This window comes from Macrotis lagotis, chromosome 1 (assembly GCF_037893015.1).
Source record: "Macrotis lagotis isolate mMagLag1 chromosome 1, bilby.v1.9.chrom.fasta, whole genome shotgun sequence".
NCBI classification, from domain to species: Eukaryota; Metazoa; Chordata; class Mammalia; order Peramelemorphia; family Peramelidae; genus Macrotis; species Macrotis lagotis.
In genome coordinates, this window is record NC_133658.1 from 474357382 (window position 1) to 474501560 (window position 144179).

At 34.4% G+C, this 144179-nt stretch overlaps 1 protein-coding gene and 1 pseudogene across 1 annotated transcript; one reads left to right on the plus strand and one right to left on the minus strand.

Moving 5' to 3' along the window:
* Positions 1–9177: 9177 nt before the first annotated feature.
* Positions 9178–77654, minus strand: LOC141504772 (uncharacterized). The gene is made up of 10 exons (XM_074210042.1): positions 77572–77654; positions 73010–73524; positions 49090–49134; positions 44293–44334; positions 41814–41870; positions 32454–32498; positions 28638–28673; positions 27228–27341; positions 16239–16295; positions 9178–13052 (listed from the first exon to the last, which is right to left on the minus strand). Exons 1-10 carry the CDS (start codon positions 77652–77654, stop codon positions 13027–13029), a joined length of 1020 nt encoding a protein of 339 aa, XP_074066143.1. The 3' UTR covers positions 9178–13026.
* Positions 77655–91886: 14232 nt separating this feature from the next.
* LOC141504778 (kelch-like protein 5) lies at positions 91887–111971 on the plus strand (annotated as a pseudogene).
* The last annotated feature ends 32208 nt before the right edge of the window (positions 111972–144179 follow it).

Sequence of the window (144179 nt, forward strand, 5' to 3'; positions counted from 1 at the left end):
TTTAAAAATAAGTACAAGTTTTGCATGATAGATTTGTAGTTTCAATGCAAAGAAAAATAATGGAGAAAATGTTAATAATGCAGATTAAAAATGCCGTATGTGTACTTTTTTCCTGGAGAGGCGATAGTTAAACATTTACCAATATAGTAAAGGAAACTTTTAAAATTTTCTAGGTCCTTTAAATATATTTTCTAATTTTATCCTCAAAATAATTATTAAGGCAGGTGCTATTATTTCCCCCATTTTACACACAAGAAAACTGAGTCTGACAGAATTTAAGTGATCTGCTCAGAGTATAACTGTTTAGCAGTGTTCTAAATTGAGATTCGAGCTCAGGTCTTCCAGATTAAGGACTTTGAATAAACCAGTGCTTTTCAAATCAGGGACTGTGGCTGTAGAGGTCCCTAAAGGGAATGTGTGGTACGATTTTAAGGGTTATGTGTTACCAGTAAGAGGGTGGAAAGATGGGTTGAATCCTACACCCTCCTTGCAATAGTAAATAAAACTTTTCTCCATCACAACCACACATATTCTTCTTAGGAGATAGGAAGACAACTTAAACTTTTTGTAAGATAAGTAAATTGCATGAAAAACTTTTTGTTTCCCCAGAGTACAGGAGGCAGCTGGCACCATTATTCATTTATAAATGTTAGTTAAAACTTTGAACAAACTATTAGTACTAGGCACTGTTTTGTAAAAGAACTTATTCTATTAGTACCAATTTCTTTGTGAATTCAATTAACAGCCTTTCTAGTGGCTTTATTAAAAATTAAGTACATTTGGATTTTTTACTTCAAAAACTTAATAGGACAAAGTTGCTTGTATAATGTGGAAAAATAAGATGAAAAGTTTGGATTAATTAAAAAACATGACTTTGGACAGTATTTATGATGATCCTAGTTAAATCACTTAAGTTCTCTCAACCTCAAGGTTTGGTGGAATAATAATAAGTACTTACTTCACAAGGTTTCTGTAAATATCAAATGAAATCATATTGTCTAAGAACTTCATAAATCTTAAAACTGTTTAAATGCTGACTTTTATGGCTAGTCTTTTAGTTGACCAATACTTGAAAAATAAATTCACCTTGATACTTCAAATAAATTAGCATAGGTTGTCATTTCCTAATCTTTCAAGTTTTTCCTGAATTCAGTGCTTTTTATTCAATTCAAAAAGTAAACGTTTTGTATCTAATCTTTGTAAAATGCTGTACTGCATGCTGAGAACATAAAGACCAAAAAATAAAACAAACAAAAGACTAGTCTGTTTTCAAGGAACAGATATTCTACTGACTTCTTCTTTGCCTGTAAAATAAATTTAACAAAATTTTCTTTCTGAAATGTTGTGGAGATGAATTAGAAGAATTAAGGGTCAAATTTTCATTCTTTTCTTCTTACCTTCATGCTGTGTGAGCTGTTGGAAATGGGGGAGAGACGAGCAAGAAACAGGGGAAGAACAAGGGACATTTCATTTTAGTCATATTGTGAAAATCCTCCTGAGATAATGTATGCTAACATCTTCTATAAAGAATAATATTGCAATCTTGCAGTCTAATAAGAATATATTTTTGATGCTAATGATGATGATGACAACCATGTTGATGGCAATGATGATGATGATGATGAACAATTAGATAATAGTGAATAGCATAATAGGCCTAGAATCAAAAGGCTTGAGTTAAAACTTAGCTCTTCTATTTACTATGATATTCTTGGCAAATCACTTAACCTTTACCTGTCCTTATCTGTAAATGAGAATAATAAGAGCACTTTCAGTTCTGTGTTGTTAGCATATGTAGTGTTATATAAATATTAGTTATTATTATAAAATAGTTTTAAGATTTTCAAAGTTCCATGGCTACTTCTAAATATTTAGTAGAGGATCAAACATTTATTTTATTTTTTCTTCTTAAAGATTTTATTTATTTTGAGTTTTACAATTTTCCCCTAATCTTACTTCCCTCCCCCTCCCCCCCCACAGAAGGAAATTTGCCAGTCTTTACATTGTTTCCATGGTATACATTGATCCAAATTGAATGTGATGAGAGAGAAATCATATCCTTAAAGAAGAAACATAAAGTATAAGAGATAGCAAGATCAGTCAACAAGATAGATATTAGTTCTTTTTCTAAATTAAAGATAACAGTCCTTGGTCTTTGTTCAAACTCCACAGCTCTTTCTCTGGATACAGATGGTATTCTCCATTGCAGACAGCTCTAAATTGTCCCTGATTGTTGCCCTGATGGAATGAGTGAGTCCATCAAGGTTGAACATCACCCCCATGTTGCTGTTAGGGTGTACAGTGTTTTTCTGGTTCTGCTCATCTCACTCAGCATCAGTTCCTGCAAATCCTTCCAAGCTTCCCTGGCTTCCCATCCCTCCTAATAGAAAAATAGTATTCCATGACATACATATACCACAGTTTGCTAAGCCATTGCCCAATTGAAGGATATTTACTTGATTTCTAATTCTTTGCCACCACAAACAGGGCTGTTGTGAATATTTTTGTACTTGTGATGTTTTTACCCTTTTTCATCAACTCTTCAGGGTATAGACCCAGTAGTGGTATTGCTGGATCAAAGGGTATGCACATTTTTGTTGCCTTTTGGAAGTGGCTTCAAATTGCTCTTCAGAAAGGTTGGATGAATTCACAGCTCCACCAACAATGTATTAGTATCCCAGATTTCCCACAACCCTTTCAACAATGATCATTATCCTTTCTGGTCATATTGACCAGTCTGAGAGGTGTGAGGTGGTACCTCAGAGAAGCTTTAATTTACATTTCTCTAATAAATAAAAACATTTATTTTTTAAACGAGGAATATGTGTCAAGGAAGATCTTTCATTAATGGAATTGAAGAAAATGAAATCTGAAAATCAAGAGTATTTCATACAAAAATGAATAGAACTTGAGAAAAGTATCTGATATGGATCATGGAATTAAATAATTATCATTGCAATATTTTAGGATGTAACATTTCTGATGATGAAGGTATTTTTGGTAATAAATCCAATTAAGCCAAGGATAATACAGGGTTGGGTCCCTATTCTTTTATTTTACCAGAATGTGGTCTATATATTTTCTCTTGCTGAACAAAGATGGAGTCAAATAATATTCACTTCAAAAGTTAAAACCATTTCTTCCTGAAATGCTATTCTGCCTAAAGGATTAAAGAAATTTCATTAAATATAGTTTCATTTAATAAAATTGCAGCTTTCTAAAAATAAATAAGAAAAAAATAAGTAACTGTAGAAAAATTTTAGGGTATCCTAAGAGATGAATCTTGTAATTATGATACTTCATTAACAAAGGGCAAATCACTAAACTCTCTGTAAAAACTATCTGATATGTAATTTAAAATAATTAACTTCCTTGCCACCCTGATGGCCTCATTTTGTACAAGATGGAAAGTGGCAGAAATTATTTTCAAACTTGACATCTATAAAAACCTCTGTCTTTTGGTTCATTTTTTGACATCTTTAGACAAGAAATTATCTCAAAGAAACCATCATGAAAAGAAAGTGGATTCCTTGAGGAGAAATGCTTTTTTTTAAACTGTGAAGATTCTACACAAATTTCCCATCTCTTTTCTTTTTTCTCTGGAGAGCAATCATGGTCTAAATGGGAGCTTAGCCATTCTAGGCTCCTTTTCTGATTCCATTAGGTAAGTTGCTTTTTAAAACTACAACTCATGATTTTCCCAGTTCTAAAATAACCACTGTAACATTAAAAGTTACAAACTTCAAAGGCATAAGGAAACAAAAGTTAATATCCATAAAATTTTTGAACTTCTCAGATTATAGGGTTAACAAATATATAAAATAAAAATAAATCCAGGTAATGTTAGTAGTTCATTAAAGACTCAGTGTCAGTGGCTTTTTGCCAAATAAACTTATTAGGAAAAATGGTTCTTTGCCATGATCTTGGTGCTTGATTGCCTGACTGCTGGCTCACTTTTTTAACCTGCTCTTTGCCAAAAGGTTTATTGTTTAAGAATCTTCCCTGGTATCTGTTCCAGTCATATAACTGCTTCTGGTAGATAAACATTTACTTACAGTAGTTGTATCATTTCACTTATAACAAGAAAAGGCCCTGAGGAAAATTAAGATGTTTTAAGACAAAGGATGTGAGTTAAGAATTTTTAAACTTTCTTTTTTTATTATCAATTAACATGAAAATTTTAGTCTATAACTAACAAAAAGACAGTAGATAAAAATGTATTTTATAAGTACATACTAAATTTAAGAGTGGTGACAATTGTCCTGTTTGATTTCTTTTCTAAATATTTTTATGAATATTTTTACATGTTTCATTGATATTTTTCAGAATGTCTCTATCACTTCTCATTATTAATTCTATTATAAGCACCACCATCTCCCAATAGAAATCCTCCCTTGAAATACATGAGAAAAATCAAATAAAACTTCAACACCTTGGTCATATTTGAAAATGGATGTATCTCCCTGCATCTCCAGTCTCTCATCTTTCTGCCAAGAAGTAAGAAATCTATTTCATCATGTCTTCTAAAGTCATGAGTTGGTCACCATATTGACTGAATTCTGTGGTCTTTCAAAATTATTTTCTTTACAGAATTGTGCTTATGATGTAAATTGTTCTTGTGATTTTGTTTATCCAGTTTATATCATTTTATATCTTTCTAGATTTCCCTAAATTCATCAAATTCACCATCCCTTGGAATTCCCACTGTTGGGTTTTCCAGAGACTTCATAATGTTGAAGCCTTTTGTATGCCTCAGGGAGAGGCAGTCCTGTTAAGTCTGGACAGAGTTTACAATCTGCTTTATTCACAGAATTTCTCTGAAATCTTTCCTTTATGGCCATTCCACTATTAGGATGAGTAAATGTTGCAATCATTGCATTCATGTACCACAATTTGTTTAGACATTCCCCAAATGATGAGGCAGAAATGTTCTTCATGAAACTTTTTGATTACATACAGTCGCAGAATATTGCCCTGTATATTTAATTTTTATTTTATTTTGAAAATAACATCAACAAACATGTTCATTTAATACATAATGAAGAGAAAAAATATATATGAAACTAAACTTTTATATAGTTTGCTTTTAAAAATAAATTTATATTGAATGTAACAGAACTATTCAGCTTGTCTATTCCTTTCTTACCCACCTTCTCTCTTCTGAATTTTAAAAATATTGATCTTCTTTTCTCTTTTAATATTTAATATTTTTATGAAAAACTTTGGTAAAGGCATAGAGAGCAAATTTATCACAATTCTGGAAGAGCACACCTAATAAGTTGGGTGACAAAATAAGGATCTAAAGGGAATCTATGGAAATGATAAAATTTTATATGAATGAATGAAATTTTGTACATAGTTTAAAAATAAGAAGCTACTATGAACTGATTCAACTTTTCTGGAGAGCCATTTAGAATTATGCCAAAGGGCAATAAAAATCTGCATACCCTTGTTCCAGCAATACCACTACTGGGTCTATATCTGAAAGGATAATGAAAAAGACTAAAAATCTCATATGTACAAAAATATTCATAGCTGTGTTTGTAGTGGCAAAAAATTGGAAATCTATGGGATGTCCATCAATTGGGGAATGACTAAACAAATTGTGGTATATGTATGTGATGGAACTCTCTTGTTCTTATAAAAATCAGGAGGGATAGGATTTCAGAGAAGCTTGGAAAGACTTGCATGAACTGATGCTGAGTGAGCTGAGTAGAACCAGAAGAACATTATACACCTTAACAACAATGTGCAATGATGATCAACCTCAATGTATTTGTTCACTCCATCAGTGCAATAACCGGGGACAATTTTAGGGGATCTGTAATGGAGAATACCATCAGTATCCAGAAAAACATCTATGGAATTTGAATGAAGACCAAATATTATTATCAATTTTTTAAAAAGTTGTCTTAGGTATAACATAATTTTGCTTTCCCTGATATCTTCTTTCTTCCATAAGGATGTATTTTTTCCTCTCAACACATTCAATATTGATCTAAGCATATCATGAAAACAATGTAAAGACTATCAGATTGCCTTCTGTTGTGGGGAGGGAGAAGAAAAGGAGGGGGGGATTGCAAAATTCAGAACCTTGCAAAAAATAAGTGGTAGAAACTATATTGTATTCAATTGGAAAACAAAATATTTATATAATTTTTTTTAAAATAAAGAGAAAAATTAACAACTACAAGATGGGGAGACCTATATTACCAGTATGTCATTTGAAAAAATAATAACTAGGGAATCTGAGTTGACTTCCAGCTCTTATTCATACCGACAAGACAACAATTGTGAAATAGTTATAAAACAAGGTAATACAATTAATTAGAAGTAGGTTTTAAGAACAAGAGACTTAATCATAGCATGACCAAAAATAGACCAAATCTGAAGTTCCTTTATAGGTATTACCTCATAAGAGGTACATTAGTAAACTGGAGGTCATTATAGGAAAGCAAACAGAATAATAAAAGACATGAAAACCACGTAACAATATATTGTTGAAGAAACTTTGCATAATTAGTCTGGAAATAAAATGACATTGAACTGAGGATGATATTATGATAGCTCAAGTATTTGAAAGGCAGTTACATGTAAAAAGGGTTAGATTTATTTTGGGTAGTTTACATGAGAATTGAGTGTTCATTAAGACAACTCCATTCAATATCAATTTTAGCTCTAAATTCTATAAACACATAGTAAGGACTTACTAGATAATATCTATTGTTGTGGTATTCATTATTACAGAGGAAGAAGGGAGAAAAATCAAGGAACTGAAAAGCAGAAATTTGCATGTCTTGGACATAAAATTACAACCCCTGAAACTATCCGTTAAGCATTCTGCAACTTGCATCTCTTCTATGAAAAGAGAGTCATAGTATTTATGCATAAGTAATAGAATGTAGGAAGTATATGTATATATGCCCTTCTTCATAGTTATTCTCAGTGAGAAACTATAAAATATCCATCTTTTTCTAGCTCAGGTTCAATCACTCTTCACAGAGTATTAGAATTTTCTATTAAGCATTCTTTTCCCCTGAAGAAGTCCTAAGGAAATTAAAGAAGTTTTCTTCATCTTCCTCCCTCACTGAAAGTTCATCTTTTCAATTGTGTATCATTTATTACCTTAATATAAATGACTCACTTCTACATTTGCTGCTCTCATCTTTAACATTCTTTCGAATTCCACTTTTCTGTCTTTAGAATATTACTATTGGTACCTTAGAACTTAACATGTCCTAGTTCAAAACTTCACCTCCCTCAAAAATAAATCCTCTTAACATTTTTTTCTTCCATAACAATTAATGGCTATAGATAATAATGTGTTTGGTTTTTATGACCCTATTAGAGACCTATTTTGTGGCCCTCCATGAGATCAGAGAAGGTTTTTTCTCCCTGATTAGCATAGTGATCTGCATTTGTTTAATGTTAAATTGTTTAATTTCTGTAATGTTAAATTGTTCTAGCATCCTTCTATTGATAGTTTTTAACCTTTAAAAAGTTCATTTGTTTTATTTCCTCTCAATCCTTAAGTCTTTTCATAATTTCTCCACAATTTTAGAAATATAACCCTTCTTTTATTCCTTTAGGTTTGGGCCTTCATCTCTGCCTTCAAGTATTTTACTTTGTCTTTACATAAGTAGAACATATAAAATAATTTCACTGTGTTGTACAAATTATTTGGAACAAGCAATGATTTTAATATGGCTTATTTTGTGGCAACATTGTTTTTGTGTGTGTTGCTGCTGACACCAGGTTGACTCAGAAGCTAAACCCAATTGAATTGACTTCTCCACCTTTTGTTATTTTTGTCATTTGCGTCCTGGATTTTGGGTCATACGTTCACTTAGTTGTTCTTGTGTTGATGCTGGTATGGATGTCAAGATTTTCAAAAATCATGAAAAGGAATCAGTCACACTGAAGTGCCGAGAAGTATAATCAAAATTTAAAAACACCAATAACTGAAATTATTGTGGCAAAATAGCCTAATTAATTCTCAGAAAACAAAGACCTTGAGACTTGACAGGTGGAGAGAGTACAACTCATGCCTCAGTAGGGAAGGTTAAGCTTAATGTTGCAGCAAGAAGACCAGTTAAAAACAGAAAAAAAATAAAATCGCTGCTTATTTTGTATCCTAATCTATTCTAAAACCATTGGTTGAAGAAAGGCTAGAGTGAAAGATCTGGATAACTTCATCATAATGCAACGCATCTACTTTCTCCCCCAAATATTTGTAGATTTTTACTTCTTTGAGCAAGTCCAGAATATTTATTTCCAAGGAGAGAATAATACTAAATTCTGAAAAATATGTTAATATATTAAGAGGAAAAATTGTTCCAGAATTGTAGTAATCACTAAATGGAGGTGGAATACCACAACAGGCCTACACTATGCCACAAGTCAAGAAAAATTAAGAAATTATCCAAGAAATTAAAACAAAAATGTTTCTGTGGTCTTGAAATTTGTCCAGTTTAATCCCACTGATAACTTATGTCCTACAATCAAGAATAGAATTATTAATAAAGGAATGTTCTTCAAAAGTATGATTTACTCTCCAGTGTGACAAGGAGGTAAAAAACATCTATGAAGCATCAACTACATAACCAGGACTATGCTAAATGCTTTTATCTCCATTGTTCCTTAAAATAATCCTGTGAGATATATATTTTTATCCTGAAATACAGTTGATGGAATCTTGAAGGATAAAGGTGAAATGACTTGCTTAGAGTCACCTGGCATCTGAAGAAGGATTAGAATTTAAGTCTTCCTAACTCCAGATCCAGAACTCTTTTTACTTTTTACTACACCATCTTTACAGGTACTAACAAAAGTGGATTCATGATAAAGAATTTAAGAAAGTTTCAAAACTTTGTGACCTCAAGTGTTAAATCATGTAAGGCAAACAATTTCAGAAAAAGTAATATACATCAAAATATTAGAAGAAATTTTTGAACGTAAAATATTTTTATGTTTATCAGCCAGCAAGTCTATTTTGCTTTATATTCCTGTTAATTTACACAATAGTATAAAACTATTCTATGTTGTGAAATTTACTTATATGTTTTTAGTTAAAAGTTTAAAAGGAATATTGCAACATTAAAAACCAGATTTCCAAAATCACTTTATTTGCAAATAACTTTCATTGTAATTTAGGAATTTTTTTTCATAATTAAGGAAAAAATTAATAACCCAGTCAATCACCATATTGATACTTCAAAAACTTAATTCTAAAGACTACCTTATGAAATGAGCAATGCAGCTTTCTTCAAAGTTTCTGTGAAAAGAATAGTTTGGGGGCAGCTAAGAATAAAGCACTGGCCTTGGAGTCAGGAGTACCTGGGTTCAAATCCTACCTCAGACACTTAATAATTACCTAGCTGTGTGGCCTTGGGCAAGCCACTTAACCCCATTGCCTTGAAAAATCTAAAAAAAAGTATAGCTTAATGTGTAATATTTTCCAAAGGCAAATGCAAACTATTGATGCTTGTAAAAATTCCGTGGAGACATTTATTTCTTCCCAAAGTTTGAACTTATTAGCAATGATTCTATAGTTCAGTCCTTTGTACTTTTCTATAATGAAAAAGGGTATTTATAGCTATTGTACAAATGCTATGCAATTATTATGAAACCAAAGACACCCAGAAATTTACCAAATAGAATTTTATGAATATTTTTATTTAAAAAATCAAGACAATTCATATGTTCTAGATAGAAATATTAGATTCACAAACACGAAAAGATACAATTTAAAGTCTTGCAGAAATTTGGTTTGTTTGATATCATCATAGCAAGACAACATTTCTATTAAATATAGCCAGGGCAAATTGATGCAGAGCATGTTACTTCATGTTAGGAGAGTGAATTTTAATGTGGTTGATGACTGATAAAACTAAATAAAAACTGGTCACCTTTATTTTTCCTATTTCCCACTTCAAAAATTATGAAGTTGTATAGAATGTGGAAGGAACAATTCAAATTCAGAAAACACACCCTACAATAATTCTCAGCACGAATGAACTTCCTTCATCCATCATCTAGCTAAAGGATAGGGAACATTCTTCAGGGGCAGATGTAATAAGGCCTGTGAAGGTCTTGCACTGCCATAGCAACTGCAGGCAGAACTCAAAATTCAATAAATCTAGGAGTATTTTAAGAGTTTTGACCAAATATAACAGTCAAATGATGTTATAAATATCCAAATGCCCCTAGCAGAAAAATGGTTCCTCACCCCTGATCTTCAACATCCTCTTACTCATGATTTATTCAGAATTATGTAACTAGTAAATATCAAGGTCAAGGAACTCACTTAGACTTTCTGAATCTTCATCCAATGCTCTTTCTACTAAATTATATTACTACCAGTTTCTGTTTAGCATAATAGATAGCACATTGGGCTTGGAGTCTGAAGATGCATGCTCCTGATTTCAGACACTAATTAGTTATGTGACCCTGGGAAAATCACTAAACCCTGTTTGCCTCAGTTTCTTCATCTGTAAAATGAACTAGAAAAGGAAATGGCAAACCACTCCAGTATCTTTGCCAAGAAAACCCAAAATGGAGTCACAGAGAGTCAAACACAACTGAAATGACAACAAAAACAACAATATCACTACTTATAGTTCTGATGATAATATACTTATGTTCATATGAGGGGAATTTTATTGGTGATATATGACATGAGATAGCATAAATAACACTAACCACCTGTCATTACATTAAATACACACTGGAATTATACTTCATCTTTATGACATTGTAAGAACTTCCCATTATGTGGACCCTATCATGAATATTGTGAAAATAGCAATAATACACTGAAAAAGTCCTAATTTTTTCCCAAATGTAGAAAAGTTTATTGACTTTGGTAATTTAAAAAAAAATAGACCATTTAAATATTTTGAACTTTTCATCAATCATCCTAAAAACACATCTAAAGCTTTGTTCTGTGTTAAGAACTCTAGATGACTACATCTTAATATTCACCGGTTTATCCTTAGCAAGGGGGATAAAACGAAAAGTTCAATTTACCCCATACTGTTAGAAAGCTTTAAATGAGATCATTGTATAATATAAAGCATATCCATAAATAACTTCATCCAATGTTCAACCATTCACTTTGAATGATTAACTCATTTTGTAAAACTGCATGAATTCATCAAACATTGTAACAATTGTATTAAGACACACCTTATGAGAATTATACACTTAGATATCACTGTATACTTATGATCTGTTCCAATTGCACGTAGAAAATAAAAGAAAAGGAAGAGAGAAAGATGAAACGAAAAGAGAGAAGGGGGGAAAAATGATCTTAAGTGTATAAACCCAGGACGCTGCTAAGCATATAAAAAATATATAAAAACCATACATATAGGATTTTTTTTTGTTTTTTAGGTTTTTGCAAGGCAAATGGGGTTAAGTGGCTTGCCCAAGGCCACACAGCTAGGTAATTATTAAGTGTTTGAGACCAAATTTGAACCTAGGTACTATGCCACCTAACCACCCCATACATATAGGATATTTTAACAGGGGAGACAAGATGCAGCTAAAATAGGTAGGTAGATTATGGGAGGAAGTGGGTAAAGAATCAGGAAAGTGTTTCTACAGAGTGGGAAATTTGAGCTTAGTACTAAAGGAAATCAAAAAACTAAGCATGAGTAGGCAAAGAGGAGGGATATGAAGTGTTGTGTAAGGAATAATAAAGTTGGACAAAATATGCATATTACAAAGTGATTGGAAAGAAGTAAAATATAAAAATTAACAAGACATGAAGGGAACAGTTTCTCAAGAGATTTATATGATAAATAGGATTTTATATTTTATCATGAAGGTAATAGGGAATCACTTGAATTTATTAAGTTGTGTATGTGTGTGAGTGTATATGTGTGTGGGAGATAGAGAGAGATGGCCACTTGTGCTTCTTAGGAAAATCACTTTGACAGTTGAGCACATGATGGATTAAAATGAGGATCACAAGAAGGAGAGGACAGTTGGAAGACTATTCAAATAGTCTAGATGAGAGAAAATGAAAGTCTGAATTAGAATTGTGGCTAAATATGGGAAGAGAATATAAATGTGAAATAAAAATATTTGCAAATAGTTTGGGTACATAAGAAAAGTGAGAGAAAGGAATACAGAATATAGAATTGGAGAATATAGAATGTAGTTTTTAAAACTGCAAACCTAGGTGAATGGTCCATTCATCAGTAATAAGGGAAATTTGGAAAGGGAAAGATTTGGAATGAAAGATAATGAATTCTGTTTTGGATATATTTAGTTTGAAATGCTTAATGGAACATTAAGTTCAAAATATCCAAAATGCAATTGGTGATATGGGATTTGGACTAGAAGTCGATATATAGATCTGGAAATCATCAATATAGAGATAATTGAACTAATGGGAGCTAATGATATCACCAAGTTCCTTATTTCTTTCAAAAAAAAGTGAAATTCAGTATATTCTATAATTTTCCAAATACATCTTCAAAGTTACTAAACTACAGGAAATTCAAACAAAATATTTTCCTATTAATGTGTTACATATAACAAAAGATTTAAGAAAATTAATTATGAAGGAATGTCTGTGGTATGTATCTCACAAATTTTTCACTGAGTTCCGTATTTGCTGATATGTTTAATTCCTATATAATAAAGTAATCATGAAGGTATGGGTTGGATAGAAGGTAACCATTTTCTGATTTTCTTATTACTACCTGGAGAAGTAAGAACCAATAAAAATCTAATATATTTACATATAAGAAAGGCCACTAATTGGATAAAAAGTTCAATTTCACTTTAAAGAATTTTTCCTTACTCTTAAAATGGAGATGTTTTAAATGATAGTTAATTAATCACAGGTTGTTCAGGACAAACATTTTCCAAGATGCGATGCCATATTCACAAACAGCCCAATGAAATTAATTTTCATGCAACTTTGCAACCTCTGCCCTCTAAGGTGCATTGTTTCAGGAAGACAAGCAGTTTAATCCAGTTGCATTCATCTTAGCTTTCTCACTCAGAATAAGACTATTTCTCTATAAGCGTCCGTTGCACTAGAAAAAAGAAAGGACAAATATTTTTATTGCCATTTCTCAAAAGACACAATATATAAAGATATATTAATTTTTATATATTTTATTAAGAAAATAAAGGCCTTGAGAGATGAACTAAATAGACAAAAATAGAAAGTGAAAACCAATAGGGCAAACAGTTTGATTAATGTCAATAGAAGATGAAGTCACTGATCTAATATAGAATGGAATGGAAGAATGGCGAACCAATCAAGAAGCAGGGAGATTAGAGATTATTTTTTCAGTTCTTAAAAGTTTGAATTACTTTTTGTAAATTAATTGCATCTTAACTCGATCTGATGCTATAATACTATATTCAATCTCAATTAAGTTTACAAATAAAAATCAAAATGATGAATGAATTACCCTTATAGTAGAATAGCATATTAGAACCAGTTAATACCTTGGAGATCATTTAAAAATAGGTTGATGAAAACTTGGGTATTCTAAGAAACTTGCTCAAGGTTGAAGAATTAGAATTTAAACCTAGGTAAAAACCATATATAGAAACTATTTCATTGGTCGGTCACTTTTTTTTAGTTGTGCTCAACTCTTTGTGACTCCATTTGTATGTTTTTTTGACAAAGATATTAGTGTTTTGCCATTTCCTTCTCCAGCTGATTTTACAGATGAGGAAACAGAGACAAACAAGGTTCAATGACTTGCACAGAGTCATACAACTAGTGTCTGAGGATAAATATGAAATCAGGAAGAATTTTCCCGATTCCAGGCCTGGCAGTCTAGGAACAACAGATCATCTACAAAAAAGATAATGGAACCTACTTGAGGAGAAAAAATATTCAGGATGTTAAAAAAATATGAAATAGTATAAAAGGTCATTGAAGTAAAATTGAAAAGTGACTCATAAGGCAGTAAACAAAGTAAATTGGAGGCAATCTCAAAGAGAAGGCATTAATATTAGAAGGAGTCCAGGAAAGACATCTTGAATAATTTGAGCTGATTCTTGAGGGAAACACACTTCCTGATATTTACTTAAAACTCTGTGTATTAAACCTATTTTTTTTTGGCAAATGGATCAATAATAAATGACTCTGAAAAATAGATATGCCAAGGGCATAATCATTTTTTTTAAATTTTAGGATCTTTTGGCAGAGAAAAATAGCAGTAAATACTTGTGTTCTCTCATTATATTCTTTTTTTAGGTTTTTTTTTTGCAAGGCAATGGGGTTAAGTGGCTAGCCCAAGGTCACACAGCTAGGTAATTATTAAGTGTCTGAGGCCGGATTTGAACTCAGGTACTCCTGACTCCAGGTCTGGTGCTGTATCCACTACCCCATCTAGCCACCCCCTCTCATTATATTTTTTTAAGAAAGGGGATATTTTAAACATGAAAAGAAGTCTTCATGCATAATTATACTAAGATAGTTAAGGTAAACAGTGATAGTTAGTGTTTCATTTTGTCAAAAATCCACTGTTCTTTTAAAATAATCAATTTTTATCTCTGCTCCTGGAGTCAGGAAGATCTAAGTTCAAGTCCTGCCTCAGATACTCCCCAGCTGTGTAACCTTGGATAAGTCACCTAACCTCTGTTTGCCTCAGTCTCCTTAACTGTAAAATGGGGATAATAATAACACAGATCTTTCAGAATTGTTGGAAGGATCAAATTAAAAAGGAAGTGTAATGGAATTAACAAAATGCCTGGCATGTAGTTGGTGCTATATGAATGCTACCTATTATTATCATTAATGCTACTACTACTGCTACTCCTCTTCCTCCTATGTCTACTACAACTGCTACTCTTACTGCTAGTATTACAATTCCTACTACTGCTACTATAGTTATTACTACTACTATGATGACTGCTACCTTTTATCATATTTAGAGCTCTGTACTAAAGGTTACAAAAAATCTGTCATCTAATGCCCAGGAACCAGTTCTTCTATCTGAATCAATTTATGCCTCAGAAGTTCCTATATTTCATTCACCCCAAAATCTCATCTAGCTGCTAAGAAGTATCTTTGAAAAACTTGATCATTTTTTTATTAAAGAAATACAAATTCAAGGAACTTTGAGATACTATTTTATATCTATCAGATTGGTTAAAATGTTTGAAGCAGAATGCAACAAATGTTGGAGGGGATATGGAAAAATTGGGACAGTAATTTACTGTTGAAAATGTGAACTGATTCAGCTATCTTGGAGAGCAAACTGGAATTATGCCCAAAGAGATATTAAACTGCCTATACCCAGGATGTCTAGGTGGTGCAGTGGATAAAACACCGGCCCTGGAGTCAGGAGTACCTGGGTTCAAATCCGGCCTCAGACACTTAATAATTACCTAGCTGTGTGGCCTTGGGCAAGCCACTTAACCCCATTTGCCTTGCAAAAACCTAAAAACAACAACAACAACAACAACAATAAACTTCCTATACCCTTTGATCCAGCAATATCATTATTAGATCTATTTACAAAGATGATTAGAAAAAAATAAAAATAACCTATATGTTCTAAAGTATTTAAAGCAACTCTCTTTGTGGTAGCAAAGAACTGAAAATTGCAGGGATGCCCATCATTTGGAAAATGGCTGAACAAATTGTGGTATATGATTGTGATGGAATACTATTATGCTATAAGAAATGTTGAGCTCAATAATCTTAGAAATACATAGATCTTCATAAAAATAGCAAATAGAATGCATTTTAGAGGAGAAGTCAATTTGGTAAATTATCTTTTTCAGAATTTTTTTAAATTAAAATACACATAAGATCTGAATTCAATAAATGTTCATTGACATAAGTTGACAGTCTACAGTAGTAGAAAGAGAAACTACTTGAACATCAAAGGAACTACTTTAAATCTCAGGTCTGTTACTACTTGTCTGACCTTGAATGAGTTACTTAACTCAGTCTTACTTTCCTCATCTGTAAAAAAGAGAGAATGCTGCTATATGGCTTTTAGGATACCTCTACTTTTCTAAATTCCTATGGTTCCAGCTTACAAAATAATGGGCTTGTTTCAGAGATGAAACTCAAAAGATTGAAAAATGATAGTACCTAATTTCAAAGAGTTTACAATCTAGTACTGGCATGAGATATATTAGAATTATTTTAAATAATATAAAAACATAGGAATGATCAAAAGCAGAGTAGAAGGGTATATAGAAATTATAATACTCAAGAAATCCTCCAAATTTGTCTTTTCTCTTACCAGGTGGTTCTGTGTTGGCTCCATGATGACTCTCCATATTGACATTCTCTGGATCTTCTGAAAGCATAAGCACATGGAGCAGACAATTAAAACCAGTTGCAAAACCCTGTCTTTTTCAACCTGAATTATCTGTTGTTTTAGTGTTAAATAGGAAAAGTTTGCTTTTCTTATTTGTGAATTTATCTTCAAAGTCATTTTTGGTTAATTGAAGTTTAATCTCCTTTCCCACAGATAAAATTGCCCTGAATTCATTTCAACAATTGAAACTACTTAACAGGAAGAACAGACTGGACAAATAGTCTAAACTATAAGCTTTTTTAAAAAAAGAAATGCAGTCATTGATTTCAAGTTTATATAAGGGAGGTTAATAAAAGAGGCAAGATTATTTTGCCATTTGAAGATCTCAGGATTTATACTTTAAATAGTAAGAGTGAAAAACATAGAAAGTAAGCATCTACTATATACAAAATATGTTGTCTGCAGGATAAACCAATTTGACTGAAAAGTTTAGAATTTTTTTAATGGTTCAAATAGAAACTTCAATCTAGTACCAGACTAAATTATTTCAAATTCTTAAGCAGTATCATCTGAATTAATAAAATTATGTTGTCGTAGCAGCATGATATAGTGGATAGAACTAGGTGTTGTAGCCAATATTGACCTGGAAAAACTTAGACCAATTAGGTAACTAGTAAATAAAGTTTAGCATTTAATCAAGGTAGAGGATTTGCAATTTGGGACAACACAATATCTTCTTTACATAGGGATACCCCAGGAAAAAGGGGAGAAGGAATTCTTATAAGGAATAATCATGAGGAAAATCAGGAGAGAATACAATCTTGATATTTACAAGTTTATCTAAAAGAAGGCAGTACTGAGTGCAGAAATGTTCTTGAATTGCCTTTACCAGATGTTCTAGCAGCAAGGATGGTGGGAAACTACTGAAGTATGTGTTGGTTTTCTTGGGGGCACTAGGAAACTACTGGTCAGAACAAAGTTTGACACTAGGAAGAAGATATGGGTAAGCTTCTTGATCATAGACAGATCACTTTACCTCTTAAAATTCCCAAACAACTCTCTAAGACTATCAGTTTCAGAGAAAATAGCAACCGACAATTGTGGAGTGTTCTCATTTAGGAATTCTTTATATCAATTAAATCACAGGATCAGTGAAGGTTTCTGATCTTATTCTACTTTACATGTATAAAATTTCTTTTTTTTACAGCAGGAAGAGCTAGAAAGAGAAATCCCATTCAAAGTAACCTCAGACAATATAAAATACCTGGGAGTCTATTTGCCAAGGCAGACTCAGAAACTTTTTGAAAACAATTAAAATTTATTTTTTTGTAAAAGTTTTTATTGCTTGAATTTTGATGCATTTTCATTCATATAAACACCTAAAATAGCTATCTAATCACATATTCAAGTTGCATTCACCAACCTATTTTCCAGGCTTTAATGATAATTAAATGATAATTGGGTGAAAATTCAGGAAGGGAACATTCTTAGTATCCATGGGAATAAGGGCTGGGAAATAAATTCTGGAATTGCTTTCTAATTGCTTCAAGCCTATCTTCAACTTCAAACAGAACTGTGTGGTGGGAAAACATCTTTTCCCCCAGGGCTTTTATTAAATCAATATCACAAAGTAGTTAAGATAGATGCAGAAAACATCTTCAAATCTACTTGTTTTACATTAAATGTACAATTTTCAAAAATTTTGACACCATAGAAAAATATATGTATATGTACACATACATACATAGCATCAATAACTTAGAGATTCTTTCAGAGAAAAGCTCAATTGATTATAGAGCAATATAACTAAACGTTTAATGGTTAAATTACTTTGGTAATCTCTCTATGCCAAGATTAAATATTCACTGTCCATTAATATAATTCACCCAAAATACAGTTAAAATTCATGGAAGGATTATAGATTTGAAATTAGAAGACATTAGTAGATCACATAATCCAACACCTACAATTGACAGAAAATTAAACTAAGGTCCAAAGTCCTACAAATTATAAGTGTATATGGGTATGTATGGTTGCGTGTATGTGTGTGTGTATGTGTGTGTGCTTATACATAGAGACACATATAGATACAGACCCACACACAGAAACTCACACAGATCCCAAACTTACTCCTTAGAAATTACCAAGGGGATTATATATTAAGCTTCAGCTTTTATAGAGCCAGACTCCTGAAATTGAAGATAATAAAATAACAATGTTCACTTATGTAATGGCTTAATGTTTGTATTTTATTGTATGTTTATTGTATTAAATTTTCTCCTCCAATTCACATATGAAGAGATTCAGGAGTTAAATTGGTTTTTTTTGATTATTAAGCTAGTAATCATTGATATTTGAATTGAGGTCTCCTAACTCTTAATCTGACACATCTATACTTTTCAGAAATATATGCCAAGTGTCCCTAAAATGAATTTTAAAAAATTGGTAGTACTCAATATATTTAAATGTGTGAAAATCTGCAAAAGAAATGGCAAATGTCAAGGTAAAGGAGAAAAATGGAGATGTTCCTTCTAATTTGATGTATTTATAGGCATAATGTCCTACAAATAAAATATAAAATTTGGAGAGAGTAGGTAAGTAGGTAAACAATTTCAGAAAAGCTTTAGTCTATCAACCTTGACAATCCAAATAGTTAATAAAATGGTATGTTCAAAAAACTGTCAATTCTCATCCCTCACTTTCAGCCTTAAAATTTAAGGGAAACAAAGAGAATCTGTCTATCTATCTATCATCTATCTGATATATACATATATATATATATATAAATTCTAAATATCAGAGGAAGAGAACAGAGCTACAAATGACAGATAGTAAAGAGTTTTTAATTATCTTAAGTTCCTTTCTGACATAAAACCCCTAAAACTTTAATACTATAATTCTCCCAATTGCTGCAAAGCATGGAACCCTACAAAGATGATGTTATAACATTAACACAGTATTTTATGTTTTTAAAGAGTTTTACAAATATTATCTCATTTGATCTTATGAAAATCCTAGAATGTAGGAACTATTATCATCTCCATTTTACAGATAAAGAAACTGAAGCAGATTTTCCCAGAGTCACATGGTTTCTCATTCTACCCAGTGTGCCACCTATCAAATCTTAGAAGAAGCAAAATTCAAGATAATGCAAATGACAAAGGAGAAATGAATGCTGAGCATATTATACATGATAATTCTCACAATGTAGAAAAATAATATAATCAATAAATGTTATCAAACAAGAAAGGGGCAGACGTATACAGCAAATAAATAGATAAAGAAATCCCATTCTGAAGATTTTAGTGGTACCAAAAAACCTAGGGAGGTCTCTAGACTCATCGGTACATCTTTTTGAGAGAATTTATGGGAAGAAATGTGTGATCATGACATAAAATGAAATAATTTGAATGAGTTGAAACATATATATTATGTTTTGAAGTTTGGAAATTTGGAAACATGAATGATGCATCAAAAGGTACTACCTTGTTGGTTCCCATTTAATGGTTAGCAAACTTCTTGGGGAATTTACCTGTGGTCCAAGGGGTTTATGCTAAAGATTCTTTACTGTAGCTTTAAGCAGTATGTTGTAAATTATATTATGAGTAAGAATTTAAGTTATGCTGTGGTTTTCTAACACATTTTTGTTAGGAAAGGGAGGGATGAAAGGAGTTTATGGAAAAATACTCATTGGGAACCATTATACTACAGGCATCCAGAATAACCTGATCTCCAACATTGTTACAGAAAAATAATACTCAAAATATGGAAGACAATGCAAAATCTTTATTTCATTGATATTTGTTAAATGAAAATACAAGTCACTTTTTAGTAGCTCTATATGGAAGAAAAGTTTAACAAATTTGTAAGTTGTAATAACATTATTTAAAAGTAAATTTCAATTGATTATAAGCTAATAGAATTACATACATATTAAGTGGTTAAAATACTTAGAAAATCCTGTTTCATAGGATTAAACATTCATGGACCATCGATGCACCTCTAGACTAAAATACAAAGATAATTCATGGGACCATGTATATAGAGGTGGAAGACAGATTTTAGGGGTCATTTAATTGAACCGCTTCATTTTAAAAAGGATCAACCTAAGGTTCAAAGGGGGGGAAATTATTAAGTTTTGTGTACATAAAGACACTGAATAATTTCAATGCTAACTGTTATAAAGTTCCAATAGAAAAATTACATACAAAGATTCAGAGCTCAAATAGATTTGTTAAAAAATAAAATAAACTAGTAGGAAGTTATTTCTTTTGTTGGCCATGGTAGTTAGCAGTTTTCAAAAAAAGGCATAAAATTATAGGGCACATAAATAGGAAATGATTTCCAACCCTATTGAAATACAATTCAAATGCAGGTGGCTTTCACCTAAGACTAGACTAACTGGTCTATAAAAGCTGCATCATAGAGAATCCATTTATATTTAAGGGAAAATTATTAACCTCAGTTTTCACCTACAAATCATTAGGGGAACATAAATTGCGCACTTGTAATTTCTACTATCCATTCTTACTCCCCCAAAAAAGTATCTACTGTAAATAGAATTTAGTTAAAAACATTAATATTCATGAATGTAACTTTTAGGAACAAAGTGAGCATATAGTATTTTGAATACTTTTAATTTTAAAGTGTCCAGAACATAGAGAGAATAATGTTCTTAAAAGAGGTTTGAAATTGAGAGCATATTAGAAATGAATGAGAACTACTCCTGGAACTCTAGGAGATTTTAAAAATAGCACCTGACATTTACATAGTGCCTTAAAGTTTACAAAACATTTTACATAACCATTTTTTTAAATCTAAGTTGCTAAGAACTGTGTAAAGTTTAAAAAGGCCCAATAAAACTAATATGTGATATCATCTTACTGTATCATTTGATTCACAACCTGTACTGGCACAGCAAATGAGTCAAGGCACTTTCTATCTCTATCTGCTTCAGCTTTCCACTGCAATAACCAAAAATATTAAAAAATAAATAGATTGTTACAATTTGTTCAATTTTTTTTTACTTTTTATAATATAATTTTAATATGAAGACTAATAATATGCTAAAAACAATTTGCATAACCCTAATTTTTTACTTGCCTTTGAAAAAGACAAATGTTGACCAGTCCATCACATTTTGAAAATCAGTAACAGGGATATTAAGAAATTCAAATTCCTTCTAATGATTTGATTTTATCCAAAATAAGAAGTCTACCAGGCATATCACAAAAATATTTCTCTAGTGCAAAAATGAAAAAAGGTATAGAAAAATTCTACTCAGATAACTATTGCTCACAAAATAATACTGGAAAGGGTAAAAACCTGCATTAAAAGAACACTCTTCCTATTTAACCTTAGTCTTCATCATAACAACATAAATCCCTTAGTTCACATCACTATCAAATAGTATTCAACATCAAGGGTACCTTTATCTTGCCAGGGAAGATAATTACACTTGACTTTCAAAAGTATGAAATGAGAGAGATTACTTTCATGATCTTTGGCAAAATCATTTTGAAAAGTAATTAATTCTATTGCATCATTTTGTTTGCTAATTTGGAAGAATTTAAGGAATGGAGGAGAAATCATGAATGATGGTTAAAGAAAACTATTAAGAAATGTACTCAGATATCCCTAAGGAAAGTCAGCAAGTAAAGATCTGGAACCGTCTAATAGATAAAGTATAATCTGACTTAAATCCTTTGTAAAACATCATAATTATGAGTTGCGAAATTTGTTACTAAACAAATTAAACCTTCAGAGAACTGCTGAGTTCACAAACTAATAAAAATTCATTTCAAAACGGACAAGCCATCTCCAAGAAAGCATTTTAAAAATAAATGATGGGGCAGCTAGGTGGCGTAGTGGATAAAGCACTGGCCTTGGAGTCAGGAGTACCTGGGTTCAAATCCGGTCTCAGACACTTAATAATTACCTAGCTGTGTGGCCTTGGGCAAGCCACTTAACCCCATTTGCCTTGCAAAAACCCTAAAAAAATAAATGATAACTGAAATAGAAAGAACTGAAAAGAAAATTCTTCACAACTGGATGAAAGGATCAATCCTTTTTTTTTTTAATATCTAAGGCATTAAAAAGAGAGGATAGCTCAATCTCCTGGTGCTGTTACCAAATTTATTGGCAGAAGTGAGTTTGGTGGAAGTGAAGAGAACTTCTCTGTGTTTTCTAGGAGTCAGACTCTTGTCCCCATAAAAGTACAGAGTATACTGACTTAAAAAAATAATAATCAGGATGATTTATAACCTAAAAGATAATGGAAAGAAGACTTCTGTCCTTATTTCACAAAAGTCAGAGGTAAGATCAAACTTTCAGGTTTTTCTTGATCTTTTGGATTTGCCATAACCTATCAGCTGGAAATAAGAAAACAATACATAGATTTTTAGAAGAATTTTGACTTTCTTCAACATTATGCAAGAAATGAAGGCAAGGTTCTTTCAATTCTTATTCTGATTTTGTGGGATGAAAGGTTTTATTTTCATGGCTAAATAGTGCAGAGGGAAGAGGCCTCTGAGTCTTATTAAGAAAATAATTATATATGGTTGATCCTGTAGTCATCACTTGACAGTTGTTGTTTCCTCATTCCTAGATCTTCGGCTCATCTGAAATGGAAGGTTAAAAAAAAAAAGAAAAAATTCAAAACTTCTGATAGTTTCCTTAGATTTTCACTTTTTCACAATTCATTAGAGATAGAGCCTATAGTTTAAAAAGTTATAATTTGGGGTTCTTAAAAAAGAAAAAAATATGTATATATTGTTGCCTAGACATAAACTAGAAAATATAAAGCAAGAATGAGCTTTTTAGTAAAAATCAATGTGACACATGCACACATCAAAAAAAAAAAGCCAGTAGCTTTATAGCTAACAGATCATTGAAATTAGAGTGAGGAATCTTTTGTGAAAACTAGACAGATGACAGTAAGATCACCAGTGAAAACAAAAATAAGTCATTCCAGACTGTGCAAAAGAAATACAAATGCCAAGTGACAATGACTTGAACACTTTGCAAAAGGCAAGGCTTGTCAGTATAGAATCAGCCACAAAAATAGAGGATCAGTCTCAGTTACTAAAAGCAAACATTGCTGATTTTAGCTGCAAAGATGTCATTACAAATGCAGTAAATAAAGACTAAAAGCCAGTATGAAAAATATTAATAGTTGAAACATTCAAAACATATATTGATATTTCAAATTCATTTTAAGACAAAGCAATTAATATTTAAAAGTAACCATGGCTTAAGTTTTCCACATTTATATGTGCCAACTTTAATATTGTATTAGTAATTACACATCTCCCATTTGAACTTTTTGTGACCTATACTTCTTTATTATAAATATAATAAATTGATACAATGTTCATATTCTGTGAGTAATCTTGATAACGCTAACAAATCACAATTTAAATTTCTATGAACTAGGAATGGCAGAGATGGGCAGATTATATAAGAAAATTCTTCTAAAACCACAGAGCCATAAATATAGAAATAGTTGAAAGGCATCACAGAGGTCATCCAAATCAAAAGCCTTCATTGTTCAGACAAAGAAAGTGAAATTCAAAAGAATTGATGATGATGTTTGTCCTTTGTTCACGAAGAAGACCATAACATCAGGGAGATGATGCTATAACAACGCATGTCCCTGAATTAGAACTAAGTGATGGGGATGCTTTGCAAAAACAAGTTTCATTTTCTTCTCTGGAGCCATCTGGGTCCAGTGGCCAGATTTGAATCAGCACAACTGCAGAGGGCCCTGGATGCAAGGCAGTCAGGGTTAACCGACTTGCCTAAGGTTATACAGCTACTAAGTAAGCTCAAGAAAGTTAAGACACTTGCCAAAGGTCACATAGTTGTAAATGTAAACATTCTATCTCTAAAAACCAGAACATAAATCCTTCTCACAGCATAAAATAAAAACCAAATCTTCAATTAGCTAGCAGTTCTAGATATCTTAAAATTAACACATCTCATTAATGGGGACAGTGAAAAAGGCTAATACTGATTAATTCCAATTTAAATGAGATATCCAGTATAAGCAAAGTGCTTGTGCTTTGCAAGCCTTAAAGCACTATACAAATATTAGCTATTGTTATTGAAATCTTATCACTTATTTTTCCTTAGTATTTAAGATATAATTAGGTTGATGTATAATAAATATATTTTGTATTACAAATATTGAAACTGAACTAGATTTCAAGAGGAATGAAACCCAGACAATTTGATCTTCACAAAAATCCTAAAAGTTTGAAGATATCTTGATTTTACAAATAAGGAAACTAAGGTTGAAAGTCTGTCCTGCCGAGTCACATAATTGATTGAGGATTTGAGGCTGAACTTGAACTCAGGTCTTCTTGACTGCAAGTCCTTGTTTTCTAATTACTATACGATCTAGCTGGTCCATTTTTCTTTACAGATAACTCATGGGTACTTTCTTTTTAAGGCTTTAGTTAATATAACTAAAAGCATGAGTCTTTTTTTCTGTTTCTAGTCAAGTAGCTCTTCATCGGAAAGTCCCCTTTATTTGCCTTCTCCCAAGCACCAGTTCAGAAGTTGCATAACCCGATTAGAATCTTAAGACACTTTCATCAATTTCATTGTTTGAGAGAATTTCGTGAAATGTCCCTGAAGTCTTTCAGAAGTTATGAGATATATATTTTTTCCAATTTCAGAAATAAATTTTAACTTCTCTATAATTTTTCCAAACTAAATGTAAAAATACACACACACACACACACACACACACACACACACACACACACACACATATATATGTATATATATATATACAGTATTGTATATTTTTACAATTCTCTAGAAGTCTTTAAAAAAAATAAGGTTGTATGTGTATGCTGTGTACAGACAGGAAATGTACTTTAACAGCTTCTAAGTTATTGATAAAACTTAATGCTTTTTTATGAGTCATCAAATTTTCTTCTGTGAGCAGAGTCATCACCTTCTATTCAGTGACATAATTCACCAAAGGCAGAGCCAGTGTTGAGGGGGTGGAGGTGGGTGGAGGAGGGATACTTCTAGAATGTGGATACATTTACTTCAATTACTTAGTTCAAGTTTTCAGGCTTTATAATGACGAGAAGCTTTGTAATTCTGACCCCCCCCCCCAACCCTATTTCCCTCAGGACTATGACACTTATGACACTTAACCTCCAAACCAAGGAGAAAGGCATAAAAAATTCCAGTAGAGAGCTATGCCCCAAAAGTTCAGTAGTATGGATTTTTGAGATTTTTCATGTTTCACAGGGAGCAGAACAGAAGTTTTCATCCATGAGGTCAAGGAGGCCAATTCATCTTAAAACATGATACACATAATATTTTGTAACAATGATTAATAATAATATTACAACTTTACTATTTATGTTCTAATCTTTCAGCATCTGTGACTTCAACTACAACCATTTGAGAAAGTAAAATTGTAAAAATTTCTTTCTACTGAGAAGGTAAACATATCTCTGAACTTTGCCTAAAGGTCATCTCACTTGAAGATAATAGGTTAGCTAAAGAAAGGGAAGTGGGGAAAGCAAGGATGGGAATATTCAACTATTTTTATTGAATTACAGAATTAAGCCTATTTATAATGATGCTTCTGGTTGCTTGGTGGCACAGTAAATAGACTGACAGACCTAAAGACAAAAAGACTTATCTTCTTGAGTTCAAATTTATCTTCTGAAACTAAGTAGGTGTGTGACCCTGGGCAAGTAATTTAATCCTGTTTGTCTCAGTTTCCTCATTTATAAAATTGGAGAAGGAAATGGCAAACTACTCCAGTCTTTGCCAAGAAAACCCCAAAAAGTGACAAGAAAACCAGACACAACTGAACAGCAACAAAAATGAATATGTTTACAAACTAACAATTGTCACATTGGACATCTTAGTTCTTTTCATTTTATCTCAATAGCCTACTTGCAGTGGAAAATTCCTAGGACTAGTTTCAGTCTAAACTCAACCACTATGAATTACTTTTTTAACTCTGAGCAAGTCACTTGACCCCTGAGATTTGATTTGTTCATCTGTAAAATATGGGGGCTGAGAGGATCTTTCAACTCTAATATATTAGGCAAAGTGGTTGCTATTTGTCCAAAAGAAGATTAAGATTGTCACCTGAAGGACACTAAGGTTTGAGCTAAAGAAAAAAACTCTAGTCAGACTGCCTTGGCCTTGAAAAACACTTCAGATGAGTCATATATTAATTGACTTTACAGGAAATAAAAAGACACTCTAATCCAAAAAAAAAGTTAAAATTGAGTCTTTTGAAGGACAGAAATAAATTTCATCTTTTTTTCTGAAAGAAGAAAATATACCACCAGAGTATATCAAGGGCAATAACCCCTAACAGGGAATAGTGTTATTTCCTGAATTTGTCTGTGAGTACCTACATTTAAACACCAATGCCTCAAATTAGTGGTGGATATTGGTAATGAACAAAAAAATGAGCACTCTAGTAGACACAACCTAAAATGAATGTTCTTTCATTGTCTTTGGAAAAACAATATAAAAATTCTAGAAAATATTTGGAGAAAGCACAGCATAATTTAGCAAGTATGATTTCTTTTACAGGTTCTTCATAGAATCATTTGGTGGCATTCAGTGAGTGCTTATAAATGTTGGTTGATATTAAGAATAGCTGACATTTATATAAGCATTTTAAGGTTTTATGTTATCTCATTCAATTTTCACAGCAACTCTATGAGCTAGGTACTATTATTATTTCCATTTTATGGGGATGAAGATTAAGATGAATTGGATTAAGTGATTTGCCCACAGGTCACACAGCTAATGAGCAGCTGAGGTAAGATTCATATTCTGATTCCTGACTCCAGTTCCAATACTCTATGCACTATGTCATGTAACTGCCTTTGGTTGATATTTTTATAGGGAGAAAAACAGCCAAGGACAAGTTTCTTACTTGCAATCAAAACAAGAGTATCTAATGATAAACCTTACCATTTCCTTTAAAGCACAATTTCTTTTTCTGGTATGCAATAAAACTGGTTACAGCTCCTACCACTGCTACAAGCACACCGCTTATAATTCCAGGTATTGCTCCAGGGGAATCAGCTACAAAAAAGAAGGGGAAAAAAAATCAATTTATGGAATCCTAGTATGCGTTCAAGTTGAGCAAAGAGGCAATGGAGCAAAGAATGATTGACCAACATCGGCTGTTTCGTATTTTCAATGAACACTTGTGCACAAGAAATGCCTAAAAGAATGTCATCAAGAAAATATATGATGAGAAAAGGAGAAGAGTTAGCCATGGGATAACAAGTGGTTAAGTTGCAGTCCTGGTACTATGAAAAGTAAAAAGACCCAGAGGAAAGTATCCAGCATGTGAAATTCTCTGTGAAGTATCTATGGGAAAAATCTTAACAAGAAACATTTAGGATGAAGAGGCACAGATGGATTATGATTTGTACCAATAAGGGGAAGACTGACATTGCCTAAATTTGTTTAAGTATTGAAATTCATTTTGCATCAAGGATCATTGACTCAACAGGAGAAAATTTGTCATGAGTCATGTACAAAGAAAAAGCCACTGCTTTAGAGACACATAAAAAAATTTTTTGTTTTAATTAAGAACATTGTTTTATACAAAAAGTTATGTTTAAAAAAAATTCATTAAAACTCATGGATAGTTAAAAAATGAAAAGAGGTCAGGAAGAAAATTTAAAATCAACAGAAAGACCAGGAAGAGAAAGAAAAACACAATGTAAGTAGAGACATAGAAAAAGACAAAAGATAAAAGGAAGCAGACAGGAGAAAAAGTCAGAAAGAAAGGGAAAAATACTGGGAAAATATAAAAGAGAAACAACAGGTGCAGAGGTAATAGGAGGCATTCATACAAATTAATATTTCTTTTGTCATGTCATTCTATTTATCAAAACTGCCCACATATTGAGTTTTCCTTTCCTGTGACATCTTAATTAGTTTTCCAGGAATTTTTAATAGTCTTTGTCCATTTTCTGTTTCACAATTTCAACTTTTTTTTAAAAAGATCTTCACTTTTAAATGGAATTCCTGAGATATTACTTATCTAAATAAATTAGATTTATAACCAAAATTTATAACCAAAAGGCAAATTTGGACTTTTTTTTCAGGAGAAACTTATTAACAATTGGAGGTATCCAAATGTAAAGTGGGATGTCTTGAAAGATGTTGGGTCTCTCCTTCTTACAATATCTTAAGTCAAAGACTGGTTGAGCCTTCAGGACACATCACAGTGTAATAAATTGTTTTATAGAAGAGAGAAAATAACAAATATTATCAATGAGCCTATAAAGTTTGCATCACTTTGCTCTCTTTGTCACAACTTAAGAGGATAAAAACTCAAATATACTTGAAATTATGCATACATACCAGCTGCATTCTCATCATTACTTCTATCATCAGAACCTATAAAACATTAAAATCTACATTAAAATGCATATTTAAGTATTTCTAGCAGAAAAAGCTGTGTAAGATGTCAGTCATCTACTAGAAAGTCCAAAATTAGCATACCTTCTCTCCTCAAAAAAGAGTGACTTGAACTATATATCCAAAAGATGAGTAATAGCTTCCATTTATATATCCTTTTAACAAAGTATTTTCCTTAAAATAGCACTGGGAAATAGGTGGTACAAATATTATGCCCATTTTTTTCCAGTGAAAAAAGACTCAGTAATTAAGTGACAAATACAATCACACAGTTATCTCTAATAGAATTATGAAATTTTGCTTATACAAATTATGAGCCATTAGTAAAATTTTTAAAATATTTAATCACCCTAATTTATGCATTTCCATTTCTTTTGAGTATTATACAACTTATTTAATTTATATACTATTTTCCTCTTAGGAGAAATGAAAGTGAAATTGTCTTTCACTTCCATTTCTGCTGTTCAACAATTTTCAAAAAGCTATGCCATAACTGTATTGGTATATGAATCAAAGATGCTGAACTGGGTAAACTGGGTGAACTGGGTTACTACTAATAGAAACAAGCTTCTTTAAGTCACAGATCAACCCTGTAGGCCCCACGTCTCTGTCAATATACATGACTTCCCAATTCTGTTCTCTGCCTATACCTATTCCCTATAGACATGAAAAAGAAGGTGGTGCCTGTTAATAGTAAGTTGATAAATCAGAAGAAGAATGTTAAAGTGAAAAGAAAACCTGGTAAAATCCAAAACTTGGCTTCTGATCTGTCATCTGTCAATAACTAGCTAAGTAACCTTGAGCAAATCATAGTCTCTCAGGACTTGCTTCCACATCAGTAAGTGAAGAAACTGAATTATATAAATTCAAAGGTTTGGTCCATTTTCAAAATTCTGTTGTAAATATTTGATATAAAGATATTTAGAGAGTTAAAAAGAAAGACTTTTATAAAATTCAGAATGTTTAACTTGTATTTATCTGAAGAGCTTTCTTGATTAACATCAAAACACTGATTTTTAGCACTATTCCAGGAATTGCTTTAAATCTAATTACTAAAACAAATCAAAGACTTTACATAAAGAGTCATTTAAAATATTCATATCAAGTATTATATGAAATTAAAATTAAAAAGTCAATATAGCAGAGAATTTGGAACGACTATATATCCTTCAGGTAACATAGGACTAACAGGAAAACAGAACAAGAATCAAGATATCACATAATCATCATTAAATTACTCTTCATTAAATAAACTTAAGAACCTATCATACTCTGTTGTTTTATACTCAATAAATGAATTAGATTTCTCCTTAATTATGTACTTTATCCTCAAATCCATCATAGTTTCCTCATCTGTAAAATGAGCTGGAAAAGGAAATGACAAAGCCCTCCATTAACTTTGCCAAGAAAACCCCAAACTGAACAAAAACAAACATCATAGAAAGAGAATATTAGAAGATTAAAAAAATCACATGTCTACTCAATGTAACCTTTAGATTACTGTAATCTAATTACAGATTACTGTAATCTAAGGACTTTTAAGAAAAAGAGTCAGTTCTAGCATACACCTAAAGCATTCTCAAGATTATCCATCTATCCTTTCTTGATGAGCTCTAAAGTTAGCTAATTGTCTCACCTCAGGGTCTTGAGATCTGAAAATCAAGGTTAGACTTTTTTTGTGTGCTTCCTTAGACTGAGTGAAAACCAACACATGAAGCAGTGGCAAAGAGCAGAGAGTAAATGGCCTTTTACTTTAATATTGCTTCTTATTATATGCTTTTCCCAAGGTTAAAAGTTATTCATCTTAATATCTGATATCAGTATAAATTTATATATATATATGTATATATATATATATATAAAATAAAAGTGACAGAAACACAACCTCATACATATCCAGCTACAGAATGTAATTACAGATAAATCAGAAAGTTAAGAAAATTATGGAATCTCAAGGTCAAAAAGGATTTCAGAGAAAATATAGTCACACATATATAGCAAATTCAAAATTCTAAGAAATTTTTAAAAAATTAGTATAACTACTAAGAAACAGCTCTTATTTTTTTGTAACTTTTGTTCAGTTCACTAATATTCAAAACAAGAACTTTATCAAAGAAACTTGCTATAAAATTGCTTTCCCGGGTTTCTTTTTTTCCTTCTAATTTTAACTGATCTGATTTTGTTTGTGCAAAAACTTTTTTTTTTAGGTTTTTGCAAGCCAAACGGAGTTAAGTGGCTTGCCCAAGGCCACACAGCTAGGTAATTATTAAATGTCTGAGACCGGATTTGAACCCAGGTACTCCTGACTCCAGGGCCGGTGCTTTATCCATTATGACACCTAGCTGCCCCCCCCACTTTTTTTTTTAGGTGTGCAAAAACTTTTACATTTAATGTAATCAAATTATCCATTTTGCCTCTCATGATTCCCTCTATCTCTTATTTGGTCATCAAATCCTTTTCCAAAATTTTGACAGGCAATTTTCCCCATGCTCCTCTAATTTGCTTAAAATATAACCCTTTATGTTTAAATTATATGAACATTTGGGGCTTATCTTGGTTTATGGTATGAGATTTTAGTTTGTATCAAATATCTTCCAGTATTCCCAGCAGTTTTTGTTGAATACTGTATTCTTGGACAATAGCTATGATCTTTGTGTTTATTAAACATTGTTACTAAAGTCATTTCCTACCACATATTATGAATCTAATCTATTCTATTGTTCTAATCCATCGGTTGATCAATTACTCTATTTCTTACCCAATACCAGATAATTTTGATGATTACTGTTTTTCAGTAAAGTTTGAGATTTGTTACTGCTAGGCTACTTTCATTCACTTTTTTTAAAAAAAATTATTCCCTTGATATTCTTGACCTTGTGTTCTTTCATATGAATTTTTTTCTAGTTCTACAAAATAATTTTTTGTAGATTGACTGGTTTGTTCCTGAATAAGTAAATTAATTTAGGCAGTATTATAATTTTAATTAAAATGGCTCAGTCTATCCATGAATAATTAATATCTCTATAATTATTTAGATCTGACTTTGTATGAAAAGGTTTTGCATAAAAAATTATTTGTAATTGTTTATATAATTTCTGTGTGTGTCTTGGTAGATTACTATTTTATATTGTCTACAATTATTTTAAATGGAATTTCTCTTTCAATCTTTTCTGGCTGGGTTGGTAATCTATAGAAATGCTGATGATTTATGTAGATTTATTTTATATCCTGCAACTTGGCTAAATTTGTTAATTGTTCTGATTAATTTGTAGCTGATTCTCTAGATTTCTCTAATTATGCCATCATATCATCTGCTAAAAGAGATATAATTTTTCTTGTTGCCTATTCTTATTTCTTCTATTTTTTCTTTCTGTTATTTGTGCCTGTCAAGAACCTATCCATTTTAAATATACAGCCTTATTCATGGGATTTACACCCTGTTAATAATCACTAACTGGTGGTAATCATAGATATGAATGGTAAAGGAAAATATTAGTAAGCATATACAGGATTAGTCTTTCATTCTCAAATATATTTGCTAGCAAATGTCCCAGCTCCAGATGAAGAACAGTGTACAAATTAGCATATTTTCCTCCAAAATTAGACTATATAACCCTGCAGAAGATCAAGACCTATCTTCATCTTTATTTGTTGTTTCCCACAATACTTTGCAAAAGAAAAGAGGTAGTTAATAAATGTTGATTGACAAAAATTTTAATAGTGGCAAGAAAATATTGGTAAAAATAATATTTAAGGTACCTCCTGATTGAGCATGCCCATTGAGATCATCATCTGAAAAGCCACCTATAAAAGGGAAAAAATTAGAATTGTCAAATTAAATATTTTTGCATCTGTGCATTATTCTATATCTTTTAAGTCATATAACCATAAAGGAAAAGTAAGTCTTCAGTCACCCATATTTTAATTTTTCTTTACCTTCTGAAAAATACATCAGTAAAAATAAGCAACTCACCTAATAAAGGCTAAGCCACATTAGCAGTGTCATGCCAAGGGACAGGCTACTAGCCCACAGTAAGTGACAAACAGGTAACTAGGCTCAAGCAAAATGAGGTAAGCTCTGCAGGGGAAGTTAAATCTAAGTGATGAAGTCAGAATAAACCATGAGTTAGAATCAGATAAATAAATGGAGAATTAAGAAAACAGAGTATAGAGGAATCAAACATAAAAAAATCTAGAGCAAGCAGAGAATTAAGAATTAAGAAGGCAGCAAGCATAGAATTCTGGGGTAAAACCATGCAGAGCCCTTGCATTTGGGTATTTCTTCCCTCCCTCCTAAAATGCATAACAGAAGCCTCAAATTACAATCAGAGGCCACAGGAAGTGGCTTGGCACAATGTAATCCTACTTGGTCTCAGTTTCCTCATATAAAAAATAAAGTTTAGACTAGATTTTCAGCTCTAATTGTTGCCTAGATAGCTGTCATCTTAAAACTAACTGTTTTATAACTTTCTTTGTAACCTAGATATGGCAATGTTAGAATAGGTTGTAGTAAGCAAGTCAGTTCAGATTATAAAGAGGTATCTGCTTTACCTTGTGTGAGGGGGTGATACTATAACACTCTGTTTGGATCCACTCCTGACACCACATGAACCTGAGCTAGAGGGGTGGATTCAGCTACATCACACCAGAGTTACAGTACTATATAAATAACCAATGGTTTTTCTACATAGTCTTTCTTCTGGAGTTTTTGCTTTTGGCTTTTCTTCACAAGATCCTCCAAGAAGAGAGATTTTGATTGATGTTAAATTGTCTGTTTTGTATTGCTTTGACTCCTGTGCCATCTTAATCTTTCAACTTTTTGTTTTGATTTATGATTAAAGGAATGTGGAATTTATATTTTTACTTACTGAATCCTTTTCTCATGTTTTTTTTAGTTTTCTTTAATTGGGCAATATGATGTTCTTATTTAGCTAGACATTCAGAGATATCTGACAACTCTTAACGATTACCTTCTATCATGATGATGATGGTTAATGCTTCCATTAGGGGCATTCCTTGATTGCACCAACTTTTCTCTACTGGTTCTCCCCATAGCACTGCCTGCTTTATATTCTATTTCAGTGATTAAGTTTTCAAACCTTTCTTTTGCCATCTGTTTTGCCATTCTCTTTTATTCCCTCTTCTTACTGAAAAACCATAGAATTATTTTCTTTCCATTATATACTATTGTCTTGATTAGAGAATGAATATTTTATTTTTTAAGACAACCCTAGAAGGCTTTATTTAAACATTACTAAAAATATTATTGTTGTAAGAGTAAATATAATTCCCCCCCTACACAAAAATATAAAACATCATGAGAAATAAAGTGAAAGAGAGGAAAAAAATGTGTTTCAGTCTGTATTCTGAAACCATCAGCTCTGTTTCTGGGGTGCATGGCATTCTTTATTATAAGTCCATCAGTGAAGTTACTTCCATATTTTTCCACAGTTGCTATTGCTAATTGTAATTCCCTCCATCCATTCCTCCCCACTAACATCTATTATATTTTCTATCTCCTTTCACTCTGTGCCTCTTCTAAAATGTGCTGTGGTGCAGCTGAGTGGCGCAACAGACAGACCACAAGTCCTGGGGCCAAAAGGCCACAAACATACATCCCATCCCAGAGACCCAGAAACCACCCAGCCCCATGGTCTAGGACAGTCAATCTAATCCCACCATCTTGCAAAAAGTAAAAAATAAAATTTGTTATATCTGACTATCCTCTTCTATGATCTACCCTCTCCTCTATCACTCACACCCTATTCCCCTTCCCCTGATCCCCTACTCTCCTTTTTCTTCTAGATTTCTATACCCTATTGAGTGTGTATGCTATTTCCTCTGAGCCATTTCCAATGAGAATGAAGGCTCCATCATTTCCCCCTCACCTTCCTCCCTTCCATACCATTGCAAAAGCTATTTCTTGACTCTTCTACATGAAATATCTGAGTCTATTCTACCTCTCTTTTCCTTTTTCCCAGTACATTTTCTTTTCACCCAATGACTCCATTTTTACAATATATACTTCAAATTTGGCTCCCTCCTGTGCCTTGTCTATATAAGCTCCTTATAACTGCTCTAATAAATGAGAAGGTTCATATAAGTATTATCAGTGTCATCTTCCCATGAAGGAATACATGCAGTTAATCATCATTAAATCCCTCATAATTTACTCTTCTCATCCACCCTCTCTATGCTTCACCTGAATCCTGTATTGAAGATCACACTTTCTGTTCAGCTCTGGTTGTTTCCACAGGAACATTTGAAATTGCCCTGTTTCATTGAAATTCTATCTTTTCCCCCAGAAAAGGATGTACAGTTTTGCTAGATTCTCAGTGGCATTCCAAGCTCTTTTGCCTTCTGGAATATTATATTCCAAGTCCTATGAGCCCTTAATGTGGATACTGAACCTGACTGTAGTTCCACAATATTTGAAATGTTTCCTTCTGACTACTTGTAAAATTTTCTCTTTTAACTTGGCTATAATATTCCTGGGGGTTATTTTTTTGGATCTCTTTCAGGAGGAGATTGGTGGATTCTCTCAATTTCTATTTTACCCTCTGCTTCTATGATATCAGGACAATTTTTCTGTAGAAATTCTTTTAAAATGAGGTCAAGGCTCTTTTCCTGATCATGACTTTCAGGTAACCCAGTAATTTTTAAAGCATCTCTTCTGGATCTGTTTTCCAGATCAGTTGTTTTTGCAATGAGATATTTTACATTTTCTTCTAATTTTTCATTCTTCATTATTGTTTTATTGTCTGGAGTCCTCTCAAAGTCAACAGTTTTCTTTAGTTCCATTCTACATTTGAAGGATTTTTTTCCTCAGATAGTTTTCTTATCTCTTTTTTTATCTGGCCAATTCTGCTTTTTAAGGCATTCTTCTCCTCGTTAACTTTATGATTTGTTTTATCTATTTGACTTAAACTGTTTTTTAACATGTTTTTTTCTTCAGCATTTTTTGGATCTTCTTGACTAAGCTGCTAACTTAGTTTTCATGTTTTTCCTGTATCTCTCTCATTTGTCTTCCCAATTTTTCCTCTACCTCCCTTACTTGATTTTCAAAATCTTTTTTTTTTTGAGCTCTGTCATAGCCTGAGTCCAACTTCTTGGAGTGTTTAGATATAGAAGCTTGGACTTTTTCATCTTCTGAGTGTGTATTTTGATCTTCCATGGGATAAAAGTAATTGTCTATGGTCAGGTTCCTTTTTTTCTGTTTACTCATTTCTCCAACCTGTGCCCTGGTTTTGGGTGCTTCCTGAGTCTTTGAGACACCCCTGCAAGGACCTCAGTTCCTTCAAGGTCTTATGGGAAGCTCTGATTACTCTCCGGCCTGTGCTCTGGTCTGTGGATGACCACAAGCACACCCCTCTGCCTCGGAGCTGTGAGGAGGATCCCTGCTCTGTTATAGTATGGAGCCCCAGACTGTGACCAGGGTCTGAATATGGACAAAGCCCAGAGTTCTGTCCCAGGGACAGAGGAGAGTCCTTGACAGTCTCCCCCCACTCCCTTACCTTCCATGAGCTAAGCACTCTGGAAATAGCTGCAGGGTGGCTCTTTGATGGGCAGCTCTGTGGGTTTCCTGGGATCTGGATTGCACTGAGGACCACTCTGGCCTGGTCTTCACACTCACTCTGGCAGAGCTTTTCCCACTGATCTCCCAAGTTGTGCTTGGTGTTCCCTGGGTTGGCAGGTCAGGAAACTCCTTCTGCTGCTAGGACTTCCAGGGACCCAGGCATCCTGCAGGCTATTCCCAGAAGGCTAGAGCTCCTTCACTCCATCATACTGCTGCCCCCTCCAACCATGTGGAACAGAGACTTCCCATGATTTTCCAGGTTAACTTGGGTTGCCTCACTGGATCTTTCTGTGGATTCTGTCTCTTAAAAATTTAGTCATAATTTTAAGGGTTTTGAAATACTTTGGAGAGAATTCCTAGGAAAGGCTGTTCTCCTGTCTCTGTCTTGGTTCCACCTCCCTAGAAGACTCAGAATGCATATTTTCTTTAGAATACTCAGTTTAGTTCCACAAAAAAGAAATTAAATAAAAGGAAAGAAAAAGGAAAAATTAACCACTCACCCTGATTAATCTGTAGGCATAGTGTTCTAAAGTTTTGTTCGTGGTGTTTAGGCAACTTTTCCCTCAAGATCACATCTATTTAAATTATACTTTTTATCCTAGGTTCTTTGTGTACTTTTAGAAAAAAAAATCTCAATTGCCCCTCTGTTATTAAATCCCATAAAAATCTTTCTTTTTCTAGTTTTTCTTAGGGTTTATTTGTTCATTTTAAGGCATGCCTTCCTTTGTTGCTATGTCTAACTTTCCTGTATTTCTGTTGTTGGGGTATTTCAAAGAAAAGAATCTGCTCATGGGCATGTTTTGTAAGAATGCTGCAAATCCATTTTTCATTTTTCATTGTTACTAGACTCAGAATTGCATCCTTGGTGCACTTGTTCTTTGGAAACTATTTCATTCTCTTCTATGGTCCAGTGGATTTAAGAATAATCTTATTAATTCAAATTTCCTTTTCTTTATATTAAATTCCTCCTTTATGCTTGCAAAATTTTTGTTTAACCTTGGTAGTGTTAAATGTAACCATTATGTTTCTTGAAGCAACTGGCACAGTACCTTCTTCTCCTTCCCTTTCCTCCCCGCCACCTCTAAGACAATCTGTAACTTGGCAGGTTCTTTGTTTTCTGTGTTTGGGAAGTACTGAGCAATTTTTTGAATTGTGACCTTCAGACTTCTTGACTTGTCATGACCTTCTAAGAGAACCATGAGCTTTAAGTTGCCTCTATACATCCTATCTTTAAGATTACTATGTTTCACTTATATAGAGCTTGTGTGTGTGTGTGTGTGTGTGTGTGTGTGTATTTTAATGTTATTACTCTGTTTTTCTTCTTCTGGATTGTCCTCTTCCATGTATTGGCATTACAAATCAATTTTTCTCCTTTGGTTTTTTTTTGAAGATTCTTAACACCATGGATTCAGTATTTTTATTCTACTAATTATTCCTGTGGTTTGGATCATATATTCTTCTTTAAGAAGTCTAAGTCTTTCCTGAATCACTACTTTCTTGGAAATCAACAGAGTCCTCTGAATCATTCATTTACTTCCCTTTATCTTGCAATATTTATTCAGATATTTAAACTCATTTAAATGTGTTCAAGGCCATCTTCCCTTTTGTTATTTATCTTCCCTGTTGATTTATTTATGTTCCAGTTTTCATCTCTTTTCTTTCTTATGCAACCTTTAGTCAATTCAACTTTTTCCCCTTATATATTCCACATCTTTAGATTTCTGACTCCTTTTTCTTTTATGGCAGTTACCAGAAAGTTGGACTTAGTTGACTTAGACTTAGACTTCTCCCACTGCAATAACTTTTCATCTTGCAAATCATTCCTGTTTTGGAGAGTTCTGAGAGGTTATAAAGATCTGTGAAAATAAAATGTCTTTTTCCTGTGACTTTTTTTTTAAGGTTTTTGCAAGGTAAATGGGGTTAAGTGGCTTGCCCAAGGCCACACAACCAGGTAATTATTAAGTGTCTGAGGCTGGATTTAAACTCAGGGACTCCTGACTCCAGGGCCAGTGCTCTATTCACTGTGCCACCTAGCCACTCCTTTTTCTGTGACTCTTAAGAGACTTATATCACACTGATCAGGATGCTAACAGTAAATGTATCACAAAAGCCCAATTTGTTAATGTTTCAGGATATCCTCCATGGCTACTGTGATATCAGGACCCACAAGGTCCCTGCTGTATATCTTCACAGTTGACATTGTGCTACTTTACCTTTGTTCCCCCTCTCCTCTCCACCTCTTACTCTGAGAATTGTAATTAAACCAATACTACAGTTGCCCCTGGAAAGGGGAAATCAATCAATCATTCTATTGTACCATCTTTGTAACTTCTTAGATCATAAATCTCTTAGCCACCACTCTCCTGTATTTTTTTCTTTCTTCAAGGGTAATACCATCTCCCTTTTATATTTTCCCCCAGCACACAACACAGTATTGTTAATTATTAATCTCAATATATGGTTGCCATTCATTTATCACTATAATAAAATCTTGATAGTGATTATCTATAGAATCCTCCATCTACCATTTCAGTAACAATCAAAAAATAAAATGGTTAACCTGGCATGACCTGACCTTTTCTTATTGTCTTTTTCTTGAAATTTTTTTCTTAAATTTGTAGATGCCTTTTTTTTTTATATCTCTGGCTCTATTGCCTCCTCCTTTCACCTGCAGTAATATTATCACAAATGTCACAATGAAAATGTGATTAAAAAAAATCCACTTAATGGATACAATGGGTCCTCTTCTTTTTTTTTTAGTTTTGCAACATTCATCCATTTTCAAATTTATAAGTTACTCTTTTCTACTACCCTCCCTTCCCTCCCCCCTCCCCTTGGCAGTGAACAGTCTAGTAAAACTTACACATGTACATTTCTTTTATTTTTTTGCAAGGCAAACAGGGTTAAGTGGCTTGCCCAAGGCCACACAGCTAGGTAATTATTAAGTGTCTGAGGTCAGATTTGAACTCAGGTATTGCTGCTTCCAGGGTCAATGTTCTATCCACTGTGTCACCTAGCTGCCCCCACATGTACATTTCTAGCATATTCACATATTATACATTTTGTATATAAGGAATTAGGACTAAAAGGAAAAGAAAGAAAACAGTAAGAGAGGAAGGAAAAACATAAGAGAAATTTTTTAAAAAGTGAACATGGGGACAGTTAGGTGGTGCAGTAGATAGAGCACTGGCCCTGGAGTCAGGAATACCTGAGTTCAAATCTGGACTCAGACACTTAATAATTACCTAGCTGTGTGGCCTTGGGCAAGCCACTTAACCCTGTTTGCCTTGCAAAAACCTAAAAAAAGTGAACATGGTATACATTCACATTATGTGATTTTTTTTGTGATTTTTTTCCTCTGTATTGGGGTGGCAAGTCCATAACAGGTCTCCCAAGGTTGTCCTTGATTGCTGAACTGCTGAGAGAAGCTGCATCCAAAATAGTCAACTCATGATATTGTTATTAATATGAACAATGTTTTCTTAGTTCTGTTCCCTCCACTGAGCATCAGTTCATGTATTTCTTTCCACGCTTCTCTAAAGTCTGACTATTGATGATTTCTTATGGAACAATAGTACTCCAAAACATTCATATAACAATTCATTCTATCATTCCCCAATTGATGGACATCCTCTTGACTTCCAATTCTCTACCACTACAAAAAGAACTGCTATAAATATTTTTGAACATGTGAGAACTTTCCAATTGTTTTATGATTTCTTTTGGGTATAGGCCTAGTATTGATATCCCTGAGTCAAAGGGTATGATCAATTTTATTGCATTTTGGACACTGTTTCAGATTACTCTCTAGAATGGTTGGATCGATTCACAACTCCACCAAAAACGCATCAATGTCCCAATCTTCCTACATCCACAACAACATTGATCATTTTCCCTTTTTGTCATCTTAACCAATTTGATTGTTATGGGGTGGTACCTCTTGGTTGCTTTAATTTGCATTTCTCTAATCAATAATTATTAGGAACAGTTTTTCATATGACTATATAGCTTTACTTTCTTCATTTAAAACTGTCTGTTCATATCCTTTGATCAATTCTTCCTCTTTATTTTCAACAGAAATTCCCTCAACAAATTTAGAGATCATTGGTAAAGACTTCTAAAAGATGATAAGAGACACATAGGTTGGTAATTCCTAATGTCCTTTTGTCACTGTCTCAATAATAAAACCATCTATAATTTTTTTAAACATTTCATTTAACATTTTCACATCCCTAAGCTATTCTGAAATTTAATCCCTCAATACTTTCAAAATTATTTTGTCTCATTTCTTCTGTGTACATCTGGTTTAAACTTCCTGGTTTCTACCTCTTAAATTTAATTTCTAATTCTCCACCTATAATAATGTTTAATGAAACATTAAGAGTTCACAGGTAGTGGCTCTATCATAACCAATCATCATAGATTGCTAAGGGCATCTAGGTGGTGCTGTGGATAGAGTGCTGACCCTGGAATCAAGAGGACCTGAGTTCAAATCCAGTCTCAGACACTTAGCACTTACTAGGTGGGTGACCTTGGGCAAGTCACTTAACCCTGACTACCTCTCATCTAAATCCATCTCCAGTTATCTTAATTCATATCTGGCCATTGGCTCCAGAGGACTCTGGAAGAGTGAGACTGGTGGCTTAGCACAGCACCCCCTTATTCATATCCGATCCATATGTTTGTCATGGCATCACCTCTCTGATGTGATGGTCTTTAAGAAGAAATAACAAAGAACAAATGTGAACAATAATAGATTGCTATGAAATGAATTTGCTAATGTTTCTATTTTCTATTTATTTCCCTTTGCTGACTTTCAGTTTTGGCAACAGATGACTAAGGTAGAATTAACATCATTGTAGCCTTTTTCCTTATGTTCCTTATGAACATAAGGGTAAAATGATCAAATACCCTTTGAAATTATTTTTTTTACTATTTTTCTTTGTAGACATAATGAAACCAACTCTGTCAATATTTTTACGTGGATCTCAAAGGATAGTCTATGAGTCCTTCTTCTATCTAGCTCTTTCTGAAGCAAGAAAGTCAACAATGATGTAATCTAACTCCTGAAGAAACAAACATTTAGAGGTCATTGGACCATGATTTAGAATATCAACTGTTATGAATATAGACTATGTCAAAACTCTGATTCTCATACTTTCTAAATTATCAATTCTCTTCAAGAACTCCTGTGATTACATTATTGCAAAAGTAGGAGACCATATAATCCTAAAGGTCATTTATTATGCCTCATTTCATGGATTTTATGGTCAAAGAATTTCACCTAGTGGCCAATCCACTGGCAATGAACCTCTCAGTACTTAACTAAACCAAATAGCAAATGGTCAGTTATGGAAACTGTATTCAAAACTCTTCTTAATAAAAATCTGTGAAAGCTTTTGAGAAATCGGACTCAGGCATACTATGTCAAGGTATCAAAATGAAATATTTCCAATACCACTTAGAAATTAATCATTTTTAACTCCAAATATAAAGATCAGATATTGAAAAGTAGTTAAGATATGAAAGAGGAATGATCTCACCTGTGTCACCATGATGATCTGGTTTAGGTTTTGGTGGATTAGGCTTCACAAAGTCATCTGTAGAAAAAAAAAGGTGAGAAATCTAACTTTTCAAGCTGTAATGACAGAGAGGGAGTAATTCATGCTAAGAAACTGTTTATTCTTTAATTGACAAAAATGCTATCAGATTACTTAAATTAATGTGAAAGTCTAACTTCATTCACTTACTAAATATAAACCACTTATTATACCCCATACCATCACACTCAAAGTAGCTATGACAATTCAAAATATCTTCTACAATTGACCTTACCTCAATTAAGGAGAACTTAATTTGAATACTTGTAGGCTACCCATTCCCCAGCTTTTGGACAATAAAGTTTTCATGGCAATGAAGTGCAGTCTAAAAGAATACTTTTTTTCACTCCAAAATGAAAAAAAAAATTGTACTTAATAAGAATGACAGCTAGTGAGAAATAGGACTTTTATTTTCTCTATAAAGTCAGAGGGCTGAACTAGATGACCTCTGAGGTTCTTTCAAGGGTTAGGAATAATTTATAATCCTTTTCAATATTATTTAAAAATCTTACATGCATATCATGAATTTTAATTTTCTTTAAAAAACTTTAATTTTTCCATAATGAGAAAAAATAAATTTCAACTATAAATAGGACATGCATTATAACAAGGAATGGAAGGATGTTACATTATAGTATGCTAAAGCAGTAACGTAACATATTTAAATTTGATAAAAGACCAAAAATTATTTAGGTGGTTGTTTTGTAAATTTTTTAAAACAATACTTGAAAATCATATTATAGCCCCAAACCAATTCCAGATGATGATGAGAACAATGAATAATTAACAAATTCATGACCTTAGCTTTAACTGTTAAAAGTTTCTATTGTTACTATAAGTGTCTATTAAATGTTTGTATTTTCCCAATTATGTTTGATTTTCACAAACTGTATTTTTTTCAACAGGAATCATGTTCAGCAAGTATGTTTTCATATTTTTAGATCTCTGATTAAAGCAGAAGGTTGTTTTAAAAAAAAACCCAATAACATACAGATGAAAAGAAAAGGCAATTAGGAAGCAGTGCTGTGCCTGGAGTCAGGGAGACTTCATCTTTCTGAGTTCAAATATAGACATTATAGGAACTTTCTATCTAGGTAGCCTTGAGTAAATCACTTAACTTTATTTGCCTATTTTTCTCACCTGTAAAATGAACTGGAGAAGGAAATAGCAAATCACTCCAGTAGCTTTGCCAAGAAAACCCCAGATGGGATGAAGAGTTTGGACACAACTGGAAAATGACTAATCATCAATTGATGTATATTTATATATACTTATATATACATAAATACATACATATATATGCAATATGCATCATCACATATATATATATACTTTTTAAAACTGTACCTTAACAAAGTTTGTCTCATATTCTTTGTTCAATATGTCAAGAGAAATATTGAATGGTCTGTTTATTTTTATTATTTATTTACATAAAAGGAATTTAAAAAATCAATGCTAAACATTAGTATGTATAGAATAATTTTACATATATAATGTGTATATATGTATATTATTGTGTCTATATGTGTATGTGTGTGCACATATACATATTTATATATACATAAATATGTGTGTAACGGTAGCCATCTCTAGGGCAGGGTGGGGGAGAGAAGGAAAAAAGAAGAAAAAAAGGATATTTACAAAATAATTTTTTATGTATTTGAAAGGAATACTATGTTATACATAATATATTTACAGTTTCATGCATAGTCACCTTTTTATTATATTGTATAATGGAAATACTTGTTTTATTCTATAAATATGTAGTAATATAATAAACAATAAATGGAAAAAACAATCAGTTTTTGTCAACTGATGCCACCTGGTGGAAATAAGATAGTGTTTTATCCTAAACTATGTTCTGGAATCAGAAACATTAAGTGATCATACTAGTAATTATCTCTCAAAAGTCAGTACACTTTCTGAAATTAATTCATCAGTGATATATCACTAAATATAAAAAGTCCATCCTAGGAATATAAATTCTACTGTGATCTTATATTATACAACATGAGGTTTGCAAAAGCCAGTTCCACAAAAGTGAGAAAAATCTTAGTTCATTACACAAAATAATAAATTTCTGAATGATTTTCTTTATATCAAAATCATATTAATAATCCCTTTAAAAGGCACCATTCCTGGAAAATGCATTGGTTATACATAAGGCTGTAAACAATTTATTTTTGTCTCTATATAAGTATGGAACTAAACCTAAATTAGAAGGCATTGAGTTTTGTTTGTTTGGAAGAAAAAGTAATCAAAATTCTAAAATTTTGATAATTTTATATGTTTTGAGGTTTTTCTTTTGTACATCAAATTATAACAGATTTCTTTCCAAATGGTATCTTTGATGACCATAAAGACAATCTCCCTACCTCTAAAAATATTATTTCCTTTTATCTGGTAACAGAATGGTACTTACCACTGCCTCCATTAAGAGCATCTTCTAGACTTAAGTCACTGTCTACAAAGAAATTAAAGTCTGGTTAATACAGAGAATGCTGTCAATATAAAGAAATAAATAACATCTAAATATCTACATAGTAATTTGTCATGAAAAGCATTCATCTCACTATAATATTTTGTTGAAAATTTCTACTAAACAATATTTGCCTTGGGAATCTGAAATAGAATTTCTGTTGTTGCTTCTAGATACACTTACCACAGGCATTAGAAGAAAATAAAAGAATAGTTTGTAATTCATTTAAGAGCATTCACTATCATTATCACTATCATCAGACTGCTGTTATTTAAAAATAAATATTTGTTTAATTGTTAAGGTAAAGCTTATCTGATGGCATGCTTGTTCTAAAATATTATGTACATCATTCAAATTCCAATATTTGTAATTTTTTTGACAATAGCCTTTTTCAAAATTTGCTTTCTCAGTATAGGTCCGTTCAAATTTTCAAAAGGTAAATAAGAAGTTATTTATACATTTTAACTCCTAGCATTAAGCTGAACAGGCAATATGACAACATGGAAAGAATGCTGAAAAAAAAGGAAAAAATGGATTCTCTTCAGTAAATATCAGTTTCAATGCTTTACCTAGAGTAAGTGACTTAAACTCTCTAAGCCTCAGGTTCTTCCTTTTCAAAATAAGGATATTGTTTATAGGTTGTCCCTAAATGATTTGTTTGCAAAATGATTTTCAAACCTTAGAACATTATATTTCATTATCATTACTGTCACTATGTTTATCATCATCATCATCAACCTAACCATATTGCCTGATCACAACTGATGTTATGAATAAAATGTGTGATAATCACCAACTGTTGAGATAATCAAGAGACACTGGCTGAGACCAAAAATAAGGTACTGATCAATTTACTATGTTATTCAAATACCACACACTATTCAAATTAGACTATAAAGTAAGATAGAAAAATGAAGAAGAGATTTTTTTAAAGAGATACTAGGAAGAGATAAAAATAATAAGGCAATTAAATTATTAGAACACACTAGATTATGATAATATCCAAATGAGATTTGTTCCCACCAAATATTTTTGATGATCTATTTTGGAGCTGCAAGGGCAAGATTTCAAGAAAAAAGTCACAGAAGAGGTAAGCCTGGATTTCAGCAAGTCATCCTAAACGTTCTACCCATGCAAATTAGGCTAGTTTTTTTTTTTCTTAGAAGATTTAAAATCAGTAGGTAACGAGTGGCCAGGGCTGCTGAAATCAATCACTCATCACATGAGCACAAAATAGCCATAACTAACTCTACATGTTGTTGGGGAGGTGGATCATGATGGGCAACTTAGAAACCAGGGAAATCCATGTTGATTGCCTTTCTATAGCTACAACTAAGTGAATTTCTTTATGCTAATTTGTCTACGACTCAAGAATGTTTCATTTCATTTCAACATTAATCATAAATCATGAGTCAGGCCCTGTCAAGAACAGCACCAGACAAATTACTGAAAATTGTATTTACTTATTAAGTTGTAAATAATACTTTATTTTTTCCTAATCACATGTAAAGATAGTTTTCAGCATTCATTTTTATAAGATTTTAAGTTTCATTTAATATTTAATAATTGTCTGTTAAATGAATGAATGAATTAGCTTTTTAAAAAAATCCAAGGATATCTCAGACTGGCCAATATGACCAGAAAGGATAAAGATCATTGTTGGAAGTGTTGTGGGAAATCTGGGACACTATTACACTGTTGGTGGAGCTGTGAAGTCATCCAAACTTTCTGGAGAAAAATTTGGAACTACGCCCAAAGGGCAAAAAAAATGACCATACCCTTTGATCCAGCAATACCATTACTGAGTCTACACCCTGAAGAGATGATGAAAAAGGGTAAAAACATCATTTGCACAAAAATATTTATAGCAGCCCTGTTTGTGGTGGCAAAGAATTGGAAATCCAGTAAATGTCCTTCAATTGGGGAATGACTTAGCAAACTGTGGTATATATATGTCATGGAACACTATTGTTCTATTAGAAACCAGGAGGGATGGGATTTCAGGGAAGCCTGGAGGGATTTGTATGAGCTGATGCTGAGTAAGATGAGCAGAACCAGAAAAACACTGTATACCCTAACAGCAACATGGGAGTGATGATCAACCTTGAAGGACTCGCTCATTCCATCAGTGCAACAATCGGGAACAATTTTAGGCTGTCTGCAAAGGAGAGTGCCATCTGTATCCAGACAAAGAGCCGTGGAGTTTGAATAAAATTCAAATTTCCCCTTTAATTTAGGGGGGAAAATCTTACTGTCTGATCTTGTTATCTCTTAGACTTTTTGTCTCTTCCTTAAGGATATGATTTCTCTCTCATTACACTCAATTTGGATCAATGTACACCATGGAAACAAAGTAAAGACTGACAGATTTCTTTCTGTGGGGGGGGCAGGGAAGTAAGATTGGGGGTAAAATTGTAAAACTCAAGTAATATCTTTAATAAAAAAAATCCAAGGATATTTAAAGAATAAGGTAAATGAGAAAAGGATTTATGGGGGTTTAAATGTAGACCAAAGTTTACTATCTTCAGTTTTTAAAAGTTATCTTATGTATTAGGTTCCCCCCCCTCTAATTTTTTCCTCTTTTTTCAATTAGATTTTTCTTTCACAACATGATTAATATGGATATATGTTGAACAAAGTTATACTCATATAACCTGTTAAATTATTTTCTGTCAGAAGGGATAGAAAAGGTAAGGAGGGAGAAAATTATGAAACTCAAAACCTTACAAAAATGCTGAAAACTATCTTTGCATATATGTGAAAAAATAAATAAAATATTTACTTTAAAAATGTTAAAAAGAATATGGCGAATATATCAACTTCAAGCTGAAGTCAACAACATTTCATTCATGAATATTTTATGATCTCACAAAATATCCTAAATAACTGCTCAACAATCACTAATAAACAATCAGCAAGAGATAGTAAGCATCACTAAGTATATCTTAGTCAAGAATTTTTCATCAGGGGGCAGCTAGGTGGCATTGTGGATAGAATTGTTCCTGAAGTCAGGAGGACTTGAGTACAAATCCCCTCTCAGACACTTAATAATTGTGTAGTTGTGTGACCTCGGACAAGTCACTTAATCCAATTGCCTTAAATAAATAATTAAAAAAAAAAAAGAATTTTCATCAACTTTGAGCTAAGTCCAGTACTGAGTAAGAGAAGGAAAGAGGGCTCGATTGCATCTAGGAAAATGCTTACAGTGAACCCAAACATTACACAAAGTCCATGTTTTAAAAATCAATTATTCTCTCAATTATGCTCTGTATGACAATAAATCATAGGAAACTGTGATTAGAAATCAAAAGGGCAAAGGCATCAAAAGGCAAAAACACAAAAAAAGCAAAGAAGAGAATTCTGTTTAATGACTTGAATAGGCAATTATATAAATGACATTATCAAGGAAATGTATGGTGCCTAACTGAGATGAATTCTAGAAGCTGATCTGGTAGCTGCCATCACAAATTTTATTAATAATCTTTGGAATTAATTTTCTAAGTCAGACAAACTAATTCAGATTTAGCTGAGTAGTCACAACTAAAAGATATACATACACAGAAATGAATTTATAAAAGCAAAATCTAAACATCAATTTTAGGAATATCTGCTTAGTCTTGATGAAATCATTCCTAGGACTGTTATGAGGCTTCCTGTTCAGTAATTCTTGCCAATAGCAGAGCTCACTAAGTTTCTTCTAGATTTCTCATCCTTCAACCAAGTCAGTGGGTCTCAGGGAAGAGTAACAGGTAATGGGTCACAGATTGAAAAGAGCATTACTTTGTAGATTTTTCAGGACTCTGTTAATAAAAAAATATGTCCTAAGTAGACATGTGAAATTAATTAACTTTCTGTTCATTGTTAATGAGGACTCCTCTCCCTATGTTCTGATCCCAGCTATTTCAAAACTGACCCCTTTCTTTAAAAAGTAGAACCAACTCCATCAAGCTTTATAGCTGTCATGTTATAGACCTGAATCTATCAAGCTACTATTTGGGGTGTGCAGAAGTGATTAGAGATCTTTTTTAAAATCCCCTTTCCTTCTCTTTTTCACGTCTCTCTGCTTGGAATTAGGAATCCCACTTGGGAACCATGAAAGGAAAACCACAGTCATGCTCCTTTTAGAAAAGATTGTGTGGCTCATATGTTAAGAACTGTTATTAATTATTCTATTTTTTAATTAGCTAATAGTAATATTTTATAGACTGTGTTTGTAAAGACTGAGGCATTTCCCTCATTGTGATTGACAGAAATCCATTTATAGTGAGCTTATAACTCATTATTGAAGTAATCACTTCCCCTGCAGACCTTATCATTCTTATTAAATATCACTTTATATTTCCAGAAAAAATATGATTTATTTTGTGGGGTTCATTTTCTAGGTTCCCTGGTGGCAAATTCCCAAAAGATATACAGGGTCCTTTTTGCCAACAGATTAGGAGTAGAGCACCTTCAAAAAACTGTTAAAAATGCCTCCCCTATCCTTCTTCTAATAGACTCAGTAAATGCCAAATAATATCTAATAAAACAATTCTCTATGACTCTTCTAAAACCTATTAATTTAGAGTGCCAATTTCCTATGACATTTCAAATATGAATCACTAAAATAAGCCATCTATTGCTGACAAATTTTAACCCCCAATTTCCTCAGTGTATTTGATCTCAGGAAAATATGTACAATGCACTGCACATTTTAAGGTATTCTGTTGTATAAATAACAAAGTTAAAATTGTTACTCACCAGATTGTGGACTCTTGGTAGTTGGATTTTTCTTTGTAGGATTTGCTTCAATACAATAAATATAAATCAATAAAAATATTATAAAAATAAATGAATATAAATCAAAAGTCAGATGTGAGACACCATTACTGGGAAACATTAATTTTGACAAAATATGCTGGGTGGGGGTCAGTCTTTTCATTTGCCTCTGAATATACTGTCAAATATGTTCTTTGCAAATTAATCTGCAAACAAATCAAAATTTGACTGAGTTCTGAGAATTCCCTATTAATTTCAATGATCAATAGGAGTTTAAGAAAAAAGAAATGAGACTGAGTAAGGATATAGAAAGTTATACATGAAGAATGAACTTGAAGAAATTGAGTAAAGTAGGTAGAGAGAATGGGAAAGAGTGTGGGCCTTCTGAAAAAATATTACCAACATGACCAGATTTTCCTATGGAAGGTTTTTTGCTTTGTTCATAATTCTTAGGAAAATGTTTCTTTTAATTGAGCCTAAATTTGCTTCTTTATAGTTTCTACCCATTGGTCTTAGAAACCATGACCCTAAAGTTTAAAAATTATTCCCAAAGCCTCAAATTACTGGATCACAATACAAGCAATGCAAACCCCAAAAAGGAAATGTCAGGGGAAGAAGGTATAAAGATGGGAAGCAGTTATTTGGGGTTAAACCAACTCCCAGCTTCCAATTATTCTTTTAATAAATCTCCTTTTATGACCCTAAAATCAAGCTATAGTTTTGATAACAAATTAGAGGAGATTATGAATTGGCTTATCTGCTTACTTAGATTTGAAAATAAGGATAGCCTTATTCCTGAGCATCAACAAACTTTACTCCTGAGTAATAACTACTAAGTCCAAGTAAAAGGTCTTTTGCTTTAAACCATTTTTTCCCCTAGATCACATGGACAAACAAATAAGAGTAAAGTGTTCTGATACCAAGGTTTGAGTTGAAAGATAGAAAAGAGGGAGCAGCCAGGTGGCATAGTAAATAGAACACTGGCCCTGGAGTCGAGAGGAACTGCGTTCAAATCCAAATTCAAACACTTAATAATTACCTAGCTGTGTGACCTTGGGCAAGTCACTTAGCCCCATTGCCTCGCAAACTCCCCTCCCCCCCCAAAGAAAGATAGAAGAGAACTAGTACCCTAGTACTACCACCCTAAGTACATTCTTTTTTATCTTCCTCCTTCTAATCCTAACTCTCCATCATCACCAAATAGATACAATACTATAGTAATCTCAGACTTTGGGTGGAAGAGAAAAAGGACAAAAAAAAAAGTTGAGAGATGGAGAGAAGAAAAAGTATGGTAGTTTATGTGAATATCAATGCAGTAAGAAAATAAGAGCTATCAAAAGCAGAACTTGGAACATTGCTCCCTATTACTTCCCTGTGCCTTACATAATAGTTGAAGCTAATAATTTCGTGTGGATCCTGTATATATACAATGGTGAAATATCACTATGGGAGATTATTAAATACCAAGTAATTTATTTTAATGTCATTCATAATTAAAAAAGAAGCATAATATCTTCTAGGAAATAAGGGTTTTTTTTTTCCTGAAAAGAAGAAACTTTGCTTATATTAGATAGGGTTAAAGAACTAAGATATCTGAAGATATCTGTTACTCATGATCATCAATGGCATCAGACAAACTGAAATCTTGTCCTAGGGAAAAAAAACACTCATGTTAGACATTCAGCATGTGTCACTGTATGCTAGTTGTTGATGAAATAAATACAATGAATGAAGTACTGCTTCTCTTTGAGTGAATTATATAAACTGTAGATATATAGATATATGCAAACTATATACAGAGAACTTACAAAATGATGGGGTGAGGCAGAGGATGGTGAAGATGTTGAGGCAAAGGCAAAGCTCTATGTGGTATTAGAGATAAGCTTTAGAGGAAACTAAGAATTCTATAGAGCCAGAAAAGTGGCATAATCAGAGCTCCAGGCTAGCATTAGTAATAACTGAGTTCAAATGAAACTTCAGATACATGCTAACTATATGACCTTGGGCAAGTCATTGTGCCCTTATTGCCTCAGTTTCCTCATCTGTAAAATAAGTGGAGAAAGAAATGGCAAGCCACTCCAGTATCTTTGTCAAGAAAATTCAAAATGAGGAGTCAATCAGACACAACTGAAATTACAGAACAGCAAGAGCAAAGAAGAAAAGTGTATGCTAAGCATTGTTAGTAAACAATTAAAAACAGATTTTTAAAAAAAAATTTCTGAAGTGATATAAAATTGTTTAATAATACCAGGGGTGATGAGGATTAAATATGATTTAGCATTTATAATATTACACATAGAGTATTTTATAGATTCCACAAAAGCAAGTTGCAAAAATTAAATTTGTTTGATCATTACTCAAGATAACTTTCCTGTCCTCAACAACAATAAAAACCCCCCAACAAAGTTGGTATCCCTTCCATATCATGGCAGGGAAGGGTATAACTCTCTTGAAATCTGGAAAATACGCATAAAATTTTTGGCTCTCCTCTCATAACAGAGAAGTTTGAATTTTTCCTTTTTCTATTATGGGGTATTTACAGTACTTAATTGTAAAATTTGGATTAATATTTGGTTATAAACTTTGTGTCATCTATGACTCCCATAAAACTTCCCCCAAAATTCCCATTTAATTTCTTATGTTGAACCAATATAGTAACCCAATTTATCAAAATCATGATAAAGAAAGTCATGATGTGAAAGGGATAACTGTAAATGCAGATGTGTGTTCCAATCTATGTAATTCTTCTCAAATGTATTTTCAACATAGTGGATAGATCTTGAAAGTCCTGGAGGAAATGAAACAATGGTATCAGGGAAAAACCAGTTCATTCTATTCATACAGTCTGTAACTTGACATAATTACCACTAAACTGTCAGTTGTTCTCAGCTTTGAAGCACCAGCCTCTTAACATCCCTCTAAACTCTCACATGGCTATATCACAGTTCCAAATTCCAATCAATGAAATGCTATGGATGAAAACCTATCTAGAAGGCAGATTTTCAAAAGGAGCTATCTAGGCTATTTAAGGATGCATCCTTAAAAGAAAATAACACTCCACAGATGGTTGTGGAGACCTGCTCTGAACACAAGACATCCCATTTAGAAATATAAAATGACCACTATTTACTGTATTCATTCAGGACTTTGAAAAATGAGTTGAATATGCTCTAATGCCAAATTTAAAGAGCAAGCTACTTTAATTATAAATTAATGACCAATATGAGTTTGTTTCGGAGAAACTGCATAATCTTCCCCTCTTTGCAGTTTGCATATATGACAAAGTTGATTAGATAGCTATTTTTACTGAAATACTTTTTAAATATTTCAAATTTGGTCTCAGACACTTAGTAGTTATGTGACTATAGACAAGTTACTTAACCCTGTTTACCTCAGTTGTCTCATCTGTAAAGGGTGTTGGAGAAGGAAATGGCAAATTGCTATAGCAGCTTTGCCAGGAAAACCCCAAATGGGGTTACAGAGTCTGAAATGACGAACAACAACAACAACTCTTTGAGGCACTTTGATATCTTTTGGGGATACAATGATGAGAAACAATAATTTTTGCATTCAAATGTTTGCAGTGTGAGAAAAGGGGTGAAAATGGAACTTAAATGAGATCACAGATATGGGGTTGTCAGATAACAGAGTTCATCTAATTTAACTCCCTTATTTTAAAGATGAAGGTACAGTAATCCAAAGAAGGTACATGGGTAATTTGCAGAATCAGGATTTGAATTGAGATTCAAAGATCTTTCAGATATTAATGTGTTATGTTGAAATATTCATTCTTTATCTCAACTTTGCTTGACTCAAGATAGTCCTTGATATAGTCAATCTCCCACTTTGTGAATTAGTATGATAAATCTGTTAGAAAAGTTCCTTTCTCTTTTATTTTAGATCTTTGAATTTTCTATTTGATATCTTTTGTTTTTGCAAGACTTTATTTCCAAAGATATCCTTTCCCCTCCCTAGCAAGTCACACTAAATAACAAAGAATTAAAAAGGGGGGAGCAGTTTATTTCCAAAGATATCCTTTCCCCTCCCTAGCAAGTCACACTAAATAACAAAGAATTAAAAAGGGGGAGCAGTTCATTCAAACCAAGTATATAGCAACATGTTGCAGCATAAACAATATTCCTCACCTCTAGACCCATCTCTATAAAGGAGGAAGAGTACACTTTCTGAAATCTTTTTCATGGCCAAGTGTGGTAGTCATAATTATACTCTTCATTTCTTTCTATTTTTCCCATAGCTAGCCTTGCTTATTTATAATGGTGTTGTTATTGTACATTTAAAATATAGTCCCTTGCCTAACTAAAAAATTTGGTAGGGCAGGAAAAAAATTGTGTATGGAAAACAGGTATGGCCTGCTTATGAAGAAACAGAACCTCATATGAATAGTTGAGGAGATATTAATTGTACTAAGCACTTGAGAGAACAGTCCCTCAGATAAATGTACTACTGAGGCCTGTTTGAGGTCAGGTATTGAGATAATAATAATTCAGGGCATTGTGATCCATCAGCTAATTTATAAGACAATTACCTGTATTAAGATTGTCATTGGGATATGACTGTCTACAGTTTGAGGTCATAATGTCCGTTACTGTTATTCGATTGTGTCTAACTCTTCAAGACCCTATTTGGGGTTTTCTTGGCAATTAGGCTGGAGTGGTTTGCCATTTCCTTCACCATCTAATTTTATAGATGAGGAAACAGGGTTAAGTGACTCACCTATAATAGTAGAACTAGTGTCTGAGGTCAAATTTGAACACAGACCTTCCCAACTCCAGGTCTGGCACTATATCCACTGTGCCACATAGCTGATTATAATAAGTTTAGCATGAGGGCAACATTAGGAACTGGAAGGCCTGATAGGTGGTAAAGAACAGTTTTTGAAAAAAAAAGTTGGATTTTTTAAAAGAGATACTACCAGCAGCAATGCATCTGGATGGTAGAAGGAAAGGGGAATGGCTTAGACAATGGAGATGAAATAGGGAAAAAGACCAAAGAGCAACTTTGTTTTTGAGTAGAGATTTTAATTTTAACTAAGTACTTGCAAAGATTATTAAAGTTCAACTGAGTTTAGATTTCAATTGCCTATTATATACAAGGCAGGAAAGTTTTCTTGCTCTTAAGAAGCTTATATTCAAATCTGGAGGGGGGGAAGAAATTCAATATTTACATTAACAAGACAGACAAATAGATGATAGATGTACACATTTATGTAAATACCTAAAATATATGCATGCATTTGGTTTATATATCTATACCTACACATGAAGTAATTCCAAAAGATAGAAAATTGATGAAATCATAACATCCCTTGGGACCATGACTATAGAAGATATGGGGCAAGAACAAAAAATTCCCTTCAGAATTTACGTTGCTTCCAAGTAGAGCTCAACCTGGGCCAATAGACTAATAGAGGCATCAACTGCACAGCAATCCAAATGAAAGGAAATAGATCACTTCCATGACCCCATTAGAGCAGCCCCAAAAAGAAAAAAGGAATAGTCTTCTGTCCAGGTCAAACATCCTGGATTCATTAGAGATAAAAGTAGTGGGGAGGATAGTTTCAAGGGGAAAGAAAGAAAATCTCTCCTACAACTAGTAGGTCCTTGGTTTCTTTCTCCCCTGCTACAAGGCAATGGGGTTAAATGACTTGCTCAAGGTCACACAGGTAATTATTAACTGTATGAAGTTGAATTTGAACTCAGGTTTTCCTGATTCCAGGGCCAGTACCTTATTCACTACTCAAAAACTAAGAATTGTATTAGAGGTGATGATCTGCATTCATAGCAGGGATTTCCTTAACAGGGAGTTCCATCTGCTTATGAAATTGTAGATTCAGACCAAAAATTTAAAAAATACTTCAAAATTTCAAAATAGCAGTTTCCTTCACTACAATCTTATTATGCAATTGTTTCAGTCATGTCCTACTCTTCATGTCTTCATCTGGGGTTTTCTTGGCAAAGATTGGAATGATTTGTTATTACCTTCTTCAACTCAAATTTACAGATGAGGAAACTGAGGCAGAGTTAAGTGACTTGCCCAGGTCACTCAGTGTTTGAGACCAGATTTTAACTCAGTCTACTTGACTCCAGTCCTAGATCTCTAACCCCTGCTCCACTTACCTGCCATACAATCCCTCCAATACATTTATCATGGCTTCTGTAAAACAGTGAGATTCCAAAAGGATATTCCAGTACAACCCAATCTACCAAGTATCAAGTATGGGGACTATGTGTCCATCATACAGGAATGTAAATCTTTCCAAATTTGGGTAACAGCATCAAAAGATTGGCCATAGCAACTCATGAAGCATCATTTTCTAAGGTTTGGAGGAATTATAATCTTATTCCTATATTAATCCTGACCAAAAATCTTTTGAAAATAATCTCATTTTAAGAGACCTTTGTAATTTTCACCTTCATAATAACAATGTGAATAATCTAAATATTATAATAACTTCTTCATTTATTTAAATGGGGAAAAATTGCTTCTCAGAGAAATTAAATGATCTGTCTAAAGCATTTACTAGCTAGTAAATGCTAGATGATAAGAGATAATACTGAAAACCAGGTAATTTGATTCCAATTCCTGTGTTCAATATATGCCTACAAACTGGCAGAAGGACAATATATAAAGTGGTATCCATCTTAAATAGATACTCTCTTAGAATTTTTAAAATAGTTAATAATCATAAATAATGAAAAATTTAAAACTAACATTTTCATATGTAAATATATATTTTAATATATCTTAGGTCCCTCTGGCTACTCTTTGGTCCACAATTGCTTTTTGGGGGAAGAAGATAAATCTTTGTTTGTCTTCCTCTTACTGGCCAATTTATTGCTGGATCACTTCAGCCTGCTGTCAGTTCATACATTATGAATGGAAAAATGGATTAATACTATTTCAGTATTAATCTAAAATGACTGGTGAAATAAATATTCTAGGGGTTAAAAAATAAAATGAATCCTATATCATTTCTTAATCCTAAATTGATTAGAAAAGAGAGCCATATGTCTCTGTGATTCATTTCCTTACTTCTGCCTTTCTCCAAGGTTGGGAAGTGCTAATATGTTACCTCCTTTTTCCTTCAAAGCATTTTCATAATTATATTCCCTTTTCTCTCCTTTTTTCTTATAATTTCCTTGCTGACATGAATTATGTCTTTTTTAATATATACTCCATATATAGTAGACATTCAAAAGATTGATCAGTCTTTCAAGATAACATCTTTCCTCTGTAAATTAAGCAGTTCCCAGTTATTAGTAAATCAATATTAAAACTGAAATATTACAGTAAAACATGAAGTATAACTGATTTTTAAAAAACAGATAAAGATTTCCTCTAGAACATTCTAATACTCCATAGGATAGAAATAGAAGCTAGACCTCCGAGTTCCTTGGCATTGGTAAGCATCTTAGACTCAGCAAGTCCAAAGCAGAACTCATTACCTTTCTTTACTCCACTACCCCTTCTGAACTTTCCTATTTCTGTTGGGTCAACACTATTCTCCCAGTTACCTAGGCTTGCACCTTTGTTATTTTGATTTCTCATTCTCATTCACCCCACATATCCAAAAAATTGCCAAATCCTGTTGTATCTACCATCAAAATATCTTAATACATATCCTCTTATCTCTACTCACATAGTCAAAAAAAAACCCTGTTCAGGTCTTCATTACCTTTCACCTGAACCATTGCAAAAGCTTTCTACTTGATCTCCCTGACTGATTTCTCCCCACTCAAATTCATTCTCCATTCAGTTGTCAGCTTGATTTACCTAAAGCACAGGTCTGATCAGGTCACTTCATCTTGATTAGTGAGTTGCAATAAATGTTGATTTCCTCCAAAATAAAGCATAAGGTTTTTTGTCTGGCATTTAAAGACCTCTATTACCGGCCCCTTTCTACATTTCCAATTTTGTACATTTCACACCCCTATATTTAGTTGATTTGCAGTTCCTCAAACACAGGAGTCATTTCCTTTCCCAGTACCAGTTCTCTCTCCACTGTGCCATGTTTCTTCTCTAACATTTCATAAATAATCAAATATAATACTTAGATTTCAACAACAGCTACTAGCTAGAAGGCTGTCACAGTTGAGTATAATATCCTTCTAGTCTCTCAATCACTTTTTCCATATGTCCCTGCTTATAATGCTACAACTTTCCCAGAATGACTCAAACATTGAACCAGAGTCCTGTTTTTCTCCCTTCTGAAAATCTTTTCACATCTCAACTTTGACTAAGGGAATAGACAAATAGGAATCTGACATTAAAAAAAGGAGTGGGGGGAGAGGGGAAGGTGGGAAAGTAAGAGAGTAGATATGATGTTCTTATATATAACCTTTTATTGAAAAATAAATAAGGGCTAGAGCTAGAAAGAGTCTTAAAGCCATTATTACCCAACTCCTTTCATTTTACTGATGAGGAAACTGAGATTCAGATAGGGCAAATTTCTTGCCCAAGATCAGAAAGTCAGGCGATAAGAGTTGAATTAGAATATAGAATTATATCAAAAATTCTTTCCACTGTGCATTTCCTCAATGAAGAACATAAGTATCGATTTTGTAATTGTCTCAGTGAGTACTAGTATTCTGAGAATCTAAAAAGTATGAAAACATTCGAATTTAGTGCAAGAAGTGCATGTTGCTTCTGAGTTTTCTGTGCAAACTTTAGGTATATATGTGTGTGTGTGTGTGCATGTGTGTGTGCTCACGTGTGTGCACTAAGGACATTGTGACAATGATTCACAAAGGGTGGGGCAGTCTTGAACTAACTGCTGTGACTCATCCCTGACAAGACATTCTCCTGCAGTGTCAAAGGCTCTGAAAACTACCATTCAGCCATTTTAAATGTGGTGAGTAATACAATGTGAAAGCCATGTGCTAAAGCAACATTTTTTAAATTTAAAGACATTTATATTTAACTTCTCATATCTGAAAATAAATTAAATAGGACTTCTTGCCAGTCCAGATTTTTAAATCCTTTCTCCCTCCTCTCACTCCAATTACTACTAAGTCAAACAGAATGTTCACCACCCAGAAAAGAAAGCCAAGACTCAGTAATTGCACATACTAAAATCCTTCAGTCTTGTTAAAAATTACCACTATAAAGACTTTTTTTCTTTTGCTTGTATGTGTGAGGTGGAAGTATGCTGAAAATTCCATTGTAAAATTCTTTCTAAATAAAGAAAAGCTTTCCAGATTTTTTATTGGAAATTCATACAATTTAAATGTCATTTATAATTATACATACTTTATGATGTGTAATTTGCTAATATTCTCTATTTTTGTTACTTTGAATTATCTAAACCAACGGTATGTGTCCTAACAAATTAAAATCCCTCAAAATTTCCAAGAACTATACTTCTTAGCTTTTAAAAATATTAAGTTAGGTTGAATATATATTTAACAAAAACTCATTTACTTACCATTTTATTATAATTAAATGAATGAAAATTACCAAATGGTTAAAATGAGACTCTCTTTTGAAGAGAAGAAATTTTGTACCACACCTGGAACAAAAGCAGGTTCTGGGCAAAACTTTTATTCTGAGTAAGATTATAAATTGAAGTGAAAGGCAAAAGAAGGTATAGTGACATCCCTGGAAATGAGAACAAAGAAATTCTGGCCCTAGAGTTAGATCCAGATCTCAATTTAATTTTTGCTAGCCCAGGGACAAATATTAGGCAGCAATTTTTCTGTGTATAGCAACAGTTGCAAAAACACAACAAAACACTATCTACAGTCACATCCAAAAATGCTACAATGTGTGGATGTTATTCCATGATAAGCTTTGTTGCCTTTTGTGTCTTTGTGTGTATACAATATTTTGTCATTACCAGACTCCTTTCTTCGGGAGGCTCATAAGATAGGTGATATTGTTATTAGGATCCCAATTTTACAGATAATAGTATCAGCAAACAATAATTTACATTTATGTAATTTGAGGATGCTTACAATGGCTAAGAAGCAATGAACCAGTGAAGCCAGTATTGCAAGTATTATTGTACCCATTTTAAACATGAATAAACAGTGATAAGCAGATAAAAGTGATTTACTAAACCACTTGTTTGCAACAGAAGAACCCAAAGTTAAATTCAGATCTTTTAAGTAGCTCACTGTTCAATTTGCTATGTGATACTGCTTCTCAGAATTATAATTATATCACAAAATCCAAATATATTTCTAAATATCTCTTTTAATAGTTTATGTTCCCTATTAGGTGAGTTAGGAAATAGTTGAATAACCTACAGCATTTAATATAAAACAAGGATTTTTAGTTTGGGGTACATAAGAATCTTGATTTCAGTCAATGAATTTTAATGAGAAAAAATTATTTTTATTTTTCACTCATTTCTAAGTTCTGAACTAGGCTTACCTCAAGCAATTCTTCTAGTAATACAGGTTTGATATTGGAACAAAATGAGATTTATGGGTCATTCAACAGTTAACTAAAGGACATTTACTTGACCACATCAGAAGGATTATAGGCATTGAGAACTCCTAGAGTTGATTCAGCTGAGCATCAAGATCCTCTAGCCAAGCACCTGAGCACCTCATGGTCCCTTTCTACTCAAATGATGGGAAAGTGACCACAACAATCTGAATCTTTAGTCCCTGTAGTCAATGAAGTCATAAGAAGTATTTCCATTAGCTTTTAAGAGGTAATTGCCTTCTTTTAAGAGGCTTGAGATATTGTTCTTATATTGTAACTTGTCTCTAAGTGAAATTTAGCATTTTCTTCAATTGTTTAAGAACATTATTCTGAGAGCTGTTCATAAATATTACCAAACTGTCACAGGAATCCATGACACAAAGATTATTTTAGATGACTCCTAAAGTCAGTCTCCACTCTAAGCTTTGTATTTTAAAAGTAAGAAAGTGAATTGTTTTAGAGCAGGATATATATTTTTTCATTTAAAAAGCAAACTAACCAAATCAAGTTAACTGTTCCCCAGTGGATCATTGGTGAGATTATTTTTTTAATCCTTTACCTACCCTACAATTTTTCACTTGCCATTTTTTGTTAATGAGAAATGACTAGGAAAAAATGGAAGATTAAGATCATTTGAAAAATCATATGGTTAATGTAATATATACATATATACATTTTAAGTTATATATATGGCATATTTGTTTATGCATGTGTATATACATTTATCTATACATGTATACAAATTTTAAACATAACTATTAATGGATAATAGTTTCATATATAATCTTTTTCTGTTCTACTTTATATATATGAATGTTTTCTTTTTGGCATTCATTAAATTTATTATTAAGAATTAATTTTAAAATAAAAGATTAGATTAATTTTTTTTGGTATTTGCAAGGCAATATGGTTAAATTAGGTAACTTTCCCAAGGTCACACAACTAGGTAGTTATTAAGTGTCTGAGGCCAGATTTGAACTCAGATCTTCCTGACTGTGGCCAGTACTCTGTCTACTGTACCACCTAGCTGTCCCCAGATTCATTCTTAAGTAGTTTCTGAATGAGTCTATAAAAAGCTCTCAGCTGAAAGAAGCAAAATAGCACAGTGGTTAGAAGGTTTAACCTGGAGTTAGGAAAAACCAGAATTAAACACAGCCTCAGTCACTTACTTTGAGACCCTAAAAAAGTCACCTAACCTTTGCCTTAATTTCCTCATCTGTAAAATAGGGATAACAATAGTATTTAGCCACCAAGGTGGTTGTGAGAATAAGATAACATTTATAAAGCGCAACACAAACCTTAAAGTGCTGTTTAATTGTAATCTATTAGTTAAAACAATTGTTATTTTTATAAATAATTATTATTACCAAGAAGCATAATGACATAATAGATGGAAAACTAGCCTCCAGGCAATTCTGAGTTCAAGTCTTTTGAGATCCCAGGGCTTTAGGCAACTCTTAAAAACTATCAGAGCAGACCTCAGTTTGTATTAGCATTTTCACTGTGATTTCACTATAGCAAAAAAATTCTAATAGATCATCAGGTAATTCTAATAGGGAGACAGTTGATATACTTAACTCAATTCAAAATTCACCATTCTTTCCAACATATGCTTTGAATAATGTGCTTTGAACATTTCCTTTTTTTGATGAGGCAATTTGGGCTTAAGTGACTAGCCCAGGGCCACACAGTCAAGTGCGTGAAGATAAACTCAGGTCCTCCTGACTCTAGGGCCTACACTATATCCACTGCAGCACCTAGCTGTCCCTATGTGCTTTGAATATCTCAAAGCATTATCTAAATAGTCAGGGCTTTGATTTTTGTTTTGTTTTGTTTTTTAAAGCAGATTTTAGATTTTATTGCTGTAGTGAAATCCCAGTGAAGAAAATCCCACCACTAATTCAAATCTGTTCTGCAAGTTGTCAAGGTTCATAGATTGTTTACTAGAACCCTGAGATATCAGAGGTATGATTTGAAAGATTTTTCCGAATATGAGACCAGCTTCTAGATCAAAGTGGCTTTTATAGTTATTTGTTGTTATTGTTGTTATGATTATTATATGGATGTAAGGGATTAAATGAAATGAAAGTATAACTGAAGCCAACAGAACCCTAGCTGACTTGAAGGCATATGGTCTGGATACCGCCCTCTCTCCTAACAACAGATACCCTGATTTGGGGAGGTTCAACAGATTTAGACCTAGAAGAGAACCCTAATTCATTTTATAGATAAAGTTGAAGGCTTTTAAAATTTAAAATTCTTTCAAAAAGAATACCAGATTTGGGTCAGACCTAGATTAATTCAAATCTTGGTTCTGCCACTTATATTTTAATGATCATGTGTAAAGCATGTACCCTTTTTACCCAAAGAGTTATCAGGTTGCTCATCTACAAAATGAATGGGTTTTGACAGATAACCCCAAAGATCATTTCCATTTCTAATTCTATATTATTTATATTACAAAACCCAATTGATCATTATAGGGTGACATAACCCTGAGGAAGTTCTACTGTTTTTAAAAATAATCTTTAAAATACATAAGCTTCCATGTTTATATTTTAACATAGAAACCTCAAGTAATCCTTTCTTATGGTAGTCACATAAGAAGATTTTTTAAAAATCTGGAGGCAGTATTACAAATAACCTTCTAGACAAGGGGAACAAAAAAGCATTCTTAGGTGAGAAAGTGGGAGTAATAAACAATGTCCCATGGAAGAGTGTGGAGGAAGGGAAAAGAGTCTAATATAGGGTTCCAACTCCCAATTCTAATGAGTGGAAAATAGGATTGCTGTTGGGAAGGCTCCCTTATTCTCTGCAACACACACAAACACACACACACACACACACACACACACACACACACACACACACACACACCACATAGAGGATAGTTTCCTATTTTAAACAATTATTCCTAATAATTAGTTGATTAATCAAGTTATTTTTTCACACTTGACACCTAAGCATACAGGTTCTTGGAAGGATGGGAAGAATGATGATTATATAAATAACTGATTATTTTTTAGGGGGGGATATGAATTGAAAATGGACTTGGAGGCAATACCCATACCTAACTTTCAAAGCATCATGTTCAGCAGGAAAAAATTATGTGTAAGATTTATGAATAAGGGAAGAATTTATGACAAAACAAGAGAGACAAACACAAAAGGTAAAATGGATAATTCTAACTACATGAAATTAAAAGTTTTTTTTGTACAAACAAAACCAATGCATCCAAAATTATAAAGAAAGCCAGAAACTGGGGTTTGGTTGAGGACATTTATACCAAATTTCTCTAATAAAAGTCTCATTTCTCAAACATATAGGGAACCAAGAAAAATTTATAAAAATAAAAGCTATTCTCCAGTTACTAAATGGTGAATAAATATTAATAGGCAGTTTTCAGAAGAAGAATTCAGGGCTATCATAAACTTTAAAATGATAAAAATTGCTAAGAATCACTAATAATTAGAACAAATTCAAATTTAAACAGTTCTGAAGTACTATCTCATACCTATCAGATTAGCTAATATGACAGAAAAGGAAAATGACAAAGGCAAGAGGAAATGTGAAAAATGGCTACTCTAATGATACTATTGAAACAGCTGTGAACTGGTCCACCCATTCTGGAGAATAATTTGACCCATATTCCCTAAAGACTAAAAGAAATGGTGTATATCCTTTGACCCATCTTCTTGTTTTGCATCCCAAAGAGATCAAGGAAAAAAAGAAAAGGACCCATTTATACAAAAACAAATATTAAACTGTTTTAAAGATGAAATTGGAAATTGAAGGGATACTAACAAGTAAGGAATGACTGAACAAACTGTGTAAATGATTATAATGGAATATTACTGTGCTATGAGAAATAGTATTTCAGAAACACCTGCATATTAACTCAGTCAAAGTGAAGTGAACAGAATCAGGAGAACATCATACACAGTGATAACAATATTGAAATGATAATTGTAAAAGATTTAGCTACTCTGATCAATAAAATGATCCAAGTCAATGCTAAAAGACTTAAGATGGAAAATATTGTTCACCTCCAAAGAGAGATCCAATGACCTGTGAGTGAAAATTGAAGCAATTTTTTTTATTCTTTGCCTCTTTTTTGCAACAGATCTAATAAGGAAATATATTTTTAGAGCTTCACATGTATCATATTGCTTGTCTTCTTAATGGGCAAGGGATGGACTGCAAGGAGAAAGAGAATTTTGAACTCGAAATTTTTAAATGAATGTTGAGGTAGGCAGAGTATCTCATATTCTAGCTGGAGAGGACTTTGGGGATTTGCTTAATTGAAGCTATTAATTTTATAGAGGAGGAAGATGATGCTGTCGAAATGTAAATTTACTTGCCTAAGTTCACAGAGGAATGCTTCTTCCTAGTTTATTAGAATAGAGATTAAGCTGAAATGGAGTCAAGTTGAGTCCAAATATCAAACTTGAATTGTTTGAGCCTTAAGAGACCTACCTCATAGACCATCTTTCCCAAACCATAGTATTATATGAGCAGGGGAGGAGCAAAACAGAAGCCCTAGGTTAGTTATCAGAACAGAAACTAGTACCTGAGTCTTGACCCCTAACACAACCTACTTTCAAGCAGATTGTTGAAATTTAGACCTGTCTTTAAAAGAACAGTGATTTCAAAACAGCAGCCCTATTCTCATTAATTAGGACAAAGTTCTGGGTAGAGAGGCAACCACCTTCCTGTCTCAGTTCTTCCAAATACCTTTTAATCCCACAGTCAGTCTTCCACTCCCAATCCTACTCCCACCGCTGGTCAGCCCAAAAGTTTTTGAAGCTGGGAGTGGAGGATTCTCCTACCTTATCTCACCACACAGACCTGAAGGAAAGCTTGAGAGACCCGAGAAAGCAAAATTTCAAGGAATTCTAAGATCCTTAGGATATGAAAATAAAAAAGTAGCTAGCCTCCTGGGAATCCATAGCAGGGGCTATGGCCCTGCCTCCCTTACTCAGACTTTTAACCTTGTTGCACTTGAAGGAAGCACTGCTCTCCCATGAATAATGGTTAGTTTCTGGGCAGCCTAGCAACTCCTCATATACCCTCTACAAAAGCAGTAGCCCTGAGAGTCTGACAGAGGCGGCTTTGGTCCAGTCTTCCTCTCTTTCTGTTGGAGAATAAAGCTCATGACCAGTTAGCTAGGGTTCTCCCCACAAAAGGTAATTAGATATAAAGCCCCTACTTCCACTATCTAGTTGCTTAATTATTTTCAAAGTTGGGTATGATGCTACAAACCAGGAGACATAACAGAAGTGACCCTTTAAGTTTTTCAAACTAAAGCAAAGCTCTTGTTCAAATTTGACCCATAACTCAATCACTCAATTTGATATAATGTTTTTTCAAGAAATACAGAGGAAAAAAGTAATTCTAAATATAGTTCTAGAATAAATCCAAAGCCCCTGAATTTCATAAAGCTATGCATTCTCATACTGTGGTACTGTTTCCTGTTGAACAGAAGTAATCACAATAATGCAAGTCTTGAAAGAGAGCCCAAAGAAAAATGTTATTAAGTAAGAAATAAAATCAAAGATCATGAGGACAGTTGATTCAGCAATTTCACTCTGAATTAAAAATCCATCCACAAATGATGCACAACAGACATTCCTTTGGAATTCTGATCCTAAACAAGTGTTGTTGCATCATCTCCTAGTCCAAGTACAGGTGATTATATTACACCAAACCTAGATTTGTACATTTTCAGGAAGACATAAATTGTTTCTTCCAATGTTCTCTGACTAACCTTATCAGAAATATTTTGTTTTATTTGTCTTATTTTATTTTTCTACTCCACAGAATTTAGGATATAGATTCAATCCTTCCCATATTTGATCTTAAAACTTACTGCCCTTCAAAATGTAACTCATGTCTTACTTATTCCAAGAAGCTTTCCTTTGTTGTGTAGAACTGCCTAATCTGTCCCTTGTACTTATGGTGAGTATCATGGTGTTTAAGACTTAATTGTTTTCTAATTGTTTCCTGAATGCCTACTTCTGCTAGGCAGTCGATATAAATTTGATATCCCCTCCACATACATTTTATTACAATGATTCCAAAAAGATGAATAAAATAAATGTCTGTAATGGAATGCCATAGTGCCTTTAGAAAAGGATGGGTTCAAAGAAACCTAGAAAGATTTTTAGGAACTGATACAGTAAAGTGAGCAGAACCAGAATAGTTTTATGTTAACATATTAATATAATGATCAATTATAATTCCAGAGGATTGATGAAGATCCAGCCTTTTGGAAGAGAGATGAAGGATTCAAATACACTGTTTAGATGTAATTTTGGACTCAGAAATTGTGACTTGACTATGAGTTACACTTTCTTCTTTGGAATCAAGTTTGGAGGATTATTTCTATACAATCCTTATTTTGTTCCTAGTATTTGTATTTTATTTCACTATTGAAGTAGAATAAATTGTATTGGAGAAATGTCTGTCTAGTTTTTTAATATTAAGAAAATATTTTTATTAGGAAATTTTTGTTAAGAAAATATTTTAATATTAAGAAAATTTGTGCCCATCTGACATTTTCTGAGGGCTTCCTCTGCCCTTATAAGCAGCATAAGACCCAATCAGATGCAAATTCCCTCCAATTGTTCCCTTCATGATTGAATATAAATTTGCCAAGGTAAGAGAAACCTCAGCTCATCTCTCTACCTCCCCTCCAGCTTCCTACCTCTCAGTCTTCCAAAGTGGGTATCTAATCCCAGTCACATAGAGTGGATGGGATTTCCCTTTAACACACTTTTCCCTGATTCCATTTGCTCAGGAAGTGGGCTAGACTATAAAAGTTCCCCTGCAGGCAAGACTCAGTCGCTCCAGTCTAAGCCCAGCTACTTCTTATGGTTGCTTTTCTTTCACTCTTTGCCTCAGGCATTCTCTCTTAAACTTTTGTTTTTCAACAGGTCCTTAAGTAATTTACTGTCTCTCTAGGAAAAAAAATCAATTTGTGAATTTTGAAGACTTAGGACTAAAAATCGTGAGCTTTTATAACTCCTGGGCTAGTTGTGAGTTCATCACTGAAAACTCCTTATCTTTGAGCTCTTTGGGATGCCTAATTTACCACCAATTCCCCTGTCATCAATTATGTATATTGGGTTTTTTATACTTCTTTCTTTATGTTACATCAATTGATATGAATTCTCATGTTTCTCTGTCTTTAATATGATTTGTTTCAAGTGTTACATTATAATTTTCTGAACTTTTTTTTTATTTTTGCAAGGCAATGGAGTTAAATGACTTACCCAAGTTACTTAAGTAAAGTAATTATTAAGTGTCTGAGATCAAATTTGAATTCAGGTCCTCCTGACTCTAGGACCAGTGCTCTATCCATCATGCCATCTAGCTGCCCCCTGAATTATTCTTTATAACAGAATTGTTGGGTTAAAAAAATTAAGACCAAAGGATTAGCTACTAACATTGTATTAAATTCCTCTACCACTTCTTTAACTGTAAATAAGAAGACTGCTTTGGTGAATATGAGGCTTTTCTGATCTTAGATCTATGATTCCATGAAGAAAACAAATAATGTCAATATTATTATTCATGTTTATATAGTATTTCTCTGGTAATGATACCATATTATTCCCATTTTACATAGATTGTAACTGTCAGAACACAACTCAAACCTAGATTTCCTGTCTTTATGTCTAACACTTTCCATTCTGTAGCTTACTGTCAAAAGAAAGAACTCTTCTACTGATACAGAATCTCTTGTAGGAATTCTTTACTTCTTGCCTGGTATACAGCAATAGCTTCCTAACTGCTTTTCCAAGTTTAAGTTTCCTGTTCTCTCTAATTTGGCTTCCATATAATTGCCAGTGATAGTCTTAAAGTCTCTTCCCTACTCAATAAATTATAGTGGTTTTCTATGTAGTTCTAGGACAAAATTCGAACTCTTTTGTATGACATTTAAAGTTCTTCACAGTCGGACTCCAGCCTACATCTTACCCCTTCTCACAGACTTATTTATCTGCCTTTATGCTGTCCTTTACATTTGACACTCACATCCCCATTTCTCTTACATAGGCTGTCTGCCATGAAAGGAAGACACACCCTTTCAAAGATTTCTAGCTTCCTCCAAAACTTAGCTTAAGCCTCATTCATTACCCAAATCCTTCCTTTATCATCCCAATAGCTAGTTTCCCCTTTGTATTTATTTCTTAAAAAGATAACACACACATGTAAGTATGTGTGTTTATTAGCCATATGGATATAAGCTGTCCCCTATTCTCCTTAGAATTTAAGCTTCTTAAGGGAAAGGACTGTTTTCTGTTTATTTTTGTATCTCCATTCTCCAGTACCATACCACAGCAGTTACATATTAAATATTTTTTCATGAATTGGACCAAAAATATTTTGACTGATAAATATTTAATTACTGGAAGAATCAAAAGGTACTTATATCATTTACTTTAAATGCTGGTGTTGATAAATTTGTTCTTTGCAAGTGATAATAGTATTTTTATTTGAAACTCATATTTATATATCACTTTAAAATTTACAAAATGATTTGTATTCATTATCTCAATAACCTTGGAGACAAGTAATGTAAACATTATTATATCCATTTAAAAAAATGAAGAAACAAGTTCAAAAGTTTGTTCAATGTTAAAAGCAGGATTAGAATACAGGTCTTCCCTGTATTCTCCCAATCTGGCAATTCTCCCAATCTGGCACTCCTTCCATTACAATACACATTTTGATCATTTTTTTTTACAATATAATCTTGTTGCAATTGATATACTCTTTGTCCAGACTCTTCCCTATGCATTTTGGCAAATAGTAACACAATTAGACAATGTCTGCACCACTGCAGTAATAAAAACTGGCATTACTGCAGAACAAGGGCAATTTGAGTTATATTGGTGAAGAAGTTTTGCATCCATGACAAGGTTCCATCTCAACTTTAGTGACTTATCTCCAATTCTTTTTTTTTAGGTTTTTGCAAGGCAAATGGGGTTAAGTGGCTTGCCCAAGGCCACACAGCTAGGTAATTATTAAGTGTCTGAGATCGTATTTGAACCCAGGTACTCCTGACTCCAGGGCTGGTGCTCTATCCACTGAGCCACCTAGCTGCCCCTGACTTATCTCCAATTCAAAGAACCTGTTAGCCTATTTTTAAGTAAGCATTCCCAAAATTATATTTGCTTTACAGTTCAAAGTTTATGACATAGGTCTATTCAAAAGCTATCACAAAAAGGCCATTTCTTTTGAGAATCTGTGATTATGGGAGCTGAAGCAACTCAGACAGAGAAAAAAGGAAGTTATGTTTCCTGAACAGCAATATTCTTCTTTGATTTGTGCAACCACAAGAATTGATGCATGAGAGAGAGATTGAGTATTTTTAAGGCATACCCAAAGACTGATAAGTCATCCCCATTTTAAACCTGGATACTACTTTACTATCACAAAGCTAGTAGAACTAGTTTCCACAATTAATAATGTAGTGTGTTATCTAACACAGGGATTAGAATCTTAAAACATTCTTTTCTAATAGGTCACATATACATACATAAACATATACACATATTTGGATCATCTTTGTTCCCTTTAATGGTTCCCTCAAACTTTTAATGTTTTATCCAAAAAAACTTTTGCAACAATCTTGTTTATAATAATTCTTACATTTAACAAGAAAATTGGAAGACATTTATCTTGTGTATGAATAATGCCTAATAAAATAATTTGACAGCTATTATCCAGAACTTCCCCCATTCATTCATTGAGAAGTGGATCAAAAAGCTTAAAAGTTATTTTCTATAAGTCTAACAAGAGTCTAGAAGTTATTAGCATCATAAACAAAGAGCTGAAAGGGAACTTGGAGGGAGACCATCTTGCCCAATCTCCTCATTTTACAGCTGTGGAAACTGAGGTCTAGAGAGTAGTAATAAATGGCAGAACAGAGGTTTGAACTCAGATCTCATAGAAAAGCCTGCATATTCTTTCTACCACACCAATTTGTTGGGTAGTTCTTACTTTGCCTACAAATATGTAAGGAAATTTAAAGTTGTTTATTATTAATGGAATATCACTGTAAAAAAAAGTATCATTTCCAAAAGTTTGTAGGATGCTATATTGAACAATATATAATGTGGAAAAATAACTTTATAAAACAAGGAATTTATTTTTTAAGTTATAAAAATGTTTTCATTTTGTATCACTGATAAAATCCTATCAGAGTTTCTATTAATTCTGCATTGCATAAAGCAATGATTGGTTCACATATAATTCAATTCATCTCAAATGGAAATTTTGATCTTTACATGAAAATTAAAAGATCTTTTCCCCAGAAGAAAACAAACACTAAAATACATTTCCATGAAGAAAGAGAACTTATAAAGAAATAAACTCAGGAGGGAGAGGAAAGGAAATGAACCAAGTCAGTTAAAGTATGAAATTTTACCACATCTATGCAAGTATGTTAACAGTTCAGAGCAAATTCTCTGAGGCGCACAATATTTAAAAATCATTTCTTCCTTTTCAAAAATGAAATGGCAATTACTTCTTAGTATTTATCCAGTTTTGCCTCACACAAGACACAAGGTTGGAAGAAGAAATTAAAAACATGACCAGACAATCTTGATTAAAGTAAGGAAAGCACACAAGAGGGGGCCTCGTTTTTGTTTAATTAACAAAACATTAACAAACATTCTTTTTTGTTTGTTTGTTTTTATGTTTTTGCAAGGCAAATGGGGTTAAGTGGCTTGCCCAAGGCCACACAGCTAGGTAATTATTAAATGTCTGAGCTGGATTTGAACCCAGGTACTCTTGACTCCAAGGCCAGTGCTTTATCCACTATGCCACCTAGCCGCCACCTAGCCACCCCTAACAAATATTCTTAAATTGTTTAGTCATTCTGATCTAGACCACACAAGAATTGGGTCAAATCTTTATCAGTGTATCAATGATCAACTATGGATTTACAGAAATATTTTTGATTTTACAACCAACCAGCATTGTGCTGGTAAATGTTTAACTGGTTCTCTGCATAGAGAATACAGCACAATTTTAAGTTCAGTCTGTATTATTATTTTTACCATCTTAGGTCTAGACAACAATAAACAAAGCTAACAAAAATAAATAAATGAGAGATAGGAATAAATCAGTTCCTGATTTGAAGGTTTATTTCTGAACATTGATTTGAGCAGATTCCAGATCTATGAGCCACCACCACCCACACATTTAAAAGATCCATTCTTATAAAAGCTACTTCCCCCACAACCCCTAAAGAACAAAAACAAAAACAATAACTTTTCACTTCTGTTACCATGAGATCTGTTGTGACAAAACTTGGAAATCTCTTTTTCAAAATAACAGAAATGAAAATCTATGATACTCTACTCATTTTTGTCCTGGACCATTTGATTTCATTTTTCTCAGAATCTGGAACACAGAACTGTATGAGTAGTACCATAATCAGACCCTATTCACCCTTGTAAGTATAATGGGAAATGATCTTTCCTGTTTCAAAAAATTTTTACAAAATAGTTTTGGGAATTCCCTAAATCTCATTCTATCCCTATATTTTAGGAGGGATAAAATTCCAAGAGATAAAATGTTTTACATCTTACTTCTTTCTTTTTATAAATGTTTATATTTAAAATGACTAAGGACTACTAAAGATAAAAGGCAAATGCAAAAGTAATACTTTCTTAAATATCTATGCTCTGATATGATTTAATCTTGGGCACAAGGAAAAGATTCAGCAATTCAACAATAAGATATACCACTAGACAATATGAATCACAAAGAGAGAGAATGGTTTTTACTTTGTTGCCATAATAAATTTCATTTTAGTTTCCAAAGTTGACTAGGAAGGACCCTCAATTAAAAGCTAGGGCAGGAAACTATGTAGAAAATCCTAAAGCTCTTGGGCATTCAGCAACCTTTTCTCACTTCCTTTCCTCCCAATCTCCATAAGTTTTATAAATACCCAACCTTCAAATTAAAATTTCTACTAAAAATAAAAAGCACACAAAATGAATGAGTATTTCATAGTGTGTGAATTGTTTTTAAAATACTCACTAGGAAAATGGTTCTAAAAACAGATCTCCAATGCTTAAATGCCACATTGTTGGCATTCCAAAACTTCTCTGGGCCTTCTCCACACTTAATCTTTATGCAGCAGGAAGGCAATATTTTAAAGAAACTTATAAGGAGGGGCCAGCTAGGTTGCGCAGTGGATAGAGCACCGGCCCTGGAGTCAAAAGTACCTGAGTTCAAATCCGACCTCAGACACTTAATAATTACCTAACTGTGTGGCCTTGGGCAAGTCACTTTACTCCATTTGCCTTGCAAAAACTAAAAAACAATTATGAGGAATATGAATTTAAAAAAACACTACTTGAAAGGATAGTACTACTTCTAGAGAGACAAAGGAAGAGTTGTGAAACCATCACTTATTACACTATGTATAAGATATATATATATATATATATATATAGTTAGACAGATGCACACATACACAGATAAAGAATATTTGAATATATGTTCTATATAGTCACATATATTACATAAATATATATGCTACATCTCTTTTTTAAATTAATATCACCTCTGTTATTTATACTTCTCAAGAAAAAACTAGCTACCAGTTCTACCTACCTCAACCACATAATTAAAGATCATCTTTTAAGTAACCAAAAGATGAATCATTAATATCACTTTATTTTCTTTATGCAAATATCTGTTAAACCTTTTTCTGTTTTCTATTTAGGGAGAAAAATATTGAATTCATATTGAAAATAATAGCCTTGTTTCCTAAAGAGGTCTACTCTTCTTTTTAGAGAATCAAGTTTTTAATGTGAAAAAGTACCTATCTCTGACCTATGGTCAGGCTTCGATGCAGCGGGCCGCTAGTTCCTTTCATAACTTCAGAGGCAACCCTAAGGACTAAACCAGTTCTTTACTAATCACCTTGCAGTTAAACTAGCGGCCTAGGAATTTTCACTAGAGTTGGACTGCAACTGGGAAATGGCAAAGCTAACTACAGAACTCTTGCTAAGAGGCTTCAGACCACATAAGGCAAACAAATTTTCCAACAGTCTACCCTCCCCCTTCCGCCCCCCTACCCTGCCCCAAAATGCTGATGTTTCCTACTCTCGTTTAAGAACAGGAGGAAAAACAAGCCTAGTTTCTGATCTCTTTCTTAGACTACGCCCCAAAATTTAAAGTAGAGCCTCACTGATATCGAGATTCCCTCCCCCCAAATGGGAGAAGAGGGTCTCCTTCGGAGTCTCCAGGGATACTCCACTGGAGGGATCCCCACAAGCCTGCCCAAGAATCCCTCCCAGAAGTGCTGCTTTGAGAGAATTCTCTGAGAATTAAATCCTTTCTTCCTTCACATCCTAAAGGGCCACGTTATGCCTCCCACACCCCCCCAACTCCCGCAAAATCTGGGACGGGAAGGGCCTCTCACCTCGAGCCGGAGCCAGAGAGCAGACGAGAAGAATGAGCAGAAGGGGCATTCCGGGCCAGTGCCCCATGGTCATCAGGTACCTTAAAGTTGACTCAAGTCCTCCGAAGTTGAACGGAGCTGCCTGTAGTGCACAGGCTCCTTCAGTCTCCCCTGGGATCAGAGGCCTTGAACGAGAGGAAAGGGAGGGGGGATAATCTTTTTCCTCCACAGAGCCGGGGTACAAGGGTGGAGTAGGGAGGGGCACGGGGTGCTGAAGATGACAGTCAGTTAACTTTCCAGTCTGCCAGCCAAGGGGTGCGGCACTCCTCCCAGTAAGGCCCCCGCCCTGGAGGGGAGAGGATCCACCCAGCCCAGCCCACCAGCCAATCCGGGCTCTGCGAGGGGTGCAAGAGGGGTGGCCAGGGCCCGCAGCTAGTTTGGAGCCTCGAACCGCGCCCTGGAAGGGGCCGCCTCTGCAGCAGCTGGTAACCCAAAAGGGAGGCAGCCTCCTCCCTCCCCTCTTCCTTCCCTCTGAGCTTCAGTTCTGGGCAAGAAGTTCTCCCAGAAGAATTCTAGCTGTTGTTCGGCGGCTTTCGGACTGCTTTATCTTAGAGGGGTTGGGCAGGAGGGGAAGGCAAGGCGGAAAAGAGGGGCTACCTCAAAAATGTGAGCAATTGTTTGAGGGTGGGTTAATTTTGGACCTTGAGATTTAATTCACTAGAAACTACTCTTGTATGCCCGAATACACATAAAACTCCTGCTTGGAGGGCTGAGCTGGATGGACTACAAAATGGCCCAGAGCCTAACTTTCTCACATTCTAAAACTAGAAACATGGTGTTCCTAACAGAATCCTGAGTCACTGGCTGTGGAAGGTGAAAGGGATTTTTTTATTTTATTTTTTTTTTTTGTTTTGATGGCTACCTCCCCTCCCCCCACTCCCAAGAATCTGAATTGATGTTCTTTACCAGTTTGATTGACTAGCCTCTTTCTTTCCTACAGAAGTGTTTTATTTTCTCTTTTGTCATCCAAGCCAGAATCATCTTTGTCTCCTCTCTTTTTTTTTTTTAAAGTTTTTTGCAAGGCTTGCCCAAGGCCACACAGCTAGGTAATTATTAAGTGTCTGCGCCACCTAGCCACCCCTAGAATTCTCTTAAGGCATTTAGTAACCTTTCAGACAACATAGTTGCATTCCCTTCAGATAAAGTAAATTTATTTTCCTTTGTTCCGTTAAAAAAGCATAGAAAAGTAGATTAAGTTTGAAGGGACCCTAGGACCAATCTAGTCCAACATCCTCTTTTTACAGATGAGGAAACTGAGGTCCAGGGAGATTGAATGACTTGCCACAAATGTTAGGGTTGGAATAATTGGCAAACCTGGATTATACAATTTCTTTTGCTATGTCTAACCTTTAGAATCTATCATTTGTTGAGATCATTAATAATGGAAGGAATACAGATCCTATCACCTCTCCCAACTCTAGACTAAAGTTTCTTTTATTAAAAAAAACTTAATGCATTTTCTTCAGTTTCTTTAGAAACAGAATTGCAAGGTATAGTATGCCTCCTTGTGTCTAGACTAAACATTAAATACCAAAAAGGAATTTTAAAAATATCTTTTTCTGCACTAAGTGCATGCTGTTCAACAAATATTTAAAAACACTGAGATAAGTTGTGGTTTTAAATATGAAAAATATCCCTGTGTGAGAAAGAGGAAATATGGTATAGGGGAGAAAGAAGCTGACCTGAGAGTCAGAAAGATCTTGTTTCAGGAACTGTATTTGATGTGTGTGTGTCTGGGCAACTCTCAATACCTCTGCCAAAGTGAAAGTGCCAACTAGCATTGGGAGAAGGATTTGCCTCCTTCAGAAATTTCCTTTGTCAATGAGATCAGGAATCTAATCTCTATCCCTAACTGAATAAAGCCTCAGTTTAATTCTCTTTCAATGAATAAATCTACTGCATTTAAATGCTTCTCAGAATTCTGAAAACTGAAATGATTTAACTGCCAAGAAACCTAATCTTTTCTCCTTTGCTAAAATTAAATAGAACTTCCCCAATTGGGCCTATGCTTTCCAGAAGCAGAGGCATTTAACTAACAATTGTTTATTATCTATTCCTTTAAATGGATTTGCATCTTTCCTCTTAGAGGAAACATTCTGAAAACCCTGTATCCAAACTCTGGATTGTAATTCTATTTTTGGCACTGAAAACCAATTTGTATAACATTTTGCACACAGTTCAACTGACTTCAGGAGACCCTGATTTCAAAATGTACAATGAAATTAATTTTTAAAAAATCTATGGCAAATGAGACTTACATGTTTGAACATGACCAGGATGTGGTTTGTTTAGTTTGACTATCTAATTTACCCTTAAGAGATAGAATAAATGTCAGTAAAGAGGTATCAGAGGAGTGGAATGGTAAGTACTGCTCCCATTCTTGGCTCTGTTCCTCTTTACCCAGGCATGTGAATGGATCTAGTTCAGTCCCAATAAATGAAGTCAAGCTCCCTTGCATTCATGGTTTGGCTCATTTAACTGAGTCCTTCCCTACAATACTTAAGGACAAATGGAGGAGAGGGAGAAATAAAATCACTCAATGTACAATATGAATCATGAATGGGACAGGTAATTTATTTCTACATATAAAAGGTATGCTAAACACAGGCCATTTGTAAGTACATATAAATAGAACAGAATTCATGAACAATTTACAATTTCTGTTTCAACTCATTAGAACATAAAGTAGTATGTGGAATTTCTTATTGGACAGTTTATATTTTTCCTTGGAGTTATGCATTATCACTCTGCTCTAATCTCTAACCTTCTCTGAATTTTATATTTGGTTATTTCTATTATTAACTGCTCTGAAATCTATTACAACCAAATGCCTCTCTCAATATAATTAGGACCTTTTACACTCTCAATGTTGCCTTCAATTCTGGATATATACACCTTGAGAATTTTATTTCTCATATTCTCAAGAAAGAAAACAAAGCAGAAAAGGCTGCCTGGAGCACAAGTTCATTTACTTAAAGCTATACTACATATGGGGGAAACAATGGAGTAGTAACATAGTACTCCCAATTCCTTCAAGACTTCATAGGAGTTTAGAGTCACAAAGTACTAATTGCCACATGGAGTAGTTATAGCCAAGAAATGGCTACTCTCTTTGATTCATCTATTGAATCATAAATTCTTTTGGCTCTACAGTTCCCCACTGGGAGTGATTCATCATCTAACAGGGTAAGTTCCTCATGGGTGAGTCACACAAGGACAAAAATGTTCTGCATGTTTGAGTAGAACTAGGAAAGCCAGCTATAAGCATCTGCCACGGGCAGTGAGGTTGGAGCAGGGAAATGAGAAGATGGTTCCTTCTTTAATTATTTATTAAAAGTAAAGCAATTAAGGGGGAGATAAAGAGGAACTAGTAATTGTGATGGGGAAAATAGAAGATAAGAACATCAGTGACATATGAAAAAAATAGTGAAGAAGAGCTCAGAAGAAGGTTCAGAGGAGGTAACAGGTCAAATGAGAAGACTGAATTAAGTATGTACTTGGATAGAACACTGGCCCTAGAGCCAAGAGTACCTGAGTTCAAATCTGGTCTCAGATACTTAATAATTACCTAGTTGTGTGGCCTTGGGCAAGCTACTTAACCCCATTGCCTTGCAAAAAAAAACAACAAACAACTAAAAAAAAGCTGTTCATAATGGAATTTGTGGTTTCCTACACAGTACTCTATTTTCTATGTATATAAAAGTGTACATGTTTGTTGGCATTTGTCAGTAGAATAACAAAAAAAAATAAATTAAAACAAGATAACTATAAAGTATATGGAATATCAAGATTGCACTACCCAACCACATTTAAGATCTACACAGATAAAATTAGAAAAGATAAGAAAATGCATTTATTCTTAAAAAATAGAAATATTAGAACAAAATCAAAAGATTGAAAAGTTGCCTATGATCAAAAATATTGACCTGGATAACAGGGCAAGGAAAGATCACTTAAGAATCATCAGACTCAGGGGCAGCTAGGTGGTAGTGCTTAGAGCACTGGTCCTGGAGTCAGGAGGACCTAAGTTCAATTCTGACCTCAGAATTGATTATAATTACAATAATTACTGATTATAACTACGGACGGAGCTGTGTGAGTTTGGGCATTACCCCCCATTACCCCCCAAAACAAACAAACAAGCAAAAAAAATCATAAGACTCTGGCAGAGTCAAGATGGCAGAAAAAAGGCAGGGACTTGCCTCAGTTCTCCCTCAAACCACTCTGAATACCCTTAAATAATGACCCTAAGCAAATTCTAGAGTAGCAGAACACACAAAAAAAGAAGAAAAGAAACATTTTACACCCCAAGACAACTTGGAAGATTGACAGGATTAGTCTGTTGCCCAGGATGAGAAAGAGGAGTACTGTGTAGCAAGGATCTTGGTGGTATGGATCCTCCCAGCAATCTAGGAACAGATGGGGGCTATTGGCTCAATGGTAATGATGACAGTTTCCAGATCTCTCAACACAGAGATTGCCAAGGACAGCTTGGAAGGGCAACCAGAAAAAAATCTTCTCACCAGGGGGAGAAAGAAACACAACCCAGAGCAGGTCTCGGCAGGACAGACCTGGCCTCAGTGGAGCAGAAGCCCTTGAGAGCCATTGAATCAACAATAATCAGCAACTGCGGAGATTTACAGGGGTCTCTTTGCTGTCACTGAGACAGGACTCTGTTGTTATGACCATGCTTGCATCTGGGTCCCAACCTTGAGTCAAAGTCCCAAGAAGAGGGGGAGCAGTTAGACAACAGACCTTATGTCCACAGGGGAGCAGGGACCCTCCTCATAGTTCCAGGGCAGAAAGGAGTGCTTATGGCTACCCAAAGATCACAGCACAGACCAGGAGAGTAGTAAAAACCTCTCCTTGGATTCTACCATTGTGAAAGAACTGAAAACTTGCTGGTCCCTAAAATATCTCTGAAAATAACCATAAAAAAAAAAACCTTCAAAACCTTGGGATAATCTCCACCCTCAAAGCTGAACTCTGCCTTAGTAAAGAGTTAAAATCAAGTCATAGACTGGGGGAAACGATCTAACAACAGAAGAAAAAAAACCTGAACTTAGAAAGTTACTATGATAGTAAGGAAAATCAAAACACACACTCAGAAGTAGTTAATAAAGTCAAAGCTCTTACATCCAAAAACTCCAAGAAAAATGAGTAGGTTTCAGAACTTGGAAGAACTTAAAAAGAATTTTGAAAATCAAGTAATGGAGGTAGAGGAAAAATTGGGAAGAGAAATGAGAATGGCGCAGGAAAATTATGAAAACTGAGTCTGCAGCTTGGTAAAGTAAATAGAAAAAATACTGAAGAACATCACACTATAAAAACCATACTGGCCAAATGGGGAAAGAACTAGAAAAAGTCAGTGAGGAGAAGAATGTCTTAAAAAGCAAAAATGGCCAAATGGAAAAGGAGATAAAAAAAATTCACTAAAGAGGCAGCTAGGTGGTGCAGTGCTTAGAGTACTGGTCCTGGAATCAGGAGGACCTGAGTTCAAATCCAACCTCAGGCACTTAATAATTACCTAGCTGTGTGACCTTGGGCAAATCACTTAACCCCATTGCCTTAAAAAAAACAAAACAAAACAAAAGCTCACTAAAGAAAATAATTCCTTAAAATATGGAACTGAAAAAAGGGAAGCTGATGACTTTGTGATAAATCAAGAAACAATAAAACTAAACCAAAAGAATGAAAAACTAGAAGACAATGAGAAATATCTCACTGGAAAAAACAATTGACCTGGAAAATAGATTCAGGAGAGTTCATTTAAAAATTATTGGATTATCTGAAAGTCATGATCAGAGCCTAGACATCATTTTTCATAAAGCTTTTAAGGAAAATTGCCCTGATATTCTAGAACCAGAATGTAAAATAGAAATTGAAAGAATACACCAATCATCTCCTGAAAGAGATTCAAAAATGAAAACTCCTAGGAATAGTATAGCCAAATTTCGGAGCTCCCAGGTTAAGGAAAAAATACTTGCAAGCATCTGGAAAAAAGCAATTCAATTATCATGAAGCCACAATCAGGACAACAAAATATTTAGCAGTTTCTACATTAAAGGGTTATAGGGCTTGGAATATAACATTTTGGAAAGCAAAGAAGCTGAGATTACAACCAAGAATCAAATACCTAAAAAATGGGAGTCTATCTTTTACGAGGAAAAGATAGACATTCAATGAAATAGGGGACTTTCAAACTTTCCTGTTGAAAAGAATAGAACTAAATAGAAAATTTTATCTTCAAATATAAGAACCAAGTAAAGTCTAAAAATTAAACAGGAAAATCTTAAGGGACTTAATGAGAAAACTGTTTATATTCCATCATGAGAAGATAATACTGATGACTCATATGAACTTACACATTTATTAGAGCAGTTAGAAGCATATATAGACAGGGTACAAGTGAGAGTTGAATATGAAGGGATAATAAATTAAAAAGATGGAGTTAAAGGGTAAGAAAGAATGTCATGGGAGAAAGGGAAAAGGAGGAATAGAATGGAGTAAGTTATTTTATATAAAAGAAGCAAGAAAAAGCTTTTGTAGTAGAGTAGAAGAGGGAGAGATAAGATCAAAATTGGCTTAAAGAGGGAATAACTTATACACTCTACACTCAAGGTAGAGAAATCTATTCTACCCTAAAGGAAAGTAGGAAAGGAAGAGGATGACAGAAAAGTGAGGGTGGTGATAGAAGGGAAGGAAGTTTGTGGGAGGAGGTAGTCAGATGCAAAACACTTTTGAGAAAGAGAGAGAATAGAATAAATGAGTGTGGGGAAATATGGAGATATATATATATATATATATATATATATATATATATAATTTTAAATGTGGAAACTTACTATTGATTGAAGAAATGTAAATTAGAACAATTCTGAGGTACTACCTTATAGCCATTGAACTGGCTATTAGGAGAGAAAGGGAAAATAACAAATGTTGAAGGGAATGTAGGAAAAATGAGACATTAATGCATTATTGAAGGTGTTTTTGAAATGATTCAACCATTCTACAGAGGAATCTGGAACTATGTCTATAAAACCATGCACCCTTTGACTTAGCAATATCATTACTATGTCTGTATTCCAGAAGAGATGAAAAATTAGAAGGAAAAGGGTCTATAAGTATCAAGATATTTAAAGCTCTTTTCAAGTGGCAAATAATGAGAATTTGAGGGAATACCCATCAGTTGGGGAATGGTTGAACAAATTATAGTTTGTGACCATGATGGAATGCTATTTTGTTATAAAAAAATGATGAACAGGATGCTCTCAGTAAAAACTAGAAGGACTTAAGTGAACAGATGCAATGGGAACTGTACTGTATACAAAGTAACAGCAATATTGTGGGATGGTGACTTTCTCAGCAGTGCTGTGACCTAAGACAGCTCTGAAGAACTTATGAAAAAGAATGTCATCCATCTAAGCTGTTGGTGTCTGAATACAGTTTGAAGCTTACATTTTTTCTTCCTTTTTTTTTAGGGTTTCTTTTGCAAGGCAAATGGGGTTAAATGGCTTGCCCAAGGCCACACAGCTAGGCAATTATTAAGTGTCTGAGGCCGGGTTTGAACCTAGGTACTCCTGACTCCAGGGCTGGTGCTCTATCTCCTGCAACCTAGATGCTCCTGCTGTTTTTTTCCTAGAGGTTTCTTTTTTTTTTTGGTGGAAAGGGGGTAAGGGAGGGCCTGCTTTCTTTCATAATTTGACTATTATGGAAATAAGTACACATTTTAAATCTATATTAAATAACTTGTTTCCTTAATGACAGATGGTGGGGTAAGGAGAGAATTTGCAATTTAAACTTTTAAAACTAAATGTTAAAACTTGTTTTTACATGTAACTGGTGAAAAATAAAAGTTTTTTAAAAAAATTATCAGAATCCTTGAAGCCAGGACTTAAAATAGAAAACTTTTCTTTTATAAATATATCTTTTCTTTTAAATGTTTTTGAAAAATTAACAAACATTTATTTTTCTTACTATCTACCATCATTTAGAAAGAAAAAAAGATAAAATCTTTGCAAGAAGTGTGCATAGTCTAATATCATATTTTAAGAAATCATAATAAAAATTGTCCAGGTTAATTAGAACCAAAGAGCAAAATGAATGAAAATTTAAAGAATCTACAAAGGGGAAGCTAGGTGGCGCAGTGAATAGAGGACCAGCCCTGGAGTCAGGAGTACCTGAGTTCAAATCCGGCCTCAGACACTTAATAAGTACCAAGTTGTGTGGCCTTGGGCAAGTCACTTAACCCCATTTGCCTTGCACAAGGGAAAAAAAAAGAATCTACTGAAACTACAAAAATTTCAGGAATGTCTCAGTTAAAATCTATTGCTCTCATTGGGATTTGGGGTTGCCAATTAAAGATAGAAATAGAAGGTTACTGAAAGATGAAGAAATTCGAGCACTCCTTGGGATTTTACAACTGATCAGGGGATTTCTGGCCAAGATGGCGGAGAGAAGACAGGCACAGTTCTAAAGTCTCCTGATCTCTTCCCCATCTATCACATGAAACAAACCTCTTAAAAGAAATCCGACCCACAAAACCCAGAAAGAAAAGCCAGGAGAAATAACATCTACCTCAGGATTCGTCTCTGGCAGCAGCGCAGGACAAATTCGGGTGAGTGAGTCTGGGCTCAGAGGGAGGATCAGCCCCAGATCAGCCAGATTAGCAGCTGAATTGGAACCTGGAGTCTGAGGGCCTGAGAGCTGGACCTGCTGGATCAGTGGGGCTAGATGGCAGGGGCTTGAGTCAACTAGGGAACAGAGGCACTGGTGTTGGTGCTGTCCCCCTGGAGCTTGGGGACGGGGCTGGGGGGAGAGTTCTCGTGCAGGAGAGCTGTGGACACCATCCCTGGGCTCCTCTGGTCTTAGGAACACAGTCCCATTACAGCTCAAACCTCCTCCCAAACAAACAAATGCAAACTACTTCTGCCTCAGGCCCAGGAGTGTGAGCAGAAGAACCAGCCCAGTTCAGGAATGATCTCAGGCCAGGGAAAAGCCCACCATTGATTGAACACAAAAGAATTCAATAGCTCCAACTCCTCCCTTCAAGCAAAGGGAGAAGGCCTCAATCAAGGTCACAGACACTCCAGAGAAAGCAACCAACACCTCCTACTGGCCAGCCAGAGAAACTGCACTCAGTGAGTAAAGCCTTTAGCGATCCCAAGCCCTGGTGAACCAGCCCCCCCACAACTCTTAGAAAAATGAAGAAGGGTCAGCGGAAAAGTGGATCCATAGAAAAATTCCTGGAAGGGAAAGACCCTAACTCAAAGAGACCTGGAACCTCTGAGGAGAATGCAATCTGGTCTCCAGCACAGAAAGACTTCCTTGAAGAAATAAGGAAGGAGCTTAAAAATTTGGGACAGACAATTAATACCTTGCAACAAGAAAACAAAAACTTTAGAAAGTACAATTGGACAAATACAGAAGGAGAATAAATCTCTCAGACCATCAATTGGGCAATTATAAAATGAGAATAAATCTCTCAGATCCTCAATTGGACAAATGCAAAAAGAAATTAATTCTCTCAAAACCTCAATAGATCAAATGGAAAGCTCTTTCAAAAGTAGAATTGACCAATTGGAAAAGGAGTTGCAAAAAGTTAATGAAGAAAACTCCTCTCCCCAAAAAAAGAATGGAGTCTACAGAAACTAATGGCTCCATGAGACAGCAAGAGTCAGCTAAACAAAATCAAAAAATGAAAAAATAGAAGCAAATGTAAAATACCTCATCAACAAAACCACTGACATCAAGAATAGATCGAGGAGGAGCAACCTGAAAATTATAGGACTTCCTGAAAACATTGAAGAGAAAAAAAGCCTGGACTTAATATTACAGGATCTAGTGATGGAAAACTGCCCTGATATCATGGAATCAGAGGGCAAAGTAGTTATGGAAAGAGTACATCGATCCACACCAGAAAAAGATCCTAAAATGAAAACACCAAGGAATGTTGTGGCCAAACTCCAGAACTATCTGATAAAAGAGAAAATCCTGCAAGCAGCCAGAAAGAAACAACTTAAATATCAAGGAGCCACAGAAAGGATCATTCAGGACCTGGCTGCATCACTATTAAGGGATCGAAGGGCCTGGAACGAGATATTTCAAAGAGCAAGGGAGCTTGGAATGTAGCCAAGAATCTACTTTCCTGCAAAGTTGAGCCTTCCCTAACAGGGAAAAAGATAGACATTTAACGAACTGGAAGAATTCCAAATATTTCTGATGAAAAGACCAGAGCGAAACAGAAAATTTGGACATCAAACAGGAGGTTCAAGAGACACATGAAAAGGTAAAAAAAAGGGGGGGTGGTAAAAGGGAAAAGAAAGCAATCCAGTAAGTTGAAACTGGCTATATCCCAGCATGGGGGGGGGGGGGAGATTCTCATAAATCTTGAGAACTGTAACTCTAACAGAGAGAATACACCTAGCCAGAAATGATGGACATTCATGACCTATCCATGAGACTGCTATCTAATGGGATATAACTGGCTTTAACCCCACTTGGGAGAAAAACTGATAACTCTCAGGTATTTTGACTCTATTCAATAGAATATACTGAACTAGAAAGGACAGACACTCAGAATTTTCTATGACTTAGAATGATCTAATAAAACACTACCTCCTTAAAAAAGGGGACAGGAAAGAGACTGGAGGAGGGAGGGGATTGAATGGGGTAAATCTCATTACACTAAGAGGTACCAAAAACCTATGGTAATAGAGGGGAAGAAGGGAGCAGAGGAGAAACACCTGAATCTTCTTCTCATCAGACTTGGCTTAAAGTCAACCTACACATACTCAGTTAACTTATAAAACATCTAACCTTTCAAGTATTAAAAGGGGAAAAGGGGAGGGGGGATGGAGAAAGGGAAGGGGAGTGGGGGAAAAAGGGGGAAATAACAAAAGGAAGGGAAGGGAAAAAGGGAAAGGGGAAAGAAAGGGGTAGGGTGTGATATAGGAGGGAAAACACACTGAAGGGGGTGGTATTCAGAAACAAAATACTGGGGAATATGGATAAGGGGGGGAAGGGGGAAAAGTACAAACAGAGGGAAGATAGCATGGAGGGCAATAAAGAATTAGTAATCATAACCTTGAATGTGAATGGGATGAATTCTCCCTTAAAATGTAAGCAAATAGCAGAGTAGATTAAAAGCCAGAATCCTTCAATATGCTGCTTACAAGAAACTCATTTGAAGCAGAGAGATGCATATAAAAGTGAAACGTTGGAGCAAAATATATTTTGCTTCAGCTGAAGTAAAAAAAGCAGGGATAGCAATCCTTATCTCAGACAAAGCAGCAGCAAAAATAGATAGTGTTAAAAGAGATAAGGAAGGAAAATTTATCCTCCTAAAAGGTACCATAGACAATAAAGTTATTTCAATACTGAATATATATGCACCCAGTGGGACAGCACCCAGATTCTTAGAGGAGAAGCTGAAAGAACTACAGGAAGACATAGACTGCAAAACTCTACTAGTGGGAGACCTCAACCTCCTACTTTGAGATCTAGATAAATTGCATCATAAAATAAACAAGAAAGAAGTTAAGGAGGTAAATAGATTGTTAGAAAAATTAGATATGGTAGACATATGGAGGAAACTGAATGGGGATAGAAAGGAATATACCTTTTTCTCTGCAGTACATGGAACTTATACAAAAATTGACCATGTACTAGGACATAAAAACCTAATGATCAACTGCAGAAAGGCAGAAATAGTGAATACATCTTTCTCAGATCACAATGCAATAAAAGTCATATGCAATACTGGGCAAAGGAGATATAGACCCAGAACAAATTAGAAACTGAATAACCTTATTTTAAAAAATGAGTAGACCAAAAAACAAATTATAGAAAGAATTAACCATTTTATCCTAGATAATGATAATAATGAAACAACATACCAAAACTCTCAGGGGATATATTATAGCTCTAAATGCTTACATGAATAAGTTGGAGAAAGAGGAAATCAATGAATTAAACATGCAACTAAAAAAATTAGAGAAAGAACAAATCAAACACCCCCAATTAAATACCGAATTAGAAAAATTAAAGGAGAAATTAATAAAGGCAAAAGCAAAAAATCTATTGAATTAATAAATAAAACCAAAAGTTGGTATTATGAAAGAACCAACAAAATTTATAAACCTCTGGTCAATTTTATTAAAAAAAAGAAAGAAGAAAACCAAATTGCTAGTATCATAAATGAAAAAGGTGAACACCACCAATCAGGACAAAATTAAAGTAATAATTCGAAAATTATTTTGCCCAACTCTATGCCAATAAATCTGATAATCTAAGTGAAATGGATGAATATTTACAAAAATATAAGTTGCCCAGGTTAAATGAAGAAGAGATTAAATACCTAAACAACCCTAGCTCAGAAAAAGAAATTCAGCAAGCCAACATTGAACTCCCTAAAAAAAAAATCTCCAGGGCCTGATGGATTCACAAGTGAATTCTACCAAACATTTAAGGAACAATTGGTTCCAATCCTATATAAACTCTTTGGAAAAATAGGGAAAGATGGAACTCTGCCTAACTCTTTCTATGAAACCAATATGGTACTGTTACCTAAACCAGGAAGAGGTAAAAACAGAGAAAGAAAATTATAGACCTATTTCCCTGATGAATATAGATGCAAAAATCCTAAATAAAATCTTAGCAAAATGATTACAACAAGTCATCACTAGGATAATACATTATGATCAAATAGGAGTTATTCCAGGAATGCAGGGTTGGTTCAATATTAGGAAAACTGTTAGTATGCTCAATTATATCAACAACAAACCTATCAGAAACCATATGATCATATCAATAGATGCTGAAAAAGCTTTTGACAAAATACAGCATCCATTCCTATTAACAACACTAGAGAGTGTAGGAATAAATGGACTGTTCCTTAAAATAATTAGCACTATCTATTTGAAACCATCAACAAACATTATATGCAATGGGGAGAGGCTAGAGGCATTCCCAATAATATCAGGAGTGAAACAAGGGTGCCCATTATCACCACTACTATTCAACATTGTATTAGAAATGTTAGCACCAGCAATTAGAGATGAAAAAGAAATTTAAGGAATTAGAATTGGGAAAGAAGAGACAAAACTCTCACTCTTTGCAGATGACATGATGCTCTACCTAGAGAATCCCAAGAAATCATCCAAAAAACTACTGGAAACAATTAGCAATTTTACCAAAGTTGCAGGTTATAAAATAAACCCTCATAAATCCTCAACTTTTCTATATATGTCTAGCAAGAAACAGCAGGAAGAGCTAGAAAGAGAAATCCCATTCAAAGTAACCTCAGACAATATAAAATATTTGGGAGTCTATTTGCCAAGACAGACTCAGAATCTTTTTGAAAACAATTATAAAACACTTTTCACACAAATTAAATCAGATTTAAATAACTGGGCAAATATCAACTGCTCATGGATAGGTAGAGCTAATATAATAAAAATGACAATTCTACCAAAACTAAACTATCTGTTTAGTGCCCTACCAATCAAAATTCCAAAAAATTACTTTAACGAGTTAGAAAAAAATTGTAAGTAAATTCATATGTAGAAATAAAAAGTCAAGAATTGCCAGGAGCTTAATGAAAAAAAGTGCAAAAGAAGGTGGCTTAGCCCTACCTCATCTAAAATTATATTATAAAGCATCAGTCATCAAAACTGTTTGGTATTGGCTAAGAAATAGAGTGGTGGACCAGTGGAATAGACTAGGTGTAAAAACAGGAGATGATTATAGTAATCTGTTGTTTGATAAACCCAAAGAGTCTGGCCATTGGGATAAAAACTCCCTCTTTGATAAAAATTGCTGTGATAATTGGAAGTTAGTATGGAAGAAACTTAGATTAGACCAACACCTCACACTGTTTACCAAGATAAGATCCAAATGGTTACAGGACATAGACATAAAAAAACAAAACTATAAGCAAATTAGAAGGTCAAGGACTAGTCTACCTGTCAGATCTATGGAAATGGGAGCAGTTTATGACTAAGGAAGAGTTGGAGAACATCACCAAAAAACAATTAGATGATTTTGATTACATTAAATTAAAAAGCTTTTGCACAGATAAAACCAATGTAACCAAGATCAAAAGAAATGTAGTAAATTGGGAAACAATCTTTACAACTAATGATTCTGACAAAGGACTCATTTCTAAAATATACAGAGAACTGAGTCAGATTTTTTAAAAAAAGCCAAAAAAAACCTGCTCAGGATTTTATTATAAATTATTACAAAGTAAACAATGTAAAATATTTCTCTTCCTGGGGAAGCAACAGGCACTTTAGGACAGGGTGAAGTTCCAGTGAGAGTGAGTGAGAAAGAAGATAGAGAAAGAGAGAGAGAGAGAGCGCTCCAGTCACATGGCAAGGGGGTCCATGGTGAATCACCAGGGACTAGACCACATAGCCTAGGAAGGAAAAAGAGAAGACTATTCTGTAGGGTGGAAGGTAGAGTCAAGAAGAAGCAAGAAGGGGTGATGCTTCCTCCTAAATACATTTCTGTAGTAGGTTGGACAAGGAGTGGCACTGAGGGAGTGGTCTAGCACCTTGCTCAGGCATTCTCCAGGTATTCTACTGGTCCTTCCTGTCCCAAGGTACATGACCTCTAAATTCAACATGTCACTTTCTATAAATCCATCATCAATGGGCAAGATCAAGTAACTGGGAACTGGAAGCTGGATGAAGAAGAAATGAGGAGGGGGTACAAATTTTACATTTAACAATGAAACTATAGAGGTCAATTTACATCTCAAGAGCAAAGAGCCTTCCACCCTTTAACAAGATTTAATAGCATTAAAGAATACAGAACTTGTTTCTGATTATAAATTTTCTCCATTCATAATTCTCTGTATCACTATCATTCTAACTTTGAAGAAAAAAAACACTGCAAACAGTTAAATTGAAAGAGATCAACTACCAAGGTTACATAGTCTGGATCACATAAGAACTAGCAGCAACCATATAGTAGAGAAAAATCATAGACAACAATATATCAAAATATGTATGCTTACAGTCAATTATAACTCTACAAAACCAAGTGTAAACCTGCAGAAGGGAAATGAATCTTAAATAGAATAAAGGAATTTCAAGTATTATTGATTTTTTTTAAAGGTAAGAAACAATAACTCAGGCCTCAACAAAAAACTAGAAAGCTATAAAATACATTTGAGCAATTATAGAAAGCTCAATGATAATGAAGCTTCTACATTTTAAATGAAGAGACATATGTCCAATCAAAATCCAAAGGACTTCTAAGTTATCAGAAGGATTTAAATAAGATGAAGCAGTTAACTACGGATGGATTTGTTCTCATCTGATAGTTTCAAAAAGAGACAAAAGAGGAGAAAAGGAATAGACTAAGGATGAAATGAGAAAGAAAGTAGGGTGACTTCACTACTTTTCATGGCTACAGAGTGTAAAATGGGTAAATAAACTTAGGAGAAAAGGTATAAACCTTACTTATAGCTGACCCAGAAAAAGTATTGTACTTTTAAATATTACATATAATCACTCAGTAGAAATGTATTAAATTTAACTGGAATACACCTGGGAACAGAGAGTAAAGAGGTGAATTTATGAGGCAAGATAGGGTTGTTGAAGAAATGCTCACAATCCAGACAACTGCAGCTTCAAAGGATAAATTGTAGGGAGAGAGGGATTAAGAAATAGTAATCCACTCTGAATAGGGAGAAGTGAAAAGGAGCAATTAAGGGGGAATTGATAGTCTCAAAGCTAGATACCTAGTGTTGGCAAGACTAATCTTCCCAGCCTCATTGAAAATTCATTGCCCCACTAATCCTCTCCAAATGATTCAAATAAACCTGTCTGTTCTCCTTATATGGGCCACTTTATTTCCTATCTACATACCTTTTAACAGATACCTCCCAGGTCTGGAATGTACTGCTTTACATCATAAAATCTCTCTCTCTTTAACCTCAAGCTCTGTCTTGTCTGAAGCTTTTAGTGATCCTCCTCATTTGTTATTGCCCTCCTCAAATTAACTATTTACATATTACATATGCTGTAAATATACTTGTCTTCTTCATTCAATATATTTTATGAGTAGAGATTGTTTCATTTTTTTGGACATGTATTCTCAGACCTACCATAGAGGCTGGCATATAAGTAGGTGTTTAACGTACTTGTTGTCATGCACCTTTTTTTTTGCCACCTACTTCTCTGTAAAGAAAGTGAAAAAAGATAAGGTATAAAATGATATGATTGAAAGAATACATAATCAACAGTAATAACTCTGAAAATTATGAGAAACTACTTTGACTCATTATATATCAACATATTTTATAATTTAAATGAGATAAATGAATATCCACAAAAATACAAAATATCCATATTGACAGAATAAGATATGGAGAATTTAAATCTCCTAATATCTGGGGGGGGGGGGCAGAAGGGATTGAACAAGGTATAAATCCTAAAGAAAAAACCCATCACAATACCAGATTGACATAAGGAATGAAAGGTTGGGTTCAATATTAGGAAATATATAAACAAAATAGAACACCTTAATAACCAAAATAGTAAAAAAACACATGACTACATCAATACATGGAGACTAAGCATGCGTCCAGGCACCAGACTTGCCTAGGGAGTGCTTGTGGTCAACCACAGACCAGAGCACAGGCAGGAGACAAAAAGTTGAAAAATAGAAAAAAAATATATCAAAAAAAAACCCCAACTGACCTGAAAAATCAATGAAGGAGAAAAAAATGTAAGAATTATTGGAATTCCTGAAAGAGAAGAAAAGCACCTAGAAATCATATTTCAAGAAATATAAATGAAAATGACCAGATCTCCTAGAATCTGAAGGCAAAATAGGAAAAGAAAAAATTCATCAGTCATTTCTGAAATGAGTTCAAATACAACACCTATTTCATCCCTAAAAATATTAAAAGGTGAAAAGAAAAATTGATCTTTCCTGAGTATGGAAAATAATATCCATTTAAAATCAAAAGATGAAGAAGGAAACAGTGCAGTTGAGTTCCCTTTCCTCCAACCTCAAAAAAGAAAGAAAGAAAGAAAGAAAGAAAGAAAGAAAGAAAGAAAGAAAGAAAGAAAGAAAGAAAGAAAGAAAGAAAGAAAGGAAGGAAGGAAGGAAGGAAGAAAGAAAGAAAGAAAAAAGTCCCCTCCCAAGAGATTTAGAAAGCACAAGTCCAAATCCTGATGGGAAAGTTCCAAGAAAAAGTCACAGTAAGTCTTTTTTTCAGTCCAGATCAACCTAGAGAGATAGTCAAAGAGGTAGTCAGACACTGGGAACTAGGTCTAGGACCAGCCCCTTAAGGAGAGGTTGTACACAGGGCAAACTCCAAAGTGGAGTAACCCCCCCCCCACCCCGAACGGGAATAGGACTTTGTATGGAAACAAGTGCCAACAAATAGTTTTCTTGTACAAAATTCAGATTCTAATCAGAGATTTGGGGTGGCCTGTAGAATAGCAACTGCGCCCAGGTATGGCAGGGGTTTGGGGGTAAACTGACAGTGACTGCAGGAAGTGGACTCAGAGGAAAAAGTTTATAAGCAAAGAATAGCTGGGTGACATGCTAGGAGCATAGCACTCTTAGTTTGAGCTCTGAGTCCAGACTAAATGAAGCATATGGAGGCATGACCAGGACAGCAATCCCAAACCAAAGGGAAACCCACAGTTCTGCGGCTCTGAAGCATAGGAAGCATATGAATAAAACTTAATAGCTGAGTTCAATAGCAAGTCTACTGATGTTCAGACACAAATCCAAGAAAGGGATTTTCTGAGGCAAATTGAAAAGCAGCAATCAGTCTTTGCCCTGGATTAGAACATTTAGGTAACACTGAAAGTTTAAAGGTCTCTAGTCTGAACTATCCCTGAGATTCTGTAGTTGAACAACACTCAATACCCAAATAATTTTGTTGTTGTTGCTGTTCATTGATTTCATTTGTGTCTGACTCTTTGGGATTCCATTTGGGGTTTTCTTGGCAGATATACTGGAGTGGTTTATTATTTCCTTTTCCAGTTGAGGAACTGAAGCAAACAAGTGAAGTGATTTCCCAGGATCACAAAACTAGTAAATGTCTTTGGACCTAGATTTGGAATGAGGAAGATAAATCAGTCTGATACTCTATCCACTGTGCCATCTAGCTGCCCTACCCTCATAATATCACCAATTTAATGTCCCACACAAGCCCAACTCAAACCTTCTTTCCAAAAGTCTGGCAGAGAGCCTGCCTGGTTCTAACATAAAATTCATGTCAGAAAGTAGCCTGGAAGAAAGAGCAAAAAACCCAAAATTTCATCATAAAAAAGCCATTGTGGTGATAGGGACACTTGAGACCAAAACTCAGAAGAATAATGTGACTCCAAATCATCAATAAGCAAAGCCTTAAAGAAAAACACAACTTTGGCATAAATTCACTTAAAATTCCTGGAAGAGATTAGACAAGAGTTGTTTTTTTAAAGAGGTTGTGTCTCTGTGTGTGTGTGTGTGTGTGTGTGTGTGTGTGTGTGTGTGTTTATACCCAATTTCCCCATTTTGGGGGAATGTGGGGGTCTAAAAACTGGGAGTCTTATACAGTAGTTGTAGATTTTTTTACTTGCATTTCACACTTTTTTGCACTTGTCTTTACACTCATTGTTTCTCATTTGTTACTGGTATTTTAGGTTACATTTTGCCATGTTCTGCCCAGAGATGGCTTTGAAAAGATTTTCATACTGTGTTGAATTCAAGTTCAAAGTTTGCAAAAATGAATGGAAATTATGCTGCTGAACATAAGCTTGGTCCTCCTCCAGCTGAGAAAACAATTTGAGACTGGCTACAGGAAGAAGAAATCCTACTGAAAATGTCATGGCAGAAGAAGGTCATGACAAACAAATCAGCAAAATGCCCTGAGTTAGAGAGGAAATTGAAGAGTAAAGGACAATTGGAATTCCTATATCCACAAAGATGGTTGGTTCAGCATGAGGCAAGAAGGATTGCTGATGAAGTTACTGAGTTCAAAGGAGGACACAACTGGTGCTTCAGGTTCATGAAACAGAATCGACTAAGCATGCGTCCAGGCACCAGACTTGCCCAGAGAGTGCTTTTGGTCAACCACAGACCAGCGTACAGGCAGGAGAGCACTCAAAGCCCCTCCTAAGACAGCGATTCATCAAACACAGATGAGGACAAGCTAATGGATGGGAGTTTTGACTGTGATGAGGAGCTGTATGAATTTCAAGATGAATAAAACTTGAGTTCACTAAATTTATGTAATATATTATTTTTCAAATTTTGGGCCCCAAAATACATGAGATTGGCTTATATATGGGGAAATTTGGAACATCCATTTATATATACATATATATAGATATATAGATATATATATAGATACATATATAAATGAAAGAGCTAGAGGAAAATAAATGAGAAGTATGGTAGAAGGAATTGGAAAAGTAATTAACAACTTAACACAAGAAATACAAAAATAACCTTCTTGAATATTGGAAGGGATCACATCAAACTAATAATTACATAGAACAATAAAAACTATTGAGAGTAAAAAGTTGAAAAATAAAAAAATATATAGCAAAAAAAGCCCCAACTGACCTGAAAAATTAATGGAGAAAAAAAGTAAGGATTATTGGAATTCCTGAAAGACAAGAAAAGCACCTAGAAATCATATTTCAAGAAATATAAATGAAAATGACCAGATCTCCTAGAATCTGAAGGCAAAACAGGAAAAGAAAAAATTCATCAGTCATTTCTGAAAGAAGCCTCAAAACAAAAACTCTCAGGAATACTATAACAAAAATCCAGATATTCTAGGTCAAAGGAAAAATACTGCAAGCAACTGGAAAACAAGAATTCAAGTATCTAGGAGCCTCAGTCAGGATTGCCATGTTTTAGCAGTTTCCATCACTATATTTATATTTATATTCATATTCATATTTATATTTATATTTATATTTATGCTCATATTTGTATTCATACATATATACATAAATATGCTTAGTAGTAGCAATACTAGACAAAAGCATATACATATATCCGTTTATATACATATACTTAAATATATATATATATATGTATATATGTATGTGTGTGTATTAGTTATTTGGGGGAATTTCAAATTGCTTTCTAGAATAACTGAACCAATTTATAGGTCTAACAAGAGTACATTAGCCCTACCATAACTCTAATAATAATTGCCATTTTCCTTTTTGGTCAATGTTGACAATGAACTGGGTTTTTGGTAAAACCTTGCACTTGTTTTAATTTTCTCTCCTTTTTACTGACTTAGGACATTTTTATATGGTTTCTGATAGATTGCTGATGTTTCTCTGAAAACTTTATATTTATATCCATTGGCCATTTATCCATTGGAGAATGACCACTACTCTTAAACATTTAAATTGACTGCCTATGTATCTAAGATATTGGACCTCTACTGGAAAAACTTGCATCAAAGTTCTTTCTACCTCCACTACCTATTAACTATTCATGTTTTAATTTAACTACATTGATTTGGGTTTTTACAAAAACTTTTCATTTTTATAGAACCCAAATTTTCTATTTTATCTTCTATGATCTCCTTCACTTGTCTGGTCAGAAGTTCTTTTATCCATAGTTATAAAAATTATCTTCTTCCCAATGCCTCTAATTTGTTTATTTAACCTTTTATATGTAATGCCTTTATCTAATAAAACCTATTATGGTATTCCATGTGAGATATTTTATAAATCTCATTTTAGCCATTTTGCTTTCCAGTTTTCCCAGAACTTTTAAGTGAATTTGTATATCTCTTCCAGTTATTGTAATCTTTAGGTTAATCAAAACTATACTATTTTGTCCATTTGTTCAAGGATCTAGTATACCTACTCTATTGCATTGACCAAATTTTCTATGTTTTATCCAGTATAAATAGGTTTCATAATTACTGTTTCACAGTATGGTTCAAGATCTAGTACTACTATTACTTACTACTATGTCTACTTTACAATGCTGGGTTTTGTTTTGTTTTTTTAAGCTGTGACTATTCTCTTCCTAAATTTATCCTTCCTCTTAAACATTTCCTCTTCTACTCCCTTTCTCCACCCATTTCCTCCTTGAGTTTAATGACTTTCAATATCAGACTTTGTGTGTGTGTGTGTGTGTGTGTGTGTGTGTGTGTGTGTGTGTGTGTGTGTTGGGGGGGGGTGTTCACCTTCCTTCTTTGTTCAGTTATGAATGAAGTTCATGAAATGTTCTTTATTCCAATCCCTTGTTGCATGTTTGGATACTCCTTATGTATTTCAAAAATATAGAAGAGTAAGTTATTCCATTTCTTCCTTCTTTCTTACTTCATATATTTCTTTGTCCACTCCTTTTTCTTCCTCTTTTAAAACCAAGAAAATGAAACAAAGCTACCCCTAGACATTCTTTTTGTATGTTACCTAATTCCCCTGGTGACCACTGAATTCTGAGAAATTACTAAGGAACAGTCTCTTTTCCTCCTATTAAGAGGTAAATATTTTATCAGTTTTCAGACTCTCCAATATCTCAAAGTTTTATTGATACCCTGATTTAAATTTGCTAAATTAGCTGATTTTAAATTTTCTGATAGACTCTAGATGCCTTCTTAACAGCCTTACTAATTGTACTTGTCAGTGTACAATCTATTTTAAATTCTGGAATTTGTCACTAAAACAAAAACTTGTGATCTTTCTGTATTTTTCTTTTTAAAAACCATGAATTTTTTCAATTCTATCTTGACATCAAAGGATCATAGGAATATAGCTCTCTGGGTGGAAGGGACTTATATTTTTCATTCTATCCCTTCCTACTTTCACCAGGAGTTTATCCCATAAATCTTTCCTTCTCTCCCTCATCTTCATATTCCTTACCTATTCTATCCTTTCCTCTTGTTAACAAATATGCTAAGCTCTTTTCCTAAAAACAATTCTTTCTGACCCTGCTTTGTCCTTTGGTTCTATCCCTAGTTCTTGCTTTTACAGTCAACCTCCTAGAAAAATGCAACTAAATTGAAAGTCTCCTTTTCTTCATCTCTCATTGCACCAAAACCTTTCAACATGGTTCTCAATCATGCCACTCCATTTAGACAGCTTTCTGATAATTTATCAACTGTTGAATCATATATCCTTTTCCCCAGGCCTTATCCTCTTTGACCTTTTACTCTCTTTTTCTTTGTTTTTTCCAAAGCAATGGGGTAAGTGACTTGTCCAAGATTACACAGCTAAGTAAGTAGTTAAGTGTCTGAAGCCAAATTTGAATTCACGTCCCCCTAATTCCAGGGCCAATCCTCTATTGACTGTGCCACTGAGCTGCCCCATTTCATTCTCTTTGGCACTATCCACCCCTCCCATTACCTGGATGTCTTTTCTTTTCTCTTCTTCAGTGTTACTGACTTTTCATGGTTTTCCTTTTATCTGTCTCATTCTACCTTCTTAGTAATCATATTCATTTCCACAGGTTTAATAATCATCTTTATGCAGATGGTTTCAAATATTTATAATCCAATCCCATTTTCTTTCTTTCTCTGGAATTATTAAATTCAGGCTTCTATAAAGACTTCTCCATTGCTAGGCATATGTACTGTCTCTGTCCTCAAATTACATTGTATTAATGTGGTTTTATCTTTTTTTATTGTATTATTTTCTACCATCAAACCCCATCAGTCTTCTTTACTTTCCTATATCTGATTGATAATATCACTACCTTTTTAATTTTTCAGGTTCACACCCCTAATGTCATATATTCTTTATTCTCCCTCAATCCTATATCCAATCAGTTATTAAAACTTATCCTATGTCTATAATATGTCTTCTATCTATGCCATTCTCTCCATTACCATCCCCTAGCTCAGACCCCTATTATCTTTCACTTGACTTATTCCAAAATTCTCCAAATTGATCTCTGTGAGGAGATCATGGGTTAAAAAGGTGATGAGAAGGAAGATAAGCACTCAAAGGATCATAAGTTAAGCAATTTATTTCTCATAGACATAAAAAATGTGTGGTACCCTTGCATCACAGTTCCACAGACACAATAATGACAGTAAACTGTGTACCCTAATCTAGAACCTATCTATTCTTTGATTCTGCTCTTGCGTTTCATTGCTATTATTAAGTAGATTCACAGGGACTGAGTTAGAGGTAGAACTTTGGGCTAGTCAATGGTGGAGGGAGGGGAATCTTCACCTAAATTCTTTTCACCATTATAAAGCACAAGGACTATGGGATTAGCAAAGTTTGTTAATTTTACACAGTTGGATTAAATGAAGTTTGCTAACCTTTTATTCCTCACCTTAAATATAGCTGATCAAGCAATTGGTGGGTACACAGGAACTTCCCAAGATAGAAGCAGATCATTTAGTGTTGAAATGTGGAATGACTTCTGCAGCTAGGATCTAGTAATCGGTCAATTCTCACAATCTCCCAACTTTAAATATCTTCTCACTCCAATCCATCTGCCCCACAGATACCAAAGAGATTTTCCCAAAGTACAGGTTTGGGAATAATATTCATTTGAATTACAGTGATTCCTTAGCATTTTATAATTAAATGTGATTTCATATTTATTGCATTTAAATTTTTTTTTAGTTTTTATGTGTTTAATAGTGTATGTAGCCATTAATTATGGTGTTATTAGTAATCTGAGAGAATGTGTTATCTAATGGATAGAAAGTTGCCTTGGAACTAGGGAGATGAGTTCAAATTGTGCTTTTGTTCTCTTTGCTACATGATCTTGGGAAAATACTTTCAGTGCTCTTAACAATTTTCCAAGACTATAAGTTTTACAGATAGTGCTGGCTTTCAATGGAGAGAAGTTTCCTATTTCAGGGTTAACCTAAACTGATAAAAATCACAAAATCAGTCTCTATCCCCTGGTACATTTATTTATATTTTATTCATCTCCAAATAAATATAGATATGGAGGGAAATGTGCTTTAAAATATTTTATAGGTAAAAGTCCAGGATCAAAAATATTTGTAGACCACTGTTGATAAATAATAACTCATGCACTGACACAGAAGAATTAAGCCTAGTGGACTATCTGCCCAGTGTGGCAACCTAAAATCTTCTTCATTATTTCATAATATCTCCTACACCAAAAGGAAGACATAGGCATTTGTGATCTTCACAATGCTTAGGAAGTGTTGTAGATGATGTAATTATCCCTTTTTCACAGTTGAGAAAACTGAGGGAAACATTGGTTAACTTACCCAGGATCACACAACTAGTAAGTATCTGAGACCAGATTTGAACTCAGGTCTTCCTGTCCTATCCAGTACTCTACCCACTGTGTCAATTACATCTAAAATAAGACAAGTGTTATCATGCCAGAAGCTTCTTGGTTCCCTTTGAGATGCCTTTCTCAACATTATCCCCAGGTATGTCATTTGGGCATTGCCAATATTTTTCCATTCATCCACCATCTAGGGGTATAAAAATCTCATTTCTTTGACTAAGCTTAACATTTTGGTAGAGTTGCACATTTGATATGTGGGGCCTTCAGTTTACCTCAGAATTTATGAAGGTCAAGGTACAAACTACCACAAGGCTACTGAGGAACAACCAAAAGCTTGGAGATTTCCACCTGATGCTTCCTTATCTCAATAAGCATTTCAAGTCTTTTGATTTACTTATGTAAGCATTTCTTCTCACTCTATCATCACTTCTATAATTCCTCTTGCCTTCATTACTTCTACTTCCTTTCTATTTCCATGGTCACCCTAGTTCATGTCTTTATGGATAAATATTAGGTTTTCTTCTCCCTATTTCTTCTCCCCACTCCCTGCCCTTCTCTACCCCCTGCTTCCTCCCCACCATCAACTGGGAAAAATTCAGACATATAAAATCCTTGCATTATATGAGAAGAATCTTGCAAAACTAATTTGGCCATTGATCATTGCTAAAAGTGTTTCTCATTTTACATATTAGTCATTAGGAACTAGGTGAGCCAATGGATCGAGTACTGAGCATTCAGTCAGAAAAATCTCAGGTTAAATATGGCCTCAAATGCCCACTAAATTGTGTATCCTTGAACAAGTCATTTAACAACTGTGTATCTCAGTTTCTTCAAATATAAAACATGGATGATAATATTAGCACCTACCTCATGGGGTTATTTTGAGAACTGAGTATAATAATATTTGCATAGTTTAACAGATACTTAATAAATAATTAATCTCCTTTTCTCCCTAATCTACCATCTAACTCTTTGTTAGATGGATAACATTCATTATCATTTCTCTAGAATCATTGTTGATCATTATACTGATCAAAGTTCTGCTCTTTAAAAATTCTTTTTTTACAATCTTGATATTATAAATTCAAATTATACTTCTGGTTCTTCTTCTTTATTCTGCATCAATACAAGTCTTCCCTGGTTTCTCTAAAGTAATTTTTCTTCACTTCTTATGACACAATGGTATTCTATTATATTACTCTACCATAATTTATTCAGTCATTTCCCAATTGATAGATGTCTCCTTACTTTCCAGTTCTTTCTTACTACTATAAAATGTAAGTTGTTTATAATTATGTTTGTACATAACAGTACTTTTCTTCTTTCTTTCATATCATAGTTAATAGTGATATTTCAGTATCAAAGGGTTTGCATAGTTTGGTAACTAGGGGTATTTGCTTTCTGGAATAACCAAACTTATTCATACCTCCACCAATTTTTATCACTTCCTCTCCTTTCCTTTAAGCTTTAACTCATATGGTGTCCATTCCATTGAGTTGTTCTTGAAATCATCCCCATCTGCAGGAGAATGTGAACTCTTTCTCTCCTCAAATTTCTTTTATCACTTTGCCTGAATCTATTATTTGTGCTGAACACACTCTTTCTTGTATCATAGCTTTTTACATACATCCTTTTCATCCTACAAGATAGTGAGCCCCTTGTGTGGTAGAAGCAATATCACATAAAGGCCAATACCTTGTGTAATAGTTATCTAATAAATTTTGAACTAAATGAGTGAGATGAGGTAAATAAAAGTAGAAAGCACAGAAAGTAGCAAGGCATGTGAAGAAATGCATCTGTCTGAAAGAGGGTATATTGGAGAAGTAATATAATGTCAGACAGCAGGTGAAGTTAGTGGTAGAGGGTCTTCACAATGGTCAAGGAAATTGGACTTTGATCAGAAGTTCCTTAAAGGTTAGTCAGAAATAAACAGTAGTAAACAAATAGTAATAAACACACATAATTAATAATTGGGTTTTGTTAAAAATTAGCACACACATAATTTTTGTTCAGTGTTAAGACTTAAGAAAGTGATAGAGAAATTGTTAATAATGCAGATTAAAGCGGGGCAGCTAGGTGGCACAGTGGATAAAGCACTGGCCCTGGAGTCAGTAGTACCTGGGTTCAAATCTGATCTCAGACACTTGATAATTACCTAGCTGTGTGGCCTTAGGCAAGCCACTTAACTCCATTTGCCTTGCAAAAACCTAAAAAAAAAAAAAAAAAAAGAAAGAAAGAAAGAAAGAAGGAAAAGGAAAAAAAAAAAGAAAACAATAGTTGCTTTTGGGGCAGCTAGGTGGCGCAGTGGATAGATCACCAGCCATGGAATCAGGAGTACCTGAGTTTAAATCCTGTCTCAGACACTTAATAATTACCTAGCTGTGTGGCCTTAGGCAAGCCACTTAGCCCCATTGTCTTGCAAAAACTAAAACAAAAACAAACAAAAATAATGCAGATTAAACTTTAAAATTTACATCATGGGCAACTTTTTCAGTCAGTTGTTAAACATTTACCAGCATACCACTGCATATATACATGTACAAGCATACATATATACTTATATACACACACACAGAATTCTATCTGGATTTCTGCTGGTTCTATAAATTGAAATGAAGATGACTTCTTTTCAAATAGAGTTTTTAAAAAAGTCTCTCTTTAACCAAAAGAGCAAAGCAGACTCCATTATTTTCCTAAGGAAGAATTAGCATTTTAATCAAGGATTTCAACTGATGCTTGAATCTCAAAGCAGAGAGATGCTCTCCACTGTGCCTAGGGTCATTTTGCCTGCCTGTTTTTGATAGAGACTTAAGGTACAAAAGAGAAGTATTCATTTAAGCAACATCCAGTCAATTAAAAAGTCAAATAAGCAGCATCAAGCCAATGAGGATCAACCAAGTATCATCTAGTCAACAAGGGACCAACTAATCAGTGTTCAATCAAGGCTCACTCAGTGGAGACTCCATATGTGTTCAAGTTTCACTGGATGTGAGATGTACCAGCAGAGGGTTACATTTCTGAGCATCATCTCATGAAGTCATTACCATTGGAAATTACATGTCCAGTGAAGTGACGTCCATTGAAACAGCATCTACTAAGGGTTGTCTAAGTAGATGCAGAGATCATTGAGGTAAAACTCCAGTAGGAAAGAATCAATATCTTCCTTAGAGGATATCTATGATCCTACACCTTTGGAAGTGGGAGTTGCATCTTCAAATATGTGCCTTGACCCCATTTATGGTATTTTTGTGGCTTGGACTTATAGAGTACCTTGAACATGGGGTAGTCTTCCCTGAGAGTCCTATCCTGTGAGATGAAGGTTTTGAATAACTCTGACCACTACAAACATATACTAAAATATTCTTAACATCACTATTTGTGGTAGCAAAAACTGGAAACAAAGTAGTGTGCCGATCAATGGGGAAAAGTTGAAAAAATTGTGGCTTATTAACGCTCTGGAGTGACAAGAATGGTGTATGTGAAGAATGTAGGAAAAGAATGTAAGGGAAAAAAAAGAATGTAAGGAAAGACTTATAAGAAGTGACACAGAGGGGAAAAAGCAAATCCAGTTAGGTGATACAGTGGCTTAGAGGGCCAGGTCTGGGGTCAGAAAAACCTGAGTTCACAAACAATCTGAAAAACTTAACTATCTATATGATGGGACAAATCACTTGACCTCCCCTTGCCTCATTTTCCTCATCTGTAAAATAAGAATAATAATAGTACTTACCTTCCAAAGATTTTGTGACATCAAATGGGATAATAATTGTAACATGTTTAACAAAGTGACTGGCATATAGTAAGTGACATATGAATGATAGTTATTATTATATCCATAATAACTGTGACAAACATAAAGAAAATAGCACTAGAAATAAAGTGAATTCAAATTAATATAAAGATGTCTTGTCCCTAGATAAAAGTATACAGTCTACTTATTTCCTCTATTAAAATATGAGGATTTAGTGCCATTTCTTTCTGAATAATTTTTTTTAAAATGGCATCCCTCCTTTTTTTTTGCAAAAGTCAGGGGTTGTAGATATGAAATATTGCATATTTTACAGATTCAGCTGATATAGACATTGTTTTTGGCTTTTAAAAAAATGAACTATTTTTTCCTTATCTATATATCATCATTTATTATAACAGATGACCCTCTAGGTAACAGATGTAGAGTGGCATATTCTTAAATATAGGCATATTATAGCAGTGATCTAATTTGATATGCTTAAAATTATTCTCAAAACCAAAGCACAAAATCTTAGGAAGAAAATTATTTTGATGAGGTTCCTATCTAGAAACTAGCTATGCAACTGAGAAAAAAAAAATATTTCCTGTTATACATTCAGTGAATGGAAAAGATGACTAAGAAACTATTATAAAATAAAGGAACTATTTTTCCAGTATAAATTGTATGATGCTGTTATTGTGAAACAAAGAATAACAAAAATATCATTTGGGCTTCACTTTGGTTATCTGAATGCAGCTGGGAACCTACAACAATGCAATTGGGAACCAACAACTTATTTTACCATAACTTTAAAGAGAGAATTGCAAAAAATTTAAAAAAAAGATAATTCAGACCTATTTTGCCCAACTGTTTGCCAATAAATTTGATAATTTGAGTGAAATGGATTCATATTTACAAAAATACAAATACCTAGATTAAAAGAGGAAATGAAGTAATTAAATAACCCCATTTCAGAATTTAAAGAAACCATCAATAAATCCCCTATCAAAGAATCTCATAGTCCAGATGGATATACAAGTGAATCCTACCAAACATTTAAGGAACAGTTAATTATAATACTACATAAACTATTTTGACAAAATAGGAGTTCTGCCAAATTTCTTTTATGACACAATGTAGTTCTGATATCTAAACCAAAAAGAACCAAAACAAAGAAAGAAAATTTTAGACCAGTCTCCCTAAGGAAAATTGATGCAAAAATCTTAAATAAAAATTTGGCAAAGAGATTATAGCAAGTTATTACTAGGATAATACACCGTGATCAGGTAAGGTTTATACCAAGTAGGCAGGGATGGTTCTATAATAGGAAAACACCCAGCCCAATTGAACATATCAATAACAAAACCAACAGAAATCATGATTATCTCAATAGATACTGAAAAAGTCTGACAAAATACAACATTCATTTCTATTAAAAATACTAGAGAGTATAAGAATAATTGGCATTTTCCTTAAAATAATAAGCAGTAGCTATCTAAAACCATCAACAAATATTATATGTAATGGGCATAAACAAGGAGAATTTCCAACACAATCAGAATGAAACAGGGATACCCATTATCATATTACTATTCAGCATAGTATTAGAAATGTTATCTTTAGCCATAAGCAAAGAAAAAGAAATTGAAGGAATTAGAATCGGCAATTAGGAAGAGACAATCATCTAAAAAATTAATTGATGGGGTGGCTAGGTGGCGCAGTTGATAGAGCACCAGCCCTGGGATAGAAAGAGAAATTTAAAGTAACTCCAAACAATATAAAATATTTGGAAATCTACCTTCCAGGACAAATGCAGATACTGAATGAATACAATTACAAACTACTTTTCACACAAATAAGGACAGATATGAATAATTGGAAAAATGTCAATTGCTTATGGTGTGATCAAGCTAATATAATAAAAATGACAATTTTGCCCAAATTAAATTATTTATTCAGTACCAAACCAATCAAAGTACCAAATAACTATTTTATTGAGCTAGGGAAAAAATAGTAACAAAATTCATTTGGAGCAACAAAAGGTAAAGGATAGCAAGGGAACTGATAAAAAAAAATGTAAAGGAAGATGGTCTAGCTTTACCAGATCTAAAATTATGCTATGAAGGGCAGGCATCAAAACTGCCTGTCACGGGTTAAGAAATAGAGTAATGGACCAATGGATTAGGAAAGGTACAAAAGAAATAGTGGTAAATGGCTAAGAACTCAGTATTCGACAAAAGATTGTTAGGAAAATGGAAACTAATGGCAAAAACTAGGCATAGACCTACATCTCACACCCTATATCAAAATAAGGTTGAAATTGGTACAGGATTTAGACTTAAATGGTGACACCATAGACCAATAAACAGATCAAGAAATATTCTATTTGTTGGATCCATGGAAAGGGGAGAAATTTATGATAAAAGAAGAAATAGAGTGCATTATGAATTGCAAAATGAATTATTTTAATTATATTAAGTTAAAAAGGGTTTGCATTAATAAAACCAATGCTGTTAAGATTAAAAGGAAAACAGAGAGCTGGGAAACAATTTTCATAGCTAGAAGTTTTGATAAGGTTTTCATTTCTAAGATATATAGAGAATTGGGTCAAATTAATAGGGTTTCAAGTCATTCCCCAACTGATAAATGGTCAAAGGATATTAATAGGTAGTTTTCAAATGAAGAAATCAAAGCTATACATAATCATATGAAAAAATGCTCTAAATCATTAGTGATTAGAAAAATGCAAATTAAAACAACTGTGAGATACCACCTCATACCTATCAGATTGGCTAAGATGAAAAAGGGGAAATTGATCTGTGTTGAAGATGTTGTGGGAGGATTGGGACATTAATGCATTGTTGGTGGAGCTGTGAATTAATTCAACCATTCTGGAGAGTGATAAGGAACTATGCCCAAAGAACAATAAAACTAATCAATACCAGCAATACCAATACTAGGACTATATCCAGAAGAAATCATAAGAAATGGGAAAAGTTCCACATGTTACATGTACCCTTTCTGTAGTGGCAAAGAATTGTAAATTGAGAAGATGCCCATCAGTTGGAGAATGGCTGAGCAAGTAAATGAATGTTATAGAGTACTAATGTTCCATGAATGGTTGGACTCTAGAAAAGCTTGCAAGGAATTATAGGAACTGATGCTGAGGGAAGAAAGAAGCATCAAGAGAACATTGTATCCATTAACAACAATACTGTGAGTTGATCGACTTTGATGGATGCAGCTCCTCTTAGCAGTTCAGACAACTAGGACAATCCTGGGAGACATGTGATGGACAATGCTATCCATATCCAGAAGAAAAAAACAAAGCAAACCCAAACAAAAAAACAAACAAAACCCCCCTACAGATTTGAATGAATACTATGCTCACTTTCTAAAAATTTCTCTTATTTTTCCTTCCTTTCTCATGGTTTTCTTTCTTTTCCCTTGGTCTTATTTCCTTATACAAAAAATGACTAATCTGTAAATATATATATTAAAAACAAATTTATATGTGCAATGTTCACCAAACTATTCACCACCAAGGGGAAGGGGTTGGGAAGGGAAGGTGGAAGGAAATTATGTAACTTATAAATATGTATATGCATAGGGATGAATGTTGAAAGGCTTTTATAACATGCAATTGGAAAAACAGAATAAAATATCAATTGGGAAAAATACATTTCAAGTAGATAATCTTAATATTAATGATCATGCTCTTAAAAATAGAAAAATAGATCATTACTTTTCAAAGCAATGGGTAGGAGCTGTGTTCTTAAACAAGAAATGAAGGTAACTGCAAAAGTTAAAATTGATAACTTTACTTGCAACTGAACAGTTTTTGCATTGACAAAACTGATGCACCTCAGATAAGAAGGAAAGTGATCAAAGGAGGACAAACTGTCAAACTTCTTTGCTCAGGCTTTGGTATCCTCTGTAGAACAGAGGACGGAAGAGCTCTGCAGTCTCTCTTCACTCCCCTCCCTAGGTTCAATGGGCTCATGCCCTGGGTATCTTGGGGTGTGTGTGTGTGTGTGTGTGTGTGTGTGTGTGTGTGTGTGTGTGTGTGTGTGTGTGTCTGCGTGTCTGTGTATCCATGTGTCCATGTGTCTGTGTGTGTGTTAGAGAGACTAATAGTCATTTTCCATTCTCCATTAGAAAAATGGTCAAAGATATGAACAAAAATTCTCTTAAAAAATAAAACTGAGATGCTCATAAACAAATGAAGATATGCTCTAAATCAACACAAATCTCTAACAACCCAAGTGTTTTACTTCATACACAGAAAGCTGGCAGCAAATAACAAAAAAAATGGCAAGTCAGTTAATAGAAAGATTCTAAAAGAACAGGTACATAATGTACATTATTGGTGGATCTGTGAAATGGTATAACCCTTTTGGAAAGCAATCTGAAATTATGCAAATAAGGTTACTAAAATGTCTATTCCTTTGAACCAAAGACTATATTACTCAGTTTATTCTCTAAGGAAATCATAATTAAGAAGTTGTAATATACTCCAAAATACACATAATACCACTTTTTTAGTGATAGCTAAGAACTGAAAACTAAGCAGATACTTATCAATAGTTAAAGAAATTGTGGTATATGAAAATAATGGAATATTATTGTGTTTAGGAAAGTACACATTTGGATTATATATATGTAGATATATATACTCCAAGTTTTAGTAATATATTCATTAACATAAACATAACATATATTAGAAAATATGAATACAGTTACATGAATTTGAAATGTATACTGATAGTCTTTCTCCTCAGATGAATCTTCATAGTCCTCCTCCTGCCAAGTGTAAAAGCTGGGTAGAGGAGTCCATGGGCTTGCTCATTTATTGCACTTCCCTTCATAACTTCTTTTTTTTTTCTATACTCCCTCCTTTCTTATTTCTCCACTACCATGTACTATATTTTCTCTCTCCTTTCACTCTGACTCTATTGTAGGGTCGCTGAGTGGCACAGCAGACAGATCCCTGGTCCTGGGGCCAAGAAGCCCTGGGCCCCCATACTACCCCTTAGGCCCAGAATCCACCTGGCCCTATGGTCCTGGGTAGGCCTTCCAATCCCAGCCCCTTGCAAGAAGTAAAAAAGAAAATGTGTTATATCTGACCACTCTCCCCCCATGGTCCATCCTCTCCTCCTTTATTCACATCCCCACCCCTTCCCCCTGCTCCCCCCTCCTTCTTACTCCAGATGTCTATACCCCATTGAGTATATTTGCTGTTTCCTCTCCTAGCCATCTCTGATGAGAGCAAAGGTTCCCTCATCCCCCCTTGCCTCCCCCCCTTCCATATCATTGCAATAGCTCATTGTAATAAAAAAATCTTATTATGTGAAATATCTTGGACTATTCCCCCTCTCCTTTTTCTTTCTCTCATTCCATTTCCCTTTTTTTCTATTGACTCCATTTTTACACCATATTTTATCTTTGAATTCAGCTTTCTCCTGTGCTTCAACTATAAAAGCTCCCTCTACCTGTTCTATTAACTGAGAAGGTTCATATGTGTATTATCAGTGTCATTTTTCTATGCAGGAATACATGCAGTTCATCCTCATTAAGTCCCTCATATTTCCCCCCCTCCTCCAATCTCCATGCTTCACCTGAGTCCTGTATTTGAAGATCAAACCTTCTGTTCAGCTCTGGCCATTCCAAAAGGAACATTTGAAATTCCCCTGGTTCATTGAAAGTCCATCTTTTTCCCTGGAAGAGGACATTCAGCCTTGCTGGGTAGTTCATTCTTGGCTTCATTCTAAGCTCTTTTGCCTTCCGGTATATTGTATTCCAAGCCCTACAAGCTTCCAATGTAGTTGCTGCTAAGTCCTGAGTGATCCTGACTGCAGCTCCACGATATTTGAACTGTGTCCTTCTGGCTGCTTGTAATATTTTCTCTTTGACTTGGGAGTTCTGGAACTTGGCTATAATATTCCTAGGGGTTGGTTTTTTGGAATCTTTTTCTCGGGGGGATCGGTGGATTCTCTCCATTTCTATTTTGCCCTCTGCTTCTAGAATATCAGGGCAATTTTCCTGTAGTAATTCTTTGAAAATGATGTCAAGGCTCTTCTCCTGATCATGACTTTCAGGTATTCCAAAAATTTTTAAATTATCTTTCCTAAGTCTGTTTTCCATATCAGTTGTTTTTTCAATGAGATATTTCACATTTTTTTTCTAATTTTTCATTTTTTTGGTTTTGAAGTATTGATTCCTGATTTCTGGTAAATTCATCAATCTCCCTGAATTCTATTCTTTGTCTGAATGATTTGTTCTCCTCAGAGAGTTTTCTTATCTCTTTTTCCATCTAGCCAATTTTGCTTTTTAAAGCATTCTTCTCCTCAATGACTTTTTGAACTGTTTTATCTATTTGACCTAAGCTGGTTTTTAGCATACTGTTTTCTTCGGCATTTTTTTGGATTTCCTTGACTAAGCTGCTGACTTCATTTTCATATTTTTCCTGCATCTCTCTCCTTTCTTTTCCCAGTTTTTCTTCCAACTCCCTCATTTGATTTTCAAAGTCTTTTTTGAGCTCTGTCATAGCCTGAGCCCAATTTCTGTTTTTCTTGGAGTCTTTAGATGCAGGAGCTTGTGCTTCCTCATCTTCAGACTGAGTATTTTGATCCTTCTTGGGCTCATTTGCAAAATATTTCTCAATAGTCTTCCTTTTGTTTCTCTGCTTGCTCATTTTTCCCAGCCTGGGCCTGTTTTGGGGGTGCTTCTTGAGCTTTTGGGACACTCCCACAAGGGTCTCAGTGTGTGAGGCTCTGTCTTCCCTCCTGGTCTGTGAATGATCATAAGCGCCCCCCTCTGCCACGGGGCTGAGGTGGCAGGGGGCCGCTGCTGTTCTATGGGGGGGGCCTACACTGTGATCAGGATCTGAATGTGGTCAGAGCCCCAGAGTTCTGTTCCAGGGGCAGAGGACGGAAGAGCTCTGCAGTCTCTCTTCACTCCCCTCCCTAGGTTCAATGGGCTCATGCCCTGGGGTCTCCTGCTTACCGGCTCTTCCTGCTTCTGTTTCCTGGATCCGGGCTGGGGAAAGACCAAGCTGCTGGCTGTGTGCCCTGAGGGCTGGGCTCCAGGTGCTCGCTCTGGCAGAGGTCCCCCACTGTTCCCCCACTTTGTGCCCGGTGCTCCCTGGGGTGCAGCTCAGGAGACTCCCCCGCTGCTGTGAGCTGTGGCTCCCAGCGCCCTGGGGCTGCCTCCGGGAGGCTGAAGTTCTTTCGCTCTGGTGGACTGCCCCTCTGACCCCCAGGGGAGCAGAGCTTTTGTGCTCTTTTCCAGGTTACCTTGAGTAGGAGAACTGCCTCACTGGGTCCCTTTGTGGGTTCTGTCTCTCAAAAGTTTAGTTAGAGTTCTTAACTTATGAGTTTTATCAGATAGCTCCTAAGACTCAATCCCTTCTTGTTGCCATCTTGGCTCTGCCCCCCCCCCCCCTTCATAACTTCTAAGATTGCTTTTCTCTTCACTGACAGGAATAAATGCCCTAGTGAATTTGCTTGTGTTCTTCAGGCCATCAGGAACACAGTCAAGTAAAAGCAAATTGCCCTTCAGTTCCATCAAGTTTATTGAGGAACTTTTCAAAACATCTTTTATATTACTAAAACCTAGAAATCAGAGCATTACCAAGGGGAGAAGATAATCAAAAGTTTCAATTCTGAAGAGAAATCCAGGAAGATGAGACTAAGATTGAAACAGTGAGATATAATGTAAAAAAAAAAAAAGGTAGGAGTTAGAAGGTAGGAGTTAGAAGACCTATGTTTCAATTCCAATTAGCTTCCTAAATAGTCATGTGACTTAGTCAAGTAATTTAATCTTTTGCAATCCCAGTATACTCACCTATCAAAATGAACATTTCTCCTAGACAATCTCTGATGTTCTCTGATATTTTACTACTCTGTCATATTATGCGTAAATTGCAAAGTTATCTATGTTTTTAGGGAGACATTCTTTTCCTTATAATTAATAAAATGCTAATATCATCATCATACCATCAATCAGTCAATCATCATCATCATCATCATCATCATTCTCACCCCCTACTGTGTTAAGATGGAGAATGGGTTGCTGTTATATTAATAGCTAACATTTCTATAGCCCTTTAAGGGTTGCCAAGTACTTTACATATGCATTCACCCAGTATTGTGACATGGATGCCCCAAAGACTAATGCAGTTTTTCTCAGGAATCATTGAAAGGTCAGTAACTGGATCAAGAGCAGTCGGAGTCTACTGGCCCCCTCACTGACAAATCTCATAGTCTAGTTCTTTATGCCTCATTTTAAGAGCAATATTATCACCTGGAAGATAACAGTTATGCTCATTAAAAGTCTAAAAACTGTCAAAAAGGAAGGACTGAAAGAACTACAGAAATATAGCTCAGGAAAAAGGACCTTAAATAGAATATGATGCTGTATTTTCTTTCAACTGTTTAAAAGGTGATTATGTGAAAGAGGAAATTGACTTTTTAATATGTAGCTCCAGAAGGCAGAACTGAAACTGATGGATAAAAGTTATGGGGAGGCTGATACAATCTTATCACAATGAAGAACATTCTAGATACATCACTTGTTGCATTTCTCAGAACCTCAGAAAAAATGCATCAAACATTCAGTCAGACAAGAAAATTTAACAAGTGACAAGAAAAAACTCATTCCCTGTGAACACAAGGCATTTACTCTCACATCAGTTGTAGTATCACCTTAAGGAAAATCACACAGAGAAAATAACAGCCAGTTTTCCCTTTGAGATTAGCTTTCAAATACTGAATGCATATATGTATATAGTGTATTTTCTCTCCCAATAGATTGTGTTTTTGCCTTTCTTTGTATCCTGGTCACTTAGCAGAGGTTTAGACACATGATAATAAATTATTGTCGATTGACTTGTAAGCAAGGAACACATGCAGGGGAACACATGTAGCCAAGGAATAAGACAGGAACTCAGGTAACAAGTGTCCTGATTTGATGTAATACATTCAGAGGACATATGTAGCTGAAGTAAATCATTTCTTTGATACTGAATGCCTGCCAAAGTTTTCTCTTGATGCAATTGCATATGTTGAGTTGTGTGTGTCTGTTCTCTGAGTTATGTTATCTCCACTGGGCATCATATCTCTACCCTCAGCCAGGGAACTGTGTTGTCGTATTGTCTCAATTGGCTTCATGGTTGCTGAACTAGTCTCTATTTCCCTACATTGGACTTCAAAACTATCTCTTGGGTTCCTTGCTTCTGGAGTGATAGTTAGAAAGACTGTCTTTGAGCAGCTAGGTGGTGCAGTGGATAGAGCACCAGCCCTGGAGTCAGGAGTACCTGAGTTCAAATCCAGCCTCAGACATTTAATAATTACCTAGCTGTGTGACCTTGGGCAAGCCACTTAACCCCATTTGCCTTGCAAAAACCTAAAAAAAAAGGACTGTCTTCTCTGACAAAAAAGCAAGGTGAAATTTTTTTATAGCTAAGACTACAAAAGCTGCTGCTTGTGGTCTAGGAGAGCCAGGAAATGCCATTTAACAAATTGCCACCAGTCTATATGCAAGTTAAAATTGTTTAATCTGCTCTAGGACTTTGAAATTTCTTTAACCTCTATTACAACACAATGGAATCCTATGGTCCCTAGATCCCAAATTGATTGGAAAATTAAGTTCTTCTCATTCCCAAATCTCTTTGACTGACTTGGAAATAAAGTCATAGGAGAAAAAAAAATTAATTGAAGAAGGCAAGGACTTTGCTCTCTACCCCATTAGACTATATTCCTACCCTCATAGTCAACCAAGACTTTTGAGTTTTGAACTATCCTGTTGTCTCCCCACATAAGAACTATAGATATCCAAAAATAAATTAAGTTGCCTTGTGGGAATAAGCTCCCAATATTAGAAGTTTTTAGCAGTCTTGCTCCACAGAATTAAAAAAAAGTTATCCAACAAAGTTATAAGAAAGGAACAGACATTGAAAAATCAGAGGGGAATCTAAATTAAGATCAACAGATTGTTCCTTGCTGACATGGAAAGTAAAGCACTCTTTTGGGGTGGCAGTGAATGTCAGAAGCTTATAATGGAAGCAATGAAATATCATTTGTTACCAGGGAGATGACCCATGTTACAAAGTCCTCACACAAAACCTAGAAAGTCAACTGTTAGCACATTATATGGAGTTGGAGATATTCAACTAAAGGAACAAGAAGCATCAAAAAAATATGATCTCTGTACAAACAGAGGACTTCAGTAGCTAATATAAATGGGTGGAAACTATGGTTTGATTTTGCAGTATTGGATGACAAACTATATATTGTTGGTGGTAGAGATGGAATAAAGCCTTTGAATCCTGTAGAGATTTATAATCTTAAACAAAAACTTGGGATGTGGTGCCACTTATACTGGCATGGCTTTGGAGTAGCTATATGAAGTTCTAAATACAGTGGAGAGATGAGACCCTCAGGCTCATCAGTGGAATTTTGTTGCTGGTATGTCCATGGTCAGGAGCACAATTGGTATGATAATATTAAGTCATAATGTATGCATTTGGGGGTATTGTATACAGTTGGGGGTAATGACAGAAGTTCTTGCCTAAAATCTGTAGAATGCTTTGATCCACATACTAATAAATGGGTACTTTTTACACAAGTTCCAAAATGAAGAGGTAGGGTAGGAGAAACTACCTGAAATAGATTACTGTATACTATTAGAGAACATAATGAACCAGCATCCAATTTATCTTCCAGACTGACACTCTGTGTTGAAGTATGATACTAAAATTGATATGTGGATTGCAATTTCATCTAAGATTATTAGTAGATATGCAACTGGACTATGCTTCCTTGGTGATGAATTGTTATAGTTGGTGGATATGATAGGCAGACTTACCTTAACTCAGTGGAGGTCTATGATCACCAAACAAATGAATAGACACAGGCTACTCCATTATGCCTAGAAAAAGCTAAGGCGAGTGTTGTGATTCTAATCTAAAAATTATTTTATACATGAATATATGTGGATTACAGTTTAGGAAATTTCAAGTGCAACATGTCTTTAGTCAGGTATAAGGTATCTGATATGAAGTTGAAGATGAAATTGGGAGGGATAAATAAACAATTATGAAGTGCCTTTTAAAAATAAGATTCCATTATTTTCAGATTGATATGAAATATCACCCCAAAACAAATGCTAACAAAGGATTTTATTTATTCATAGTTGGATATGATTTACAAACCATTATCTAAATTTTGTAGAGGAGTTTCATAATGCAAATGCACCAACTAAATTTGCTCTAAAAGCCTCTGCCTTGTAGCTGAATATATATTCATATGCAACCTTGGTGAATGGATAGCACTTTTGGTCAGAAACATTTTATTTTGCCAAAGTCTCAGTAGCATCTTATGCTAAATGATAGTCTAATCAGTATTTTTGAAGAGTTTATGATAGATGTACTAGATGAAGACTATAAACAAAGAGTTAATTTATTCCATTTAGTCAATAAAAAATGTATTGGTAAGAACCTCCAAAATATAATATGAACTTTAGGGAGAATGTTTGGATATTTCCCTAAATCTAGTTAACAAGAGTTATTGTTATGTTTTTAAAATGCAGTTGAATTGTAGCAGTAGTAATTTAAGAATTGTGGTATATGGCAATATAAGTCATACCTACTTAATTTGTAGTAGTTTAAGAAATACAATCTCATTTGAGGAAAAACATCTGTATTTCTTATAATATTATTCCTACACATGACAAATATCCATTCATAAGGCAATAACCCCAAATATGAGGTAGGGAAGGCTTCCCCCCCACCAAATTACAGAACTGCTTTTTGATTTTTCTTTTGATATTATTTGAACTAAATTATTTTATTTCATGTATACTTTCTTATATTTGTATTTGCTTCTTGTGTCTTGTTTCTTATGTTCTGACACAGCATACATAATTCATTATTATGTTTCACTCTAATAGACAATTTGAAAGAATTAGGTTCCATATTGGCATGGAAAATATTTTTAAGGTGCCTGATGCCTAATGTATTTATAAACTAAAGTACATATATGAATGTTAATGCTCTCAGTGAATTATTTGTTTACTAAAAAAGAGCATAAACATTTTTGTGACGTTTGTGTTTCTCTCAATAATATTGAGTATAAACTGAAAAACAGTAATGATCAATATTAAATATAAACTAAAAAATAAGGTAATGATCAATATTGGGTATTAAAAATAAAGAAGAAATATTTTAGCAGAGACTGGGCAATTATAGTCCAGTGATATTGCAGAATATTTCTGCCTACTTTAAGGGTTGAAAGGGAGGATAAGTAAGAAGGCAGGAAGATGAGGATAGGACAGAGAAATGTATCCCCCAGTACTAGGACAATGTCAGGCACATAATAAATAATAAATGGTTGTTGGACTGAATCAAATTCTCAATGTCTTCTCTAAAATATGACATCCAGGAAGACTAAGTAGGATATGGTAGATGTCCAATTTCATATAGTTCTTTGTTCAGCTACCATTTAAATCAGACTCACAATTGTAACAGCCTCAAATAATTCTTTGAGGGAAGCAGAGTTTTTGTCCTATTTCCTTAAAATGGAGGTAAAAGGAGGTTTTCCTTCCCCTTGAATGATTCTTCTCTGTAAATCCACCTAAGTTATTGGGAATGGAGATGAGGAAAAGAACTGAGGTCATTTAATAATATTGTCTAATTATTCAAGATATCAAACATGTAGAAAGATGTAGAAAAACTCCACCAAATTATTATGGTTATTCCTAAGAAGTTTAATGTTAATGTCTTTGATAGAGAATAGATGTTCTTAACTTTTTTATATGTCATGATCCCCTTTGACAGCTTGGTGAAACCTATGTGACCATTCTCAGAATAGTGTTATTAAATGCACAAAGCGAGATATATGATATTAAAGGTAATCAATCACATTGAGATACAAGTATTAAAATATATGAAGAAAAACAAAACAAAGTACAAGACCACCCCACCCCAAACTGAGAATCCCTGTATGCAACACTTAGGTTGACTTAAGGGTATATCTAATTTAAATAAGATAAATAAAATTCAGGAGATTGCTATTAATACATTGTGAGCCCAATGTGGAAAGCTATTCCTGAAGGAAGAGTTAGTCAGAACAAAGCATGAAAATGATGAAGAAGAGTGAATCAAAGAAATTTAGAGGTGAAAGGAAGCTTAGAGTCATCTAGTGCAAGCATATTAAATAAACTGTGTGAGGGCCAAGCAGATTTAAATGTAAATGGGGAATGACCAACAAAACAAATAAAAATGCAATGCAATGTAATGTTAATTTGAGGATTTCCAAGACAACACATGCTAGTAGGGATCTCTTTCTATTTGAGTTTGCCCTCAACAACTTAAGAGTGAGAAAAAGAAAGGGAATGACAAGCTTTACTTTTTTGTTTGTTTGTTTGTTTTGTTTTCTTGGAGATGTGTTGATTGAAGGAGAGGAACTGTTACTGGGAACTAGTTGGAGAAGACAGAATCCAGATATGTGAAATGTTAACTGACTTGTTCTGAATTGTACCTCAGTGCCCAGCTAATGGACCTGGTGGGGGGGGGGGGGGGGCAACTAGGTGGTGCAGTGAATAGAGCACAGGCCCTAAAGTCATGAGGACCTGAGTTCAAATGTGACCTCAGATACTTCATAATTACCTAGCTGTGTGACCTTGGGCAAGTCACTTAACCCCATTGCCAAGCAGCAAAAAAGGGAAAAAATGAAGACCTGACAAGCAGTATACTGCAGACTTTGAGCTTCTGTTTCTCTGTATAATATTGATAAATCTTTACTAAAAGTTTGACAGTAATTCAGTGGCCCCGTTGTAATAGAGAAGCAATTTTGCTCATCAGGATAGCTATGAAGATTAGAAGGGCAATAGATAATAGAAAAGTGGTTTTGCCTAAATAGATACAAGGTACAGATTGGTCACCAACAAGATCAAGGACATTCAGGCTTGTAATTCAGAGATGTAAATTGCCCCATGTACATGGGTTTCCTTTGTTTTCTGCCTCATTATTAGATTTCTGTGTATCAACTTTCTTTGCCTCAGAGATTGTGTACATTGATGAAAGAATGTGACTCAGGTTTACTGGTACAATGTTATTTTGATTATTTTTGCTTTTACCTTTTTTATTTAGGAAATATTTGATATTTAATAATTAATGGGGGTGGCTAGGTAGCACAGTGGATAGAACACCAGCCCTGGAGTCAGGAGTACCTGAGCTCAAATCCGGCCTCAGACACTTATTAATAATTACCTAGCTGTGTGGCCTTGGGCAAGCCACTTAACCCCATCTGCCTTGCAAAAAAAAAAAAAATGATATCATTGTTACTCTGTATAACTATGAGGCATGCTGATAGGGTCTCAAGAGTTACAGTGGCATGTAGTACGACTGTATCCCTCCCAGTGTTATTATCCCTATGACCCTTAGAATGTAGAGTCATGATTATGGTGTACCCTGCATCTGGAAATTCTCCCTCTACTCTCCATAATTTGCTTGTGTGAGTACAAGTTGGATTTGAGTGAGCCAACTCAAAGGGTTGTAAAGTTTCCACACTGAAGGAAGGAGGGAGGGAAAGGTTATTTTACAGTATAATTCAGTCATAGCTACCATGTGCCTCTATATTACCTTTTGTGTGATATTTATTTTTAATTCTTTGCCTCTTTTCACATCCCATCTCTCCCTACATTATAGCAATACCAATAGAATGATGGCATTAGACAGATATTTGTCTTAATGGAAAACTAAGGTTAATTCAAGATTTTAGCAATTTCTTAAAATCAATCTAGCTTACTGTTATTCTTCTGTTAAATTCTGAGTCCAACAAGTTCATATATGCTTTCTTTTAATTTTGACAAAATGGCCCAACATTTCTTTCTTTATTGTCTCTAAGGTAACTAGAGTTAAGTGACTTGACCAGGGCCATAGAGCTACTAAGTGTCTAAGAACAGATTTGAACTCAGGTCCCCCTGACTCCAGGGTTAACACAGTAGCTAATTAGTCACCTAATTATCTACCATCTATTTTCTTTTTTTTAATGTTATTTTGTTTTGTTTTGTTTTTCAGTTCCATGCAAAGATCAGTTTCATCATTCATCTTTTGTAAGCTTTTGAGTTCCACGTTTTTCCTACAACCTTTTCTTCCCTCCCCCTCCAAGAGTGAGTAATCTGATATAGGTTATGCATGTATAATCATGTTTAGCGTATTTCCATATTATTCATATTGTGAAAGAAGAATCAGAACTAAAGGGGGAAAACCATGAGAAAGGACAAAAATAAAAGTGAAACTATTAAGGTCTGCATTCAAACACCATAGTTCTTTCTCTGAATGTTCTCCCATTTATTTTCCTAAAGTTATTTCTCAACACAGAAGCAAAGTACAAAAGATATGTCTCTTAAATTTTTCAACATAAAAATTAAATAATTTAAATCAATAAGAATTTTTTTGAAAAATTAGATCATACATTGTCATAATTTTAACATGATTTTAAAATTATGTCCTTGAGGCCAACAAGATGGCTGAAAAAAAATCTAACCATAAACGATAATCTTGTGCCATAGCCTGAAGAGTATTTTTATTATTTTCCCTTCATTGTCTAAAAAACCCCCAAACAAACATATAAAGCAGGTGGTTGAGCTATACTGCAGGTGCTAGAATTACTGCTAGTAGCACAGCTGCTTCCCATTCCCAACCCCCATGTCCTGGGTACTTTGAAGCTTTAGGAAACTGGGAAACTGAGGCTATCAGAAATGAAGTGACTTGCACCAGGGTTCCCCAGTCACTGAGCCCCAGTCCAATATGCCATCTGATTGCCTCAAGGGAGACTTTGGTCCCAGGAAGGACCCTTTTTCCAGTTCAGATTTAGCTGGACAGTTCTGCTTGGGTAGGTGTTCTCTTGAATCCCTAAACTCCCATCTGTTTTGGTTGAGCTTCTGACTCTTTGATCCAGGGTTTATTAAAACAAACAAACAAATAAAAATATTTTGGGTCTCAGTGGAGTGCTTGACTCTTCGATAGAACTTTAGGTAACTATTACCCAGTAAGATGTTTTCAAATTATGGACCATGTACTTTCAAGTACTTGGACAGTGCCAGAAATTCAGGTCACAGTGAGTCTCCTTTGATTACAGCAAAAATAAGGTTTTTGCAATTTGTTCTTGAGTGGGGTGCCTTTTTCCAGTGACTTCTTGAAATAATTGTTTGGTAATTTAAATCTCTCCTCTCCTCCAAACAATTGAAATCAGTATGAGAATGGGGTCTGGTTTTTAGGTGAAGGTGTCCAAATTATAGAAGGGTAGAGAACAAACTGAAAATCAGATTAAGATTTGACACAGAGAAATAGAAGAACTTAAAGAGACCCTGAAAGATAGTCTTGAAAAACTACTTTTCAGAAAGTACCCCTGAACCAGGTCTAAGTTTTATGGCAAGATCAGAAAAAATTCTGCAGATTTTGCTAGTGAGTTTGAACATACTGCTCTTATCTACAGATCTGGTCTTTCTGACCTTTATCAGCTTGTGGAAGTCCTTGTAGGCCTTGTAGATGCTGCCTCTTGGTTTCAAAGGACTGTTTGGGATAATCCCTTTGAACATATTAGGCTTATTACCCAAGAAGGGCCAGACATTCATTCAAAAGAGTCCCAGAGATTTGAGAAAGTTGTATTAGCAGCCATCTCCAAAGCCTTAGACCATAAATTGGGGGACAATTTAATGTTGCACCCAAAACCAAGGAGCGTCAGTTTGTTATTTTTATGACAGATTCTTGTCAACCTTCCAAGCTTATTCTGGCCTCTCTCCTGATAGACTGACTGTCTTAATTACCTTTAATTCTCAGTCTGTAGAGGGATTGAATAAGGTCTTTCTCAGCTGACCAAGATTGGTATAAGACTCCTAACTCTTCCCTTCTTCCCTTTATCCTCAGAGATTTGTCAGGGACCCATCCCTTCCTTTTGTAGCTAGATATGTCCCCTTTCTAAACTGTGATTTTCTCAAGATATATAGGGCTACAATTGAGTTTTCTCTCCCGAGTGATAGTCATCTCTCTCCTCCTGACAGTACATTTCACTTTCCCATACTTTCACCAGCCCTATCTCTGTTCCTCTACTTCCCTTGAGGAGGGCTACACCCACCCTCTGGGTGGCCATCACTTCTGATATTGGAAGGGCTCTTAGTACACTCCAGATTCAACTGGATCTCCCTAAGCCTCCCTCCTGTGTCCCATGGTATCTCTTCTCGAAAGATCAGGCCCCTCATTAATGACTATTCTTTGGTCTCCTGGTCCCCTGCACTAGCCTTTTTCATGCCCTGATCCTTCCTGTCCAGGACCTCTTGTGTGATTCCCTTAACACATGTAATCCTTAACTCCCAGTTCTCCTTAATTTTGTAATCCTGACTCCATTGTTATGTAGTAGTCTTTCTTAGTGTTCCCCTAACTCTGATAGACTTTTTTGTCTTCACAGGAGATCAGAAATATACCAGAACTGTCCTCCTTCCAGATGATGCCAAGAGCCCTGCCTCCTTCTCAAAGGTCTTGAAAGCAGACCTTGTTGACTTGAATTTCCTTCAGGATCTACCTTCTGTTAGTATGAACTTCCCAGATCTCAAGTCTTCTAAGACTGATTCCTTTTTAGTTGGCCCACATACAGCTTTGAATGAAAAGCTGTAGTGCACTAGCTCCCAGATTAGCTTTTTAGGTCATTTGATCTCAAATGACATTCTCCATCTCAACCCAGTCTGGTTGATTGGATGTTGTACTTCCTCCCCCTTCTTCAATCAAGAGACAGCTTCATGATTTCCTGAATCTTTCTGGGTTCCACAGGTTATGGATCCACTCCTTTTCCCTGTTAGTTCAACCCCCTTTATGACCTCCTTAAAAAGACAACAGACTGGCGAAGTTTCCAAGGCTGCTTTTGTCAATCTCAAAGGGGCCCTCTCATGTTCCCCAACTATTGACCACCATAACTATTTTCTCTTCCACATTTTCCCAGTGAAAAAAGAGGGTAATATTACATTAGCATTCTGAATCAGAATTATGGGGACAATTTCTAACCATTCAGATTCTTGACTTAGTGGCCGGGGCCTCCCATTGTCACTTCAAGTTGTTCCAACCTTTGACTTTTTGTTCTTAGAAGAGGTGTAGAGTCTCCTTTAACCTTGCAGGTGTCCCATACAATTGAGACTCTCCTAAAGTCTCATCACACCCATTATTTCTCCATCAGCTTGCCTTACAAAACTAAAGGTTTTCCTTCTCTTTATATCAAATGTCACCATCTCCCTGTGTAACACTCTTAACCTTGCCACTTTCTTACCTGACACCCCAACTACACTGAAGATCATGATTGTGTTAAAATTGTTGACTGTTTTAACCCCATGAAATAATTTCCAGAAATTGGTTAGAAAACCCATAATATTCCTGATACACTGATAGTTACTGATCAATTTGATAAGTATTTTTATCTGTATGTTTCCAAGCCACACATAAGGTACAATTATACATGAGATATGAGGACTAGTTTCCATGAATAAAGCATTTTAAAAAGACTAATAGATTTGAAGACATATAAGCTCAGCTGCAAGACCCAAAGCTAAAAACTAATATATTAAATGCTATAGAATTATTGGGAGAATGATGGTCAGCATGGAATAGTGAATTATGAGTTGAGTCAGAGTCAGAAAGACCTGGGTTCAAGTATTGCCTCTAATATAAACATGGACAAGTTAATTAATTTTTTCGTGGCCTCAAGCAATTAACTGACTTAAAATTGCTGAGTAGGTCTCATCTGCCTTGGTAGGGGGGGTTCCCATCCCTAACCTATTCTTAACCATTCCTAAGTATAATCAGTGCATTCTCTTTTATGCCTAAAAGGATGACAACAATGTTCCCTTCAGGAAGCCAAAAGGAAAGTTACTTCTTTTGTTCATATTAATCTTTCATTGATGACTACTAAAAGAAATAAATTCCTGACAGCCTTCATAAAACCTATAGACCTCCTTCAGTGAAGGATAAGACTGGCTGGAAACAGCATAGTTACCCTTTGTGCTTGTTTCAGACCCCCAGTTCCCATAAATTGTGCCAACTTCCTTTTTTGGAAGCTCTATGAATAGGATGTAACATTAGGACAATGAAACCCACAAAAATGATTTATATATGTGGCATAGGAACTCTGGGAATCATCTTTCCTTATATAAATCAACATATTGATTCTAAAGTCAATCCCTCCACAATTTACAATTAGAATCACTTCTCCTCAAATCTCACTTCTGTCTCTCATTCTATTCCTTTTAACAAGGTGATTGTTCTTGGTAGGCTGCCTCTCAAATAAATGCTTCCCCCTTTCAAAAAGATGTCAAATTATTCATTAATATGCACAAAATGATGAAGAGCAAAATGAACAGAATCAAGAAAACATTTTATACAGTTACAATATTGTTTCAAGAATGACTTCAAGTGACTAAGTCATTTTGATTTTTGTAAATACCCAAATTAGCTACAAAGGACATATGAAAAAGATGCTATGACATCTAGAGAAAGAAATGATAAAGAGATTTTACATATGTATATGTATGTGTGTATGTATATGTGTACATATGTATATATACACACATATTTATGTATAGTGTTAGCAATTTCTAGGATGGGCCAAGAGGAAGAAATAAGGGGAAAAATTTACATGATAACTTTAATTCTACATTTAAATGAAATAACCCGTTGTGCATAAATACATTTGCTGTTTCATGTGCAATTGAATTTTTATTATACAACTATGGGAAATACTCATTTTAATCCCATAAAATAAAACTAAAATAAATAAAATCAACGTGTGCAGTGCATATATAGAATTCCAATATATTGCCACTGACAAAATAAAACTTACCAATTCTTTTTTGCAATGATGTGTAACAGACATAAAATTATTCTTTGTAATCTTTCAATTGTTATGAAAGTGATAGCTTTATTTAAGACCTCTCCTCATTAGAGAAAATATGGTGATTTAAAACAAATGTATAGATATCATGGGGAGGGGCGGTGCAAAATGGGTTTAGATTTTCTGAAAACTACCATCCATATAATAACTACACCATTTTATTACTTCCCTGAAATGTTTCCTTTCCAATTTGCTCTCCACAATACAAATCAATATTCCTATTACTCTACTCAGAATCTTCAATGGCTCTGTTTTCCTCCTAGGATAAAATACACAATTCTCAAGTTGGCTTATAAAGCTATCCATAAGCTAGCTCATCTACCTTTTTCAGTCAATAGTACTGACTTTCAGGTACTTTCCATGGAAGTAGTACTAGTCTGTTAGTTAATTCCTATACATGATAATCCATCTCCCATGCCCATACCTTTGTGCAAGTGTCTGAGTGCTGAGATGCTTCCATCTCACTTTTGCCTCATAGAATCTCAATTTTTTCTCAACATATTTCTTGTACTGCCTCCCATACAATACCTTTATTGTTCTTCCATCCCATTTTATCCCCAAGTTTTTAGTGTTCTATCAATTTGAAGATTGTTTTCTATTCCTTAGTTTATATCCGTGTAGTCCCAATTACCACCAGTAGAATATGAATTCCTTGAACACAGGCACAATTTTATTTTTGTCTTTATATTCCTATTACCTTTTACATTATTTTGAGTATAATAGGTGCTTTAAAAAATGTTTAAATTAATTGAATGGTTGTCATCTTGTAGAAATGAGTATCTACAAGTATCCATAATAATTGTCAACCTTCTTTAAATTCTTTTTATCAAACTGAGTCAAATTTACCAAAAAACCAAACCATTTCCCCAATTGACAAATGGCCAAAGGATATGCAAAGGCAATTTTCAGATGAGGAAATCAAAGCTATCTATAGTCATATGAAGAATTGCTCTAAATCATTACTGATTAGAGAAATTCAGATTAAAGCATCTCTGAGATTAGACACAGAAAATACAATAATCAATGTTGGAAAATGTGGGAAATCTTGGATATTAATGCACTGTTGGTGGAGCTGTGAACTGCTCCAACCTTTCTGGAGAGAAATTTGGAATTATGTCCAAAGGGCAATAAAAATATACATGCCCTTTGATCCAGCAATATCACTATTGGGTCTATACCCTAAAGAGATCATGAAAAAGGGTAAAAACATCATTTGTACAAAAATATTCATGATTGCTCCATTTGTGGTGGAAAAGAATTGGAAATTAAGGGGATGTCCATCAATTGGGGAATGGCCAAACAAATAGTGTTATATGTGTATTAATGGAACATTATTGTTCTATTAGAAACCAGGAGGGGTGGGATTTCAGAGAAGCCTGGAAAGACATGCATAAATTGATGCTGAGTGGGATGAGCAGAGCCAGAAGAACATCCTAACAGCTTCATAGGGGTGATGATCAATCTTAATGGATTTGCTCATTCCATGAGTGCAATAATCAGGGACAATTTTAGGGTATCTGTGACAAAGAATACTATCTGAATTCAGAGGAAAAAACTGTGCAGTTTAAACAAAGACTAAAGATTATTACCTTCAATTTAAAAAAAAAAAGTTGTTCTATGTACTACATAATTTTGTTCTCTCTAATATTTTATTTCTTTCTCAAGGATTTGTTCTTCCTCTCAACACAATCAATTTTGATCAGTGCATACATAGCATGGAAACAATGTGAAGATTATCAGACTACCTTCTGTGGAGGGGAGGGAAGAGAAGTGGGGGGAAATTGTAAAATTCAAAACCTTACAAAAATGATAGGTAGAAACTACTATTGTATATAATTGGGAAATAAATAAAATATTTATATAATAAAATTATATCAAACTATTATAATGTTTGAAATAATATATTTAATTTGTGATAATCATAATTTTCAAAGCCTTTTGAAACAAAAACTGGAAGGGATCTTAGAGATTATTAATTCTAACCCTCCCCTCCCATTTTACAAATGAGAAAATTAAGCTTCAAAAAGAATGCATGATTTATTTGTTCTTGATGTCAACTAGCAAATGATAGAACTGAGATTAGAATGTAGTTTCTCTAACTTCTAGTTTAGTAATTAATAATAATAATTTTTTTTGTCCTTCATCTTTGAATAAGACCATGACATCAGGGAGGTGATGTCATGACAAGCATGTGAGTTGGATTTGAATGAGGAGGTGCTGTGCTAAATCACTATTCTCAGTTTCTCCTCTGTATTCATCTGAGTCTAGTGGCCAGATATGAATCAGGATGATTGGAGATGATGCGAGGTAATCAGGGTTAAGTAACTTGTCCAAGGTCACACATCTAGTAAGTGGCAAGTACCTGAAGCTGGATTTGAACTCCTATCCTCCTGAATCCAAGGCCAGTGCTCTATCTAACTGAGCCACCTAGTGCACCCAATCTCATCTGATCTCAGAAGCTAAGTAGGATTAGGTCTGGTTAGTTTAGTTTAGTACTCTTCCTATGATTCCACTGGGATATTTGCTGCTATGTAGCAAACTAGGATGTTCCAGTTAGACCATGCCTGACCTTGAGAACATCTCATCCAACTTCTTTATTTTATGTCTTAGTCTATTTTAAAGTTTTAATGATGTGTTTTGCTTTTATATGTCAAACATTTCCAGATTAACCCCACTGTATGAGAATTTTCTTGCAATAAAGAAAAACAGTAAAAACTAATGATACATGTATCCCACTTGAAATTCCACATTTGTAGCATCTCCCTCAACTCCCTATGTAAAAAATTAATTAATAGAAATCTATTTCTCTCCCTCCCAACATTTATCTTTTTTCAGGGAGCAGGGGAGACTAGGTAAAAACAGATTCCTTATAACAAGTATACAATAAAATTATAAAGACAAACATCTTGAAAAGCTGTTAGAATTATCACCAATGCAATGATCATCATTATTCCAGAGGCACAAAGATGAACCCTATTCACTGCTTTCTGACAAAGATGATGGATTTTGAGCTCAGAATGAAATATATACACAAATAGTTGTGCAACTATGTATAGCTATATAGATATGCATATATGCATACATATAGAGATCTCTATATCAGTATACATCTATATATGATACAGTCAATTTGTTTTGCTTGACAATCACTTTATTTTACAGATGAATAACTGAGAATCAGAGAGATCAAATAAGTAGCCCAAGGTCACATAGAAAGGAAAAGTACAATGTATAACCTATATCAGATTACTAACCATCTTGGGGAATTGGGAGGGGAGAGGGGGAGAAAAATATGGAATTCAAAATCTTACCATAAAAAGAATGTTGAAAACTCTCTTTATATGTAATTGGGGAAAAAAAGAATTAAAAAGAAAAAAATAAATAAAAATACCCAAATCCCAACACCCATTGATATGGGACTCTCCTTGATGATTTTGAAGTTCCTTCCCTACAGGTCAGGCGGAATTGTAGAGAGACAGAAAGCTTCACTTATTAGTAGTTCTCCTTTGGGGACTGGTCAAGTGTAATGTCTGCTTCTTCAAGTTGCTGAAGGAAAAGACTTGGGAAAGATTTGAAAGGCGCTGACAATCTCCATTATAACCTTATCCCCAGCTTTTTGCACTAGAGATTTAGAGGTGTTTTCCCCTTGGTGAGATCTTGAACTTTCTCTTTTAGTTGAACTGAGTTACCTCATACATGGAAGAGATCTTTCACTCTTCATTGACTAACATATCTACCTATCTACCTTTCTATGTATGTATCTATCTACCTATCTATCAATATGTATATATTGACATAGTTATATATATATATATATATATATATATATATATATATATACACACACACACACACACATATATCTTTTCTGCTTTGTGTTATTTTGATAAATGTGTTTCTTTACTATATTTACTATGTGTATTCATTATGGAAGTAGTATTATGTGGGAAAGGAAACAAGCCCTGAATATAGAGTTTAGGGTATCCCTTCCCACCCAACATGAGGTGATCAGAAATTATATAGAATCTGATCATATCCCCTAGATGAAAAATATCTAAGAAAATAGATATACTTCCAATCCAGTTTCCTTTCTCTCTAAGGAAAACAGAATGGCAGACTCTGGTCCCAATCTCTTGCTTCTCTTCCTAGAAGGAATGAAGTCTCCTTTGGAGAAGGGGTTACCTGTATGAAAACACTAGAGAAATCTATTTTGCCTCCTTTTCAATCACATAAGGGCCTCTTCTACACATGGGGCCTCCTCTCTTATTTGCTATTATAAACAACCTTCAAAATAAGAGTTCATCTGAATCCTTAAAAAATTTCTAATCTTTACTAACTGCTTAGGGATAAGGGATGGGAATGCTGGAAAATAGTTGAAAAATCACCAGTGCTGCTAGTTATTATTACACAATATAATCAGAAGGAGAAAGTCAACAGTCACTGTATTTTATTTCTCAACCAACCTGGACATATTTGATAACTTTAGAGAGGTGGCAATTCTTACCTACAACTAGTATACCTATGAATATAATCATGCAAAAACACGAAAGACCTCTGTAATACTTGGAGAAATCATTTTGGGTGTTTGATTTAAAAAAAAGTAAACATGAAGCAACATTAATGCCTAGGTTTTACTATTAGTTAAAACATATCTCTCTTATTTCTAGGTGGGGAATTGTCTGACTACATATACTTTCAAATTGAAATTAGAAGTGGCAGTTTAGCCCAAGGATGTAGCTACAATATATTCCCTGTTCCTGAAATCTATAGGACTCATAGTTGCAGCATCACCTTTTTTATATTCAACATTTTTCTACTCTGACTTATATGTCAATTCATCTGCCTAATTTACCTTCATCAACTCAGCTGAAGATTTCTTTCCAAATGTTTTTTAACTACTCTCATTTGTGTACAGTTTTAGAATTCAAAACAGTTCAATTCAGTCTCTTAAAAACAATGGGATCTGATGTGTGAGTGACTCAGTAAAACTTAAAGGAAGTACATTTTCAACTAAATTCTAGCTTGATGATAAAGCAACAGACTTTTTGTTTGTTTGACTGTTGAAAAAAAGCAAAAAAAAACTGGACAGCTAAGCAGATTAGCACTGGGGAGCCAAATATGCTCAGGATTTAAGATAAGCCTTCACAGACCACAAAACTATACCGGGTGTGTCACACAATCAAAGGGTGTGTCATACAAACAAAAGCTGACCTTAGACCTAGGGATTTAACTAGAATTCATCCATTCATTCATATTTACCAAGAATTGGGTTGTAGGGTGTGTTCAAAGAAGACTAAACAGTACCTCTAGTGGGAGGGCTTCTGAGTCCCTTTCAGTACTGCTTACCACCTTTGATATCTACCTGAGCCACATAATTCTTACCTGTGACTCTAAGAAGCTGTAGCAAGGTGCAATGGATAGAGCACTGGCTTTGGAGTCAGAAGGAAGGGAATTCAAATCTAGCCTGACACTTAACACTTACTAGCAGTGTGGCCTTGGGCAAGCCACTTAACCCCATTGCCTTGAAAAAAATCTAAAAAAAAAAAAAGTAAAGGACAAACATTACTGGCCACACCCCAGTAAACCATTTTGACAGATGGGCTAAACCAGGCTGAGGGTAACTGAGGGTTCTCAAACCCATCTGTGAGTTGGGGGTGTCTACTCCAAACAGTGGGGTGCCATGATGCTGGGGTAGTTTTAGTAACCAAAATTTATCAAGTCAATAAGATTGTATGCCTACCAAAAGCTATGAATGACAGACTCATGGCAATCAGATTGCCATTTGAAGGAAAATGCCATGCCACCTTCATCAGTGCCTAGAAAAATTTTGTGAAGACATAGAGACTCTAATCAATGTACCAAAAGAGGATAAACTTATAATGAATTTCATGCTACAGTAGGCTCAGACCACCAGACATGGGAGTTCTTGAAAGGAATGGAGTTGGAAAAAGCAACAGCAATGGTCAGTCCCCTTCAATTGAAGACTTGCACACTTCATGATCTTCTCTTCACACTGTCTTCTGTTTACCTAAATGCAACCTTTACCTGGATTCAACCTCACAGCAAACATTGGTATCTAATAGACTATGTGATTGTGAGAGTGATGAAAGTAATGTGACGTGTAGAGTGCTGGACTGATCAGACTCATTCTTTCCAAGCTAAATATTCACATTCAACTGAAGCAGCAGCCCCAAGGCAAACTGACTACCAGAAAAATTAGGGTCGAGAAATTAGAATGCTTCTTTGAGGAGGGACAGTTAGTTGCTAACTAGGAAGGAAAGTTGGACCAACACAGTTAGCAATAGTGAAGCAGAAAAGGAGTGGGCAGCTTTCAGAGATCTGGTATACAGCACTGCATTTGCTCATCTGGCTCAGAACACTCTCAACAAGACTGGTTTGATAAAAATGATGGGAAAATATAGAATCATGCAAAATGAAAATTGAGAACTCCACAGAGTTTACCAGAAGGATAGCTCATCTATTTCTAAGAAGGTGACATTTAATTCCATCAAAAGTAAAGTATAAGTGAAGTTTAGAGAGATTCGGGATTCTTGACTCAATAAGAAGGCAGATGAAATGCAGTTTTATGCAGATAGAAACAATCCAAAGTGATTTTATGTCACCCTGAAGACAATTTATGGGCCAAAGACATATGGTGCATCTCAACTACTCAGTGCTGATGTAGTCACATTAGACCTAGAGAGATGCACTGAACACTTCCATAGTGTTCCTTAACAGTCCATCATGGATCAATACAGAAGTCACTGACTTTTTTTACCTCAAGCTGAAGTCAAGCTGACCCTAGCTGAAGCCCCAATTGAAGAAGAGGGCTTGAATGCCAAAGGTTCCTTTCATGTGGCAAAATACCTGGTGCTGATTCTATTCCACTTGAGATTTACAAGGGGAGTGGAGTCCAATCATATAAAAGGTGACTGAAATTTTCCAGGTTATATAGCATGAAAAAATTATCCCCCAGGAATTCAAGGATGCTTCCCTGATTCACTTCTTTTTTTTTATTCTTTTTTTTTTTTAGATTTTTCAAGGCAATGGGGTTAAGTAGCTTGCCCAAGGCCACACAGCTAGGTAATTATTAAGTGTCTGAGGCTGGACCTGAACTCAGGTACTCCTGATTCCAGGGCTGGTGCTCTATCCACTACGCCAACTAGCCGCCACCTAGCCGCCCCCCCCCCCCCAAGTCACTTCTAAAGATGTGTAGCTTGTCTTGTGACAATTACTGGGGTAGTTCTTTTTTAGTAATTGCTGCTAAGATTCTTGCAAAGATCCTCTTTAATAGATTGATCCTTCTCCTGGGAGATGGTCACCTTCCTGAGAATCAGTGTAGTTTCAGAAAGGGTCGGGAAAAGTTGATATGGTATTTGTTGCCTGACAACTCCAGGAAAACTGCCAGGTATAGAACAGAGGTCTGTATACAAAATTTGTAGATATGATCAATTTGTAGATATTTGATTCTGTTAGTCATGAGGGCTTATGGAAAAATCGTGTCAAAATTTGGTTGCCTGTAGAAGTTCATCAGTATTGTATGTCAGTTCCAGGACTATGTACTTGTCTGAGTTTGGGACACTGAACAATATTCTTGAGATTTCCTGTCACCAAAGGAGTGAAACAAGACCATGTTCTTGCTCTCATGCTTTTTTAGCATGATATTTTCAGCCACCTTATCAAATGCATTCTCTGAGTATGAACAGGGCATCAAGGTCAGCTACTACACTAATGGTGAATTTTTCAACTTGAAAAGGCTACAAGTCAAGACTGAAGTAGAGGGAGAATTGGTGCACGATCTGTTTGTAGATGATTATGCATTCTAATGCAACCTCTGAAACCAAGATGCAATAAAGTGTGGATCAATTTTCTGCTGCTGGTGATAACTTTGGCTTAAAAATTAACACCAACAAAATATAGATATTCATCAACCAGCACCACACCATCCATATGTGGAACCAGTGATTACCGCAAATGGAGAAGTTTTGAATACTTGTCTTGGCAATTCACTTACCTTGGCAGTGTCCTTTCCAAGGAGGTACACTTTGATTATGAGAATGATACATGCATTGCCAGAGCTAGCTCCATATTTGAGAGGCTCCAAAAGAAACTGTGGTAGACAAGAGGTATCAGACTGATCACCAAACTGAAGGTTTACAGAGTCATTTGACTTACCCCATTGCTGTGTGCTTGTGAAAACTGGAACTACCAGCACCAAGTCAAGAAACTAAATTGTTTTCATTTACATCATCTTAGGAGGACACTGAAAATCATCTGGCAAGAGAAAAATACCAGATACTGAGGTCCTTTCTAGAGCTAAACTATTAAGTATTTAAACATTACTTCAGAGAAATTATGAGACTGTCCATGGTGTTCAAATATCAAAAAGTCTATTTTATGAAGAACTCACACAGGGCAAATGCTCACAAGGGGTTCAGAAGAAATAATACCAGGACACCCTGAAGGTCTCTCTTAAAGAGACCTTTGGAATTGATTGTGCAGCATGGGAGACACTGGCACAGGACCTCTCGTTATGGTGTACCCTCATCAGTGAGGGTACTGTGCTCTATGAGCAAGGCAGAATTGAAGCATGTCAGAGGAAACATGAAATACTTAAGTTTAGAGAACACTACTCAGGTGTTCATATGGACAATTTGTGCCTGCCTGATCTATGATGTATTGGTCTAATCAACCACAGTCCGACACCTTGTGACTCATCTCTAGCTCAGTGTTGTCATTTCGATCTTCTATAATAAATCAACAAGATCCAATCAATCTACCAACCATCAGAAGATTCAAATGATTTGAAAAAGGAGGAGCCATAAACAGGATTCTTAGAACTTGAGAACTAAACGGAAACTTTAATATTATTAGTTTATAGGGGCGGCTAGGTGGCTCAGTGGATAGAGCACTGGCCTTGGAGTCAGGAGTACCTGGGTTCAAATCCAGCCTCAGACACTTAATAATTACCTAGCCATGTGGCCTTGGGTAAGCTACTTAACCCCATTGCCTTGAAAAAAAAAATCTAAAAAAAAAATTATTAGTTTATGATAGTGAGTGAAGTGAGTAGAACCAGAACATCATATATATTAACAGCAACACTGAGATGATCAAGTATGATGGACACAGCTCCTTTTAACAATTCAGTGATCAAGGATAATCCTGAGAGACCTGGAAAATACCAACTACATCCAGAGAAAAAGGTATGGATTCTGAATACAGAGTAAAGTATACTATATTCACTTTTTAAAACTTCTTTTATATTTTTTCTTTCTTTCTCATGTTTTTCCTCCTTTAGTTCTGATTCTTCTTTCACTGACTAATGTGTAAATATGTTAAACACAATTGTACATGTGCAACCTATATCAGGATTCTCACATCTATGGGGAGAGGAGAGTAAAGGGGGGAAAATGTGTTAGAAAAACGTAGAACTAAGGGCAGCTAGGTGGATCAGTAGACAGAGTCTCTGCCCTGGAATCAGGAGGACTCTAGTTCAAATCCAGCTTCAGACACTTGATACTTACTTAGCTGTGTGACCTTGAGCAAGTCATTGCCCAATACAAAAAATGTGGAACAAAAAATTAATTTAAAATTAAATTCATCTTAAAGAATGAATATAGAAAACTACCTGAGTATGTAAATGGAAAAAAATAAATACAGCAATTCCAGTCTTTATCTGAAAAAAATGAATTTCTAGTTGTTAGAATTTCAAGAAGTTGAGCATATTAATTAATTATTTAAATCAAAGTTATAAACTGGCTCTCTATCTCAGATACAGACATCCAGAACCCAAAGGGATCATGGTGGATGAGTATAAAAAACACTATAGTAGGGGTGGCTAGGTGGCACAGTGGATAAAGCACTGGCCTTGGAGTCAGGAGTACCTGGGTTCAAATCCAGTCTCAGACACGTAATAATTACCTAGCTGTGTGACCTTGGGCAAGCCACTTAACCCCATTTGCCTTGCAAAAAACTAAAAGAAAAAAAAGATAATTAGTATAATCCCCTCAGTTCTACTGGTAAAGAAACTGGGAACCAGAGAGGTGAAATTTTTTACCAGGTTCACAAAGATAAGGGAGTAGAACAAATTCAGTTTCTCTGATTCCATATTCAAAATGAAAAGTATTAAATTGCTAATGTTATAATCTAATTGCTTCTAGAGAACTGAACAATTTACTATAACAACATTTTAAATAAAAACAACCTCAAGATACTTAGGAAAACCAATCATTGCAATCATAATTTCAGAGGACAGGTGATGATCCTACTAGTCATTTCTTGACAGAATGGTAATAGATCCACAGTGTAGCATGAAACATACATTTTTTCACACACAGTCAATATGGGAATTTTTTTTTTGTTTGACCAAGGTATTTCTTACCAGGACTATATTTCTTTCTTCCTTTTCCCCTTCTTTTCTTCCTTCCTTCCTTTTATACTTTCCTTTTTTCATTGTCTTTTTCTCTATTCCTTTCTTTTATTTTTGTTGGAGGGGGAGAACAAGAGGGGATAGGGATAAGGTAATAAAAACAAGAAAAAAAAGAAGAAACGGTTTTTGAGAAACCTTTTCTTTAAAAATGAAAAGAAAAGGGGTGGCTAGGTGGTGCAGTGGATAGAGCACAAGCCCTGGAGTCAGGAGTACCTGAGTTCAAATCTGGCCAGATACTTAATAATTACCTAGCTGTTTGGCCTTGGACAAGCCACTTAACCCCACTGCCTTGCAAAAACCTAAAAAAAAAAAAGAAAACAAAACAAAACAAAAAAATGGAAAGAGAAGAGAAGAGAAGGAAGGTCAGAGGGAGGGGAAGATTGGACAAACCAGGACAGTTTGAAAGTTATGCTGATCTCATATTTATTAAAATGAAATACAAGATGTACCTAATAGTTGTTTCCATGTTTGGCAGTAAGCTCCTTGAGAACAGGGCGTATTTTGTTCAGTTAGTTTTTGTCTTTCTTTGTATTCCCAGTAGTTAACATCAGTCTGACACATAGGAAGTGATTAATAAATGCTTGCTGTAATTTGTGAAACAGCTTCATAGGCAGTATTCTTTTTCTATTATACTATGCATATGCTCATTCTATGCAAATGTTCATTCTGTTTGCTGTTTAATTTAAATAAATTTTTAAAAGAAGCAAACCTATCTACAAACTATTAAATTGCTTCATGCCAAGTAGAAATCTATATACCCCCAGTGACTTATACATAATAAGTATTTCTGAAATGGAGATCTGGTGCATGTTCCACAGGTTCTCCAAGGCTCCCCATGCACTCTACACCACTATTATGTTGGTGTTTGTTTAATAAATGGTTGCTATTTACAAATGAGTAAGAGGTATGCAGTTGGAAATATGAAACTATAGATCGGGATAGAGGTTAGGGCTGGATAAATTGATTTGTGAGACATCAACTTAGAGCTAAGAACTAAATATATGAAAACTGACAAGATTACCAAGCAAATTAGCAAAGATGAGAACAGAGTCTAGAACAGTCTTGGGAAGTGCCAAGTTTACCCGATGTGACCAGGAAAGAGATTGAGACTCAGAAAGGGAAACTGAGAAATAGTGATTAGACAGATAGCAGGAGAACCAGGAGGGAATGGTGTCATAAAAACCTGGATATGAGTGAGTATTAAGGAGAAGGGAATGATCACCTGGATCAAAACCTTCAGAGAGATCAAGAAGGATAAGGACTGAGAAAAGACCACTAAATTTGGCAATTCAGATCATTGGTAACTTTGAAGAGATGAGTTGAATGATGAGTTTGGAAGCCAGACTATAGTGGATTTGGAATATTTGACTCATTTGTTTATTCTCTCCCAATTTAAAAAGGTCTCTGTGGTCCCAGGAAAGAGAAAACATTATCCTTTCAAGTACTTCCCTAGTACCATGCATCAAAAATTTCAAACAAAGGCCATGTTGTCTCCCAGACTCATTCACCAGAGTTATTAGTCAATCCCTGAATTACAATCTTTAAGGAAGGTCCATGTCCAGCCCTGGCAATCATGATCACACTTAAATACAAAAAGCTATGGAAATTCAGAAAAGAATAATTTATAGCAGTTAGCAGATTTCTTATAGAATGTAGCATTTTAGGACTTTTTTTTTGAAGCTGCAGAATACATTCACACCTGAATGGGCATAGTTTACTTTCTTCTTTTTTGTTTTTTGCAAGGCAATAGGATTAAGTGAATTTACGCAAGGTCACACAGCTAGGTAATTATTAAATGTCTGAGGTTGAATTTGAACTCAGATCCTCCTGACTCCAGGGTGAGTGCTCTATCCACTGTGCTACATAGCTACCCCTACTTTATAATCTCATTAGGAGTCATTTCAAATTACTCACCCATAGCCAGAAACACCACTGTTTGAATCACAGAGGTAAATTAGATTTTTCTGGGCTTACTGCTGCTTTTCTCTTTCTCTTTGCAATCCAGTCTTAATCAGGCCAGACCTAGTTTAGGGCAATCTTATGGTTCAGATTCATTATGCAGAAAAAAATGAAAATCATAGACATTTGAGAGTTCACAAAGGATGAAAAGGAAATAAGTTTACTTAGCACCAGCAGGGAAAGGATGTCCTGAAAGGATACAGCATTGATTTATTTAGGCATACTTTCTCTATCTTTATATTAGCCATACTAGTCTTCCAATCAGAAAAATAAAGGAAGAGCTCCTAAGTTTTGGGATTTTTTTTACTGATTTTTATACTTAAGTCAATCCTTTGAGCTTTCTCCCTTGGATCAATTAAGGTTCTCTTTGGTCCCAGGAAAGAGAAACATTGTGCTTTCAAGTAGAAGTACTGGAAGTACTTGAAAGGATAATGCTTTCTCTTTCCTGGGACCACAGGAAAAATTAAATTGGACTTCATAGGGCAGAGATTGAGGATATTGCTTGTATCACAGTCACTAACTTTAATGTGTGTTATAAATTATATTTATTTATCACAAAGAAGGTTTGAGCTCAAATGATTGTGATACTACATTCAAAAGGCAGCAATCAATAAAATAAATTTTTAAGACAAACAGAGAGATAGAAAGAAACAGAGAGAGAGCATTAGTATCCTTACAGATATATTTCATTTGAATTGGAAGGTTAAAGATCCAGTTCAAAGGTTGAAAAATGAAAGAAAAAAAACAAAGTGGGGGCAATGAATATAGATGGGTTTTTTTTCCTGAGAGATTTGCTGTGAAATAAAGGAGAAACATGATGATACATTGAGGGGATATTAGGGTTAAATAAAAGTTTTTATTAAAGTATCAGGAGGATTTGGTGGCTATAATTACTAGGGAGGGAGCCAGGAGATTTTTGAAAAATTGGATATTAGATGGAAAAAGACAGGTTCTGATTGATGGTGTAAGTTATCAGAAATAACAGAAAGGAGTAGGAAGAAATTCACAAGTATAACAGATGAGCATGGAATGAACAATCAACTTTTAGAGGAGATGGTTCTGAGGATATTTGATATATAGAATACAGAAGTAGATTGGATTCACAATAGATACTCTTTATTTTTTTCAATAAAGTATGAGGCAAAGTTCTTTGTTGAATGAGAGAAGATTGGAGTGGTATATTGAAAAGAAAAATAAAGCAATTATTGTGGAATATGTGATAGTCAAGGAAGAATAAAAGGATTGCCACAAAGAAGGTTCAAGATCAGATTGGTAATGGGTGACAAATTTGCAGTGTATCTAAGAATGTGATTCCATTCCTATTTCTGTAGCTTCTAAAAATATGTGAGTAGGAATAGAGAAGGTAAATGATGAAAGTAAGACAGGGTTGGCAAGTCATGAGAAGTGAGAGGACAAGGAAATCAGATATTCAAGAGTTAGGACAAGGCACTGTCTAGAATCAAGATTGGTAAGGGAAGAAAGTGAGACCTGAGAAAGAGTGGTGGTCTGGGAGAGCTGTGAGAAATAAGAGTAAGATAATATATCTTCTTATCTCCCCATCAGGTAAAGTTTACTAGTTTCTGTAAGGCATCAGATCATTGGGGAAAGTTACAGTTGTTTTTGTTTTTTATTATGGCTACTGCAGTGGCTAGAAAGCCTCTCCCTGATAGAGAACTTTCGTTATTGTTCAGTTATTTTCAGTTGTGTCCAACTCTTTGTGACCCCCGTTTAAAGTTCTCATGACAAAGATATTGAAATGACTTGCCATTTCCTTTTCCAGCTCATTTTACAGAAGAATAACTTAAATAAGTTTAAGTGATTTGCCCAGGGTAATAAAGCTAATAAGTGTCTGAAGTCATATTTGAACTCAGGGACATGAGTCTTCCGGATTCCATGTCTAATGCTCTATCCATTTCATCACTTAGTTGCCTCATGAATAGTTCACCTCTGGAAATTCTCTATGGCTGCCCCCCATGTCCTGAATGCTCTCAGTTCTCTGACTACTCACTTACCTGACTTTCTATAGGTCCCAATTAAAATCTGATCTTCTACAGGAGTCTGCTTATTTCCTCTTAATTCCAGTGCTTTTTCTCCATTATTTAATTTCTGTTTATCTAGTAGACAGCTTGTTTTACACATATGTGTGTATACACATATTATATATAATTTTTATCTATTTAGCTCTATCTACCTACTTACCTACCTACCTATTTACATTTATATTGTCTCCTCCATTAAAGTGCAAGTTCCAATACTCAGCTTTTACATGGTGTCTGGAACATAGTAGCCATTTAATAGATATATATTTATTGATAGGTTACCACCTAGTTCAATAAGCAGTCAAACAGTAAACCAAAAGGAATTGAATGTCTTAGGGCTGGATTCATATTATGTCTATTATTTCTGATTTGTTTTTGTCCAGAGCTTATGAAGATCCTTGATATCTAACAATCATGTGATTTACTATTTGAAAATTCCTTCTAATTCAAACTAAATCCCAGTCTGTGCACCCAAAACTTAGTTCAGTAAACCTGCATATGGTGTGTGTGTGTATGAACATGCATACACATGTGCATGCACACACACACACACACACACACACACACACACACACACACTTCCCTCATTGGAAGCAGTAAAGTCTGAAGACTAGGGTAAGACTGACTCTCATCATACACTTTGATGCAAAAATTAAGTTAGAGCAAGGACATAAGAAGAAAACCATCTCCCACATCCCCTTAATTATGCCTATCAGTCAACAACAAAACCTGATGCCTCTTTTGTTGATCTGAACCCAACATCTGCAAGGAGTATTGCTTCATCCTGCATCTCTATTCCAAATAAGAAACTGGAATAAACCAAATACTGAAATAATTCAACCAAACCTAAAAACAAAATAACTAACACAGGGAGATTGGATAGGGATGAGAAGCAGTATTGAGGGGAAGAGGAAGTTTAGTTATAACTTTGGAGATAAATTATTGAATTTATTCTGCATTTTTAAAGAATGAACTTTTTAAAATAAGTATCAGCACTTTCATATATAATGGTTTTTTTTCTATATAAAAATGTTCATGTTGATGCTTAAGTTAGAAGTAACCATAATTTAACATTTAAATAAAAAACAAACCTGGAACTACAAACCCAATAAGTTTTTTTTCCTTCTTTACATCCCTTTAAAAATTGTTCTTCCTCAGTAAATTTTCCCATCTCCTCCTTTCAGAAGAGGTAGGAGTGTTTTGGATTGATTCCCGATCTTAAGGAACATATGCTCACTTCTTTATCTTTTTAGATGTATTACTTAATCCTATACATAAAAGTGAGTTACTTAAAATAGGAAAGTAGTTTGGAATTGAACTTAAGAAAAAAGAACTTATTCTAAAAAGAACTTGAATTCAAGTTTTTCGGACTTTAAACACAGTTCTATATATCCCTACATTTAAAAATTAATTTTAAAATTTCATCCCAGGTATTGACTTTATCTGATTCAATGTCTTCCTTTCTTATTCTTTATCTGAACAGAAGTACAATATTAAATAAAAGAGTTGTCCTTCCCCTCCTGAACTTTTTAATCTCCTAAATTCACTTTCTCAGTGAAAGAAAACTGAATCTTTTGGTGTCTTTGAATATTTTTTTGATCTATGCTTCGATCCATCTGGCTCTTATTCAAAGTATGCCTGCTATATAGTTTTTGTTAGATTCAACAATTATGTCATTCTTTTTTTTTTCCTTTCAGACTATGTCTTCCTGGCATAAAATGGAGTGGACATTTAGCATTTGATCAAATAATGTAAATAATATTGAAAGTCAGAACTTGTAATTCTTACAAAAATCATATAATCCCAATTGGGGATTATATGGAACTGGAAGAAATTCTAAATGTTCAGAGTAACAAAAAATTAGCATTTAAATCCCCCCAAAACTATAAAAATCAACCCTGAATTGGTCATTGATATAGCTTCTTGATTTTTATACGTAAGAAAATCAAAGCCAAAAGATATTTGATGACTTATTCAAAGTCACAGCAGAAGTGACAGAGCCAGAGTTCGAAACAAGATCTTTTGACTCAAAGATTAGCACACTTTAAACTACAAGAGAATGTGAAATGAAAATTTCTTTTTCATAAATTAATTTGGTAGCATTTGTATATGAACTTTAAAATAGATTTTGATTTACTGATTGTGATTATTTTAAAATTAATAAATGAGTTTATGTCCATAGAATTATCTTATTAGAACAGAATTATGTGCCAATATTTTAAATTAGTGTCAATGGATATTCACATACCTGAAAAAGAGCTCCTCAATTGAATAGACCTTTAATGGTTCTCTCTAGCCCCAATCTGCAAGTCCTCTAAATTAAAGGTTTCAATGGATGCAGGGTTGGGGAACTATATGGAGGACCAACTGTCTGACATACTTCAGATTTTTAGACCTAATAAGTCATGATTCCTTTCAATCTTCCACTCCAGCAATATGTTAAATCTGTCACAACAATATTAGCCTCAGCAGAAACTATTATCCTGGTTTTGAGTAATAGACAGTCAAGTCATAATTCTGTGAGCTTGACAGTAGTGGTGATGCTTTATGTTCCTGTTTCTGGTTGTCTTAATATAGGTTCAGGCAGATTCAAAATACCAATAGCTCCATAAAAGGAAAATGGAGTTCCAAGAAGGCAAAACAAGTCAACTTTACTGAAGAATAAAGTTCAAAATATGCTAGAAAGTCAGAGCAGTTTATGGAAAGTTTATGAAAACTGGTCAGGTCTTCTGGGACATCTGATGGAATTGGACAATTCATTAGATTCCTGTTAGGGATAAGGCAACCTCTCCTCCAGCTAATTAAGACTAGTCTCTGTTAAAAAAAAAAAGCTTCTTGTATAGGATCAGCAAGACAAATCATCATGGAGAGAAAGCAAAAAGGTTAGATCTCAGGGCTGGTGTTGATTCATGGGGATGGGAAGGAGAGGGAATTTTCGAGAATTAGAATTTAGTTGATATTCAAACTCTGAACAGATAGGAAAGAGTATTTTGGATCTGTATTGCTTTTCTTATTCTCACAGAGGGGACTCCCTTTCCAGTCAAGCATTTGTGAGCTTTTCTATGTCTTTTATATATTTTATTTTTATTTATTATTTAATTTATTTTTATTGTATTTATCTGATCAGAAGGGTACTATAGTATTTTTTCCCCTTATTTTTAGGTTTTGGCAAGGCAAATGGGGTTAAGTGGCTTGCCCAAGGCCACACAGCTAGGTAATTATTAAGTATCTGAGGTCAAATTTGAACTCAGGTACTCCTGACTCCAGGGCTGGTGCTCTATCCACTGTGCCACCTAGCCACCCCTACTATAGTGTTTTTTATACTCATCCACCATGTTCCCTTTGGGTTCTGGATGTCTATATCTGAGATAGAGAGCCAGTTTATAACTTTGATTTAAATAATTAATTAATATGCTCAACTTCTTGAAATTCTAACAACTAGAAATTCATTCTTTCAGATAAAGACTGGAATTACTTCTCTTACAAATATCCCTACATTTGAGTTAACACATGAAATCAGTGAAAGCAATTAGCCCCTTAGAATGAATTTTCTCAGCACATAGTTTATGAAATAGCAAAAAAAAGGAGATCTATCTATATACCCCACACATAAATCAGCATAGCTCAGGTGAAAATTTTGCATAAGAAAACCTGCCATTCCTCCATGACTTATGTTTCTCCTTCTGCAGTCATTTTTTTGACCCGACTTCTCACCCAGTTCTGCTCCCCTCTATCTCTCCTACTCACTACCATCAGGGGATCAGTAATCTGGTTACCTATATCAATTCTATTAGGGTTTGATCTATTGCAGGGAGTTCTATTTATTCTCTGTTACTCTTTCCGATAAAAACTCAACCAAACTTACTGTTTCTTCATACAGACCCTTCTCTCAAAACATGTTAATTACCCTCAACCCAATACTTCTGTTTTATCTCCTGGACAGGACAAAAGTGACTCCTTTTGGGGGCAGCTGGGTGGCAAAGTAGATAGAGCACCGGACCTGGAGTCAGGAATACCTGAATTCAAAACGGGTCTCAGACACTTAATAATTACCTAGTTGTGTGGCCTTGGGCAGGCCACTTAACCCCATTGCCTTGCACAAAACAAAACAAAACAAAAGAACCCTAAAAAAAAGTGATTCCTTGCTTCCTTGCTTCTTTCCTTTCTTACTTCCTTGCTTCTTTCCTTCCTTCCTTCCTTCTTCTTTTCTTTTCTTTCCTTCTTTCCTCTTTATTTTTCTCCTCCTTTCTTTTCTTTCTTTCTTGCTGCCTTCTTTCCTTCCTTTCTTCTTCCTCTCCCTTCCTTCCTTGATTCATTTAAAAAATACCCTCATAATTTATAGATATATTTCACCCCTAGCATCTTCCCTTATAACAAAGAAGTCATTTAAGCAAAATTAGATGAGCAGTGACCATGTCCAAAGATATATGACAACATTCCATATCCACCACATATTCACCTTTCCTTATTTTGCCATTGTATTTAATGAATCCTGTCATTTTTAATTTTTTGGATTAAATATTGGATTTGGATTAAATAATGGATTAAATATTGTTCTCTTAATTCTGCTTTCTTTGATCTACATTGACTAAGACAAGTTGTTCCTGTTTCCCTGAAAATTTTATGTCCCTCTTTTTTTTTTTTATATTTTGTTTGTTTTTCCAACTATATGTAATGGTAGTTTTTGACAGTCTTTTTTTTGGCAAGGTTTTGAGTTTACATTTTTCTCCCTCCCTCCCTTTTCTTTCCTGCCTTCCCCCCGAATAGAAAGCATCTGATATAGGCTTTATATTTATAACCATGCTAAATATAAATCCATATTGATCATGTTGTGAGAGAAGAATCAGATCTAAATAGGAGAAAGAAAACAGAGAGAAAAAATGTATATCCCTCTTTTCTTATGACACTGATATTTCATCATATCCTTTTGCTCAACCATTCTCAAATCAATCTTTTTTTTCCTACGTTGTTATTATTATTACCAGAAGGTGCTCCTATAAATACTTCTTTATCTATAGAAATTTTCTTCTTTGTTTGACTTCTTGGGAACATGGGGATAAAATTGTTTTTTTTTAGATTAGCTTCAATTATTTCAGAAGACCTGAATGTATAGGACACTGATATATCTAAACTGACATATCTAAACTGATTGTGGAGAACTAGAGATAAACCAAGAATAAATGTCTCTTTCAGTGAAGAGAAGATCTACATTCTGAACTGTAGAGGGGAACTTGAAATATCAATGATAAATAGAAAGGTAGGGGTACCAATGGAGAGAGAAGGAGACTATCTAAAGAGAGGTAATAATAACTGACTTTTATAGAGTGATTTAAATTTGCAGAGTTATTTAGGGTTGTGAGATAAGTATTGCAGGAATTATTGTCCCCAATTCACAAGTAAAGTCTCACATTCAGTGACTTGTCTTGCCCATACAGTTAGCATATGTCAGAATCTAGAGTTGAACCCAGTTATTCTCAACTGACCTGTTACTTGAAGGCAAACAAAATCAAATACTATCATAATTTTGTCTAAAGATGTCCCTGGATATCTTATTCTTTTAATCATATTCTTGCATCCAAGCAACATGAAATACCTACTTCAAGGAGATGGAGGAATTAAAAAGAATATTTATTTTTGTGCAGTTTTGCTTAAGATTCAGTCTAAAAACTTAATACCAAAAAAACCCCCAAGAAACTAATTAATAAAAAATGTCCTGAAGATTCATACAACGAATTCTAAACTGCATTTCCTTTTGGGTAATTGCCCATTTGTGCACACAACCTATCCTATTCCTCATTTAGGAATGTTTTATTTAATTAGATTCTGTTTAGTCTAACATGTCTATCACATGTGGAACAAATGACCATACCATTTAGATAAAAACAAGATAATCATCTGCTCTATATTACTAATGAGTGCTTCTAATATTTTCCACCTCCATTAGTATCCATTATGAACATATCTCACAAAAACCAGCCTAATACTTAACAGCCTTTCACAGTTAAGTATAGGCTTTTTGCTTGATATTCTATATCCAGGCCTGTGCTGGGATAATTTCATGTAATCTGTAAAACCAGTAGACCCTTTTCTCTTTGCTCAATTTTTTTTTGGTAGTAGTACTGTATGCACATCAAAAGGTAAAATTTGAAGTAAATTGATTGAAAAGTAGACTGGCTAGCAGGATATTACTTGTGTTATCAGCTTCATTAGAGAAGCTATCAAAATTTAAAAATGACAGTACCCTGAAAGAAGACGTCTTAGGAAAATAATATGTAATATATTTAATATTATATAGCAATTTAAAATATGCTATTATAAATATATATGCACTTAATAAATGATCTATGAATGCATTCCATATTATATTGATATATCTATCTATTATTTTTTTATTGTTTTATTTTTTTAGGTTTTTGCAAGGCAAATGGGGTTAAGTGGCCTGCCCAAGGCCACACAGCTAGGTAATTATTAAGTGTCTGAGACCGGATTTGAACCCAGGTACTCCTGACTCCAGGGCTGGTGCTTTATCCACTGTGCCATCTAGCCAACCCACTATCTATAATCTTTAATAGCTTAATAAAATATATCCTAAATTATATGGAATATAATAAATATGAATATTTGATACATTTTATTATATATTAAAATTTATCTTAATATATTGTATAATATATAATAAGAGGTAAATATATTATATTTAATGATATTTGATACATTGAGATATAATACATAAATAAATTAAGATGTATTAAATATCATACACTGATATCATAGATAGATTGATATAACATGTTGATATAATATGGAATATATTGGTAGGTATCTATACCTATGAATAACATATAATTAGAAGTATGAATTTATTCTGCTGTGCTGAGTTCTAATATATTTAAATTCCATTTTTTTAACTTAAGAAACCAACAGAATATAAACACCCTTATGGCAGGGACTTTTTGTTTTTGCTGTTGCATCTACAGTGTCTCACTCAGATCCTGAAGCATAATGTCAGAATGATTGTTTAATAAATGGTTGTTTAATAAGTTCAAGGTCTGTAATCAGAAAATTTGGGTAATGAAACTGGGGAACATCCAGTAACTTGCCCAACAGATGATCCTTCATAGATAAAGTCTGGGGTGGGGAGGGAATCCTGAGTAATGTTTGTTCTATGTGCTTTCATCAGCTTGAAGTCTGGAATGAGCTTTTAAGATTACCCCATATTTTATAAATTTTATTGAAAAGGAGTAAACTGCTTAATGAGTAATGAGTAAGAAATTAGATATGGGGCATAAGATTAAAAGCACCTGAGATGCCTTCAACAACAAATTAAAAAAACACATTAGAATATGAAAATAGTACGATTTAAGGTGAGTCAGAGATAAAATGCAAATTAGGCAAAGTCAAACTTTGTCTTCCTTCCAATCTCAGAGTTGTTAGTTACCTTATAAACTATGTGCAAAAGTAAGGTAAGCACAGAAGATAATTTCCAGTAGTGGGCAGTGAATAACAAATGGAAAATGAGTGCTACAAACAGTTTTCTATTGAGAGAAGAATATGTTACCTATAGACAGATTGGTCAGGAAAGGTGGAACTGAACTAAATATTGAAGGAATGATAACAGTTGAATTGGAGGGAAACAAGGATGTTGCAAAAGAAGGAACAATATAAACTAGAATAGTGAAAGTTCATCAGGACCCTCTCTAGTATTATAGTAATAAATGAGATTAGAAGGATCATCAAAGGCAATCTTGAAAATGGGAAAATCACATCCAACTGAAGTGAATATTTAGAAGTAAATAAATACAATCCTATCTACTTTGACTTCACAGAAGGAAGAAACAGCAAGATTGGAGGAGTAGAGAAGTTATTGTAAGACTAGGAGTCAGTTCTAGGGTAACTAAGTCTGCTCTAGGATATGTGCTGCACAGAAATAAAATCAGACAGTAAATGAACTGGAAAAAAGAAGCAAGAGACAAATAGGCAGGGGAATTTATAGACAATCAACAAGTGTTTCTTACATGCTTAGTGACAGTCACTCTGCTAAGTGCTGAGGATACAAATTAAAAACAAAAACATTCCTTGTCCTCAAGGAGCTTACACCCCAGTGGTGGGGACAATATTTAAAAGTATGGAATATACTATTCTTCTGGAAGAAATCATGAGCAACCAGAACTCAAAAAAGCCTGGAAAGACTTGCATGAACTGATGCAAAGTGAAGTGAGCAGAAACAGGAAAACATTGTACACATTAATAGAAACATCACTGATATCAACTATGATGGATTTAGCTCCTCTTAGCAGTTCAGGGATCAAGGACAATCCTGAGAGACTTAAGAAAGATGACACCCACATCTAAAGGAAAAAATTATGCATTCTGAAGGCAGAGTAAAGCATATAATATTTACTTTTTTTAAGAAAAATTTTATTTATTTTGAATTTTACAATTATTTCCCTAATCTTGCTCCCCCCCCCTACAGAAGGGCAGCCTGTTTGTCTTTACATTGTTTCCATGGTATGCATAGATCTAAGTTGAATGTGATGAGAGAGAAATCATATCCTTAAGGAAAAAAACATAAAATATAAGAGATAGCAAAATGGCATGAGATAACTTCTTTTTTCAAATTAAAGGTAATAAGTTTTGATCTTTGTTAAAACTCCACAATTCTTTCTCTGGATACAGATGATGTTCTCCATTGCAGATACCCCAATATTGTGCCTGATTGTTGCACTGATGGAATGAGCAAGTCCATTAAGTTTGACCATCATGCCCATGTTGCTGTTAGGATGTACAATGTTCTTCAGGTTCTTCTCATTTCACT

Bases quoted from the DNA above. Each gene is read 5' to 3' on its own strand.
- LOC141504772 (XM_074210042.1), bottom strand. From the start codon at position 77,654: ATGGCTCTCAAGGGCTTCTGCTCCACTGAGGCCAGGTCTGTCCTGCCG. The intron at 41,871-44,292 runs GTAAGTACCATT...TTTTTTCTACAG, and splicing joins TGCTCTTAATGGAGGCAGTG to ATGACTTTGTGAAGCCTAAT. The intron at 28,674-32,453 runs GTACCTTAAATA...AATGTTTTATAG, and splicing joins TGGGCATGCTCAATCAGGAG to GTTCTGATGATAGAAGTAAT.